Source organism: Prionailurus viverrinus, chromosome B1 (genome assembly GCF_022837055.1).
Source record: "Prionailurus viverrinus isolate Anna chromosome B1, UM_Priviv_1.0, whole genome shotgun sequence".
Taxonomy (NCBI): Eukaryota; Metazoa; Chordata; class Mammalia; order Carnivora; family Felidae; genus Prionailurus; species Prionailurus viverrinus.
The window spans coordinates 52,371,513-52,515,691 of NC_062564.1; the positions used below are offsets into that span (position 1 = coordinate 52,371,513).

General features: G+C 40.1%; 3 protein-coding genes across 7 annotated transcripts; 2 read left to right on the top strand and 1 right to left on the bottom strand.

Annotated features, from left to right (window-relative positions):
- Positions 1-324: 324 nt before the first annotated feature.
- Positions 325-26,870, bottom strand: LOC125164748 (uncharacterized). Its single transcript, XM_047857571.1, has 4 exons — positions 26,817-26,870; positions 25,976-26,615; positions 18,850-18,904; positions 325-394 (listed from the first exon to the last, which is right to left on the bottom strand). Exons 1-4 carry the CDS (start codon positions 26,868-26,870, stop codon positions 370-372), a joined length of 774 nt encoding a protein of 257 aa, XP_047713527.1. The 3' UTR covers positions 325-369.
- MTMR9 (myotubularin related protein 9) lies at positions 26,364-79,850 on the top strand. Its single transcript, XM_047856989.1, has 10 exons — positions 26,364-27,050; positions 40,346-40,454; positions 44,802-44,927; positions 53,847-54,020; positions 56,340-56,557; positions 57,521-57,682; positions 60,256-60,397; positions 62,180-62,400; positions 72,594-72,745; positions 78,900-79,850. Exons 1-10 carry the CDS (start codon positions 26,869-26,871, stop codon positions 79,061-79,063), a joined length of 1,650 nt encoding a protein of 549 aa, XP_047712945.1. The 5' UTR covers positions 26,364-26,868; the 3' UTR covers positions 79,064-79,850.
- Positions 79,851-93,405: 13,555 nt separating this feature from the next.
- Positions 93,406-112,567, top strand: LOC125164501 (L-threonine 3-dehydrogenase, mitochondrial). 5 transcript variants are annotated; one of them, XM_047857273.1, is made up of 9 exons: positions 93,406-93,530; positions 103,283-103,481; positions 105,538-105,580; positions 105,880-105,950; positions 107,720-107,869; positions 107,962-108,134; positions 108,988-109,078; positions 111,242-111,511; positions 112,057-112,567. In XM_047857273.1, the coding sequence occupies exons 2-9, from the start codon at positions 103,298-103,300 to the stop codon at positions 112,194-112,196; spliced, it is 1,122 nt and encodes a 373-aa protein (XP_047713229.1). In that variant the 5' UTR covers positions 93,406-93,530; positions 103,283-103,297; the 3' UTR covers positions 112,197-112,567. The 5 variants fall into 5 exon arrangements, with proteins under 5 accessions (XP_047713229.1, XP_047713226.1, XP_047713227.1 ...); XM_047857270.1 differs by lacking the exon at positions 93,406-93,530 and adding an exon at positions 93,577-93,715; XM_047857271.1 differs by lacking the exon at positions 93,406-93,530 and adding an exon at positions 93,722-93,852.
- The last annotated feature ends 31,612 nt before the right edge of the window (positions 112,568-144,179 follow it).

Genomic DNA, 144,179 nt, shown 5'->3' on the forward strand with positions numbered 1-144,179 from the left:
ATCCTCCATAGCTCAGGGGGACGCTGTCTGTGCTAGAGCAGGCTGTGCTGATCGTATCAGACTGTGACGGCTGAGAGTTAGGGTAGCCATATAATCTATCTTCCAAACTGGAACACTTTTGAGAGTGAAATGGGGGGAGGGGCTATGAATAATTACACTGGAATAATGCATTAGTCAAGGTTTTCCAGAGAAACACAACTAATAGGATATTTATTTGTTTATTAATAATTAATTAATTAATTATTGTAAGAACTTGGCTTCCACGGTTATGGAGGTTGAGAAATCCCAAATCTGCAGTCAGCAAGCTGGGAACCCAGGATCAGATGGTGTAGTTCTAGTTCGAATCCAAAGGCCTGAGATCCAGGAGAGCTACTGTGAAGAGGGCAGGAAAAGACTAAAAGAGAAAATTCTGCCTCAGTCGCCTTTTTGCTGGATTGAGGCCTTCAACTGATTGGATGGGGCCCACCCACAGAGGGGAGAGCAGTCTGCTATACTCAGTCTTCAGACTCAAATCTTAATCTCATCTAGACATACACCCTTACAGACACACTCAAAATAATGTTTAACCACCTATCTTGGCCTCCTGTGGCCCAGGCAAAATGGCACATAAAATTAACCATCACAGGCAACAGCATAAACGAGGACTGTGCTGGGAAAACTAGGATGTATTGTCACCCCAAGTAGTGTCCTTTCATGGGGATATAACATGAAAATGCAGAGGCCTTCCAGGAGCTACTTCATAAGGATTCAGTGGTATTTTTTGTTTGTTTGCTTTGCGCAGAGGAATGAATTCTCATGAGTAAAGAGGAAAGAGACCAAAACGTTTCAGTTTCACTCACTAGATTAGCCAATTTGGTTTTGACACTTGTATCAATGTGTTTCACATTTCTGTGTTTGGGAAATGTAGATACAGATATGAATAGTAAAGCTGGTAAATGGCCCCAGAAACCAGCCTGATAAGGCAAAAGAACAGTTCAATAGGGGTGCCTGGGTGGCTCAGTTGGTTGAGCGACTGACTTCGGCTCAGGTCATGATCTTGTGGTTCTGAGTTCGAGCCCCACATCAGGCTCTGTGCTGACAGCTCAGAGCCTGGAGCCTGCTTCAGATTCTGTGTCTCCCTCTCTCTCTGTCCCTTCCCTGCTCATGCTTTGTCTCTCTCTGTCTCTCAACAATAAATAAACGTAAAAAAATTAAAACAACAACAACAACAAAAAAAACAGTTCAATAAAGTGAGCCTCTGTCTGTGGAGTGAGCTGACATCATTCTCCAGGTTGGAAAGAATGACATACTGTCCTGATGTCTTTGACAGGATAAGGGAGTGCTTTGTGACAGGGAATGACTTCACCTACTCTGAAAATACACATGCTTATGAAGACGTAGTCAAGAAGCACTGAAAATCCAATTCATAGGGACCCAGCAATGTGTAATGTCTTTACCACACCTTTATAGATATTTGAAGGTTATGCTGGTTGCAAGTGAGGCAACTAGTTATGCAAATGAATAAAATTTCCCCACCTCTGGGCATTTTTGCACTTGGGTGTTGATTCTTGCCTTTGGAGCCTGCATATGTTCCTCGAGCTTGAGGTATGTATATTCTTCCGGATATCACCAAATGGCCATTTTGGGAAAATCAAAAATGGTAGTCAAAAAACCATTTAGGCCATTTTGGGAAAATAAAAAAACCCACCTGGTTCTCAATCTGGGGCTCGATGTCAGAAATACAACTAAAAGGGGCGCCTGGGTGGCTCAGTCAGTTAAGCGTCCGACTTCGGCTCAGGTCATGATCCCACAGTTTGTGAGTTTGAGCCCCACATCAGGCTCTGTGCCGCCAGCTCAGAGCCTGGAGCCTGCTTCAGATTCTGTCTCTCTCTCTCTGCCCTTCCCCCACTCACACTCTGTCTCCCTCTGTCTCAAAAAAAAATATATATATATATATACGTATATATATATACATATATATATGTATATATATATATATATATATATATACGTATATATATATATATATAAAGAAATACAACTAAAACTAAACTGAAAACTAGAGGAAGAGGTTTTGCAGGACAGTGAAACTATTCGACACAATACAAAAATCATGGACATGTCATTCCACATTTTTCAAAACCTATGGAAGGTACAACACAAAGAGTGAACCCTAATGGAAACCGTGGACTTCAGTTAATAATAATGTATTAGTATTGGTTAATTATAAAAGAGGTACATTATAATACAAGATGTAAATAATAGGGAAAACTGTGTTGGCTTGGTAGGGGTGGGGTAGGAGTAGATGAGAACTCTCTGTAAAGTTGTTTTTAAAGTTTATTTATTTATTTTGAGAGAGAGAGAGAGAGAGAGCGCATGAACTGGGGACAGAGAGAGAATCCCAAGCTGGCTCTGCACTAACAGTGCAGATGTGGGGCTCAAACCCACAAGCTATGAGATCATGACCTGAGCTGAAATCAAGAGTCAGATGCATAACTGACTGAGCCACCCAGGTGCCCTAAGAACTCTCTGTACACTTAAAAATGCTATAAAAAATAAAGTCTTTTAATTAAAACAGAAGAGAATAGTTAATTTATTAAGATACAAGCAAAGGTATAAGAAAACAAGAAATGTCCATTATCTTGGCTGCATGATTAACTGGTCTCATATATTTTATAACAACAATGCCCAAAGGTAATATTACAAACACTAGGAATTTGCATAAAGTCCTGAAGTATCCAAAAGGTGAATCCAACTGTGTACAAATGTTAGTAGTCTTTTCCAGAAGCCAGAGCACCCCCTAGAGTGGGGACAATCTCTAGGGGCTCTACAGCCAGCACAGAAGGCAGATCACAAGTCACCTGGGAGAGCAAAGTTCAAGCCCTCAGCCGGGAGCTCACAGTCCTCTGTAGGATCACCCAGAGGCCTATCATTTCCTCGTTGCGGCAAAGCTCACCAGTAGGTACAGGGCTTGTCCTGGGCACAGCCCTACCCTGCAAGGCCCCATGGCAATCCTGAACAGGTCCCGGGCTATCGCGGTGGGGACCCCTCTCCGCAGGCCCTGATGGCCCATCGCCTCTTATTCCCAGGGTTCCCCCATGACTTGCCTGGATTGGCTTTGTGCCCAGATAATGTTTAAATGCCGATGCTATTTAACCCTTTGAAACTCTAATTTTATACACATTATTCATCTTACCAGGCATGTTATTAGGCAATGTTTATAATAGATCGGTTTTTACTATCTTCACTGAGTGTCCTAAAGATACATGTGTTTGCTTTTTAAATTTTAAATTTAAATTTTGTAAACATTTTTTTCTTCATTTTTTCATTTTATTTAAATCCAAGTTAGTCAACATATAGTATAATATTGGTTTCAGGAGTAGAACCTAGTGATTCCTCACTTACATACAACACCCAGTGCTCATCCCAACAAGTGCCCTCCTTAATGCCCATCGCCCATTGAGCCCATCCCCCCACCCAACACCCCTCCGGCAACCCTCAATTTGTCCTCTTTATTTAAGAGTCTCTTACGGTTTGCCTCCCTCTCTGTTTTTATCTTATTTTTCCTTCCCTTCCGCCATGTTCATCTGTTTTGTTTCTTAAATTCCACATGTGAGTGAAATCATAGGATATTTGTCTTTCTCTGACTGACTTATTTCACTTAGCACAATACATTCTAGTTCCACCCATGTTGCTGCCAGTGACAAGATTTCATTCTTTTTGATCGCTGAGTAATATTCCATTGTATTTATATACACCACATCTTTATTCATTCATCCGTCGATGGACATTTGGGCTCTTTCCGTACTTTGGTTATTGTTGATAGCGCTGCTATAAGCTTCGGGGTGCGTGTGCCCCTTCGAATCAGCATTTTTGAAGCTATGTGTGTTTATATGGACAAGAAGATGTAGGCCAAAACAACATGAGCATGGGCCTTATTTTCTCTTTATTTACAAATTTGAAATTTTTCCTTTGAAAATTTTCCAGATACATAAAGATTACTCCCTAATTACCTCAGTGGATAACTTAAAGGTCTCAAGCTAATTAAGAATCTTAGGATTATACTTGAAAAACATATAATCACTGTTTTTATTAAAAATTTGTAAGAAAAATATGACACTTAAAAATTGACCCAGGCAGTAAAGGTGGAGTGATTGATTCTAGAGGCTCACATAATTTGCAGTGTTTCACATGCAGCCATTAGTTGTTGCAACTCTCATTAAATACACATGCTTACATTTACAGTCTTTTAAAAAAATTTTTTATGTATTTATTTCCTAATGTTTACTTTTTTTCTGGGAGAGAACGAGAGACAGAGTGCAAGCTGGGGAGGGGCAGAGAGAGAGAGAGACGGAGACACAGAATCTGAAGCAGGCTCCAGGCTCTGAGGTGGCAGCACAGAGCCCGACGCGGGGCTTGAACCCATGAACCTCAAGATCATGACCTGAGCCAAAGTTGGATGCTTAACTGACTGAGCCACCCAGGTGCCCCCTCACTGAAATTTCTATTGAACAGTGCTGATTTAGAGCAATTCTCTGAAACATGGCTTACTACAGGTTAAGCATGAACCCCTACATTAACTTGTATGTCTGCCCTTACAGCTTTTCCCTCTCTCTGCCCTCTCCTTGTAACAGTTTTGTTGAGATATAATTCACATTCCATACCCATGGCCTATTTAAACTATACAGTTCAATGGTTTTTAGCACATTCACAGAGCTGTGCAGCCATCACCACAAGAAATTTTAGAGCATTTTTATTACCTCAAGAAGAGATGCCATATCCTTTAGCAATCATCCCCTAGTCCTCACCATACATACCCTCCAGCTCGGAGGAATCAGCAATATATTTTCTGTCTCTCCGTGTAGATTTGCCTTTTCTGGACATTTCATATAAATGAAGTCATACGACATGAAGTCCTTTATGATTGGCTTCTCATTTAGTATGCTGTGTTCAAAGTTCATCCACACTACAGAATGTATCAGTTCCTCACTCCCTTTTGGGGCTGAATAATATCCTATTGTATGCATAGACCACATTTTGCTTATCTACTCATCAGTGGATTGACATTTGGGTTTCCACCTTTTGGCTGTTATGAATAATGCTGCTATAAGCATTCTTGTATACATTTTGATTTTAGACATCTCAAGTGGTAGCTCATTGTGGTTTTGATTTATATTTTTCTGATTTCAAGCATTTTTCTTTAAAAAAAAAGGTGTTTTTTTTTAAATGTTTATTCATCTTCTGAGAGAGAGAGATGGAGACAGAGTGTGAGTGGGGGAGGGGCAAAGAGAGAGGGAGACACAGAATGCAGAGCAGGCTCCAGGCTCTGAGCTTTCAGCACAGAGCCTGAAGTGGTGCTGGAACCCACGAACAGTGAGATCATGACCTGAGCCAAAGTCCAATGCTTAACCAACTGAGCCACCCAGGCACCCCTGATTTCAAGCATTTTTCATGTGCTTTTTGGCCATTTCTGTATGTTCTTTGGAGAAGAGTCTATTCAGACCTTATTCATCTTCGATTTGGATTATTTGTCTTTTTATTCTTTAGTTGTAAGAGTTTTTTTAAAAAATGTATTCTAGATACAAATCCCTTATCAAATATATAATTTGCACATATTTTAATCCATTCTGTGAGTTGTTTTTTAAATTTCTTGATAGTGCCCCTTGAAGTGCAAAAGTTTTTAATTTTGATGAGGCCCAATGTATCTATTTTTTGCTCATGTTTTTTGTGAAATATCTAAGAATCTATGTCAAGATCCAACATCATGAAAATTTGGCCCTATATTTCCTTCTAAGAATGTTATAGTTTAAATTCTTACATTCGGGTCTGATTCATTTTGAGTTAATTTTTTGTATATGGTGTGAGGTAGGGCTCCAACTTCTTTCTTTAGCATTTGGCAACACAGTTGTTCTGGCACCATTTGTTTAAAAGAATATTCTTCCCCACTGAATGGTCTTGGCACCCTTGTTGAAAATCAATTTACCATAGACATATGGTTTCTTTCTGGGCTCTCAATTCTATTCCATTGATCTATAACCTATTCTTATGCCATTATCACACAATCTTGATTAGCATTGCATTATAGTAAATTGAATTCAGGAGGTGTGAGTCCTCTAACTCTGTTTTTCTTTTGCAAGATTGTTTTGGTTATTCTGGGTCTCTTGCATTTCCATATGAATTTTATAATCAACTTGCTAATTTCTACAAAGAAGTTAGCTGAGATTCTAATAAAGATGATGTTGGATGTGCAGATCACTTTGGGGGGAATATTGTCTTTTAAACAGTGTTAAGGCCCTCAATATACCAACATGGGATACCTTTCCAAAATTTCATTTAACGATACTTTGTAGCTTTCTGAACATAAATTGTATACTTCTTTAGTTAAATTTATTCCTAGGTATTTTATTCTTTTCTGTAAATGGAATTGTTTACCTTATTTTCAGATTGCTCATTGCACGCATATAGAAATACAATGGGTTTTTATGTGTTGATCTTGCATCCTGCAACCTTGCTTAACTTATTATTTCTAATCGTTTCTTTTTAAGTAAATTCCCTAGATTTTCTATATACAAGAGTATGTTGAGTGTGAATAGAAATAATTTTATTTCGGGGCGCCTGGGTGGCGCAGTCGGTTAAGCGTCCGACTTCAGCCAGGTCACGATCTCACGGTCCTTGAGTTCGAGCCCCACGTCAGGCTCTGGGCTGATGGCTCAGAGCCTGGAGCCTGTTTCCCATTCTGTGTCTCCCTCTCTCTCTGCCCCTCCCCGGTTCATGCTCTGTCTCTCTCTGTCCCAAAAATAAATAAAAACGTGGAAAAAAAAAAAAGAAATAATTTTATTTCTCTATTTTTTTAAATCTTTTTTCTAATTTGGATGGATACCTTTTATTTTGCTTTATTGCCTAATTGCCTTACTAGAACCTTTAGTACAATATTGAATAGAAGTGGCAAGAACACTTGGTCTCATTCCTGATCTTAGGGAACCATTAGTATAATGTGAATTGTGGTTTCTCATAGATGTCTTTTATCAGGTTCAGGAAGTTCCTTTCTATAGTTTGTTGAATATGTTTTCTTTTTTATTATTATTATTTTTTAATGTTTTGTTTATTTTTGAGACAGAGAGAGACAGAGCATGAGCAGTGGAGGGGCAGAGAGAGGGTGAGACACAGAATCTGAAGCAGGCTTCAGGCTCTGAGCCGTCAGCCCAGAGCCTGACGTGGGGCTCGAACTCATGAACTGTGACATCATAACCTGAGCTGAAGTTGGAAGCTCAACCGACTGAGCCACCTAGGCGCCCCTAATATGTTTTCTTTTTTCATCAAAAAAGGGTGTTAGATTTTGTCAAGGGCTTTTCCTTCATCTACTGAGATAATTATGTGTATTGTTTTTTTATTCTATTGATACGGTGTATTACATTAATTGACTTTCAGGTGCTAAATTAACCTGCATTCCTGGGATAATACTCACTAGATCATGGTGTGTAACCCTTTTATATAAAAAACCCTTTTATATAAAACCTTTTATATATAAAACCCTTTTATATAAAAAACCCTTTTATATAAGCTGCTTGATTTGGTTTGCTAGCACTTTGCTGAGGATTTTTGCGCCCATATTCGTCAGATATTGGTCTGTAGTTTTCTTGTGATGTCTTTGTCTGGTTTGGGTATCAGGGTAATACTGGCTCATAGAATGAGTTGAGAAGTATCCTCTTCTCTTACTTGTAAAGAATTGGTATTAAATCTTCCTTAAATGGTAGAATTGACCGATGAATCCACCTGGGCCTGAGCTTTTTTTGTAGGTAGTTTTTTTATTACTAACTTAATGTCTTTATTTGATATAGGTCTGTTTCAATTTTCTATTTCACCTTGAGTTGTTTTCAGGTGTTTGCATCCTGCTAAGAACTTGTCCATGTCATACAAGTAATCTAAGGTCATCTAACCCTAAATGCATCTGACCTCATCATATATAAATTATATTATATAAATTATATAGATTATATATTATATATCACCAATTTTTTTTCTTTTTTTATTACCAGTTTTTCATCATATATAAATTATATTATATAAATTATATAGATTGTATATTATATATCACCAATTTTTCTTTTCTTTTTTTTTAATTACCAGTTTTTCATAGTATTCCTTATAATCATTTTTATTTACGTAAGGTTGGTGGTAAGGTCTCCTCTTTCATTCTGACTCTAGTAACTTGAGCCTTCTTTCTTTCATTCTTGGCCAATTGTTATTGATTTTCTCAATCTTTTAAAATAATCAACTTTTGGTTTCATTGCTTTTTTTCCTATTGTTTTTGTATTCTCAATTTCATTAATTTCTGTTCTAATATTTATTTAGTATTTCCTTCCTTCTGCTTGCTTTAGGTTTAGTTTCCTCTCTCCAGGATCTTAGGATGGAAGTTTAGGTTATTGATTAGAGATCCTTTCTTTTTTCATATAGACATTTTCAGCTATAAATTTCCCTTCAGGCACTCCCATAACGGCATAAGTTTTGGTATGTTGTATCTTCACTTTCATTCATTGCAAAATATTTTTTTTTAATTTCCATTATTATTTACACTTTGATCTATTGGTTATTTAGGATTGTATTGTTTTAGTTACCACCTATTTGTAAGTTTTCCAAATTACTTTCTGTTATTGACTTCTAATTTAATTCCATTGTGGTCATAGAACATACTCGCATAATTTAAATCATTAAAAACTTATTAAGGTTTGTTTTACGGTCTAACATATAATCCATCCTGGAGAATATTCCACGTGCATTTGAGGAGAATATACATTTTGCTGTTGTTGAGAGGAGTGTTCTACAGCAGATTCTATTTTTAAAGTTGTTATGTAAAATTTCAAATGCATACAAAAGTAGAGACAGCTTATGGTGAACCCTTCATGTACTCACCACTCAGCTTCAATAATCCCATGGCCAATTTCAGGAGTTTTGACAGGTAATACCTCGCTGGTTCCCGATCACTGTAACAACTTGGATTCTCTGGTCAGTGATGGCTTCCCAGGTGAGAAGGTCAAGAGAGACAAAGATCTTTTGGCATGCTGCCAAAATGTCCCCCGCTCAGGAGTTGAGGAGCAAGCTCTGAGTAGTGGGTAATCTCTGTTGGACCTCCAAAAATGTTAACACAAAGGGAAAACAGAATTAAGCTTTGTCAAAATTTTACGGTACGTATAGTAGACAATCAAATAACAGATCCCCTGAGGGTCTTGGAGGAAAGATTTTTAATGCAGAACTGTGTTGTTTACATTAGGTTGTTTGCTAAAGTAAGTGCTTGTAAAATACTATCTTGTCTAATATCAGTTAAGATTTTATGGCCATATCTTAGCATGTCTTTGCAGAGTGTCGGGCAGATACTCTGTAATTTTTGTTTGTGTACTACAAATCATGGCAGGTCTCATGGCAGGTCTCCGTTATTGCTTGTAAAGCTGGCAGAATGCTTTCTTGTTTGCTCCAAGGTCATACTTCTAACACCCCATTTCTTTCAATCAATACATTACAATATTTATTTTGCTTTATTTTGTAACGTCTTCAGTCTTTTCCGAATGTTTCTACTGTTTCTTCTTTCCCTTGACTGTCGCTCAAGTGACCGTTTCCTCGTGTGTCTTATAATTTATCATTGTGAGATCGTGTTCCATGGAGCCTATCTGTAATAGTTCTTTGACTCGGGTTTAAGGTGTAATCCTTGAGTGAATATTTACATTTGTTTTTGCAAGCACCTGATGTATTAGCAATCCAAGATGTCTTTAAAGTAAATGATCAGTTTGGTGCTTCCAGGATTCTCAAACAGTATACATTCTGGTCCTACACCTGTGTGAGGGTAAAATGCAAATTCTTAAACATATGTGTCTCCCTTTCACCTAGAGGAAAGGGCAAGAGAGACAGGTTTCCTTAATATCTCAAGAGAGAAAGGATTTTTCCCTTGGATTACCAAATGAGGTGTGGTTTTCAGGGTCCCAGCCTTATAAACAAAGGTCTCTAGGTAGGTAGACTTCTCACCTGTGTGGGTACTAGGCTTTGTCTCCCTTTCCCCTCAACAAAACTATTTATTTATTATTTTATAAAACTTTTTATTTACTTTAAGAGAGAGAGAGAGAGAGAGAGCATGCACAAGCAAGGGAGGGGCAGAGAGAGAGAATTCCAAGCAAGCTCCGCACCATCAGTGTGGAGACCAACTTGGGGCTCAAACTCAAGAACTGTGAGGTCATGACCTGAGCTGAAGTCGGACACTTAACTGACTGAGCCACCCAGGCGCTCCCCTTAACAAAACTATTTAAACGGAAACTCCAGGCCTCCAGATGTTCCTTGAGCAGTAACTCTTCCATATCCTTGCTTCTTTCTCTGAATCCATGATTTACATTAATTTTGGTCTTTGAGGATTTTCTTTTACTTTTACTAAGCTGGCTAGGCACTTAATAGTTTGTTGTTTTTTAAAATATTTGTAAATATTAGTGGTTTTAGGGGCACCTGGGTGGCTTAGTCATGAAGCATCTCACTTTGGCTCAGGTCATGATCTCAGGGTTCGTGATTTCCAGTTCCACATCGGGTGAGCCTGAGCCCACTTGAGGTAAAAACACGAGCCCCGCTTTGGGTAAACCCCACTTCTCTCTCTCTCTCTCTCCTGCTGCCCTTCCTGGGATTCTTTCTCTCTCTCTCTGCCCCTCGCTCACTTGTGCCCTCTATCTCTCTCAAAAAAAAATGTTTTAAAAATAGACAATTGTAGGTGTCTTATGCTAAAAGGATTAATAGGGTTTGCATTCTGCCATATTGCTGAGCATGGTTTCTTTAAACTTAGAGCTTTATTTCAGCTAGAACTTATTTTAAAAAAATTTTATTATTTATTTTGAGAGGGGGGAAGGGAGGGAATGAGCGGGGGAGGGGCAAGCAGACTCCAGACTTGCAGCACAGAACCTGATGCTGGGCTCGAACTCACAAACCATGAGATCATGACCTGAGCCAAAACCAAGAGCTAGACGCTTAACTGACTGAGCCACCCAGGTGCCTCTAGTTTGACATAGGGCTATATTTCACTTTTGTAGACTCAAACGGCATAAAAGGAAAGGTGCAATGGGAAACTGGCACTGAGCGAGTGTGTGTTAGCAACTTTGATGAGTTCACCTTTACGGACAAAGGATACACAAAAGCAAACGTCAAGTAATAAACAGATTGCCTTCATAACTTTGGTTACCGTCTGCTACCCACACTAGTCCTGATTCCTTTTGATACAAAAGGTTGAAATGACCTTTATTCTTTTTTGTAGTGCTTCGTTCATTGCATTTCCTCTCTTCTCATACACTAGCTTTTTCCTGAAGAGCTTTCCTGTTGAGAAAAACTTCTACTTGTTCTTCCTGACTCCTCTAGGAAGGTGGGACCTGAATAAAGATGAGTGATTAGGATCGTGGATAGATTCAAACACTTTGGACTGAGTTTGGGTTCACATAAAGGCAATCTGAGGGTGCTAAGAGAGTAAGTATTGAATTTTCAAGACCGTCTAAATACAGAAACTTAGAACCCAGCATGAATCCCATTGCAATTAACTTTGGAGAACCATCCTAATTCTTTGATATATCAAATACATATAAATAAGCTATTGACCAGAACTTAAAGGTGGTTTTGCTTCAGAGTGATTTAAATTACAATGCACAACCTTTTTAGAAATGAAAGAACACTAAGTGGAGACTATGTTCTGTTTAAAGGTTAAAATATCCAATTTGGGATTCCTTCCTACACTTTGGAATAGAAAAAGTTTAGTCTCTCTCCTTTTTGAGAACACTGTATTTTATTGCAAACTAGATATTGTAATTAAGTTATATCTATATAATAGAAGTCTAACAGTCTATTTTTACTTTGTTTTTTCCTGCAGTGAAGCCTATATATCCCTTTTCTTATTTTCTGCTTCTCTACTCAGAAGGTTCCCCTGTTTACTTATCTCTACCTCGCTGGGCTTCATGAAGCATTTGCCATTGTGTTTCCATAGTGGTAACTTACAGACATTCCAATAACTACACACTCCCGATAGTTGTTACAGTCACTGTTACAACAGTTCTTCAGGTCCTGCTTTTGCACTTGGCTGGGCACTGCAGAATCATAGCAACCTCAGAGATGTTGTCGAATAAGAAGACGGCTTCCGCCCCCCGCACCCCCGACCAGCTTTACTGAGTTATTGATGACATAGAATATATGTAAATTTAAGTTGTACAGTGTGGTGAGTTGATACAAGCATGTACTGTGAAATGATTTCCACAGTAAGGTTGGTTAACACATCCTGGATGTGCCTTTTTAAGGCTGTCTTTGAGACCTAGCCTAGCTGCTTCTCCTATATGATCTTTTAAAAAAAATTTTTTTTAACGTTTTGTATTTATTATTGAGAGACAGAGAGAGACAGAGCATGAGCATGGGAGGGGCAGAGAGAGGTTGAGACACAGAATCCGAAGCAGGCTCCAGGCTCTGAGCTGTCAGCACGGAGCCCGACGCAGGGCTCGAACTCATGAACTGTGAGATCATGACCTGGGCTGAAGTTGGACACCCAACCGACTAAGCTAGAGGCGCCCCTCCTCTATAATCTTTTTTACTTAAATTGTGCAGAACTACCATGAGGGCTCTAAATGGAAGTAGCCGCTCCCATCTCAAGAATCGACCCAGTGGGCTGTTTGGTAATCATCTATATCTTCTCGGGTGTTCCAAAAATTTGGCAAGGACCTGGCTTGTCTGTCAATACCCTGTCTTCCAATAACCCACTCGAATTCAAGAGCTGGACTTCTCACCTGTATTTGGGAAAGAGACTGAGAATAGCATCATGTTGGGACATTTTAATGGCCGTCTTAGATGTCTAAAAGACCGACAAGCTGTGACTGGTAGTATTCCTGTGTCAGGTATTATAGTTCAATCTGATGTCTAGCAGGAATCACAGGTCTTAAAACCAGTCAGTCTTGGGCACAGATCCTAACTCCTCCACCAGCTGTGTGGTTTGCACTTTAAAAATTGTTCCCTCATCTGGAAAATGGGGATAACACTAACCACCTCATAGTATTGTTCTGAGGATTAAAAAATAATGTGTGTGAATGATGCCCCCCCCCCCCCAAATATCCAGGTTCTAATCCCTGGAACCTGTGAATATTACCTTATATGGCAAAAGAGACTTGGCAGATGTGATTATTAGAGGCTCATTGAGAGGATGTGACCCACCAGCTGGACCCAGACAATTGGAGGCTCTTCACCCCCTTCCATGTGCTTGGAATGTACATTCTGCCACCATTTCCACAATGGTGTTTTCAAGAATGCAGCCTTGAGAGAGCAATGTGTTTTTGAGACCACCTAGATAGTATATGTGATCAAACCCAGTTAAGGCCTCTGTTTAAACTTTTAAGTTTCTGGTGGGTGAGCGTGGAGATCCACTGGTCTTGCAGCTGCCTGATAGGAATCCTGTGTGAATTTCCCTTGTTTATTACACCTGTCATCTACCAATCTGGAACAGTCTGCCTCTTTCTTTGGTCACTTCTTACACTCCACGTGTGGGGACCGATTTGTAAACCAACGGTAATTAAGTCGAAGATCTTAAGATGGGGAGATTATCCAAGGGGCACTTGGGTGCCTCATCAGGTTAAGCGTCCAACTCTTGGTTTCGGCTCAGGTCGTGATCTTGCAGTTTTCTGAGTTCGAGTGCCTTATCGAACTCTGCACAAGCAGCACAGAGCTGGCTTGGGATTTTCTCTCCCTCTCTCTCTGCCCCTCCCCCACTCACACTGTCTCTGTCTCTCTCAAAATAAATAAATAAACTTAAAAAAAATAAAAAGATGGGGAGATTATCCTGGATTATTTTGGTGGGCCCTAAATTCAATCATAAGTATCCTTATAAGAGGGAGGCAGAGGGAGAGTTGACTACAGAGGAAGAAGGCAAGGTGGCTACTGAAGCAAGATGCTTTGAAGATGGAGGCAGGAGCCCGAGGCCAGGGATGCAGCTGTAGAGGGTAAAAAAGGCAAGAAGCCTTTGGGAGAGTGTGGCTCTGCCCACAAGCACCTTGATTTTAGCTCAGTGAAAATGAGTCAGACTTCCAACTTCTAGAACTGTGAGAGTACAAAGGTGGGCTGTTTTAAGCCACTAAGTTTGTGGTAATATGTTACAGCATCCATAGGAAGCATACACAGTATGTAAGGGCCGGAACATAGTAAATGTTCAATAACTATTGTTGCCTCACCTCCCCATCACATACATACGCTAGCCACCATTAGTTGAATACTCACTGTATCAAGGTGACAGCACCTGCAGCTTCAGAGTCACCTGAGGAGCTAGGGGAACAAGCATAGGCCCTCAGAGGTTCTGATTCCATAGGTTTGGGGAGGAGCCTGGGAATCTGCATGTTTCCCTCTGCCCCCGCCCCCCGCCGAAATTCTGATATAAATGTTCTGCACACAGTGTAAGAAACACTGCCTACAGCTAAAAATAATCTGCAGTCACCGCCAAGGTGACCTCAAGGGGGTGAAGGCAAGCAGGAGGAGGCTCTCCTCAAAGGCAGTTCAAGAACAAGCTACAGAAATCAGTCTCCACACCTGTAGGGGCGGCCTCCAGCATTCCAGACCTGCCCTTCTAGAGGACCTGTACAGGACACCTGGGAATGAGATACACTATCAAAATGCCTTTTCCTGGAATCTATAAAAATGGTCACAGGAAAGGTCTTGGCAATCCTCCTAGGAACAGAAGGAATCTGCATTTCTCGCCATCATAAACAGTTCAAATTTACAGGAACAGTCCTAGGAGTCAAGGAGAAGGTGCCCAGAGGACCAAAAAACAACAATGCCCTGTTTCCAATTTTATCAATACTTGAGATGTAGCCAGCTGTGTGCTAAGCCTGTGCTGGCCGCTTTATGAATTTCAAATAATTACATGATTCCATTTCATCCCTTGACAGCATGTGGGGCTGGTAATTTTCATTTTATAGGTAGGAAAACTGAAGTTCAGAGAGGTTCAGTAAATTGCCTGAGGCCACACAGTTGATAAGTACTGAGGCAGGCCTCCACATTCTTTCTCTGAGTCGACTGCCTGTGGAAGAATTCTGGATTGCCACAGGGTACAATCTGACCCACACAGCAGCATCTCTCTGCCACTGGCCACTGCTGTCCCCAGGGTGTGCCCTCTGATAAAGTAGTACGGACCTAGGGGTCCAGCCTGCTTAGTCCACAGCATTCTCCAGTTTCCTCCATTGATTTTCTTCTCCCATGGTGGGCAGGCATGGAAGCTTGTGTCCAGGATAAGGGCTACTGCCAGGGTGGGGAAGCTATGAGGACAAACTGATGAGCTGTGGCTCAAACACGACCCAGAGATGAGAGTCATGTCACATGGAGAACCATGATGGAAGAGTAAGGGACACCGGAATCTCCTGGATTGTTCTTGTCAATTTTTTCTTAATCTTTTGTGTTATATAGTTTTTGTTTTTGTTTTTAAATAACAGGATGACCATCTGTTCTAGTTTGCTAGGGCCACCATACCAGCCTGGGGGCTTAAACAACAGTTTATTTTCTTATGTTCTGGAGGCTGGAAGTCCAAGATCAAGGTGTTGGCAGGGTTTCCCCTGAGGCCTCTCTCCTTGACTTGCAGGTGGCCATCCTCTTCCTGTGTCCTCACATGGTCTTCCCTCTGAGAGTGTCTGTGTCCCACTGTCCTCTTCTTATAAAGACATTAGTCATATTGGATTAGAGCCCACCCCAATGACCTCATTTAACTTTAATTACCTCTTAAAAGACCTTATTTCCAAATACACATCCTGAGGCACTAGGGGTTAGAACTTCAACATATGAATTTGGGAAGGACACAATTCAGCTCTTACCTGCCTATTCAAGCTTTCTCCCACTCCTCCTCAAAGGAGAAAATAGTGGTTAAAGCACAGATCATCAGAGCTTGGCTTCATTAAGTCCTCCCCTATCATTTTCTCCTGCATGACGATAACCTGCTAGCTTCTCTTATGTGTACCTTAATTTCCCCTTTTCCTGCATGACTAAAACAATGAGAAGATGCCACTTGGGTTGAATGTACCATCATTCCAACAACACACTCAGCTGTAATAGAAACCTAAACATCACCTTCGTCTTATATTTCCATGGCACCTTACAGTTTACAGCTTTATTTCATAAACAGTACTCGATGCTTAGCATAACTTGGTTCTGTAGGAGTTGCTAGCCTGATTTTGCAGGTAAGACAAGAGTAAAAGTAACCATCCCACCCCTATGTGACTAGTAGCGTGTGTTAATATGATCTGTTGAGGCCTCCCTCTAACCCTAAACACACATAGGGGAGAAAATGTTGTTTTACTACAGAGTCAATTTTCCTACCAATGGCCAGGATGGGTAATAACACTGTTTTTTTCTTTTTCTTTTCTTTTCTATTCTATTCTTTTCTTTTCTCTTTTTCTTTTTCTCTTTCTCTTTCTCTCTAAGAACGAATTCTCTTTGGTTCTTTAGAAAACAAGGGCAAATAACTATCTTTGGTGATGGTGGTAGAGGATGCCCCAAGGAGATTATTCCTTTGAAATCAGTAGTGTGTCAGAACTTCCCTCACCTTGCTTCCCCAACTTTATCTTCTGGCCTTTTGGAGCTGATGACCGACATGGTTACCCCTTTTTTGATTGTTCCTTTATTTCATTAACATTTGGCCAGTGTCCTCTATGCACCTGGCACTGTGAGGAGCTCTGAGAGGGGAGGAAGCACTGAGATAAATAGGATACAGACCTGTCATTCTAAAAAAGCATATGGTCTAATGAGAAACTAATATGACTGGGAATATTACAAAGGAGAGAAAGGAGGGAATGAGTAAAGAAATGTCAAGTGTGAGCCACATAGATATGTGGCCATATTCAGTTTTCAGATTTAAAATTTGATGGCACAGAGGATGAGGCCCATTTAAAAAATATGTTTCATGTTTCCTTGGTAGCGATGACAAAAAGTCTCTCCTCGGTCAGACTCCAGTCAGGTCATCTGGGCCTTCTTGATCAGGCCTCATCCTTGGTCTGTAAAAACTGCAGACTTTGCACAAATGATTTTATCCAACCCCCTTCCTCCCCTCACCCCCACTCTGAATCCTTGAATACACACTAACTTGATTTCTTTTTTTTCAAAGGATACATGTACCCCTATATTTATTGTAGTATTATTTACAATAGCCAAATTATGGAAACAGCCCCAGTGTCAATGTAATGGAATATATGGTCCATCAATGATAGTAATATTCATATATATTTTTTATATATGGATGATCTTTTTTGTGGCTCAATAATATTCCATTATTGTATATATTTTATATACACACTAACTTGATTTCTAACAGTTCAAGACCACATCCTTGGATGACCCTTACCCACCTTAAAACACAAAAGCTCAAGGTGACTGAAAGAATTTACTGTTTGGGTGCCTGGTTGGCTCAGTCTGTTGAGCCTCCAACTTCAGCTCAGGTCACGATCTCACAGTTTAGGAGTTTGAGTCCCACATCAGGCCCTGTGCTGATAGCTCAGAGCCTGGAGCCTGCTTCTGATTCTGTGCCTCCTTCTCTCTCTCTGCCCCTCCCCCGTTCATGCTCTGTCTCTCTCCCTCTCCCCAAAATAAATAAATGTTAAAAAAATTTTTTTAAAGAATTTACTGTTTGTTCTAGCCAACACCTGATGATAGGCTCCCGTCAGCCTCTATGGAGCATTTGCTAAAAGGGGCTTACAATTGTGAATCCTTCCTCTGTCCCTCTGGATGGATATGTATCTCCTACAACTCAGGAATGAATTTCTCACAGACCTGAAAGCCATTCCTTTGAAATACAATCCTCAGGAAGTATAGGGCCCCTGTCTCCCAGTCTGTGAGAGGATAGAACCTTAAATTCGATTAACTGTCCCCTAACAGACACAGCTGGCCTAATAGCATTTACACTGACCAAGCTTTTGTAATTTTTCACTTTCATGCCTCTGTGCAAGCCCCCTTCCTATTCTCCCATTCTCCCTTGGAAATGCCCAGTCACCTCTGAACAAACTGAACTTGAGTTCAGTTCACTCTGAACCCTTCCCTACTGCAATAATGTATTACTGATGACAATCTGTCCTGACCACTTTAGCTCGTGTCTGGCTTTTTTCATCTTTGACACTGATAATGACAGAATATCCTCTTAAATCTTCCGGTAAGAAATTGAAAGTTGTAGAAAATAGACTTCCATTGCTCCTTAGAAACAAAACCCTGAGGGAGGGACACACACACACACACACACACACACACACACACTGAAACCAAGGAGAAAAAGTGAAAGTAAATCAAGGTACCGGAGACTTTTCACCAGGGAGACACTGATTAAAAATGCAGCAGAAATCCGGCAGAGGATGCAACTACCACATCTTTCCTGGTGCCTAGTCACATACACCTCCATGCTCCTTGGGGACGAGCAGATGGAGGAAGTGGAGAGCAGAGGCCAGATGAAGAGACATGTCCTGGGCCATTAGCTGGTATGTGTAGACAAACTGGCTTTTCATTCTTTTCCTGTTCCCCAGCCATCCTATCTCAAAAAATAAAAACTAAACTAGACTTAAGTGATGGAGAAGGAAGCTTTGGCAGTAGAAAGAGCACTGAGAAGAAAGTTATAAGAAGGAGCACCTGGGTGACTTAGTTGATTGAGCATCTGAGTCTTGCTTTCAACTCAGGACACGAGCTCAGGTTCATTAGATTGAGTCCACGTCAGGCTCTGTGCTGACAACACGTAGCCTGCTTGGGATTCTCTCTCCCTCTCTCTCTGCCCCTTCCCCACTTGTGCTCTGTCTCTCCCTCTAAACAAACAAACAAACACCCAAAAAAAGAAAGCCCCAAGGAAATGGGTTTCCTTCCTGGTCTGCCACTCACCAGTTGTTTGGTTTTAGGCACGTTGTTTTGCATCTCTGAGCCTCGGTTTCCTCATCTGTAAAATGAGAGGGTTGGATTAGATTATTCTATTTCATTTACATGTATTTATTAAATATTTATTATGTACCCATCACTGTGCTCAACTCCGGGGCTACAAAGATCAGTGGAACCCAGTCCTTGCCTTTATACAGGTGAAGGAGTGAACACTAGAGTGTCCCGGAAGCCATGGACGAGGGCATGGGGCCTGCGCAGGGAAGGAAGTGAGTTAAAGAAGGCTGGCAGGGACTCAGAGTCTACCTGAGCAGGGCAGGTTGAGTGTAAAAGAAGGCTAGGAAAAGGAAACTGTGGTCAGAAGGTGGAATTTCAGGATTTGAAAATGTCAGATGTACAGAAATTCTGGCTGGTATAAGTTTACACTGTGTGGACTTGAAATTTTGAATGCATGATTTGGCAACTCATATTTGAACTCCTACCAGTAACCCCTTACAATAAAACAATAAAACAATAAAAAAAAAAACAATAAAACAATGAAGTTCACAGCGGAGTCACTAGTGCCCAGTCTTTCCGTAGTCTTTGATGATTTTTTGGAATCTAAACTTTCTCAGAAGGGTCTTCAATTATACTTCTCTGTCAGGGCTGTATTAAAATCAAATTGCCAATCCAAGCCACTCCAGACTAGATACAGTGCTAAGCCACAGCTCCAAGTCTGCTATGGTGTTTAGCTGCCAGAACTTGCATTAATGACCATTATATTACAGTATGTCTTTTTTTTATTTTGATTCTTTCAATCTCAATTTTGAAAAATGTCCGAATATAGAAAAGTTGGAAGATTGGTACCTGAGATATCCTTAAATCCTTCCCCCAAATTAACCAATTATCAATTAACCAATTATCAATAATTTGCCACATTTTCATCCTGTGTGTGTGTGTGTGTGTGTATTCTCTATGTATGTGTATATGTGTGTGTTCTCTCTATGTGTGCATGCATATATATGCACACATATACAATCCATATATATTTTTCTGAAACATTTGGAAGCTGCAGACATCGGGATACTTCATCTTTAAACATTTCAGCATGTATCTTGAGAAAGAAGACAATTTCCTCCTACACAATCACATTATTATTATCCCATCTATAAAAAATCAACATTAACTCAATAACGTCAACTAACATACAATCCATGTTCACACTTCGCCCCAAAGTCTTCTGTAGTTTTTTGGGGTTTTTTTTGGGGGGGGCAGGGATTTAATCAAGTTTCTTGCCTTGCACGTGGTTATTACATCCCTTTCTTTACCTCCTATGAATCTGGAATGGGCCTCTTGCCTTTTGCTTTTGTTTTGGTGTTCCACGGCACTGACTTTTTAGGGGAGCCCAAGCCAACTGCCTTGTAGAATATCCCATTCTGTGGATGTGTCTGGTGGTTTCTCAGGCTTAGATTCGAGGTAAGCACATCTGGCCAGGGCATATCCCAGGAGATGTTGTGTGTCTATTACTGTCTCACAGCAGGAGGCTCAGAATGACTGGATGTTGCATTGTTGATCACTTGGTTATCGTGACGATCACCAGATCTCTCCATTATAAAGATATGCTTTTCCTTTGGTAATTACTTTGTGATCTGTGGGGTGACACTTGTGGATCTGTCCTCTTTGGGTGGTCATCTCTGAGAAAAAACGATGGGGTAAGAAGAGCAGAATAGGATGGGAAAGGAAAGGACAGTGGAGGAAAGCCAAAGAGAGCACAGTAAGGGAAGACATGGGGAGGGAAAGTGGAACAGTTGTTATAGTCTATTGAACAAATTAAAGGACTGAAAACAAAACTACATGTCACATTTAAAATTATACGTAAAGCCTCCTGTAAATAATGTGGGGGAAAAAAATGGGAAGCGACATAGCTGGCACTGAAAGAGTCGAGGGCAGACTGAAGTTGCTTCTCTGCTTTATTGGACACTGACCCCAACTTAGGTTCAGTGACGATAAAATAAACTCCAATAGTGATCACTTAATTAGCATTGTTGACATTGCCACCTAGTAAATTCTCCCACTTCTTAATTATGCCTTTATTTTAGATGTGACTCTTTAATTATATCCAATTAGATGTAATTGCAAATTCTTAGTTCATTTCATTATGGCTATGAGCAGAGAAGCACTTTGCCAAAAAGAGTGTGTTGACTTTCTGAATATTCTCTTTATTCCTCTTTGCAGCTGCCAGAGTGTGCAGGGGTGGTTGAGTTCATACATAGGTTTCCCACTATCAACTGCATCCCTGTGGCATGCATTCATTTGACATTGCTCCTGTTGAGACATGGGGTCTACACCCTCTCCCATTGAAACTGGGTGGGGTTTTGTGCTGTTTAAAATCAAGACAGTGCTGTGGAATTGACATTATGTGACATCAGAGTCTAGGTCATAAAAGTTGATGCAGCTTCTGCTTTACCCTTGGGAATATTCACTCTGGACTCCAGAGTGCTTTGTATGCAGCCCTACTGCCCTGTGGCCAACTCACTAGGAGAAATACCAAATTGACTCCCAAGGAAACCATGGGAGAGTCCCGGAGACTACAGAGAAGGGTGCTGGGCAGTGCCCAGATGCTTCAGCCTCTCCCCCTCCTACTACCTCAGCTCTAGCTACCAACTGCTGGATGTTGTTTTAAGCAACCATGCTTGGGCTGATTTATTTTATGTGCAATAGCACCAGTCCCTCATCCGTCCAGTTTGTCACCTTCTTCTAAGATGCTGGGTTGCTGTTCTGATTGGTTCCAAAAACCAAAGTGGCTCAGTGAACAGACATAAGGAATGTGGCTATTAGAATGTATCTGAATATAGGCCCATTGATCATATCATTGTCCCCAGAGCTCTCCTTTTGTTGTGGTTGTGTCATGAAACTTTAGCCCTCCTTTGCTGACATAGCAGTGGCTATCTTCTCCTAACACCCACAGCTCAGGATCTCAACAGACAAAAGCAGTGCAAAGTAAGTCTAATTACATTAGTGTGATGGCACTGAACTTTAGACTCATAAGTGTTGTCTTTGGGTTTCTGCCTTTCTGCTTGGTTTTGCCATTTAAAGGACATCACCATCCCTTGGGCTCAGTTCTCCCTCTCTGAGCCAGGAACAATTCCACTCCAACCTACTTCACCAGGTCATTGAGAGAGGCATATGTGATAACATATTTGAAAATATAACGTGAATTGTAACATAGTGACCAAACAAACCTAAGAAATTATCATCATCACTGACAAGTTATTCATCTGCTTTTAATTTCCTCATCTGCAAGGTGGGAAAAATATAATACCACCTTCCTCCTACTCTCATCAGAACACTGCTATAAACATCTGCAATAATATCTAAGATCAGTCAGATTTGGGAGGAGAGGCCAGGGTGAAATATGTTCAGTAAAATACAGGTATCTATTCAACAAATATACATTGAATGGCTTCTATGTATAGACACTAAGCTGGTTGCTGGACATACTATAATCAAGAAATGGTCCTTGCCCTCAAGGAGCTTATTGTCTAGTGGAATGTTATGGACACCTCGGGAATCTATTTCAATACAGTTTATTTATTTATTTTTAGGCTTATTTATTTATTTGAGAGAGAGAGTAGGGGGGGAAGGGGCAGAGAGAGAGGGAGAGAGAGAATTCCAAGCACGCTCCACACTATCAGTACAGAGCCCAATACCGGGCTTGAAACCATAGCCATGAGATCATGACCTCAATCAAAACCAAGAGCTTGGACACTTAACCCACTGAACCACCCAGGTGCCCATATTTAGTTTTTTTTTTTAATGTTTATTTAGAGAGAGAGAGAGAGAGAGCGAGCAGGGGAGGGGTAGAGAGAGAGAGGGAGAGAGAGAATCCCAAGCAGGCTCCACGCTATCAGCACAGAGCCTGAGGTGGCGCTTGATCTCACAAACAATGAGATAACAACCTGAACTAAAATCAAGAGTCGACGCTCAACCCACTGAACCACCCAGGCGTCCCTCAATACAGTTTATTAAGAGGTGAAATCTGGGAAAGTAACCAAGGTGGGCTCAGGTCTCATGGGTGGCAATGGAGCATGGTGGTGAAGAGCACAGAGTCTGAACCCAACTGCCTGGGTCTGACTCCTCCTTCCACCACTTATTTCTATCTGTCCTGGGAAAACTTATTAAGATCTCTGTGGCTCAGTTTCCTCATTGGTAAAAGGAGAATACAAACTAATCTCAGAAAATTGTGCAAGGACTACATGAGCCAATACATGCAAAGCATTTAGCACAATGTCTGGAACACAGTGTGAACTATTGTTACCATTACATAATGCTGTGGAGCCTACATAAAGTGGAGCCCATAGCTTTGGGGGCTTTGGTGGGTGTGAAATCAGGAGAGGCTTCCTAGAGGCAGTGACAGCTGAGAGGAGATCTGAAGGATGACAGGAATTAGCAGGCCAAGGTACAAGGTATTGGGGGTGAGGTGAATGTATACTAGGCAGAAAGAACACCCAGATTCTTTAAATCAGTACTTTCTCAAACTTTGATGTTCATAAAAATCATCTAGGCATCTTCTTTAAGTGCAGATTCTGACTCAGTAGCTCTGGAGTGAAACATTCCTTTTTTTTTTTTCTTTCTTTTTTTTGAGAGAGAGACAGAGAGAGTGTGAGTTGGGGAGGAGCAGAGAGAGAGGGAGACAGAGAATCCCAAGTAGGCCCCGTGCTGTCAGCACAGAACCTGATGTGGGGCTCAAACTAATGAAACCATGGGATCATGACCTGAGCTGAAATCAAGAATCAGATGCCTAACTGACTGACCACCCAGGTGCCCCTGGAGTGAAATATTTCTAATAACGTTCCCAGGGAATGCTAATGATGCTGGTCCCTGTCCTACACTTCCCCACCAGAGCAAGGTTTGAACTGGGTGCAAAACCTCAAGAGGAAACTGTCAGCTATTTAAGGATAGCTGGTGTGCAAACTGCTGGGAATGGGGTTTGGGAACTGTTGTGCCAGGTAGAGAGAATAGGAACGATGAGATCTGTGATGCTGGTCACTGCCTAAGGGGCTAGATCACAAGAAAAAAGAAATTTAGAACATAAAAAGGGCTTTAGCTACCAAATGGAAAAATAGTCTTGAGGGAAACCCTGTTGGAAGAAATGAGACCAACTAAGAGGCTTTCTCCTTAAGTACTGTGAGAGATGGTGGTGGCATCAGCCTTGGCGATGGAGAGAGGTGGGGGATTTCAAGAGTTATTAGATCACAATTTGGTGATCGATTTGCTTATGGGATGAAGGGAGGGAGAACACAAGGAAGATAGGCACAAGGTGGTCAAGTTTGACTCAGCTGCCTGCTACAGTCAAGCACATGGAGAAAAACTGCTCATCAATGGCACATACAGGCAGTGTCTTCTCTATCTTAAGTGCTCCTGCTACTTTTGGCAACTGTAGATCAGCTTTCTTCAAACTACTTTCAAATGCTCCATTTCTACTAACTACTCAAGGCCTGGTAGAGAAACAGAGAGCCGGGAAAGTAAACCTGTACTTCAAAATTTCCGTACTTACTCTCTTAGTTTTTGTTTATTAGTTGTGTAGGGTGTGTTGGCCTTCCCACATTAGCTGTTACTTTTTGAGGGCAAGTGCTGATGACCCAGTAGGCACCTAATAATACATGCTAGGTGACTATTTGATAGAATACAAGATGATTACACATTAATGCCATTTATTATCTCACAAAATAATAATAAAAGTAATAACATCTGTAAGGTGTTGAGTGTTTTACATGCATTATAAATGCCATCATCTTCTTTTGTTTATCAGAATCATCTGAGACCCTTACAACCAGGCTGTTTGTTTTGACTCCAGCCTCCTCGAATTTAGTGTAATAGAATGGAAGCCTGTCCTATTACTGTTGAGCTCGACTGCCACCTACTGTTCAGGTACTTACTAAGTTCACAAATGGCGCTCCGTCTCGGCTCTATTCTTTGCTATTGAATATTTGTTTTCTGCAGATCTCAGGGGCTTTCTATGCTTTGAGTTTCAACCAAGAGTAGGTGTAATTTTTTAAGTTTCCGGTGTTCCATTATAGCAATCCAACATGATACTGACAATTTTCTCTTGTGGGCAAAGAGTTTATGCCTTTATGGAATATTAAACATTCTAAAATGTAATGACACACTGGTTTTTTTTCATAGGCTTTTTTTTTTTTTCAGTTAAACTAAAAGAAAAGGTCACAGAATTTTGGAAGAATTTTTCCCTACCTCAAGCAGACATCATTAACTTAAGACAAGACAGACATCTTGGCTACATTCCATTCAGAGTGTAAATCTTACTCATCCTTCAAGGTCATTGTTTCAAATGATATCTTCTCCATAAAACTTTCCCTGATTCCTCATTCTGGAAGTAAATTCTGAATTGTTATAATGAATCACAAAGTGGAAGGATGATAAAAATTCCAATTCAAAAAATAGCTTTATAAACCAGTTCCCTCATTTTCTCTTTTCTGTTGGTTCCTTTTTTTTTTTTTTTTTTTTTTCCATTTGGAGACAAATAAAACTGGACTCTCAGCTGTAACAATCTTATAAAGTGTTTGTTTTAATAAAGGAACATTTTAGGAAGGGCAAGGCCAGAAGCAGGGACACTGTTGGGGGGGCAAGGCCAGAAGCAGGGACACTGTTGGGTGATGGGGTGAGATTTTATTTATTTCTCTCTCTATTTATTTATTTATATATATCAGGTGAGATTTCAGACAATTCATTTTGACTTTGATTGCTGTGAGACTTTAGCCTACCCGTTGTCCTTAGGTACTAGATGGTGAGGATTTCAAAGGTTAATGAAGTTATGAAAATAGTTTAAAGAAGGGGGCACTAAGCAAGAATAATTTATTTGAGTTAATTTCTGGTATAATTTAGGTATCTGGGAGTAGTTCAGTGGCACTGTATTTAATGGGGTGGCTATGTGGTGGTGACCAATGTCCTCCCCGCCCCCCGCCCCAGGTACCTTGATTTCACAGATCTAGATGGAAGTCCAGTCTCCGCTACAGACTAAGATTTAGCAAGTCATTTGAGCTTCCTCACAGGATAGGATTAAATTTTTCCTCTTCTGCGCATTGTGTGTTATTTCTACCTAGGTCCCTCTCATAGGTATTTGCATGCTTTTTCTTACTCTCGTTCAAGGTCACAGAACCTTGGCGCGGCGCTCTCTGGGAGTCTGCGGTGCCGGCCCTGGGTTCCTCCCTTACACCTGCGGTTTCTCTACGGTCACAATCACTGATTCGATCGCACACTTGCCATCTCACGGAGAATGGAAGAAAATCCTCACACTTTACGTCAGCCCCACGTTGTGACGAGCCCTTGCAGGGACTACTAAAGTGCGGGGAGGCAGGCAAGGACCTCTTCTCGTCGTCCCTTCTTCCCTGGGCTTTTCTGATAAATATTTGGAAGGAGTGAGAGGGACGGCCGTGGGCGTGAAGGCAGAAAGGCTCTTTTTCCTGGTAGGAACACAAACCTTCGGGTCCTTGTTTCCGGAAACATTCTCTTCCGACCTGGGGAGGGGACCGACTTCCGGCTCTGACTTCCCTGCCTTTCGAGTTTCGAGCTCCACCGCTTCCGCCCAGAGTTGCCCTAGGCTCCGGCTCCGAGCAGCTACTTCCGCCAGGAGTCCCAAGCAGCTCGGTCTCGGAAACTGACCCTAAAGCGGCCTCCTCCTTCTCCCTCCAGCCTGCCCACCTGAGGCCGGGTCCCCAGGTGGCGGCAGAGGCTTGCTGGGCCTGTCGCGGAGCGTTCTCTCGGCCCGAGACCTGGACCTGGGGCACCGGGAGCACGAGAGAGACGCCCGGGCCTGGCCCAGCCCCAGCCCCTGTCTTCCCGCGGCCAGTGACGGTGGCCACAGGCCTCGCCGCGCCCACCCTAGCCTGGGGCGGGGCCCGGCCTCCCCGCCCCGTCCCCGCCCCTCCGGCCTGCCCCGAGCCGGGTCAGTCTGGTCCCCAGCCCTGCGGCGGTGTAACCGCCTCGGACCTCCGGGACTCTGCAGTCCCGTGGCTCCGGCCGCGGGGCAACATGGAGTTTGCGGAGCTGATTAAGACCCCGCGGGTGGACAATGTGGTGCTGCACCGGCCTTTTTATCCCGCCGTCGAAGGGACCTTGTGTCTGACTGGTCACCACCTGATCCTGTCTTCTCGGCAGGACAACACCGAGGAGCTGTGGCTTCTCCATTCAAACATCGACGCCATCGACAAGCGGTGAGTGCCCATCCCACCCCCTTCCCGTAGGGAGCTTGGGGGTCCTTAGGTGGACGTCTGAGGCCACGCGATTCAGTGTTTTCCTTGCGCCCCATCGCCTAACCCGCCAGCAAAATGAGCCCTCTCTGGCCTAGATTGAGGATAGGAATTTTAGAAAGCAGAAAACCATTCAAACGAGATGCCTGATTTCCGTTAAATCTGGGTGGAATTTCCAGGGTTGTCACATGGTTATCCTGATTATCATTTTTGGTACATAACATCATTTGGGTGGATTTTCAACCTTAAAAAACAATTTCTTCTTGCACCATCATATTCCTTGTATTATTGATTATTGATTGCCCGTCACAGTTCTTGAAGTGGTTGAGTGTGATTTAGGTAAAGTCTTTAGTTGCCACTTTTGAGGAAAACTCCAAGAACTTCGTGTGTAGTGTCTAAAGTTCACAAAACTTTTTTTTTCCTTTCCCTCAAACATGTTTGGTTGATCATATTTCTCCTTATTTCTTACCTTCTGGGTCATCAATTGAATACTTCCTACCATAGGAGATTTAATATCTTTTATTTATCCTTCCTAGGGTCTGCTTTTGGAAGAAACAGAATTGGCTCTTAATCAAAAATATTAATTCGTTAACCTCTTTTTTTTTTCTTTTTGCACCCCAGACTCTGTCTTTCCAAGGTGGTGTCTCAGAGTTCAAAAAGTTATACATCCATCTGCAGTCAAAATTCTTACTTCCCCAATGGCTCTGTGTACTTAACTCTAGCCAGGAGAAGGTGAATTGATCATCCAGTTTACACTAAAGTGTAAATGAATGACAACAGCCTTTTTTATTACCTCTCAGGAAAACTTGGATACTAAGAAGATTCCTAGAGAGGCTATGCCTTAATGAAAATAATTTCTAGTGGAGAATTTGAATGGTATGGATGCATTGGTGACAGATTTATTTATTTTTTTTCAAGCAGAGGATTCTTGCTAGACTCCTCAGATCAACCTTCTCCTGTGTAAAAGTTTTCGATGGTCTCTTCCTGGCCTGCATAATAAAGCATAAACCTCTTAACTCTGTCATTTGTGGTGCTCCGTGTCTGGCCCTAACTTACTTTTCCCACTTTGGTTCTTGCCATTCCCTTTCACGAACCCTTTTTATTAGCCAGTCCTCACTCTTTATTTTTGCTCGCCGTGTCCTGCATTCTCTTGTGTATATCTTATTGATGCTCTTCCTTCTGCCTGGAATGCCGTGTTCCTCCCAAGTTTGTTAAAGATTTATTGAATGTCGTTAAGGTCTAGACATTTTGGGAGGCTTTAAGAACATCGAGATGAATAAAATATAGTTCTTGTCTTTCAAGACTTCATAGGCCATCATCCAACCTCTATTCGTCTATCAATATTTAGTTTAACCCTGTTAACTGCCACCTCTTTTTGTAGGTTCTTCCTACAGAGAAGGAATTTCCACAACTAGAAGTAATTCTCACCTTGAAATCCTTTAGCTCTTTAATTATACCTCTTTAATAAGTGTATGTTACCATTTGTATTTTGATAGTTACATAGATGTTAGCTCCTTGAAGTCAGTACTTAACATTTGGTTAATTTTTATCTCTTTCAAAACTCCTAACGTGGGCAGATAGGCATATAGGAAGTATAAGATGGATTGACCCCCAAATGGTCTGTGGCGCTATAGAATACAAATTACTTATTTATTTTTTAAATTTTTTAAAAATGTTTTTTATTTATTTTTGAAAGAGAATTAGATAGAATGTGAGTAGGCGAGGGGCAGAGAGAGAGGGAGACACAATATGAAGCAGCCTCTAGGCTCGGAGCTGTCAGCACAGAGCCTGACGCGGGGCTTGAACCCACGAACCCACGATATCATGACCCAAGCCAAAGTCGGATGCTTAACTGACTGAGCCACCCAGGTGCCTCTGAAGCAGAGTTTCTCCTCACCACCAACTCCCTTTTCTTTTTTTCTTATTTCTTTTCCTATGGTTGCTTTTCACACTTTCATTTCATCATATTTACATAGCATTTACTACATGCCAGGCCTGGTAAGGCTAACAAAGTATATAAGACATGACATTTTAACCTGTTAGGGCAGAAATGACAAATTGTGTATACATTTACCTTTTTCCCCAGGAAGCAGCATGATGTGATGGAAAGAACACGAGCTAGGTGGTCAGACCAGAGTTTGTTTAATTGTTGTGGTCGAGAAATACTTCCATGTGTCTTCTATGTGCTGATCACTGTCTGGGCTCTGCAGGTACAGTGGTGACTAAGGTGGTTGAAGAATTTGTGTACCAGTGGAGGAGATTCAAATAAATCAACAAATAAGTAGATAACGATGTCAGGTAATAAGTTCCGGGAAGGAAAATAAAGAAAGATGGGAGGGTAGAGAATGCCAGTGTATTTAGAAAGAATTTGAGAGAAGACAAGTGACATTTAAATGAATGACATCTGAATGAAGAGAGGAAGCTAGCAGTGTGAATATGGGAAAAAGGACCATTCCAGCCAGAGGGATCAGGGAATGCAAAGACAGGAATATGCTGGGATTAGACAAGGAAAAACATAGAGACCAGTTGGCTGGAGAGCAGTGAGGAAGGATAGAGGCTAGAGGCGTAGCAGAAAATGGTTGGAGGGATAAACAGGGGCCAGATGGTGTAGGGCTTTATTTGCCAGTGTGATGGTTTTCACAGGAAGCCCCTGGAGAGTTGAAAGCAAGGAAGTAAGAGCAGACAGACTTTGTAGATGATTCCGGCCGCTGGCAGAAAATGCATTGCAGAGGGGGAACAGTGGAAGCAGTGGGCCCAGTTAGGAGACTGTTGAATAGTTCAGGAAAAAGGCGGTGGTGACTTTAGAGTGGAAGCAGGGGCACCTGGGTGGCTCAGCAGGTTAAGGGTCGGACTTCTGCTCAGGGCATGATCGCACGGTTCGTGAGTTCAAGCCCCGCATCGGCTTCTGCACTGGTGATGCAGAGCCTGCTGGGAATTCTTCCTCTCCCTTTCTCTCTGCTCCTCTCTCTCTCTCTCTCTCTCTCTCTCTCTCTCTCTCTCTCTCTCAATAAATAAATAAATAAATAAACTTGAAAAAAAAAGGAGTGGAAGCAGTAGTAGCATGATCAGAAGCAGGCCAGTTTGGGGTGTGTTTTGAAGGCTGAGCTGCCATGCCTCGTGAGTGAGTTGTAAATGCGATGTGAGAGGAAGAGCAGTATTAAGGATGCCTCTTTTAGTGCTGCCTCCGGTGGGGTAGGTGTCCTTGGACAAGCCACTTAACCTCTCTGAACATCACTTCTATCACACAGAGGAAGACAGCCCTTCTCGTATCTAGTAGTAACTTCTATTTGGGTAACACGTCACAGGCTCATGTAGTGCTGTCGTGCATGTTGCATACATAATTTGATGTGGTCCTTTCAGCACGCAAGGTGTTACACAGGTTTTACAATTATCCCTTTTTCTTTTCGTGGACCTCACATGTAGAGAGTTGAGTTAATCCTACTCAGTTGATGATGCGTCATTTTCAGGATGGATTCATTACAAGGTTTTCTTGTTTTTGTTTTTGTTTTTTAATTTGATTCGTCTTCAAGCCCTAATTTTCATGCCTGTTTTCTCCCTCATCCTCAGTCCGTATAGGCAAGTTATGCTGAGTGTTGCTATTTGTCCTTGGATATATGTATATTCCTATAAAATATATAGCACTATCATGTGTGAGTTTAATTTCCCTCAGTATGAGTATGTTGCAGATCTTGTTCTATTTCTCAACATTAACTCAGTACTCTTGTTCAGGATCTCTTCCTATTGCTGTGTGTACATCCATTTCACTGCTTCTGATGGCAGAATAGAATCCCAAATTATCTACCACATTCTGCTTTTCTGACCCTCCAGAGAACCTCCAACTTCCTGATGTCACGACATATTCTGCCCCTCCCCCGCTTCATGTGTAAATTCTCTCTCTCCCTCTTTTTAAAAAAATTTTTTTAAAAATATTTATTTATTATTGAAAGTCAGAGAGAGTCAGAGTGTGAGCAGGGGAGGGGCAGAGAGAGAGGGAGACACAGAATCCAAAGCAGGCTCCAGGCTCCGAGCTGGCAGCACAGAGCCCGACGTGGGGCTCGAACTCACAAACCTCGAGATCATGACCTGAGCCGAAGTCGGATGCTTAACCGACTGAGCCACCCAGGCGCCCCTCTCTCCCTCTTAAAAAAAAAAGTGCTTAAAAGTTGGGTTTGTTGTCTTTCTAGCATTGATTTGCACCGGTTCTGTGTATACTCTTGAGGTATTATTCTTTACTTGGACATGGCAGATGTCTTCTAGTCTCTCACCCATTTGTTGACTTTTCTGTGGTGTTCTTTGTTGAACAAAAGGCCTTAATTTTAATTCAGAATTCATCAATTTTTACTTTATTGTTTGTGCTTTTTAAGTCATACTGAAGAAGATCACTAGGATATTCTCTACATTTTCTTCCATATTAGCTTTATCCTTTTACCCTTCACTTGTGTACTTTAATTCATTTGGATTCTACCTTCATTTCAAGTGTTTTTCTCCATGTAGCAAGCCAGTTTTCTTACTACCATTGTCTAGCAACCCATTCTTGACTGATGCATCATAACATATATCAAGTGGTTTCATATATGTATAGCTTTCTCTGTGTCCCATAAGTTTTGTAATGTTATGTGTTTGTTTCCATTTGTTGCTATTTTTTCTAACTTACTGTGTGATTTTTTTTCTTTGATCTATTGGTTGTTTATGTGTTTAAAAAAAAGTTTTTTAATGTTTATTTTTGAGAGAGAAAGAGATAGAGTGTGAGCAGGGGAGGAACAGAGAGAGAGGGAGACACAGAATTGGAAGCAGGCTCTGGGCTCTGAGCTGTCAGCACAGAGCCCAATGTGGGGCTTGAACCCACAAACTATGAGATAATGACCTGAGCCGAAGTCAGATGCTCAACCGACTGAGCTACCCAGGTGCCCATGGCTTGGTTGTTTATAAGTGTAGTGTTTAATTTCCATAGTTTTGTGAATTTTCCAGTTTTCCTTTTGTTGTGGATTTCTGATTTCATCCCATTGTATTCAGAGAAGATACTTTGTAAGATATCTATCTTTTTAAATTTATTGAGGCTTTGATTTGTGGCCTAACATATGTCAATCCTGGAAAATGTCCCATGTGTATTCTGTTGTTGTGTAGCATGTACATGTCTGATGTATCTAGGTGGTTTATTGTGTTAAGTGTCTGTTTCCTTATTTATCTTTAGTCTGGTTGTTCTAGCCACTATCATGAATGGGGTATTAAAGTCTCCAACTATTTTTTCCTTCAATTTCTGTCAGTTTTTGCTTCATATATTTTGGTTGCCTGTAATTAAGTGTGTAATATTTATAATTTTTATATCTTCTTGCTGTGATGAATCTTTTTTCGTATATAAAGCCCTTCCTTGTCTCTTGTAACCACTTCTGATTTAAAGTCCATTTTGTCTGAGATTAGTATAACTGTACCTATTGTCTTTTGGTTACTGTTTGTGTGGAATATCTGTTTTCTGTCTTTTCACTTTTAACCCCTGTGTGTCTTTGAATCTTGAGTCTCTTGTAAGACAGCATATTGTTGGATCATACATTTTTTTAAATGTGTATTTATTTTGAGAGCAGGGAGACAGAGAGAGCAAGAGAGAGAGAGAGAATCCTAAGCAGGTTTCATGCTGTCAGTGCAAAGCCTGACACAGGGCTCCATCCCATGGCTGTGAGATCATGACCTGAGCTGAAATCAAGAGTTAGGTGCTCAACCAACTGAACCACACAGGTGTCCCTAAACACATTTTTTAAAAAAGTTTTTTATTTTATTTTGATAAGAGAGAGTGTGTGAGTCGGGGAGAGGGGCAGAGGGAGAGGATCCGAGGCAGGCTTCACACTCAGTGCGGAACCCAATGCAGGACTCGATCCCACCTGAGCCAAAATCAAAAGTAGGATGCTTAACCAACTGAGCCACCCAGGCACCCCCAGATCATGTTTTTATTCATTCTTCCAGTCTCTGTCTTTTGATTGAATGGTTTGTTTAATACATTTACATTTAAAGTAATTTTTGATAAGGAGGGATTTCTGTTACTGTGCTGTTTGTTTTCTTTCTTTTTTTTTTTTTAACGTTTATTTATTTTTGAGACAGAGAGACAGAGCATGAAAGGGGAGGGTCAGAGAGAGAGGGAGACACAGAATCTGAAACAGGCCCCAGGCTCTGAGCGGTTAGCACAGAGCCCAACGCGGGGCTCGAACGCACAGACTGCGAGATCATGACCTGAGCCGAAGTCGGACACTCAACCAATGGAGCCACCCAGGCGCCCCTGTGCTATTTGTTTTCTATATGCCTTATAGCTTTTTAGTCCCTTAATTACTGTTCTATTTTGTATGTAGTTGATTTTTTGTAGTGAAATATTTAAATTTCTTTCTTGTCTACTTTTATGTATATTCTGTAGCTATTTTCTTTGAGATGATCATAGGCATTACATTTAACATCCTGGAGTTATAACACTCTAGTTTGAATTTATACCAGCTTAACTTCAATAGCATACAAAAAATCTACTTCTTTATAGGTCTGTCCCTACTTTTTTTTTCCATTGTTAATGTCACAAAATTACATCTTTATACATTGTATGCCCCCAAACATAAACTCATAATTATTGAAAATGCATTACTCTCTTAAATTAGGTAGTAAACAAAATTTGGGGGTATAAACCAAAGTTACAGTAATACAATAATATTAACTTTTATACTAATAATTTTTTCTTTGAATGTACTAATCTGTTAAGTCATGTAGAAAACAGAAAGTGCAATTACACACCATTATTACATATTAACTTTTATAATTACCCATGTGTTTACCTTTATTGAGATCTTTATTTCTTCATATAACTTCAAATTACTGCCTACTGTCCTTTCATTTAATCTTGTAGGACTCCCTTGAGCATTTCTTTTTCTTTTTTTTTTTAAGTTTATTTTGAGAGAGAAAGCATAAAGTGGGGAGGGGCAAAGAAGGAGGGAGAGAGAGAGAATCCCAAGCAGGCCCTGCACTGTCAGCAAAAAGCCTGATACAGGGCTTACACTCAGGAACCATGAGATCATGACCTGAGCCGAAGTCAGATGCTTAACTTACTGAGCCACTGAGGTACCCACCCTTGAGCATTTCTTGTAAGGTAGCTCTAGTGGTCATAAATGCCTCAACTTTTGTTTATCTGGGATTATCTTAATTTCTCCCTCACTTTGGAAGGACACTTTTGCTGGATATAAGATTCTTAGTTGACAATTTTTTCTTTTAGCACTTTGAATATATTAGCTCATTGTCTTCTGGCTTCCAAAGTTTATGATGAGAAGTCTGTTTATTATCTTATTGTGGCTCCCTTGTATGTGACAATTTACTTCCCTCTTGCTGCTTTCAAAATTTTCTCTTTGTCTTTTGAAAGTTTGATTAAAATGTGTTTTGATGTGGTTCTCTGAGTTTATCTTATCTGGATTTTGTTGAACTTCTTGGATGTTTATACTCATGTCTTTCATCAAATTGGGGAATTTTTCAGCTATTATTTCTTCAAATATTCTCTCTCTCCCTTTCTCTTCTCTTTCTGGGACTCCCACAATGTGTATGTTGGTTCTCTTGTTGGTATCCCACAGGTCCCTTAGGCTCTGTTCTCTTTTTTTCAATCTTTTCTCTCTGTTCCTTAGACTCAATAATTTTCATTTTCTTATCTTCAGGTTCATTGATTTTTCTTCTGCCTGTTCACATCTGCATTTGAATCCCTCTCGTGAATTTTTCATTTCAGTTATCGCACTTTTCAGCCCCAGCATTTCTTCTTGGTTTCCTTTTAGGTTTTCTCTCTCTTCATTGATATTTCCATTTTGTTCACATATCACATTCTTGACTTTCTCTACATCTTCCTTTAGTTCTTTGAGCATCTTTAAGACAATTGTTTTAAAATCATTGTCTAGTGTATCCGCCGTCAAGTCTTTTTCAGGGAAAGTTTCTGTTGATGTATTTTTTTCCTTTGACTGTCCCATACTTTCCTGTTTATTTGTATGCTTTGTGATTTTTTTTTTTTTTTTGGTTGAACATTGAACATTTGACCTAATAATGTGGTGATTCTGGAAATCATGTTTTTCTCCTTCCCCAAGGTTTGCTCTTTTTTTGTTGTTGTTTTGTTGTTATTTACTTGTTGTTGATGTTGTTATTTATTGTTGTAAGCTTTCTCTATGCCAAGGATCAGACTAGAGCATAAATTTAAGGTCATCTTAGGGTTTTTTCTGAGCCTTACCCTGGGCATTTACAATCCTAATTTTCCTGATTTATGTAATTGTCTTTGAATGTCTTAGTCTTTAATGTCTGTCTCCTGAAAGGAGAAGAGTGAAAAATGAAATGCAGGCAGGGAGGGGAAAGGGTACTGTTGTTTAAAACTCTGGAAGTCACTTGTTGGGGAGAGGCTTACAACAATGGGGAAAGATGCAATAACAGATGCAATAACCAGATGTCCACTGGCCTCTGCTCTTCTGTGATCAGAAGCAGCAATCAGCTATTAGCACACAAATCCTGATATTTGTAGGATAGGATCTCTTTTCTCTGATGTTTGGAGGACAGGGTCTTTTTTGCCCAACCTAGCTTCTGCAAGCTGTTTGTAAGTTGCTCCAGGAACGTGTGCACAGTTGCCCACCTCATGGGTAGGATGCATAGCTGCTATTTTGCTAAGAGCTGAATTTATCCAAAATTTACCATCCAAGTCTCTGGAACTCTGGAAGTTGCAAGCCTTAATAGACTCCAGAGTTATAAAACAGTCACATCAAACAGATCATGCCAATGAAATTGCTGTCTAGGTTGGGAGACAGATTCCTGATGCTTTCTACTCCACCATCTTCCCAGAATCTTTCCCTTTACTGAGTTTTGAGTGTTTTTAAAAATACATAGTTTAGATACAAGTCTTTTATTATATAAGATCTGCAAATATTTTCTGTCTGTGGCTTGGCTTTTCATTCTCTTTAACAGTGTCTTTCAAAGAGAAAATGACTTAAATTTTGAAGAAGCCCAATTTACCAGTTCTTTTATAGATTGGGGTTGCAGTGTCTTATCTTAGAAATCATTGCCTAACCCAAGGTCACAAAGATTTTTTCTCTTTATCTTCTATCACTTTTATAGTTTTAGGTTTTATCTTTATGTATATGATACATTTTGAGTTTTTATATATGGTTTATCATATACATATATATGTGTGCATGTATATATATTGCATATAGATATCTGATTGTTTTGCCCTTTTTTCAATGCATTGTCTTTGCATCTTTGTCCATATATAAATAGAACTGTTTCTAGACTCTTTTTTCTGGTTCATTGATCTGTTTATCTTGATGCTGTTACCACACTACCATACTGTCTTAATTATAGTAGCTTTATATTAAGTTGAAATTATGTAGTATTACATAATTGTTCTAATTAAAAGTTCTGTCTATTTCATGTCATTTGCATTTCCATATGAATTTTAGAATCAGCTTGTCAATTTCTTTAAAAAAAGCCTCTGATTTTGATGAGAATTGTGTTCAATCTGTTCATAAATGAATTTGGTAAGAGTTAACATCTGATATCTTAATATTGAGTGTTCTGCCCCATGAACAAAGTGAATCTCTCCATTTATTTTATTTAGGTCTTCTTAAATTTCTTTCAGTGACGTGTTGTCTTAGGCATCTTTTGACAGATTTTCCTCTGTTCCACATTTTTAGATGCTCTTTCAAATGGTATTTTAAAAATTTCAATTTCTAATTGCTCATATGTATTAATTATGTTTTTTACTTTCTGTATTTTATAATACATTGATGTCTTAAGCCCCTTGCAGACCTGGAGTGGGACTGCTTCTACTCAGGGTTAGCTATTTCCTAGAGATAGCAAGAAAATTGCCTGCAAGCACACCTTTGATATGCAGACCAACCAATCTCAAGTCCATACCCGCATCTGCTTCCTCTTATCAGGCTTCTGCAGTCAGGACCACTATTCTCCTGTCCTAAATTCTTCCAGGGCCAGGTACCAGACAATCAGTGATCACTGGTATAACCCAGAGCCTGACAGAATTATTCAAACTCTAATCCTAAACTTGCTGAGCTCACCTACCCTGCCTTTCCCATTCTTTTCTGTGAAACACCACAGAAGTTCTGGCCCATCCTTTCCTCTCGCTCTGTCTGCATCCTGACTGACCCAGATGCTTCCCCATGTGGCTCTGAGTGACATAGTTTGCCTCTCCTGTTGGGAAATGTGAGTAACAAAATAACTTTTCAGTGACAGTTATCTCCTGATCTATCAGCCTCACCATTCTGAATAAAAACCAAATCTTGGGCATTTTAAACAATTGTTGCAATAGTGTATAGAAATACTATTGATTTTTGTGTATTGAATTTGTATCTGGCAGCCTTATTAAACTCATCTTTTAATTCTAATAGCTTTTATGTATTTTTCATTGGCTTTTCTAAATAGGCAATCATGTCATCTGCAACTAAAGACCATTTTATTTCTTTGTTTTCAATCTGGATGCCATTTATTCATTCTGGTTTTGTTTTTTTGTGTTTGATTTTTTTTTTTTGTTTGTTTTCTTTTGTTTTGGCCTTATTGCACTGGCTATTAACTGTCAATACAATGTTGAATAGAAGTGGTGAGAGTGAACATCTCTGTTATTTCTGATATTAGTGAAAAAGTATTTCATTTTCACTGTTAAGTCTGTAATTAGTAGTAGGGTTGTTTTGTTTTGGTTTTGTTTTGTTTTGGTAAATGCTGTTGAAGATGTTTCCTTTTGTTCCTAGTTTGCTGAGAGTTGGGGTTTTTTGTTTTTGTTTTTTAAATCAGGAATAGATGTTGACTTTTGTCAAATGCTTTTTCTGTATCTATTGAGATGATCATGTGGTGTTTTTCTTTTTTAATTTGGCAATATGATAAATTGCTTTGATTTTCAAATGATAAACCCCAATTGTTCATGATGTATTATCCTTTTCATGTATTGTTGGAGTTAATTTGCTAATATTTTGTTTAGAAATTTTGCATCTGGGTTCATGAAATATATTGGTCTGTAGTTTTCTTGTAATGTCTTTTTTTTTTTTAATATATATATTAGGGTTATGCTGGCCCCATGAAATGAATTGATAAATAATTGCCTTTTCTTCAACTTTCTGGAAGAGTTTGTCTTGAATAGTATTTTTTCCTTAAACGTTTTGTAGAACTCAACAGTGAAGCCACCTAGACCTGAAGGTTATTTTGTTTTTGTTTTTTGTTTGTTTGTTTGTTTGTTTTGGTGGTGGTGGGGAGGAGATTTTAATGAAAATTTCAGTTTATTTAATAGCTATAAAACTAATTAGGTTCTCCTTGAGTTTGTGTCTTCTAGGAATTTGTCCATGTCATTTCCCTTGTTGAATTTATTGGCATAAAGTTGTTACTAGTATTTCCTTTAATCTTTTTAATGCCTGTAGAATCTGTAGAGATTCTCGTTTCTCTCCTTACTGGTATTGGTAAATTGAGACAGATTTTCTTTTTTCCTGATCACTTTGGCAAGTGGTTTATTGCTTTTATTATTTTCAAACAATCATTTTTGCTTTTCTTGTTCCCTATAATTTTCTTTTTTCCCTTTCATTGATTTTGGCTCTGATCTTTATTATTTAATGTCTTCTGCTTTGGATTTAATTTGCCCTTCTTTTCCTAGTATCCTGGAATCTGAAGTCACTATTATGAAACTTTCTTTTTTAATATAGATGCTCTCCTCAGACTATCAGCCCCACCCAGGTTCCTTCTCCTGTGGCCTGGAAACTCAAAACAGTAAACTGGGGTATTTGTAGGACTCATCTTGTTTCCCATCTCCCAGAGATCTCTGTTCTTTGTTGCTTGATGTCCAGTGTCTTGAAAACAGTTCTTTCTTATATTTTGTCCAGTTATTTTGGTTGTTTCAGGTGGGAAGGTAAGTCTGGTCCCTGTTACTCTACCTTTGCCAGAAGTAGAAGTGCCAAGAATGTGAGTTTTCAAAATAAATTTTATAAGCGGCATTCTAGTGTGTTGATAGGTTGTGGATGTCTGGTGGAATTATCTTTACTAGGATTTGACCCGTGCTGATAACGTCTGCGTGTCCAAATTAACAACGCAGTGGTGAGAGGCATAGGGATGCTTACAATTCAGATGGCGTTCAGAAGAGTGGCTGTAGGAGATGTCTTTCTACACTGGGCAAAAAGTAGGTTAAATGAACAGCATTTGGACAATCTAAGAATTCCTAGTTAAGGAATACCCAGAACTATTAATGGAAAAGATTTAGGGCCAACCAGTGGCAAAGCAAAAGAAAAATCAGAGCTGTTAGCAAGTACTGACAAAACAAAACAACTACAATAAAAGATGAAAATTCCAATAAAGGTAAAGTTACATTTGCACAAAATTTACTGATACAAAATTTGTGATTAGATATGACATTGATTTAGAATAGATATTGCAAGCTAATAGTTTTTAAAGACTGAAAAAGAGAGATTTATATTTAAAATCAACTATTAAACTTGGAAGTAAGTAAAATCTGAAATGAAGTGTTTTCCTATGTTTCAGAAATACCTCTGTACAAACACTTACCACATTAATTATAGATCTTTTTTCTTCATTCTTTGAAGCAAGGCCCCAAATAATTTTCATTAAATGAATTGGCCTAGTATGAATTACTTTATGAATTTGAGATGTTTTTAAGTACATATATTTAAAATAATTTATGGCTCACATTTTAGTAATGCAGGCTTGCCTCTTCCCTAACTAGACTAATTGGGGAGAAGAAAGGTGAATGTAGATGGTAATTCTTTTCCCTACATTCTTTTTTCAAGGAAATAATCATATGCTTAAAGATAGAGACATATATGGGGGCGCTTGGGTGGCTCAGTTGGTTAAGCATCCAGCTCTTGATTTCAGCTCAGGTCATGATCTCCTGGTTTGTGAGTTTGAGTCCTGTATTGAGATTCACACTGACAGTGTGAAGTCTGCCTGGGATTCCCTTTACCTCTCTCTCAAAATAAATAAATATACTTTTTTTTTTTTCAACGTTTATTTATTTTTGGGACAGCAAGAGACAGAGCATGAACGGGGGAGGGGCAGAGAGAGAGGGAGACACAGAATCGGAAACAGGCTCCAGGCTCTGAGCCATCAGCCCAGAGCCCGCCATGGTGCTCGAACTCCCGGACCGCGAGATCGTGACCTGGCTGAAGTCGGACGCTTAACCGACTGCGCCACCCAGGCGCCCCTAAATATACTTTTTTTAAAAAAAGATAGAAATGTATATGTTCCTAAGCATAATTTGTAATTTTTTACAGATTTGTGGGACCACTGGGTACCATCATCATAAAATGTAAAGACTTTCGAATAATTCAGTTGGATATTCCTGGAATGGAGGAATGTTTGAATATTGCCAGTTCCATTGAGGTAAATGTTTCAGAAGCAAAATCTGGTGAAAGTAAATAGTAATAAAAAAGAACCTTATATTCTTACTCAGTATAGCTCTTATGTTTGTTTTACTAGATATTTGGTCATGTTCTATGACTCACGTATTGAAAATTGTTAGGAAAAGCCTCACCCGGATTCATTGTTATAGGAATGTATTAGGATTTTATTGACTTATAGCAGTTTTTAGTGTTCTGGGTTCCTTATTCCTCCAGGTTCACTCATTGTAGCATTTGACAGAATTTCCTTCCCTTTTAAGGCTGGGTGATAATCCATTGTATGTGTATATGGTAAGGCTTTTGTTAGAAGTTACTTCTTTTATCAAAGCAAATAATTATCACCAATGATTATAGCCCTGTGTTTGTTTTTAGCAAGTCTGAAGCAAACAGAGAATGTTTGCTCGTCTTAGGCAAATGTTTGCCTAAGACTAAAAAGTGTGTTTGTTTTATATTTGTATAAACAGTATTGACTGTCTCTTCAGATTTCAAATAATAGAAATTTTACTTGGATAATTTAATATTTAAATTGAGGAGCTCACTTCATTTTCTTCCCCATTCAAACCAACTATTTTGGTTTACACTCAAATTTTAAATTGCCTTATTTTAAATCATTGCTACTAAATTATAGTAATTAACTTTATGTTTATGGTATTTTCTAGATAATTATAGACACACTGATTTCTTTTCCCTCCGTCTATGAGTGACTAATCTGGTCTTTGTATCCAAAACAAATGCTAGTGGCTTAACTATTAAAAGGAGGCAGAAAGGTTTAAAAATCTATAACTAGGATCATGTTTGGTTTCTAAACAAGAATAGAGAAATAAAAATACAACTGTTGTGGTGCTGAGAAAATGGCATGTAACCATTTTGCCTTCTGCCTTTGCTAAATTTTCCTTAAAGGAAATGAGAAGATGAGCTGAACTGTTTGTCTTACATATCTGTCATATGGAAGTGACAGAGTAATGTTGATTTGGCCACATTCGCTAACGTGGGTAAGAAACACACTGTGGTTTCTAGGCTTTTAAGCTGAAATACTCTCCTGCTCTTTGGGCAAGGAAATGCTACTGATCCATTTCATTTCAGCCTGTTTTTTTTTTTTTTTTTTCCAGTTGTGGGTTTGGATTTTCACTGGCCAGTCTGCATTTTTCTTTTTATCTGTTTTATGGGTTACAAGATAGCTGGTTGGTGGGTGTCAGTGAAATCGCATATGGTGAAGGATAGTGGTGAAGAAAATATAGGGCAAAGCTATTAACCCACTTTCTGATTGCATTTACTTAGCTTTGTTAGCATCTGACACTAATCAGTTGTTTCATTAGCTGTATATAGTACCTAAAATCTTTTAGAAACTGATTATATAGAAACCCTTACAGCTGAAAAGAAGCTATGAATTACGAGCCATTCTCCTAATTTGACCTTAGGAAGTGAATGCTCTACTGGTTATTTTTATAATGTAGTAAATGTCCATAGTGAACGTGGCCTCTTGCCTTTTGCTGGCATCTAATTTCTTTCCCATCTCCCCTATATATCTTGATATAACTTGGAAGTAATAAGTGAATTTCTTATATAGCACAGTTGAACTGTTCTTTGCAATCAAGAATCCACCATATACCCAAATATATTCTGCTGCCATAAATAGAATCCCACTGGAGTAATAACTTGCAAGTGCTCGTTTTTCTAAATCGTAGTAGGAAGGCTGATGAAGCTTTTTTCTATGTAGTTTCTACTGTCTTTTGGAGTTGAAATGTTTTCAGTTCTTTCAGCGTTAATGAGTTTAAAGGAAAAGTCCTACCTCTAGCGATACAAATTGTGATCACAAGTCAGAACATGAGTGCTTATTATCTGCTGAAGTGACTGCTGAATTGCATTAAAAATCACGGGGCACCTGGGTGGCTCAGTTGGTTAAGCGTCTGACTTCAGCTCAGGTCATGATCTCACCCTCTGTGAGTTCGAGCCCCGCATCGGGCTCTGTGCTGACAGCTCAGAGCCTGGAGCCTGCTTCAGATTCTGTGTCCCTCTCTTGCTCTGCTCCTCCCCCGCTCATACTGTCTCTCTCTCAAGAATAAATAAAACATTTTAAAAAATTAGAAAAAAAAATCATGATTGTACCAGTATGCAAACAGTAGGAGGTTCCTTAAGAAATTAAAAATGGAACTACCATGTGACCCAGCAGTCTCACTTCTGGATATATAGCCGAAGAAAACAAGATCATTATCTCAAAGAGGTATCTGTACTCCACTGTTCATTGCAGCATTATTCATATTCGCCAAAATATGGAAACACCCTAAGTATCTGTCAACAGATGACTGGATAAAGAAAATGTGACACATATCTATATATATAATGGAATATGATTCAGCCTTAAAAAACAGATATCCTAATATTTGTGACAACATGAATGAAATTGGAGGGCTTTGTGTCAAGTGAAATCAGGCAGAGAAGTCAAATAATTGCATGTTATTACTTATATGTGGAATCCTAAAAAACAAAAACAAAACTTAATAGAAACAGAGTGGAAAAGTGGTTGTTGCAGGCTGGGGAAATAGGGACAGGTTGGTAAAAGTTACAAACTTGCAGTTATAAGCTGAATAAGGTCTTAAGATCTAATATATACCATGGTCCCTCCAGTTGATAACACTGTATTGTATAACAGACATTTTCTAAGACAGTAGAACTTAAATGTTCTTAACAACAAAAGGTAAATATGTGAGGTGATGGACATGTTAATTGACTCAATGGGGGAGTCATTTCACAGTGTATCAGATCATCACTTGAAATATCTCTTAGTTTTGGTAGTTTTACCTCAGCAAAGATGAAAAAAGATTTTTTAAATATTGCAAAAAATATCTTAAACCAATTAAAAAAGTAAACCAATTAAATAAAATAATGTTTGTCCTGAACGATGGCAGTTCTGGCCTAGGTCAGATGTGGACACTGGCCATTCTGTTTCTGTTTAGTGTGATTGGAAGCCAAAGACTCTGCAGAAGTGGATAATGGATTATCCAGCCCTGCTTCTGCATATTTTGTTTTATGAGCTCTGGGGGGAAGGTGTCATGATTTATGAACAGACAGAAGAATAGCTTTGGATGGGGATGTTTTTGTTAAGTTGTTGAACTACATGTCCAGTCTATTTTTTACTAAGGCTTGGGCCCATTCTTTTGTGAGGCTGATCCTTCTGTGACCTAGAGGGAGGTAGCTTTATTCTGAGAGTTTTGGGGAACTAGCATGATGTTGGGGCTCCGCCCTCCTCCAGAAGAGTGTCTCCATAATTCCTGGAATTTGAATTATGCTAATTGATTTTGGTGCCTTTTTTTGCGGCCATAGAAGTGCTTTTCATAACTCCCCTGTCAGAAGGTTGAAATAGCCTCCATCACCTGGAGGATATTTCATCTGTCTGTTCCTCCCATTTAGTCAGATTTTCTTGGTGGTATTACCCAGAATTCAAGAGTTCCAGATGAACACAGGCTCTTTTGGGAACCATAGAGTTAATGCCGCAGCTTGAGAATGGGTCATTGTAACATAAAGATAATATGATACATGACCAAATGGCATATCATTCTAAGAAGGTAGAACATGAACATTGATGGAGCATATGTGGTGCATAGGATATGTGAAGCATATAATTGCCAAGATCAATTTCAGGGTTTATCATGTGCCAGGCACTATTATTAACAGGGCTGTTATATACGTTATCTTTCTTAATGCTACCAATAGCCCTATGAGATAGGTACTTTAATTCCCCCCATTTTTGAGCTATGGAAATGGAGGCATTAGAGTGGTTACATTAGTTAACCATTATTGCACTGGGATCTGGAATTTGAGTCTAGCAGTTTGGCTCTAGTCTGACTCTTTGGCCACTTACCTGTGACACCCTTATTTATGGTTATTAACAGACACTGATTTTATGTAATTTACATATGTTGATACAGTTGATAGCTGGGATTTTAAGCCATGACCTTGCTTGCTGACAAAACGTGTTTATTTTCTGATTTCCAGAAATATTTGGACCTTTTTATTAGGCTTTGTTAAGTGGTATCAAAAGGAGTTATTTAGTTTTTCTCCTAGAATAGGTGTACACACTTTTCTTGTCCTTGTGTTCATTCAGCAAATGATAACTGAGTGTATGTTATGTGCCAGATACATACCTTGTTAGATGCTAAAAGCATGGAAATTAGCTTCAATAAACTATATATCTAGTGGTAAGTGCAACGTTAGAGAAATATATTGGGTGTGTATCATTATTGATCATATTGAGTACCAATTTGGCAGTTAGAAAGTGTTGAAATTGCGGTATGTTCCTTTTTCTTTCTTTAATTTCCTTTTTATGCCCTAGGCACTGTCTACCTTGGACTCTATCACTCTGATGTACCCTTTCTTTTACCGACCCATGTTTGAAGTGATAGAAGATGGCTGGCATTCTTTCCTTCCTGAACAAGAGTTTGAACTCTACTCTTCAGCTGTGAGTTAACTTTTCTGAGAGATCTATATGTAAATGAGAAATAACCCAGCACCTTACTTGTGAAAATGATCACTTCCTTTTGACAAGTAATACAGTGTTGTTGGCTTATCTATGCCTAAAAGAAATTTCTGGTAGTGATTAGTAATGCAACTTCTGCCATTCAGAGATTTGCGTAATTTATTTTCAATGCTGTAGCTCAAGTGATTTTTCCACTAGTGGATTTGCTGTATTCCAAATATTACTTCTTTAATTTTGAAAATGACATTGATAAAACATTAAGATCTTCATAAAGGTAATCCTGGCACGTTTGAATTAATTGTTGATTATTTTAAAAGTGTCTCCATAGATACAATTTTATATGTAGTAATTAGGGTCTGAGCTATCCCAAAGAAATCTGTTGAACCCACTGTGTACCTAAGACAGCATTAGAGAAACATAGATCACGTTTGTTTCTGTGGGATAATTTTTATGTTTTTAGAACTTGGGTTATTAAGACCATGTTACTAGAACCAGGTTTTCTTTCTCATTCTTCACTATTTTACTTCTTTCTTTTTCCATCACACCTATGTAAATGGACCCAGCGGGGGTGGGCGGGGCATGGGGATGAAGAAGTAGGGAGGGACCAGGGTGCTATGTGATTTAACGAATAAAGATGTTCATGGCAAGCAAAGTGTCAAAGGAACAAGAAGTTCACATTCTTATTTATGGGGCATTTTTGTGTAGTTTGTGGATAACTACCTGTATTTACACTTACATTTAGTGTTTTTATTGCATTACAAACTGCATAGTAAACATTCTTTAAAAAAAATTTTTTTTTAATGTTTTAATTTATCTTTGAGAGAAAGAGAAAGAGACAGAGAACAAGCGGGGGAGGGGCAGAGAGAGGGAGACACAGAATCCGAAGCACGCTCCAGGCTCTGAGCTGTCAGCACAGAGCCCGACGCAGTCCTTGAACTCGTGAGCTGTGAGATCATGACCTGACCGAAGTTGGACACCCAAACGACTGAGCCACCCAGGTGCCCGCATAGTAAACACTCTTAAATGCATGATGCTTTTCTGTTGTGTCAACTGCCACCTAATGGTTACCTTAGGGGAATCCTCAATTATTTCCTAGGTGGCAAATGGCTGTCACATGGTGGTCAGAAAGAGAGATGTCTGGATGATTTGCTTGGTTACCCAAAACTGTCCATACAGATGACCTGCCTGTGATTTATCTTAGAGATAGGTGCTGTGAGTGAACCAGTGTTATTCTACATTCTACAACTCAACATTCAAGTTAGTCTCCTATTCTTTGCAGAAATCTCCTGTTCGAAAAAACAACCATGATGTTGTTGTTTAGCCTCTGCTTGAACTCTTAGTGCAGGAGAATTCGCAAAAACACAATCGTGCCCCGTCTGGGGACAGCTCTTATGCTGAGCTGAGCTCTGTCTCCCTGTACACAGAGCCAATGTTTCTGATGCTACCTTGTGTTACTCAATTTATCTTATTCCTCTACCATGAACTGTTCCTCAAATTAAGAACTTTTATGTCCCCATGAAGTTTTCTTTTCTGTAGATTAAATGTCAGTATTTACCTCAACTTTTCTTCTAGTAACAGTGACCTCAGGTCCCCACACTGTCCTGGTTGCTCTTCCCAACAGGGCCTTCAGTTTGTCATTTATTCTCTTAAACATATGGTACCCATAACACTTGGTGTAGATTGGAACTATGACTGGTACTTTAAGGCAGCTTAAGTTTGAATCAGCATTTTTGAGAATTAAGTTACTAATGAAATAAGTGAAAATTCCTGCATCTCACATGTGTTACTAAGGGATCCTCCCTATGTTTCTGTTATTTTATTTACGTACTAATTTTTACTCAGATTCAATACTTCTCCTTGTAGACATTTTCTTTTTGGCTCAGCTAATTATTTAAGCACTTTGTATGTTTGAAGTTCCGGTATTTTCCTGCAAATTTTGTAATCCACAGATTTAATGAGAACATCTTCAATGCCTTGTTTGAGGTATTACTAGATTATGGAAATTTAAGATGAGCAAAGCATGGTTCCTTCCTTCCACTTGTTCAAAGTCTAGCAATTATTTAAGTAATCAAGTACAATAAAAATAAGTGCTGACAAAAGTATCCACAAGGCACAGGGAAAATGACATAATTAAATTTGTGTTACAGAAAATCAATTCTGAAGCAAAATGCCAAGAAACTGCTTAAGAGGCTACTGTAATAATATAAAGGTGGTTGGATATAGCACAGAAAGATTCAGAAAGTAGAATTAAAAGGCGTTGGTGGCCCACTTACTGGATGTGAAAAGGATGCTACCACTGAGATAGGAAAGGCAGAAAAAGAAATATGTGTAGAGGGAATGAGTTCAGTTTAGTTTGGGGCATGGCAATTTGAATGGCCTGTATGGTACATGTCATTGAATGTATACAAGAGATAGTCTAGAACTTACTTGAGGGATGTGTTAAAAATGAAAAACTGAGACTAACCAGCAAATACATTGTAGAAACCATGAGGAGAAACTGAGATTGCCTAAGGAGCATCTAAAGTAAAAAGGATGCTAAGGATTGAACCATTTAAGAGGTAAATGGAGGAAAAATCCAAGAAAAGAGCAAGTTTCACGTAGGAGGGAGTCAGCAGTGTGGACAGCTTCTTATTCATTGTTTATTTTCTCTTTCACGGCGTAGAATATAAGCTACTAGAATATTAACTTTACAAGGGCAGGAACAATGTCATTCTTGTTTTCTACTGTATTGCTAGCATATGATCAACGAAGAGTAAATATTTGTTGAGTGAATGAATGTAGGAATGTGTACTTATTCAGGATAGGGCAGAAGGACAGGAAAGCCTTCTATGTATCATTAAAAATCCTCTGCCAGGTTAGACATCTATCACTTAATATTCTTTGAGTAAGTTTTTTTTTTTTTTTTTTTTTACCATGTAAAGACTTTATAATATTAGCCAGTCCCTACTTCATTATTATGTCCAAAAGAAATGTGTGGTATTGAATTAGTAGTAAAACTAGCTATCAGGATATTGTGGGTTGCATCCCAGATATATTACTGGCTGCTTGACTTTCTGGGACTCCGATTCCATGTCTACAAAATGAAAGTATTGAACAAAGTGATCTCTAGAGTTCCTCCTATGTTAAGCATGCTTTTGATTCTAGGATATCATGAAAGATTATTTCAGGTACTTTGTTGAAGTACACATACACAGTATATGTGTACTCCCCCAATCTACCACTTTAGAAATTATATATAAAAAGGTGATGAGGTCCTCCTTTTGATTGAGTAGCTCCTATCTGACAAGACCTCCTGCAGAGATAGATGACAAACTATGAATAAAACACAAAAAACTGCCATCTGAAAGCTCTGGTAATTGAACAGAAAGCAGCATTATTTTGGAGGAATCAAAACATAGAGACAGTGAATGCCAGAGTGGGATTTCTATTTGGGTGGCTTTGTCCTCAGGTCAGCATAGTTGTGGCATTGATAATGTAGAACAGCTAACGTTCCAATAGAAACCCCACCTTCTTCTGGTGGGAGGAGCCGGGTGAATGGTTTGGGGCAACCAGAGAGCCAGAGAAGGGGAACCTTGATTTTGTGTGCAGCCTTGAACTTCGGGCTGATCTCGAACCTTGCTTGCGTGGGGTAGACTGAGATCAGTCAGAACCAAGATCTGAGCTGCCATGCACCTCAGGTGTGACAGAATTTGCAGTTTAAATCTAATGAAGTTATTTGCCTACTGAAACAAAAAACATGAACTCTCTTCAGAAGACTATAATAGAATGCAGGGTTTCCACAACATAACATTGACAATGTCCAGGATACAATCTAAAATTGAGCTAGGATATTATGACCCATTCTGAAGAAAAAAGTTGACAAGTACCAACCCCAAGATGGGTCATATGTTCAAATTATCACACAAAGACTAAAAAGCAGCTCTTAAAACTGTCCAATTTCTCAGAAAGGAAAATATGCTTAAAACCAAAGAAAAGACAGATAATATCAACAGAGAAATAGAAAATATTAATCTGAAATTAAAAATTCACTGGCTGAGCTAAAAAGTAGAGATGACAGAGGATAGAACCAATGAACTTGAAATTAGAGCAATAGAAATTATTTAGTAGAAAGAAGAGGGAGGGAAGAAGTTACACTAAAATAAGCAGAGCCTCAGAGATGTGGAACAATATCAAAATGCCTAGCATATGTGTAATTGGAGAATGAGAAGGAGAGACTAGAGAGAGTAAGGTAGAAAATATATTTAAAGAAATAATATTTAAAACTTTCCAAATTTGATGAATGAATATAAATTCAACAAGATTCAGCAAGCCCCAGACAGGATAAATTTGAAGAAAACCATGCATAGGCACATCATAGTCAAACCATCAAAAAACAATGGTGAAGAGATCTTGAAAGCTTCCAGGTAAGAACACCACATTACATACACAGAGACAACAATTTAAATGAGCATGGACTGTTGATCAGAAATCATGGCAACCAGAAGAGAAAACTATAAAGTGCTGAAAGGAACAAAACCTGCCAACCTTGAGCTGGCAACCTTGAGTTGCATGTGGTGAAAGTATCTTTCAAGAATGAAGGTGAGACATTTTCAGATTAAAAGGAAACTAAGAATTTGTTGCCAAGAAGACTTTACCATAAGAAATGTTAAGGGAACTTCTTCAGACTGAAGGGAAATAATACCAGAGGGAAACTTGAATATTTAGACTTATTGAAGAATATTGGAAATGCTAAATACCTAGGTAAATACAACAGGCTATTTTTTTTTTTCCTTTTTAATGTCTTTAACATATACGTGATTATTTGAATAAAGGTTACAGCTTGCCTCTGTGATGTTAATAGTGTGTGTAGATCTATTCTGTTTGGAAATTGTGGCTTTTACTAAAGGTGACTGCTATGGTGTGGCTGTTTGGGTAAATCTACTTGTACAATTTTAAGGTTTTTACATTTTATATAATGTGGGCAAATATTTAAGTTAAAGATATATATTGTAATACCTAGAGCAGGGTTTCTGAACTTTGGCACTATTGACATTTACACTAGATAATTCTTTGCCGTGAGAATGTGTCCTGTGCCTTGTAGGATGTTTGACAGCATCTTTGGCACCACTAGATGCCAGTGGGATTCTTTTCACCCCACCTATAGTTGTCTCCACACATTGACGAATGTTATTCCTTGGCAAAATCACCCCTGGGTGAGAACCACTGTCCTAGAACAATCCCTTTTTAAAAAATGTGAAGAGGTGTAATTTAAAAAGCTAATACGTACATCGAAATGCAATTCTAAAAAGTATTTAAATCTAACAGAAAGTGGGAAAGAAAAAATAGCAATAGAAACTGAAGGGACAAACAAATAAATGTTAGTCTAAATTCCAGCCATATCAACAACTATTTTAGTATTAATGAGCTAAACACTCTGATCGAAAGATGAAGATTGTCAAAGTGAATTAAAGAAAAAAATGAATTAAAGATCTAAACATAAGCCATGTAGAAAAGATGCATTTTGAATATGAAGACATAGGTTGAAAATAAATAAATGGGAAAACATGCCATGGATAAAAAAGCAGAAGTAGCTGCATTAACTCCAGATTAAAAAAAAAAAATACTCCAAGACACAAAATATCAAATAAAGAGGGTCATTCCATAATAATAAAATTTTGAAGATAAAACTATATATAGCAAACATTGATGGAAGTTATGAGTAGTTCTGTGATCATGGTATGAGATTATTAACACTGTCCTCTCAGCAATTAATAGAACAGCTAGACTAAAACAAAAACAACTAGACAACAACAAAACAAGACATGGAAGATCTGAACAACACTATCTGATATTTATAGAATGCCACTCCTAACTTCTGTACAATATATACAGTATTCAAGAGTACATGGTATGTTCCCCAGGAGAGACTGTATGCAAGGCAATTAAATAAATTTCAGTATTAGAAAAATTGAAACTGTACAATGTGTAATATCTGACCACAAAGGAATTAAATTAGAAATCAATAACACTAAGGTATTTAGGAATACCCAGAATATTTCTAAATTAAACAAAATACTTGTAAATAATCCATGTGTTAAAAATGAAATCATAAGGGAGATTAGAAAATATTTTGAACTGAATTATAAAAATGCAACATCATAATTTGTGGAATACGGCTAAAGTTTAAAGAGAAACTTATGGCTTTAAATGCTTAGATTAAAAAAAAGAAGAAAAGGTCTAAAATCACCAAATTAGGCTAGGGGGAAAAAAAAAAGCAAAGTAACTAGAAAGAATGAAATCATAAAAATAAGATCAGAAATCGATAAAATACTCATAAGCAAGTTTAGTAAGGGTGATCAATATAAATATACCCACAATATAAATATACCCAAACTAAATTATTGGCAACAAGCAATCTGAAAATGAATAAAACACTTGGGAATAAATTTAACAAAATAGGTACAGATTCTGTACACTGGAAAACACAAAACATTGCTGAGAAGTTAAAGGATATCTAAATAAATGGAGAGATACACCATGTTCATGGATTAGAAGACCATAGGGTTAAGATCAGTAGTGGGCTGACTTACATAGTGGACCACGAAGTAAATATTTTAGGCTCTGTCGGTCATGCAGTAAGTCGGAGAGAAAAGAGAAACTACATATATGGTGTAATAAAATTAGAATAGAAAAAAATTGGATAGAGTTAGACATCTATTCATGATAAAAGCTCTTAGCAGAATTGGATTTGAAGGGCATTTATATAATCTGATAAATGCTGTCTGATAAGTCTGATAAAGCTACCCAAAACAAAAACATACAAAAAAGCAAGTCTTTTATCATTCTCTTTAAGTTCAAGACTGAGACAAGTTTGTCCACCACCACTACTTGCTGGTTCATTAAGACAAGAAGGAAAAATAAAAGATACAAAGATTGAAATGAAAGAAGCAAGACTGTCATTGTTACTTATGTTTGTCTACACAGGAAACTGAAAGTCTTGAGATTGTGAGCATTTCTGTATACCAACCACAGTTTTGAAAAACATATAACTAAAATGCAACAAAAATATAAGGTTTCTAGGAATATATCGAAGAAAAGTTAGGCAAGGCTTTTATTGAGAGAATTGTACAACTTTGTTGAAAAAATTAAGTAAGCTTTAAAAAGGTGAGAGACACTATGCTCATGGACAGGGAGCTAGAATATTTTAAGGATGTCTTTAAATGAATCCATAAAATCAGTGCAGTCTTACTAAAACCACAATGGGTTTTTACATGAAATTAGATAAAAGTTGCACAGAGAAGCTCAGGTACTCTTGAAGAACAACAAAGAGGGAGGAGGAGACTTAGCCTACTAAATATCAAGTTTATTCTAAAAGCTATGGGACTTACTACAATAAACCAGTGGGACAGAATAGCAAACCTTCTACGTATGGGAACTTAATATATGCCAGAAGTGGCATTGCAGGTCAATGGATGATCATACCATTCTCCAGAGTAGGAAATCAGTAAGTAATGTCTAATAGTGAAATTCAAGAAGTAACAGTATAATCACATTATTTAGAAATTTGGATGTAGGGCGCTTGGGTGGCTCAGTCAGTTAAGCTTCCGACTTGGGCTCAGGTCATGACCTCAGGGTTGGTGGGTTCAAGCCCCACGTTGGGCTCTGTGCTGACAGCTCAAAACCTGGAGCCTGCTTTGGATTCTGTGTCTCCCTCTCTCTCTGCGCCTCCTCCACATGTGCTCCATCTCTGTCTCTGTCTCTCTCTCAAAAATAAAACATTAAAAAAAATTTTAAAAAAATCTTGGATGTAAACGCTAGAAATAAAAAGTTATAAGAGTTGAAAATGATTACCTCTGGGGAAAGGGAATTACGAGATGGAGGTGAACAGGAAACAGGTAAATTCCTTTTTTCTTTTTTTAAATAATGAATTTTTTAGAAACTGTCTTTAAAATTGGTAAGAGAATAACATGGAAAAGTGTAAGTGGTTTAATTAAAAAATATATTGTATCTTGTAAAAAGGTTTTTAAAAAAATTCTCTTTTCCTATAGTATGTTGAATATGCTTCAATTTTATCTTCCTGGTACTGCACCACTTGGCCAGTATGTCAAGCCAAATCTGATTTATCGGAATGTATCAAAATTTGCATACTCATAACTTTATTTTTTTAACTGTAAAAAGTTTTTTTTACTGTCTTCAAGTGGTTTTTATTTTTGATGTTTAAAATAAGTTGTCATTTGATAATCTTATATTGTGTACTCTTAGTCCTCAGTATATTGAGTTAGAAATTATTTCATTGATTCCTAAGTATAATTTTTTTTAGCATTAAGTGGTTATTGTTTTAAGAAAGATATCACCAGTCTTTCTACATTTTTAAATAACAGAAGGGAACGAGGGATTTGATGTAGGTAGTAGCTCTATTGTTATCATCTGGCTAAGCATTATCTAGGATATTACAGTCTTCCTGTTGCTGTACTTAAGAATACCAAAAATAAAGTTAAATGCTCCCCCAAAAAGGATGAATGGGATGATATTGGCCTTGATAGCATGGATATGCTTAAATATATATTACTTGGAGAAGAGGCGACTACAGGGGAAACAACTGTCTTTCACATATTTAATAGGATGCCATGTGAAATAGGAAACTGGGACTGAAGCCATGTAAAAACAATAGAGGAAGTTACAGAGCCACATTTGCCCAAAATAAGGAAGCACTTTCTAGGAATGGAGAATACCTAGCAATGTAGGAAACAGACTCTGAAGAATAGAACTCCTTTAAGTATGGGTTGGGTATCCTTATATTAAATTCCCGAGAGATGGCTTCTTCATTGTATGAAAATTGATCTCTAAGGTCCTTTAAAATTTTCAGATTGTTTTGTAACATTGAGATACTTGCTTAGCTTTGAAGTATTTTGTGTTTTCCAGACCAGTGAATGGAGGTTAAGCTATGTCAATAAGGAATTTGCTGTCTGTCCTTCTTACCCGCCAATTGTCATAGTGCCCAAATCCATCGATGATGAAGCTCTTCGGAAGGTAGCTACATTTCGGCATGGAGGACGCTTCCCAGTACTCAGCTATTATCATAAGAAAAATGGAATGGTAAGTATACAGTATTGTTGCTTGATCTGTGAATGCCTTGGTTTGCAGATCTTTCCTTAGAAATGTTCCACTTTCTGTGTACTTGTTCATTGATGCGATTAGTCTCCCTTGCCAGAACTTCCTTCTTTTAAACATTAGGGAATCAGGAGTAGGGTGTTTTCCGTGATTAGGATATGACTTTGAATTCTTCTCATGATGCTGCTCAAAATTAGAAAGGCCAGACAGGTGGGGCGCTTGGGTGGCTCAGTCGGTTAAGCGTCCGACTTCAGCTCAGGTCATGATCTCGCAGTCCGTGAGGTTGAGCTCCGCATCAGGCTCTGTGCTAACAGCTTGGATCCTGGAGCCTGCTTCGGATTCTGTGTCTCCTTCTCTGTCTGGCCCTCCTCTGCTCTCTCTCTCTCAAAAATAAATAAATATTAAAAAAAAAAAAAAAAAAAAAGACCAGGCAGGTTTATCTTAAGGACTCAGTACTAAGGGAACTAATGTTTATTTGATACTTAAAATAACACTGTTAGGTAGAAAAATAAATTTCTCTGACCAGAATAATGGTAGAATTCTTTTTTTAAATTATTCTTACCCAAATTTCCCTGTAAAAAGTAAATTGAGCAGACATTTTTATTTTCAAAAAGGAGAAGAATGACACGTTATTAGTTACAATTTAAGTAAACACAGGAGTCAGTAATTGAATAGTGCTTGCTGTATGTATGTTTCCTAAATATTTTCTAAATCTGTTTCTGTCCTCTTATTTTCTCTCAGTCAATAAACTCAGCTTCTCATTTTGAAACCAATTGTAAAATAGTGGATAAGTTATGGTCATTTTCCGTTGCCTTTTTTCCCCTGGATAATAAGTCAAGCATGGATATTTAGGGTAAAAAATTTTCCAAAAAATTTGCTACTTTGGCATCAGATCATCTATCCCATTTGCATAGTAATATTTCTGTTTGTTAGAGAGTTCATTACAAAGCATTTTAAAAAGGGATATTAAATATACTATATGTCCATTTACATGGTTAGTGCAGTCTGGGAGTTAGCCATTGTCATCCTCTGGATGACCTTTCTTGATCATATTAAATTTCAAGGTAGTTAAGATAACAGCATATATTATGGGGAGAAAGTGAAATAACTCTAAACCATTCACCAAGGAAGAGATCTGTATAATATTAATTTCTTGAGAAAATGAACGGTTTCAAAATCAAACCTTTCAAAATATATAGTTGATGGTCTTTGGAAATAAGTTTCTAAATCCTGAAATACTGAACAGGGTGAAAGAGGGTAACAGGAGAATAAATAATAGACAAGCAGCTATAAAGATATTAAAAATGATTCCCCAAACACAAATAGTACATAAACTTTATTTTACCATTGGTGGCTTTTCTCTTTATAGTTTTTCTCTCTTTATAGTTCTTTCTTTTTTTATTTTTATTTTAGAGAGAGAGAGCATGAGAGGGGAGAGGGGTTGGGGACAGGGGGGAGAGAGAGAATGAATGTGAATGAATCCCAAGCAGGCTCCACACTCAGCGCAGAGCCTGATGCAGGGCTTAATCCCATGACCCTGTATCATGACCTGAGCTAAAATCAAGAGTTGGTTGCCAAACCTACTGAGCCACACAACCGCCCCTCTTTTTCTTCTTCTTCTTCTTCTTATTTTAGAGAGAGAGAGAGAGAGTACACTTGAGCTGGGGAGAGGGGCAGAGGGGGAGAAAGAGACAGAGAGAGAGAGAGAGAGAGAGAGAGAGAGAGGGGGGGGGGGAGGGAGGGAGAGAGGGAGGGAGAGGGAGAGAGAATCCCAAGTAGAGCATGCTGAGCATGGAGCCTGATGCAGGGCTTGATCCTATGACCCTGGGACCATGACCTGAGCCAAAATCAAAAGAGTTGGACGCTCAACTGACTGAGCCACCCAGGTACCCCATCTCTTTATAATTCTTGATTAAAGCTGCCAACCCTCTTTATGTAGTTGAAGCAAAAGTTTACTGGCACATAGGCCATTATTATTATCTCTGTTACAGGGCCACCACGTCCAGTAAACAATTTACTAACTAAACAAATTGTGATAATTGATCTTTTTAGCAACTGTAATTTATTATGTGGAAGTATTTTGAGAAGTAGGAAGAAAAATTGTGTTAAAGTGCAAGGCTTATTTTTGTTTTAGTTATTAACTATTGCAAATATGTGGAAATACTTATTTGTTTTACAATCATATTCATCTTCAAAGTGCCACACAATTGTTTTTGAGATACTCTTAATCTAGCTAATTTATTTCTATTTTCAGAAACTTTCAAAGCAGCTACTCTTAAATTTTAAACTGCATCGTGCTTCTAGGTAATCATGCGAAGCGGTCAGCCACTCACTGGCACAAATGGAAAAAGGTGCAAAGAAGATGAAAAGCTGATAAATGCTACCCTCAGGGCAGGGAAGCGTGGCTACATCATTGACACACGGTCTTTAAATGTAGCTCAGCAAGCTAGAGCCAAAGGCGGCGGCTTTGAACAAGAAGCCCATTATCCCCAGTGGAGGCGGATTCATAAGTCCATTGAGAGGTAACAGACTCTGGAGACAGTAGTAGGCTCTTATTTGAAGCGAATTAGAATGGGTGAGCCCTTAGCTGCAAAAATCACAAGTTCTCAAATGAACCTATGCATTAACTTAGAGTCAGAAATCGGCTGGATCTCCTGTCGCGTTTTATAAGATAAGCAGGAAACTTATCTTGGATGCCCACAGCTGACTTTTAGTCAGGTAGCATGCTTTCTCTCTCTCTCTTTTTTTTTTAATGCTTTATTTATTTATTTATTTTTATTTTATTTATTTATTTTTTAAATTTACATCCAGCATGCTTCCTCTTAAGTTAACTCTGAAATTTCATCTCCGCAAGGTCAGAGGTCTGCTCCTCTCCTTGTAAGATCAGTGGTCATCAAACTTACTGAACAGATACGCCACGGATAAGTATATTTTTCTAAGTTAGAAGACTAGACACTTTCCCCCACATCCACCTATTCTCCCACCCTGTTTCCTCCACCTACATCTTGTTTATGCCTACAATTAGAGGTTTATAGGGACTTCTGGAAGGGTGGGTGGGAGTTGGAGCTAATAAAACAGTGGGGTCTGAGCTGGCCCTGGGCATCCTTGCTAAAGGTACTGGGTATCCAGTGTTGGATCTGTGGAAATAGGATTGCAGATGTCAGTGGTGCGGCCTCGTGACTTCTTACAAAATGCGGTGTTCTGGCCCACTCCCCAGTCAGGTAATTTAGCTATGTAAACTGGGTTTAATCTGTTCAGGTGAGGAATGGTTTACCATGACAGGCATTTTAAGTATCTTGGCTGCCATGTTTACATATTATTTTTTCAGTGTTTAATCATCAAGTTATTGTGTAGTAAGGTAAATATTTTTATACCATTTTGAGCTACTTTTCCTCTTGGATATATTGGAGGTTGAAGTTTTGGTTGGTTTCTCTCTTCATCAGTGTGTTTTCTATTTTCTTTTTACTTTTTCTTATTTTTTAAAGGTATCACATTCTTCAGGAGAGCTTAATCAAACTCGTGGAAGCTTGTAATGACCAAACACATAACATGGACAGATGGCTCAGTAAATTGGAGGCTTCTAACTGGCTGACTCACATCAAAGAGATTCTTACAACTGCCTGTCTAGCGGCTCAGTGTATCGACAGGTAGAGTGTATTTCGGTGTTCTGAAATGGGACATGCAGCGCTAACTAGACTTCGCTTTTATCCAGACATGTGTTTATCTATTGTGTTAAAAGTTTGTGTCTAGTCTCTATTCTATGTTGAGATCATTGCATAAATTACTGTATAAGGTGGTCAATGCCATTCAGTGCTATCAATGAAGTGTGTGCATAGAGTCTGGCATTTAATTGGTGATTAATGTTTGTTGAACAAATATGAACCACAGGCACACATCTTCAAGGACACAAAGTTTTTAAATACTAAAGGAACTTTTTTTTCTATAAAATACTTGAATTGTGAATCTACCTATTTTCCTTTGCTTAAACTGTGAACAAGAATGAAAAGAAGTTTTCTTATTTGTTCTCAGAGGGCCAGGCTTGCCTTCTTACTTTCGAAATATCAATGAGAGGAAACATGTAATTTTGTTACACGGTAAAATGATTCTTTCTAATCTCTCAGATATCTTATTACAAAGTACTTGATACGTGCCATTATAATAGGATCTCAAGTTGAGAAAACCCAATGGCAGTGACGTAAAGTATATGAAGTGATTTTAGTTTATTCATTCAGCTGAAGGTTGCTAATCCTTGAGACTTGAAGCAGAGGACTTGAACAGAGAACTGGTATAAGTTGTTGCAGAAGCTTAGAATGCCCCTTTTAAGAAGGGGGGATTCTTCTGAGACAATAGGTAGGTGTAAGTATTGCCACTACATAGTTGGATGACACTTTTCCTTGAAACTGTAATTTGTCTTATTGCTGCTTCCAAATTAGGGAAATAGACATATGTAATTTTTTTTTGTGGTTAGTGAGAAATTGGTAATAGAATGGGTTGCTTAAGGTCATGTGGTAAATTAGTGACAACACCAGAAATGGGTAGAGATTTTTGGTCTGGATTCTCAGGCTGTCACTAGTTTTTTGTTTTAGGCAAAGCTCAAAGCTCATTTATCTAACGAAATATGGGGGTTAAAGAAGAGGTTCTACGGCAGACAAATCAATACTACAGAATGATGAGGTGTTGATATTAAAGGTTCTGTTTCTTTTTAACCCAAGTTAAAAAGATTTCCCCTTACATGATGAGTACAGAACTTCTGTTTTCTTATGAACCATAAATTGTAATAAACATTTCTCACCGTGTTGTCCAAATTTGCAGCCATAATAATGGGATGCTGCAGATTAAGGGAACCTAGGTGCAGAACAGTATTTGCTATCTCCACCTTTGTTTAGAGTCAGCTGGCCACCTTAAACAAGGACTTCCACATTCTTAACAAGAGTTGAAGGTTTTGGTTTATTTTGCCATGATTGAGTTACCTTTTCTGATATTAGGCTTATTATTTATACCTCCATAAAAGTCTGCTCTTATAATTAACTGCTCAAAATGCAAAAATAGACCTTAAATTAATTGAATTGAATTTAAAATACGCCACAGATAACTAAGATATATAGATTCAATATATACATCAGAAGCCTTAAACTATTTACTCATACCGTTCTACCCAGTCATGAGATTTCATTCTTAGAATAAGGTTGTTAACCTAACCAGGGACCTTTATTTTCAAATTAAGAACTCTCAAATGATCCAGCAAAAGACAAAAAGCTAAGTATGTCATCTGTAGTGTAACAAAAATTGACAATGACCTAAATGTCTAATTCTCAGACATTTCAGCAAATTATAGTTGATCACCTAATAGAGTATTATATAACCATGAATACAATACTTCTAAAGGTGGTATAGAAACATGGGAAAATGTTTATAATAAAAGTGGAAATAGTAAGAAATTACCTTATGTTATAGCTATGTAAAGTATATATGTATGTGGGAAAAGAATTAATAGTAACCAAACTGGAGACTCTTCTGGGAAATTTTATTCACTGTCATTTCAAGATAAGAGGTAGAAGGGGAGAGGAAAAAATGTAGTTAGTTTAGTTTTTAGTGTTTCCTTCCACTCTCTTTAGAATATTGGGCCCCAGACTCCTCCTAAATATTGTGGTATAATAGTATCATTGCCACTGAGTTTCTAGATTGAAAGTTTTATGTTTTGTTTTATGTATCTTGTTTTCATGTTTCTAAAAATGCGGTTTAGGACTTGTTTCCTAGATTCATTATGTTACAGTTTATGAAGGCATCCTTACAGTCAGCTGAGGTGGAAAGATAGAATCAAGGTCAGAGAGATACAGAAAAATAACTTTAAGTGTGTGTTCCTAGGTGTGATGAGAAAAGGCTTTAGTTAACTTAATAGGCAGAAAAGATAAGTGCTTACTGTGCATGATAAGGACTGCTTTTGGGTTTTGTAAAGGGAGGAAAAATTCAACTAAAAACTTTTGTGAAATTTGTTGTAAGTTAAAGAGGTTCTTGCCATGTGAAATTTGGAACTTATAGTTTTATTTATTTATTTCTCCTAAGAGAAGCTCTCTTCATTTGCCTTACTTAGACTCTCAACCCTGCTGGACAGAGCAGAATGTATGAGTTTGAAATACTGTACTCAGTAAATGTTTATTATTAACAGAGTTGACTGACCATGTTGGGAGTATCCCATTTGTACTCTGGATTTTCCTATCAGGGAAGGGGCATCCATATTGATTCATGGAACAGAAGGAACTGATTCCACACTTCAGGTTACCTCCCTGGCCCAGATCATCTTGGAACCGAGAAGCAGGACTATCCGTGGTTTTGAGGCCCTGATAGAAAGAGAGTGGCTGCAGGTGAGAAACACTGTTTGATGTGCACAGGAACTGCTAATAATAATGGGTGTGATCCTAGTTGTAGGACAGACATAATGTATGAAGTTTTGATTAAAATGTTTACATTATATGTTTAGTTTTCTGGAGGCAAATAATCTGTCTTCCTCTCAGTAAATGTTTATAATCTTTACTGCCTCTCAATTTTGTACCTGTCTTTGCTTATATTGCTCATTTGGCATTTTATTCCCTTAACAAGCTCTCACTAGTTGTACTTTGTTACCTACAAGGGAAAGAACAAAGAGCGTAAAACGTAGTCTCTGTCTTGCAGAGCTTAATTTTGCTAGAGATAAAAAACATAAAGCAGGAAAGGGATTCGGGGATTTGTAATTATAAGACGTGTGCTTTAGTGCTTTCTGCCTTTTGCTTGTCTGGTTCCCCTCTATCCTCTTGCCCAACCAGGTGAAATCCTTCTCATGCTTTAAGATACAGCTAAATGTCACTGCTGTCCTGAAGTCTTGGGACCTTTAAAATTCATCCATTGTCTTCATGATTCGTTTCCTAGACCCAAATAAAGTGATTCCTTTGAGGTCAGGGAATCATGTGCAGCTGCTCTATTATCCCTAGGACACGATGCAGTCCTATCACATAATGCTGAATGACAACTGAAAGAAAGTTCTCATGAAATAGATTGAAACCTCCAAGTCAGAGATTAACTTATAAATGTATATACACTGTGTAACTTAGCAAATAATTGTGATTGAGAACAGATGTTTAGATATATCTTGAAAGTGGAAGTATCTCTGGAGAAAAATCTTTTCTGGACCTTCTAGTTAAAATTCAGGTTTGTTGCGTGTTAATGCTGTTATGGATACCTTGTCTATCTTGCCTGACAACTGATTTTTATCTCTGTTCAAACCAGACCATCCCAAATATTTGGCAAAAATCTATTCAGCCACATTCCTCATGATGCATAGCAAACAAATAAAATGAATGTGACTTACTTACTCATATATTACCATTTTAATGAGTATCGAAGTACCATTAGCCACTAGAAAATGCTGATGTCATTATCTTTGTCTGGTAAAGTAGTATAAGGATCCAAAGATAAAGCAAGTTTGTGAAATACCTAGAAGGGTGTCATTTGGGACAAGGTCAGTACTCAGGTTCTGGGTGGGCCAGAGAGCCAAATGATTCTTGAATTTCCTTTAGTCAGTACATGTCAGACTCCTCCAATTCTTTTTGAGAGAAGAGGGGAACTAGGGACAATTTTTATCTCTAATATAAAAGTATTCATAAATATCTCTTCACGACACTAACTTTTTTCCCATATGTAATTAAAAATTGAATATCAGGAGTGACTTTACAAAGTTTGTGAGAGCCCCAGATTTATTTCCATTTAGTGGTGAGGCTTACGTAGCTTACAACAATCTGCAGTGCTTTGGACAGATAAAACGTGATAGCTGTCTTTTGTTTTGTACTTGAAGACCTTACATTCTTTGACTTTGCTACAAATTACACAGACCTAGAAAATTTTATTTTATGAAGTTCACCAAGGATAATTGCAGTTCTTATGGTTATGCCGTAACTGCATGGCCTTGTTACATGTTTGGAAGTTGTGTTTCTTTCCTTAGATGCTAAAAATTGTTTTAAGCCAAGAAATCATTAATGTAAACAGCAGCCATCCAAATTACATGATGTTCCATTTAATAAGTTTTGTTGTAACTGTGTGAAATATGTTAATAGAATGTGCTGTAATGTGATCTCAGTAGGCTATGACTGTCACCTTTCCATCTTCTGTCTTAGGCTGGTCACCCATTTCAGCAGCGCTGTGCACAGTCAGCCTATTGTAATAGTAAGCAGAAGTGGGAGTCACCTGTATTTCTTCTCTTCTTGGACTGTGTGTGGCAGATACTTCGTCAATTTCCTTGTTCTTTTGAATTTAATGAGAATTTTCTCATCATGCTCTTTGAGCATGCATATGCCTCACAGTTTGGAACATTTCTCGGCAACAATGAAAGTGAAAGGTGAGTACACTGTTTACATGGGATGGGGGCCATTTTGTTTGTAATTGTTTGATCACCTCCTAAAAGAGACCAGGATTTGGTTCCATATTAATGTTATTTGTAAGATGCTAGAGGTTACAATTAGTATAGGTAGATTACATAATGTGTGTTCTTATTATGAGCCTATCACATGCTAGGTGAGAACATGTCCTAGATTTTGTTCTGTTAGATTAAAATTAGTCTACATACTGATTTAAAAGCTTTGAGTAAATTCAGCAACCATTTTAAATGTTAATTTCCTTATCTAAGATCATGGTAATCTTATATCTGGAAGAGGCCCCTCCATCCAATTTTATAGATTAGGACGGTATCCAAAAAGTTAAATGACGCAGCCAGTTGGTCACCAGTAGTAGGGCTAGGATACAGGTCTTCTACTCCTGCTCCAGACTTTCTTTATTACACCTGGAAACTGCCCTCAGGCCCAGAGTGACAGTCTCACTTCACAGCCTACACTCTGTCAAGTTCATAGGTTTATTTAGAAGATTCATATCAGAATGATCTTTAAAGGTGATCAACTGGTAATTTCAGTTGGGTACAGTCAAAAGGCTTTCTCTTTTTTCTGTTGTCATTCTAGCTAAAGAGACAGTTTTGTTGATCTTTTCAGAGAACTGACTTTTGGTTTCATTGATGCTCTCTATTATCTGTTTATTTTCTGTTTTGTCCATCTACTCTCTACTGTTCATTTTTTTCTTTCTGCTAGCACTGGTTTAGTTTCCCCTATTTTTCTAGTTCCTTAAGATATAAAGTTATCGATTTAAAAGTTTTGGCGGCGCCTGGGTGGCTCAGCTGGTTAAGCCTCCACCTTTGGCTCAGGTCATGCTCTCATGGTTCATGTGTTTGAGCCCCATGTCGGGCTCTGTACTGACAGCTCAGAGCCTGGAGCTTGCTTTGGATTCTGTGTCTCTCTCTGTCTGCCCCTCCCCGCTTGCACTCTGTCTCTTTCTCTGTCTCTCAAAAATAAAAAAAACAGACACTAAAAAAAAATTTAAGTTTTTGATTTGAGGTATTTGTTCTTTTTTAATAGAGGTTTTTACTGCTATAAATATCCATCCGAGCACTGCTTTTCACTGGGTCCCCATACGTTGTGTTAGCACGTTGTGTTTTTCTTTTCATTCATCTGTTAAGTGTTTTCTAATTTCTCTTGTGATTTCTTCTTTAACCCATTGGTTGTTTAAAATTGCTTTATATAATACCACATGTTTATGAATTTTCCATTTTTTCTTATGTTATTGATTTCTAATTTCATGCTGTTGGAGAAGATACTTAGCTGGCTTTTAAACTTTTAAAATTTATTGAGATTTATTTTGTGGACTAACGTGATATATCCTGAAGAATGTTTTATGTACACTTGAGAAAAATGTGTACTCTGATGTTGTTGAGCAGAGTATTATATATTTGTTTTACATTTTATTCAAATCCTGTTATTTCCTTATTGATCTTCTGTCTAGTTCTATACATTATCAAAAGTGGGATATTGAAGTCCTCCACTATATTGTAGAACTATCTATTTCTCTCTTCCATTACATCAGTTTTTGCTTCATATATTTTGTGGCTCTGGTGCAAAGTGCCATAAATGATATGTTTGTAATTATTTTATCTTCTTCATGGATTGACTCTCTTCCCAGTTTATAATGTCCTGCTTTGTCTCTTGTAAGAGTTTTTGTCCTTAAGTTTATTTCATCTGATGTAATTTGTCCTCCTTAGCTCTCTCTGGGTTACTATTTGTATGAAAAATCTTTTTTCTTCCTTTTACTTTCAGTCTGTTTGCGTCTTTTGTAGACAATATATAGTTGGATCATGTTTTAAAATCCATTCTGCCAATCTCTGCATCTTGATTGGAGAATTTACTTCATTTATATTTAAAGTGATTACTGAAAAGGAATGGCTATTTCTGCCAGTTTGATATTTGTGTTCTGTTTATTTTATACTCTTTTGTTCTTCATCTCCTCCATTACTTGCCTTCCTTTGTGTTTAATTGATACCTTATAGTATACTATTGTGATTCCCTTCTTGTTTCCTTTTGTGTATATTAAAACAGTTTTTTGGGTTTTTTTTTTTACTGGTTACCAGGTGGATTTCAGTTAACATCCTAAATTTATAACAATCTACTTGACTACAAACTTAGCTTCAGTAAGCATATGGCATACAAAACTTTGCTCTTCTATAGCTCCACTCCTCTATGTGTTTTTATCCCAAGTTATATTCTTATATATGCCCATTAACATGGATTTATTATTATTTTTATCCATTTGTCTTTTAAATTATGTAGGAAATAAAAAGAGGAGTTACAAATCAAAAATACAATAACTTTTATTCTTTCCTATGTAATTATCTTTGCCGAATTGTATGTTCACATGGCTTGGAGTTACTGTCTAGTGTCCTTTCATTTTAGCTTGAAGGATTCCTTTTTGCATTTTTCCTGCAAAGCAAGTCTTCTAGCAATGATCTCCCTCAGTTTTTATCTTATTGCCAGATGTGGAATTCTTCGTAGGTAGTTTGGTTTTCTTTTAGCACTTTAAAAATGTTATTGCCCTCCCTTCTGGCCTCCATGGTTTCTGATGAGAAACCTGTTCTGGAGGGATCATGTAGGATCCCTGTATTTGAGAAGTTGCTTTTCTCTTGCTGCTTTCAAGATTCTCTGTCTGGCTTTGACAATTTGATTATGGTGTGTCTCAGTATGGGCAGTGAGTTGCTTTTATCCTTCTTGGAGCCTGTTGAGCTTCTTAAATATGTAGATTTGTGTCTTTTATCAAGTTTGGGGAATTTTCAGTCCTTAATATTTGCATGTGTGTGTGTGGTTCTTTTTGTTTGTGTTTTTCCCCCGTTTGTGTTGAGGTATAAATGACAAATTGACCATGAATTCTTTATATATTCTTTTGTTCCCTTTCTCTCTTCTGTCTCTGGGACTCCCATTATGCGTATGTTGGTATATTGCTTAGGCTCTGTTCATTTTTCTTTATTCTTTTTTTGTTCTTCTCAGAGTGGGGAATTTTTGTTGACCTGTCTTCAAATTTGTTTATACCTGTGCCTGCTCAAATCTGTAATTAAAACCCATCTAGTGCGTTTTTTTTTTTTTTTAATTTCAGATATTATACTTTTCAGTTTCAGAATTTCTGTTTGGTACTATAATTTTGTCTATTGATATAGTCTAGGTTTTGAGACCTTGTTCTCCTGGTTTCCTTTAGTTCTTTGTCCTAGTTTGTTTTGTTTTGTTTTGTTTAGCTCTTTGAGCATATTTCAGACAGTTGATTTAAAATCTAGTAAAACCCAAGTCTGTGCTTTCTCAGGAACAGTTTCTGTTCATTTTTTCCTATGAATGGGCCATACTTTCTAAGGTTTCTTTTTGCATTATTTGTAATTTTAAATCTGGACATTTAAAATATTATAATGTGGCTCTCTGGAAATCAGATTCTTCCCACTCCTCAGCATTTGTATTTATTGCTTGCTGTGGGCTGTAGCTGTTTATTTGGTCATTTCTGGGTTTTTAAAAATAGAATTTGCTGTCAAGGTAGCTAACACAGTGTGCTCTTGGTTTTGGGGGTAGATTCCCATGATTCATCGCTTTATTTAGTCATTTTCTAAACTATATTGTAAAGTGTATTTTTTTTTTCATGTGTGGTTTCTGAAGTATCTGTTCTTTTAGTTTGTGTTCATCTAGTGTTTGACAGCAATTTTCTTGAGTGCCAAGAACCAAAAGAGAGAGATGAAAAGAGGGAGGGAAAAGAGAAAGGGAAAACCACTCAAGACAAAGGAAAAATCCTTTTGCAGTCTTTGCAGATGGGCTTTGTGCTGGAATATTTCTTCAGTGCTTAAGCTTCAGCCTTCACTTCCGGCTCTCACTGAGCCTTGAGATCAGCCAGAACCAAAATCTTGGGATCTTCTTCGGCCCTTTCGAGCAGGTTTCCTGCATTGGGCATGCGTGTGGCTTTCTGAATTCCTCAGTATACATGGGCACCTTTGAATACTCTGGTTTTCCAAAGAATCTTATTCCCTAGGCTTTTGGTGCTCTGATGTTTCCTTCACCCATCATCTTTTCCCCTAGAAGACTGTAGGTTGCCCGCTCATCTCATGTTTTCTAAGAATTCCATCACCTTTCCGCCCACGGTGATTTCCAAGTTAGACATGACAAAGACAAGTCCTAACCCTTGGATAAGTTAGAACAGAGAGACACAATTCTTTGTGAATAAGGACTGCTGTGTTCCCTCTGGAGCCGGGACCAGGGTCCCATACTGAGAGCATGGGCTGCCCTCTTCAAGACCTCCAGGAGCTAGGAAATGGGTGAGGCAAGAGCAAATAAAAATGCCATAAAGCTTTGTGATTGTTTTTAAGTCCCCTTTTCCTTGATTCTTCATTTGCTTGTGTGCTATAAACTTTGACTATTTCTGAGAAGTCTGACAAAGTAGGGGTTTTTTTTTTAATTTTTTTTTTTTTTAATGTTTATTTTTGAGAGAGAGGTAGACAGAGTGTGAGGCAGGGAGGGGCAGAGAGAGAGGGAAACAGAATCCAAAGCAGGCTCGAGGCTCTGAGCTGTCAGCACAGAGCCCGATGCAGGGCTTGAATCCACAAACCGTGAGATCATGACATGAGCCGAAGTTGGATGCTTAACCAACTGAGCCACCCAGGTGCTCCTGACAAAGTAGGTTTTAACAGTTTCTGCTTGCATTTTCAATGTTCCTGTGGAGGGATGGGCATTTGGAGCTGCCTACTCTGCCATTTTTTCTGGCATCACTCTTCATTTTTGAAGTAATAGTCTTTATCTTGCAGCACTTTGAACATGCCATACCTGCTTTCTGGCCTCGTGGTTTCTGATAAGTCAGCCACTATTTTCATTGAGGGTCCCTTGTACATAATGGATCATTTTTCTCTGCTTTTACAATTCTCTTTTTCTTTGGCTTTTGACAGTTTGACGTTGATGTGTCCTAGTGTGGAACACTTTGAATTTATCCCACTTGGAGTTCCTTGATCTTTTAGGGTATGTAGATAATGTTTTCATCACACTTGAGACATTTTTAATTTTTTTTTAACGTTTATTTTTGAGAGAGAGAGAGAGTGAGAGAGACAGAATACGAGCAGGGGCAAGGCAGAGAGACAAGGGAGACACAGAATCCAAAGCAGGCTTCAGGCTCCAAACTGTCAGTACAGAGCCTGATGCAGAGCTCGAACTCATGAACAGCAAGATCATGACCTGAGCCAAAGTCGGATGAGCCACTCAGGCTCCCTGAGAAGTTTTTAGACATTATTTTCCAAACGTTTGTTCTCCCTTTTTCTCTTCTCCTTCTGGAACTCCCATTATGCATATGTTGGTATATTTGGTGCTATTCCATGGGTTTGGAGATTCTTTAAAATTTTCTTCAATTTTTCTTTCTTTTCCTCAGAAATTAATAATCTCAATTGACCTATCTTCAAATTCCAGCTTACATCTACTGTTGACCTCCTATGGTCATTTCTTCATTTCAGTTATACTTTCAAATCAGGGTTTCTGTTTGGTTCTTCTTTATAATTTTTACTTCTTTACTGATATTGTCCATTTGGTATAGCATTATTATCATACTTTAACTTTTCAGGCATTTTTCTTTAGCTCTTTGAACATATTTATGATAGATGATGTAAAGTCTTTGTCTGGTAAGTTCAATATGTCCTTCCTCATCCAAGGGACAATTTCTTTTGACTGCCTTTTTTTTTTTTTACCCCTGAGTATGGGCCATGCATTCCTGTTTCTTTATGTGCGTTATAATTTGTTTTTTGGAAAACCGATGTTTTAGATAATATGGCAAATCTGGAAATTAGATCTTCCACCCTCTGAATGAATAACTCATTCACCCTTTGCTGAGGGGCCCTATGTGTGTGTTAGGCATGACTTAAACTCTCAGGTGGTTTACAACTCTGCTTTAGCCTTCAGCTTGTACAGGGCCCCAGGTTCAGCCAGAGGAGAAAGACTGGGGCTATCTCAAGCATTTTCTGGGCATGTGCACACCCGTTTAAATTCCCAGCAATATGTCAGAGCTTCACATAGCCCCCTCCCCACCTCACCCCCATCCCCTGTTGCCCATGGACATCTCATTCCCCAAATCTTACTTTTACGATTTTTCCCAGGCTCTTATTTGCCCCAGTTGTTATGGCAGCCTCAAGCAGCTGTGATGTTAGTTTCTGCTCATTATTTTTGACAAACACCCTGGGGAATAGGGTTTTTCCCTCCAAGAAAACTGTGAGTCAAGTCAGATAACAAAATACTCTGCAAAGGAGGCTTTGCCAGGGAGCTATAAGATGCATCAAATAGTGACCGTGCTCTGGGGGTGGTATTTTTTTTTTTAATTTTTTTAACGTTTTTTATTTATTTTTGAGACAGAGAGAGACAGAGCATGAATGGGGGAGGGGCAGAGAGAGAGGGAGACACAGAATCAGAAGCAGGCTCCAGGCTCTGAGCCATCAGCCCAGAGCCTGACGCAGGGCTCGAACTCACGGACCGCAAGATTGTGACCTGAGCTGAAGTCGGACGCTTAACCGACTGAGCCACCCAGGCGCCCCTGGGAGTGGTATTTTTTGAGGAGCTCCAAACTTGGCCTGCCCTTCCGATGGCTACAAGGCTACTGCAGAGCTGGGGAAAGGGTGTTGGCATTGACCAAGTTAAAATGCCACAAATCCTGCTGTTCTTTCAGAGTCTCATTAGTTTTTCTTGAATGAGTATTCCTCAGATTGTCCCAAGCCTTTTGTTAATTCCCAGAGTTTTAAAAGTAATTAATTTTGACCATTTTTGCCACTGTTTTCATGACTTTTTAGAGAAGATATACAGAGATCCTCACTACCATTCCTGAAGTCCCACACCCAAACGCAACATTTTAAAATATACTCCGAGAAACTTGAGGGACTTTTCTTTTTCACTGCCATCAGCCCCTTCCTCATTCTCTCCAACGTACTTTAAAAGGAAAAAGTTCAGGACTTGAAGTTAGGAGATTTGAGTTTGAATCTCCACCATACCACCTACTAACCATGTGACTTCTCTGAATCTATTTCTGTTAATGTTAAAGGCAAAAATTAATCTCTGCCAGACTGGGTTATAGGGAGGTTCAAATAGCACACATGTGAAAATTCCTAGCATACCTTTCACAAAATAGGCATTTAAAAAATGTCAGTTCATTCATTCATTCCTCCTTCAGTCTTCTATCACCTGCTTAGACATGAGCCCAAAGCTTACCACTGATTTACTGTGCTCTTTGTCACCTGATGCTTAAAAAAAAGGAAAGAGAATTGGTAACCTTTAGCAGTTGGGAGTCAGCATGTGAAATGAAATGTATTTACAGTTTCTTTGATAGACACTAATACCAAGCAATGTTAAAAGGTATTACACCAAAAAGGATTCGTGGTCAGGAATACTTTTTAAATGCTGAGCAAGGGGCATGTGGGTGGCTCAGGTCATGATCTCCTGGTTTGTTAAATTCAAGCCACACATTAGGCTTGCTGCTGTCAGCGCAGAGCCGGCTTCAGATCCTCTGAAGGGGCACTTGTGTGGGCATGCTTGCTGTCTGTCAAAAAGAAACAAACAAAATGCTGAACAAAACAGGGGCACCTGGGTGACTCGGTTGATCCTCCAATTCTTGATTTCAGCTCAGATCATGATCCTAGGCTCATGGGATTGAGCCCTGCATCTGGCTCCACACAGCATGGGGCCTGCTTAAGATTTTCTTGGGATGCCTAGGTGGCTCAGTTGGTTAAGCATCAACTTTGGCTCAGGTCATGATCTCACAGTTTGTGGGTTTGAGCCCCACATTGGGCTCTGTGCTGACAGCTCAGAGCCTGGAGCCTGCTTCGGATTCTGTGTCTCCCTCTCTCTCTGCCCCTCCTCCACTCGTGCTCTGTCTTCCCCTGTCTCAAAAATAAATAAACATTTTAAAAAATCTTGAAAAAAAAAAAGATTTTCTCTCCCTTTGTCTCTTTCTGCCTCCCCTCCTCTGCCCCTCTCCCCTGCTTGCACAGTCTCTCTGAAATAAAAAATAATTTTTTATAAAAATGCTGAGTTAAATAATAATTAAAATAAAATTAAAAAGAACTGAACAAACAAAGTCGTATGTCAAGGCTTTGATGTTTTATTTTGGTTTTGGCCTGTTTTTTAGGGGATTAAAAATTACATCCCAATAATCATCACAAAGGCAATTCTTTTTATGGCACTTAATGTTTTAGAAATCTAATATCTTCCACCATTTCTTTTTTTAAATTTTTTTAATTTTTGAGAGCTAGACAGAGCACGAGAGACCTGAGCTGAAGTCGGACACTTAACCGACTGAGCCACCCAGGCGCCCCTCTCCTGCCATTTCTTAAAACATGTTTGACTCAGCCCTGGACTATACTCTGATGGGGCAAGGAAGAGAATTGATGATTTACATAGATAAATTTGGGGAATGTGGCATAATGTAGTCCCCTCTCAGAGAGTCACAAAATAATTATTAAAAGCTTTAAGACACTTCAATAAAGCAATGTACGTAACTTTAATTCAGCATTTATTAGTTAGTTTTTAAAGTTTACCTATTTTAAGGGAGAGGAAAGAGAATCCCCAGCAGGCTCCACACTGCCGGTGCATAGCCCCACATGGGGCTCAGTCTACTGAACCATGAGATCATGACCTGAGTTAGCCAGATCAGTGGGATGCTTAACCACTTAAACGACTGAATCACCCCGGCGCCCCTTTAATTCAGCATTTAAATTAAGTTATACGTTTGACTATGGATTTCTTTTTGGAATTATACTTACTAACATCCTTCAGAACTAGCTTTTAATAAAGGGATCACAAATGCATTTAATCTCACATTCTGATTGCCATTTGGTAGATCCTACCAGTAGGGCTGATTGAGAAGGATTCTAAAGCTGTATGGGGTGGGCTCAGGTGGAAAAAGTTCAGTGATTGGTTAGGGCTGGGGGGCAGGGCCAAACCACTTTCTGCAGGAGCAACTGGTGCAGTGGTTTCCTATTCTCGCCATGCCTGGTTCCGGGGGACATAGTACGGGACTTGCTATCCTAGCAGTTAAGTTCCAGCACATGGGTTCTGGGATTATGTGGATTGTTTTTATTGCTGGCATAAAAAGGATGCACATAATTAACTTGTGTGAACCTTGTAAATGACCAAGTAGTTTCAGAGACAAAACCAATCTTATAGTAAAACTTCAATAGGATCCTGTGAAAATTGAATGTACTATCTTTTCGCTTAATGTAAGGTTTTGACCACAAATTATCTTCCAGTTGTTATTAAAATTTATTTTTCAAAAAATGTACCAGTTTATTTTCCATCCCTGTGAGTTTATTCTGTGATAAAAGAGTGTTACAGAACTTCAGGGTTATTATGAAGCTGTTCATTGTATATAAATGTAGATTAAATCTGTATTTGTATTTACACAAGACACATCTTTATTTTTAATCTTTGACAGTCCATGTATATTTTATGTACATGTAATTTATTTGTCCTAAAATCTCAGTGTCTAAAATTTTTAAGTTTTGAGATTTGACTCAACCTCTGTTTGTAGTATGTCTGTAATCTGTTCTTTGTATTCTAGACTTGTCAAAACCCAAAAAGGAGGGTTAGTTTTATATTTAGCTATTTTAAATTAAAACACAATGCCAGATGCAATAAAGGGCTTTTGGGTATAGTAATGTTCTGCTTAACACCATACCTGACATGACCAGATTCTGGTTTTATCCTTTTGGCTGGCTTTGAGAGCCTGTGGAATAGTTTTGTTGTTATTGAGAGTTGTAATGTTGGTTGAACTTTCTGACAAATATTTTTATTTTAAAGTTTATTTACTTATTTGAGAGAGACAGAGACAGCACGAGTGGGGGAGGGGCACAGTGAGAGAGAGAGAGAGAGAGAGAGAGGGAGAGAGAGAGAGTGTGGGAGAATCCCAAGCAGGCTCTGATGCCAACACAGAGCCCGGCACAGGACTTGAACCCACAAAACCTCGAGATCATGACTTGAGCCGAATCAGCCACTCAATGGACTGAGCCACCCAGGCATCCCACAAATATTTTTATTTTGCAACATTTTATTCCTCTGTTAAAAGTCCTGTGTTCTGCCTTCTAACACACGTAGAGAAGCACTTGTCCTATTAGGAGCATTTAATAGTGGTGGTTATAATTTAACTGCTTTAATGGCAGTTTTCTTCCTTAATCAGATGTAAGTTAAAGCTGCAGCAGAAAACGATGTCTCTGTGGTCCTGGGTCAATCGGCCCAGTGAACTGAGTAAATTCACCAATCCTCTCTTTGAAGCCAACAACCTCGTCATCTGGCCTTCAGTTGCTCCGCAGAGTCTTCAGCTATGGGAAGGTAAGCTGTGCATCCTTTGTAAATTTATCAGTAGCCAAGGATCCTCTGTGAACATGCTGTTGTTTGTATTTGAAGATGGTAGGTGGTGGACCTGACCCTCAAACCTGTGTGTTATTGCTGTTTTTTCTCAATGTGGGGAATGGTTCTCTCTTTCATATCCATGATCTGGTCACACTTTTTTTGTTCAGTCCCCATTTCAGACATTAACGGTGATAATTCAATGGGTACTGCTGTTTATGTTGGTTATTTTCCCCAGATAGAAAGATACATTTCTATTTTTTTTTTTTTTTAAATTTTTTTTCAACATTTATTTATTTTTTGGGACAGAGAGAGACAGAGCATGAACGGGGGAGGGGCAGAGAGAGAGGGAGACACAGAATCGGAAGCAGGTTCCAGGCTCTGAGCCATCAGCCCAGAGCCCGACGCGGGGCTCGAACTCACAGACCGCGAGATCGTGACCTGGCTGAAGTCGGACGCTCAACCGACTGCGCCACCCAGGCGCCCCTACATTTCTATTTTTAATTGTGATTATAAATTTACCAACTTAACCATGTTTAGGTATACAATTCAGTCTTGCCAAGTATATTTATACTGTTGTGAAACAGGTCTCCAGAACTTTTCATCTTGTAAATCTGAAACTCTCTACTCACTAAACAACTTCCCATTGTTCCACTCTGCAGCCCCTGGTTAACTACCATTCTGCTTTCTGTGTTGAGTTTGACCACTCCAGGTACCCCATATGAGTGGGATCATACAGTATTTGTTTTTTTGTGATTGACTTCTTTCCCTTCACATCATGTCCTCAGATTCATCCATGTTGTAGCATATGAGAGGACTTCCTTCTTTCTAAGGTTGAATAGTTTTCCATTGTATATGTAGACCACATTTTGCTTACCCGTTTATACTTTGATGGGCAGCTGGCTTGCTTTCATCTTTTGGCACATAGGTGCGCAAATACCTCTTCAAGATCCTGCTTTTGATTCTTTTGGGTGTGTACCCAGAAGTGGAATTGCTGGATCATATGAGAATTCTATGTTTAATTTTTTAAGGAACCTCTGTACTGTTTTCCATAACAGCTGTACCGTTTTACATTCCACCAACAGTGCACAAGCGTTCCAGTGTCTCTACATCCTTGCCACCACTTCGTGTATTTTTGGTTTTCTCCCCCCTTTGGTAGTGGCCAGTCTGATGGGTAATGAGGGAAAGTATGTTATTTTTTGTCTGAGAGAGTTGGTAGGTAGCTGGGACAGGAATAAATTATAAGCTCCAAGAAGATGGTTTCTATTTCCTTTATTAAGCAGCCATTAGGATAGGTTCTTCTGTTGAAGGGTTAATTAGCTAGTCATTCTAGTAAGGTTCTATAAAATACTAAAGCTGCTTCTTAAAAATATAACCAAAATCTATCTAGACTATATTAGCTATCCATTAAACAAAGACTATAAAATACCATTTCTTTTTAATCATCTTGAAGGTAGTAATGCATCTTTATTCATCTTTGTATTAAACAGCACAGAGCCTACACAGAGGAATGGTAGCTGTTTGGTAATTGAACTGAATTACCATACATGTCAGTTAACTATACCACGTTTTCATATGTTATGCCCACAGGGCAAATCCATGTGTGGGAAACTGCCTTTTGTGTGCAAAAAGGCCTCAGATCATTTTGCTCTCTCAGTTTGGGACTGAGTCTGTTTCTGTCACTTCTTTCAATGTCAGCCCTCAGGTCTTGTTCCTCTTGGCATATCTGTCATTAGCTGCTTCCTTCCTCCTCAATTTATGCTTCTAATCTTATCTGTTGAGGTGTCCCCAAGTTAGAATTGTGGGGAAAGTATCCTCAGATAGTCTGCAGATTCTCTGAGCCTGAGCTTTGGTGCTTTGGGAATTTTGGGCTGTTCAGAACTTCTCTTTGCTTACTTTCTTGGTTGTTGTAGATAGTCACAGGTGCAGGATAAAGTGATTTCTTTGTTAAAGATTTCTGGGACAATTTACCTAGAAGCCACTGTCATGTCTAATAACTGAAGTGAGAGACTGGCTACTTGGGAGAAAAGCCACTTTTTGGAATTGAATGGCCTGAAGGACAGTTTAACTTGTTTACTAGTTACAATGAGTAAACCTCATGGAGAGTTTAGAAATTAAGAGACTGGCGGAAATCTTTGTTGTTACATGAATAAATTCCTACTGCTCCATAAAGAACAGAGTTTCCATATGTGTTTAGTGCCTCAGCTTAGAACTGGAAGAAATTTTGTTAGGGAAAATCTTCCCACAGTAGGTATTTGGATTGTATAATGAGACTACTCTTTGACCTTAAAATGTCTCTCTCCTGTTTATATTTACATCATAGTTAACCATTAATTTAAGGTAATTCCTGGGTTGAAGAACAGGATTTTAAATACAGGTTCATATAACAGAAAAATCAACAAAGGAGATAGTTTTTAAGCTATGTTTCTATTTTCCCTTTCTGATAAAGAGTAGCATTTGGACATACAGGATTTAAGGCCCTGGCAGTTTGGTTTGTAAAAAGTGTTTTAAAGAAACATAAAACCTTTGTGAACTTACCAGCTACTGACGTGTTGCTGCCTGGAAAGTTTCTGTACCTCCTTATTTGACTATCTTTAAGCCATTATGTTGGGCTGATATAGTTAACGTAGATCTATACAGAGGAGAAAATGTCTCCTTTTAGTCTATAATAAAAGGATAATTATTAATGGGGGAAAGAAGACTTGCCTGTAGAATTGGAAGACCACCTCTTAAGAGACAGGCAGGGAGAGCATTATTTTTTCTATCCTTTTCTTTAATTGGAGTGTAGTTGACATATATTAATTTCAGGTATACAACACAGTGATTCAACATTATGTATGTTACAAAGTGATAACCACAATAAGTCTAGCTACAACCTGTCATCAAAGGCATTACACTATTATTAACTATGTTTCCTCTGCTATACGTTGCATCCCTGTCTTATTTATACCTAGAAGTTTGTGCCTTTTAATCCCCTTCCCCTGTTTTGTCCGTCGCCCCACCTCCCTCCCCTCTGGCAACCATCAGACCATTCTCTGTATCTGGGAGTCTGTTTCTGTTTTATTTTGTTTGTTTTGTTTCTGTTGTTCAGATTCCACAAATAAATGAAATTCTATGGTATTTATCATTCTCTACTTGACTTATTTCACCTGGCATAATACCCTCCAAGTCCATCTATGTTGTTTCAAATAGCAAGATGTCATTCATTTGTATGGCTGGGTAATATTCCATTGTGTATGTATACCACATCTTCTCTATTCATTCATCTATCGATGGACACTTAGGTGGCTTCCATATCTTGGCTATTGTAAATAATGCTGCAGTGAGCATAAGGGATGCATATATCTGTTCGATTTGTGTGTGCATTTTCTTTGGATAAATACCTAGAAGTGGAAATGCTAGGTCATATGGTAGTTCAATTTTTAATTTTTTGAGGAACCTCCATACTGTTTTCCATAGTGGCTATACAATTTTGCATTTTCACTTGCAGTGCATGAAGGTTCCTTTTTCTCCGCATCCTTGCCAACAGTTGTTATTGCTTGTCTTTTTGATAATAGCCATTCTGACAAGTGTGAGCTGATTTCTGATTGTGGTTTTGATTTGCATTTTACCCTGATAATTAGCGATGTTAAGCATTTTCTCGTGTGTCTCTTGGCCCATCTGTATGCCTTCTTTGGAGAAATATCTATTCAAGTTGTCTGCCAGTTTTTTAATTAGATTGTTTTTTTTTTTATTTTGAGTTACAGGATTCTGTTATTTCTTTTGGACGTTAACCCCTTATCATTTCTATCATTTGCAAATATCTTCTCCCATTCATTAGTTTGTGTTTTGTTGATGCTTCCCTTTACTGTGCAAAAGCTTTTTAGTCTGATGTAGTCCTATTGTTCATTTTTGCTTTGTTAGCCTTTGCCTGAGGAGACATATTCAAAAAGTTATTGCTAAAACTGATGTCAAATAGCATACTGCCTATGCTTTCTTTCAGGAGTTTTATGGGTTCTGTTCTTACATTTAAATCTTTAGTTCATTTTGAGTTTATTTTTGTATATGATGTAAGAAAGTGATCCAGTATCGTTTTGCATGTAGTTGTCCAGTTTTCCCAGCATTAATCATTTATTGAAGAGACTGTCTTTTCCCCATTGTATATTCTTACCTCCTTTGTTCAAGATTAATTGACCATCTAAGTGTGGGTTTATATCTAGAATTCTTTTTTTTTTAAATTTTTTTAATGTTTATTTATTTTTGAGAGAGTGAGAGAGAGACAGAGCACGAGTTGGGGGGAGGGGCAGAGAGACACAGAATCTGAAGCATGCTCCGAGCAGTCAGCACAGAGCCCGATGCGGGGCTCAAACTCACAGTGAGATCATGACCTGAGCCGAAGTCAGATGCCCAACCAACTGAGCCACCCAGGCACCCCTCTGGACTCTATTCTGATCTATATAGATCTGTGTATCTGTTTTTGTGTTGTTAGCCTACTGTTCTGATTACCGTAGCTTTGTGTAGTATAGGTTGGAATCAGGGAGGATGATACCTCCAGCTTTGTTCTTTTCTCAAGATTTCTTTGGCTATTTGGAGTCTTTTGTGGTTCCATATAATTTTAGGATTGTTTCATGTCTGTGAAGAATGCCTTTTGGTAGGGATTATATTGAATTTGTAAATTGCTTTGGGTAGTATGGACATTTTGACAATATTCTTCAATCCATGAACATGGTATGTGCTTCTATTTATTTGCGTTTTCTTCATTTTATTTCATTAATGTCTTACAGTTTTCAGAGTACAGGTCTTTTACCTCCTCAGTGCAAGATCTTCCTCCTATCCCTAGGTACTTTTTTTAATGCAACTATAAATGGAATTGTTTTCTTAATTTCTGATAGTTCATTCTTAGTATACAAAAATGCAGATTTATGTGTTAATTTTATATCCTTTAACTTTACTGAATTTATTAGTTTTAATAGTTTTTTTGGTGGAGTCTTTAGGGTTTTTTATATATAGTATCAGGCCATCTGCAAATAGTGGCAGTTTTATTACTTCTTTTCCTGTTTGGAAGCCTTTTCTTTTACTTGTCCGATTTCTCTGGCTAGGATCTCCAATATTGTGTTGAAGTGGTAAGCCTCCTTGTCTGTGAGCTAGAGGAAAAGCTTTCAACGTTTCCTTGTTGTATATAGTGTTAGCTGTTGGTTTGTCATTTATGGCCTCTATATCCATTTTGTTGTGAGTTATCATAAATGGATGTCGAATTTAATAAAATGCTTTGTCTGCATCTGTTGGGATGATCATTATTTTTATCCTATTTGTTAATGTGCCGTAATGTGTTGATTGATTTCTGGATATTGAACCATCCTGGCATCGCTGGAATAAATCCCACTTGATTGTGGCATAAGATGCTTTTAATGTATTTTGAATTCAGTTTGCTAAAATTTCATTCAGGATTTTTGCATCTATGTTCATCAGGGTTATTGACCTATAATTTTCTTTTTTTGTGTTGTGTTTGGTTTTGGTATCAAGGGTAATGCTGGCCTCATAGAATGAGTTTGGAAGCATCCCTTTCTTTCAAGTTTTTGGAATGGTTTGAGAAAAATAAGTATTAACACTTCTTTAAATGTTTGGTAGAATTTACCTCTGAAGCCATCTGATCCTGAACTTTTGTTTGTTGGGAAGTTTAGGTTTTTAAATAACAGTGTGTGTAGTTTTGCTGTTACCGTAACCGTCATTTTCCCAGTGAAAGCGATTTTATACATGTATGAGGTCCTACAGGTCTGAGTAAAGTTCTATAATTGAATAAAAAATTTATATTGTGAAACTGTAAAGTTTATGGCATTGTAAATTATCAGCTTATTTTCCTGAATATATCAGAAAATGGTATTGTAAAATCATAATTTTATGGGGGGGTTGAAGAATGAATGATTATGTACATAGAAATAGTGATGTTTTAAATAGTGTATTTAGTTATACTCTTTCAGTACGCCAATATTTCTGCTTATTTCAGAGTATAGTAAAATAGATGTGAACTGTAAAAAAAAAAAAAAAAAAGAAGAAGAAAAGTAAAGAGAAAAGAATGTATAATGCATGGAATAATGTCAATGTTAATTCACCATGTGTATCTTTTTCCCTTCTGTCTTCCTTTCCTGGAATTCAATAGGTATTTTCCTACGTTGGAACAGATCCTCCAAGTATCTGGATGAAGCATATGAAGAAATGGTTAACATCATTGAATATAACAAGGAATTACAAGCAAAAGTAAATATCCTTAGGAGGCAGTTGGCAGAACTGGAAACTGAGGACAAGATGCAGGAGAGTCCGTGAAAGATCTCCCTACGACCTACGTAAGGACCTTCCTGGACCTGTATCCACCTCTCTTTCCTTTGGCCCTTCAGTTCACTTTTACACAGTAGCCTTGAACTTAAGGCTTTAGATGTGAGAACCCTCTAAATGTAGTGGATTTCTCAATACTTTATGAGTGAAATATACTGTAATTACTCATGTTTCATGTGGCCTGTTAGGCCTCTTTACTTTGGGAGCAGAAAGGAGGTGCTAGTCATTTTATTTTATGTGAAACAGGTGACCTATTTAATGCCATTTGCGTTATATGCCATTTATTCTTCTGTGTCTACTTTCCAAACACTGCTCTAGACTGGTCAAGAATATGATTAATCTCTTTAGGAAATATTTGGTAGTTTTAAAAAAGATTAGACTTTTAAACACTCCAAATATAGAAATATTTTTCAAAACTGAAATGGTTGAAAAACCAAGAATTTTGTGATTAACATGCCATTTCCAATACCTTTGCCCTTCTCTTTAAAATAGCTTTGGATTAACAAAGCTGAATTCATTCTCATTCTGGTTTGTCAAGAAAGGAAAATCTGAATATTTATTCAAGGTAAATTATTTTTGCAAGGGTTATAGGTTTAATCCTCTGATATTTACGTTAAGAAGTAAATTTTAACAGTAGACCGTAAAAGTATGTGCAATATAGAAACAAAGTAGGAATTTGTTACTGATATGGTATTGTTACTGTTGAATTGATTTTTCAGGTTTTTGAGAATACATAATAAAGTGCATATCAAATGCTGGATATCGTATTAAACCATCATTTAGGGTAGATGTTAATTTGTTATAATTAAGCTACAAATACAGTTTCCTTAAACCAGAGATGCACTGCCCTTGTCTGAAATTCTTATTGCACTGGTTTATGTATCTGTGTTTGTTAAGTTTTATTGTGTCTTATTTTTAAGTATTCTGAGAGTTTACTAAGTTTAAAACTTTCATGTTGGCTTGAGCCTTTTGAACATTTATCTGGATTCTGCTGATTTGTCCATTATATGTTAGGCAAATCTACTTGAAGTGGAGGTGAAAGTTTATGAACATGACAAAGCTATGTTTTAAACTTCAGAAACAGATTGAAATGTTTCAATGTTATGACCGTATGCTATGCTAGTTCATGCCTGCTACTCTTAAAGTCTGTGGTTCAGTTCTTTCTATATACATTTGTTTTGTGACACTGTTCATTTTAACAAATACTATGAATTCTAGTTTTCCATTAAAAGGATAGTTGAAGAATAATGTTTAATACTATTTCCACCCCATCTGTATATAACCATTTCAGTGTAAAGCACACCAAAACTGAACCCTGCTTTAGAGCTGTGTATTAAGCTAAAAATATAATTTTAAAAAATCACCTCTAGCATCATCTATGGCCACATTCAGAAGCCTTAGAAAGTAGCAAAATACTTTCTATCTCCAGTTGCCCAAGCTTCATCTTTTTTTTCTGTTTTCTCAGACTTGTAGCAAAAGGCTTGGAAAACCATGCGTATCAGAACTCTCTTTTGGTATATTTGCCTGCCTTCTCCTCCAATCCCATATTTATTCTCTTATTTTCTTGGCTATAGTTATGAGTCTCCAGGCATGAAAGCGCTCGCAAAAAGGCTAAGGCAAGGAGGAAAGGAAATCATGCTCTCAGTATCTCTGTATTGTACAAAATGTTTATATTAATACTTTAAAAGAGGAAATATCCTGGCTTTTTTATCACCCCTCAAAATTGCTCTCTGCATTTGTTCATGCAGCTGACCTTTTTGTTTTCTCCTATTTTTGTCTCAAGAGTAGATATGAAGGAGCCTTTTTCTTCTCAGCTAACAAATCCATAAGGGAAAACATTTAGAGAGTTTTCTTTTTTAAGTGATTCTTTAGAAGTGACTGCCACTGATGATATTGATTGGCCATAGGGCTTCTGTGGGTGGAAGTTTTTATTAGGCTTGATCATGGAGAAATTGTATGCCATCGATTTATACCTGTCTTCCTGATGAACGTTTTATTTGTGAGCCAGAGTCCAATAATAGAATAGTGTTTCAATTTCTTTTTTTTTTTTTCTTATTGAGACAACAAGCTGTTTGGACAAGTTTGCATTTTAGTACTAATTTATAATTAAGGGTTGTAACCTTCAGTTCCATTTATAGGTCATAAAAACAAACTTTGGTATCCATTTTCAAAGGGGACATCTAATGCAAATATTAGGATTTTCCCAAACTCAAGAACCATGTCAAAAGTACATTATCAATATAATTTAAAGAGGGGTTTTAGTAATACTATGAAGTTACTCATCCCTTGCATGAGAAGAATATATACAGTGGATATACTCATGAGAAAATACTTACTAAACATTAAGTTTGGAGAATCATCTTTGATAAACGTGGCTTTAAAAACTTTAATGAAGGGGCTCCTGGGTGGCTCACTAGGTAAGTGTCCTACTTTGGCTCAGGTCATGATCTTGTGGTTCATGAGTTCAAGCCCTGCATCAGGCTTTGTGGTGACAGCTCAGAGCCTGGAGCCTGCTGCAGATTCTGTCTCCCTCTCTCTCTGCCACTCCCCTGCTCGCGCGTGCGCTCTCTCTCTCTCTCTCTCAAAAATAACATAAAAAAAAAAAAAAAAAAACCTTTAATAAAGAGAGTGGTGGCAGAATTAGCAAACAAATTGCCCCACAGGAGCCAGTAATAATCAAGTGAGATATAATCAAGTTTATGTATATTAAGCATACTATAAATGAATGCATAGTAAAGCCTGGCTTACATTTTTGGGATGCAAATGAAGGTCCTACAAAGAATATTCTAAAAATACAAAAGATTACTAAAGTCCTCTGTCAGCAATACAAGGATCTTTAGATTTTAAATTAACAATTTTTGTAGAAATCAGAAGAACATAGTGGGTTGTTAAGACTTTGAAACTTTTTGGGTGGTAAGACTTTTCAGTAATTAATTGATCAGAATTTTTCATTCTGTTTTTATTAAATGGGAACAAAAGCAGAAATTATAAAATTTAGCAGGATTAAAACACTTATAAATGGATGTTACTTCTAAGAAAAATTAGGCTTTGAAGCAAGAGTTCAGAGTGATTTTGGGGAAAACTTTGGAAGACAACAGATTAGGATCATTTCAGATCTCATATGGGTAATTTAAAAGCTTTTCTTTGAACTCTGAATCCTGATTTAAAGAGGTGATATGTCATTGCTTTTCATTTTAAAGGATGAAATTTAGCGATATTTTAGTCTTTGATTCACTCATTATTTATGTTACATTAAAAAATCAGTGTCATGGAAAAGATCTGACCAGTAGTTATCTCTTAAAGTGAAAAATAGAAGGAACATTTTGCTGCATTTAAAAAAATCTGCTTAAAGATGTAACTCTTGGGACGCCTGGGTGGCTCAGTCCATTAAGTGTCCGACTTTGGCTCAGGTCATGATCTCACGGTTCATGAGTTCATGAGTTTGAGCCCTGCGTCGGGCTCTGTGCTGACAGCTCGGAGCCTGGAACCTGCTTCAGATTCTGTGTCTCCCTCTCTCTCCACCCCTCCCCTGCTCATGCTTTCTTTCTCGAAAGAAAGAAAGAAAGAAAGAAAGAGAAAGAAAGAAAAAGAAAGAAAGAAAGAAAAAAAGAACAAAAGAAAGATGTAACTCTTGTAGTTAATCTGGTTTGGGGATTAGCTATTTTATTATTATTATTATTTGTTTAATGTTTATTTAGTTTTGAGAGAGAGTGAGAGAGAGAGACTGAGTGCGAGCAGGGGAGGGGCAGAGAGAGAGAGGGAGACACAGAACCTGAAACAGTCTCCAGGCTCTGAGCTGTCAGCACAGAGCCTGACCCGGGGCTCTAATTCGAGATTGGCAAGATCATGACCTGAGCTGAAGTTGGATGCTTAACCAACTGAGCCACCCAGGTGCCCCCAGGATTAGCTATTTTAATTGTCAGGTTTTTTAAAAAAATTTTTAATGTTTATTTAGTTTTGAGAGAGAGAGAGAGAGAGACAGAGCATGAGTGGAGAGGGGTAGAGAGAGAGGGGTACATAGAATCAGAAGCAGGCTCCAGGCTCTGAGCTGTCAGCACAGAGCCTGATGCAGGTTTTGAACTCATGAGCATTGAGATCATGACCTGAGCTGAAGTTGGATGCTCAGGTGACTGAGCCACCCAGGCGCCCCTTATTGTCAGTCTTAACCAGGTCATCCATCAGGTTACTTATTACCAGACCCCAACCTGAGGCAAAATTTTGGTATTTAGCCATATCCAGATTTAATGAGTGAAAACTAAGAGGGTGTTATGAGCACCCTTATCAGAAGTTATTTCCTGGACAAAAAAAAAATCGGCAAATTTTAGAATAGTAGATCCCCTGTTCTGGCAGCACTGAAATTTACCAGAGGATGAAGTCATTCAGTACATCTGGTACAGGTTTATGCTATACCTCAAGATAACATAGATAAATTATTTATTCTTTGACATGGGTTAGATCTTTTCCCCTCTCTGGAGCTGATATGCTAACTTATTACCAGATAGTATTTTTATGTAATTCACCATCTTAAAAAACATTTAAAGACTGATTTCTCCATTAATATTTATTCTCAGATGACACGAAATGCTAATTTTCTTACAGTATCAGTTTTCTGATTTTTTTTTTCCTTGAATAAAACTACTGTTACTCAGTCTTTATGATCTAGTGTCCACCACATCTTCTTCTTTGAAATCAATGGCTGGGAAGAGACCCTATGAAACTGTAGGATGAGGTTTTAGAAAGTTTGAACTTAACTAAATTCCCCTTTAAGAAAGTACCATTTTTGAACTACATTGTAGAACTATAGTTTGTGTAGTGAAAGATAGTGGGGCTCACTGTAGACACTACATTGTCGTGAAAAATAATTCCTGGAGCTTACGGACTTCTAGAACCATTTTGTCTAGCCATCTATGAGTATACAGATGAACTGTGTTGGTAATTTGTAATAAAAGCAAGTTGTGCCACACTGCCTGTGTCTTTCTGCCCAAGACATTTGTCATTTGTTTCACTTTTAAAGTGCACATATCTTTGGAGACGTGGATTATTCTACACGAATACACCCTGAGTTCTGTTGCTTCAAATCCTTATAGATCTATCACCATCTACACTAAAAATGTTGTACTTGCACAATTTAATTACATAAAAAAAGAATATGTATTTCTTCAATAGCCAGGTATTTGGATTGTATTCTTGATATATTTGAATGTGACTCTTGGATTTAAGTGCACTATGATTCATGTCTTACACAATAAAATTGCACTGTATGGCAAATATGTCTATAATGTATGCTTTGCTAAAACCTCTGAGTGCTGTAATGTACAGGTTTCTATTATGTGAACCATGTCTACATATAGTCTTAGGGAAAAAATATAAACTTTTTAAAGTCTCTGTAACATTTTAATATTGTTTGTAATGTTCCCTATGTAGTAAGTTCACTTATGTCCTAAAACTGGAATCATCCATCGTGAGTTGGCCGCTTTGTCAAGCTTGGTTTACTTAATCATGAAACAGTCTTGTTGAACATGGTACCGTTATCTTAGTATGTAAGATTTGTGCGGTGTGCTCTCTGCCTCAGAGGACTGTTGCACAGATGCTAGTTTAAATGTCTATAGACAATGGTAATAAAATTTGAATATATTCAAATGCTGGTAAATTAAACCTATAGGCTGACTTTAATTTTTTTCCAAATATTCGTGAAGGTTTTGGCAGTGTCTCAGTTAAAAGTGCTATGTCTAGACCTTATATTTTGAAAAAATTCAGATCCACAAAAACAGTTGCAAAACAGTACAATGATCTCCCATATATGGTTCACCTAAATTGAATAATTAACAATTTTCACATTTAACTTGGCACTCCTAATTATGTGAGTGTGTATGTTATTACTGTTATTTTGCTGAAATATTTGAGGGTAAGCTGTAGACATCATGACCTTTCTACATAAATGTTTCAGAGGTGTCTCTCAAGATTTAGGTGTATGTCTTATTCTGTTTACCTAGTTTGTATTGATATGAATAAATCAGTAAAGAAAAAGAGAAATCTCTCTGTTAGAATAGATTGCCAGCTAGGAGATATAGGAAGAATGACAAAATTAGAAAGTCACTATCTTGCAGGCATCGCAGTAATAATTGATCTAGGTGGTCATCATCTGTGGGTGCTAAAATTGGCAGGTGAGTTTGTGAGGAAAAGCATATAGTCCCAAAGTGTCTTTCCATAAAACACTTACTAGTTAGAAAGGGGGAAAATAATATGTGGAGAACCTGAAATCCTTGTGGACTCTTTGCTGGGAATGTCAAATGGTAGAGCCACTATGGAAAACAGTATTAGCAATTCCTCAAAAAACTAAAAACAGAATTACCATATACAGCTACCCCACTTCTGGGTATATATCCAAAAGAATCTAAAATAAGAGATATGTGGACACCTATATTCATCGTAGTGATATTCACAATAGCCAAGTAACCCAAATACCTATATCTATCAGTGGATAAACAGATAAAGAAAATATGATATATACATATAATGTAATATTCAGTGTTTAAAAAGGAGTTTCTGTTACATGCTACATCATGGCTGGAACTTGTTTTTATTACATTTTTATTATATTTCATTTAGAAATAAGCCAGTCGTAAAAAGACAAATGTAAGATTTCAATTATGTAAGGTATCTACAGCAGTCAAATTTGTAGAAACAGAAAGGAGAATGGTGGTTGCCATAGGCTGGATGGAAGGGGAAATAAGGAGTTACTGTTCAATGGTATAGAGTTTCAGTTTTGCGAAATAAAAAAATTCAGTATTGTTAAGTATATTCACGTTGTAGAAATTCACAATTTGGATATACTTAATACTGAACTGTACACTTAAAAATGGTTAATATGGTAAATTTTATGTTATTTTAAAAATGTATAATGAAATAACATGACTTTAATATACCTACTTTCCAGTTTACAAATATTTTTAAACTATTGCAATGTTCGGAATAAAATCACTGAAAATGCATATACAGTGATATTAACAAATTGATGGAATAGGCAGATCTAACCTTGTATCCTCACACAGAAACGTCCAAAAACAAGTTCAGATCCAAGCTTGTCAGAACTCTGGAAAAGAGTCAAAGGTTTGTAGCAACAAAGCAAATGCTGAATAAATTAAAAGATGACATGAAAACTCGGGAAAATTTGTAGCATTTTACATGCCACTGTCCCACCCCATCTCCAGCACAGTGGCAGTCTTGAAATAGGGCCAGCCTATGTTAACCATCGTGGACCCTGGTATCCGGTTCTGAAGAGAGCAGAGTACACTTGAGTCAAAAATACACTTAAGTCTGCTGTAACCTGTCTAGAGGATACCTGAAGGGCTAACAACGTATTCATCTCTCTTTTACCTAACTCAGAACTCAGGCTGAAAGGCAGTGGGGCTTTGATCCAAAATACTGTAAGGAGAACTAACAACCAGCAAACACCTGGGGCAAAATATAGTCAAGATATGTAACAGTCAAGATACTTAAGGCCTGATAGGAAAAGCTGGGGAAGATTCTTTGGGAAATCAAGACATTCAAAAGAACTTGTATACATACCTAAACGAAGATGCATGTTGAGAAAAGTATTAAGATGCTAAGTTTTCACTTACAAGTGATCCCTAGGGTCAGTGCAAGACTAGTGTTGGAGGAGGGCCACAACACAGAACAGATATGCAAAGACTGGAAGAGGGATTTTTTTTTGGTTTGTTTTCAGTTGTTTTTTTAAGCTCTTAGCATTCCAAGAAATCTCTGCCAAAACATTAAGCTAACAGGAGCTGAAGGAACAGAGACCTCAGTGGCCACACATGACAAGGAATACAGTTCTTGCAAAAATAGTTTGGGAAAGTAACAAAACAAATAGACTATTACAACCTTAAATAATAATAAAACAAAAAGCCCCTAGCAAACTCTGGGGAAGGGTAAGAATCTAATTTCCAGTGACCACATTATAACATTTAATTTTTAACAATAACAGTAAAAAAAAATCTCAAGGCATGCAAAAAAATAAAACCTAAAAAAAAAAAAAATGGAAAGTATGACCCATTCAAAGTAACAAGTTTTACAAAATTTAACAAAATAGTCTCCCTGAAAAATTCCAGACATTGGAGTAACTAGAAAAAGATATTAAAATCACTGTCCTAAATAGGCTTAAAGAGCTAAAGGAAAAAATGACAAAGAACTGAAGGAAATCCAGAAAATGTATGAACATAATGCAAATACCAATAAAAAGATAGAAATTATAAAAAGGAACCAAACAAATTCTTGAGCTGAAAAGTACAAGTGAAATGAAAAATTCACTAGCAGGAGTCAACAAATTATTTGCTCAGGCAGAAGAAAGAATCAGCTAACTTAAAGATTGGTGAATTGAAATGATTAAGGAGCAGGAAGACAAAGAATGAAGAAAGTGGACAGGCCTATGACACCGATGGGACACCATCAAATGGACCAACATGGGAATCAAACAAAGAAAAGTTAAAGGAGTAGAAAGATTATTTGAAGAATTAAGGGATAAAAACTTTCAAATTTGAAAAAGAGACATGAATTTAAAAATCCAAGAACCTCAATGACTTCCAAGTAGCATAAACTCAGAGACCCACAGTGAAACACATTATAATCGAACTACTAAAAGTCACAGAAAAAATTTTAAAAGCAGTAAGAGAATCAACACATACAAGGGATCTTCAATAATATTATCAATTTGATCTTTCATTAGAATCCATGGAGGCCAGAAGACAGGTAGATGATACACTTAAAATATTAAAAGAAAAAATCTCATCAACTAGGAATTCTATATACAGAAAAATGTCCTCAGAAATCATGGAGAAATTAAGATATTCCCAGATTAACAAAAGCTCAGGGAGCTTGTTACCACTAGACCTAGTCTACAAAAACTACTAATGGAAGTCATTCAAGGTGAGGTGAAACAACACTAGTTGATAACGAAACCCATAAGAAGAAATAAATATCTCCAGCACATGTAAAATAATGGACAGATATAAAAACCAATCTTACTGTAATTTTGGTTTGTATCTCCACTTTAATTTTCTACAGAATTTGAAAAACAAAGACATAAAAAAATAATTATAAATCTATGTTATTCAGCACACAATAATTATAATGATGTAATTTGTGATAACAACAAAGAGTGAGAGACAGAACTACATAAGAGCAGAGTTTTTGTAAGCTCTTACAGTTAAGTTGATGTCAATTCAAATTAGAGTGTTATAACTTTAGGTTGCTATATATGAGGCTCATAGTAACCACAAAAACAATATCTACAGAGGAGGAAATGAGAAGAAAATCTAAAGTCACTACAAACAATAAACACAAAAGAGCAATGATGGAGGAAATGAGGTACAAAAAAGCTATAAAACATACAGAAAACAAATAGCAAAATGCAGAAGTAAATTTCTTTTTTATCATTAATTATTTTAAATGTAAATAGATTAAAAATTACAATAAAAGGAAGGTAATAGAAGGATAAATTTGAAAAACACCATGATCCCCTGGGTATGCAAGTTTGGTTCAGCATTCAAAAATTAACTAATTCATCACATCACAGAAAAACAATAAAAATCACATGATCCTATTAATGGATTCAGAAAAAGTATTTGACCAAAAGCAATTCCAATTCATTATAAAAACTGAAAGCAAACTAAAAATAGAGGAAGTTCTTCCTCAGCTTTATAAAGAACATCTACAAAAAGCCTACAGCAAATGTCATACTTATTGGTAAAAAACAGACAAAAAAACCCAGAAACTTTCCCACTAACATCAGGAACAAAGCAAAAGTGTCCCCTCTCACCACTGCTTTTCAACATTATATTGGAAGTCCTAGCTAACTCAATAAGACAGGAAATGAAATTAAAGGTATACATATAAAAAAGGAAAAAATAAAACTGTTTTTGCAGCTGACATAATAATGTAGAAAATCAGGAAGCATTGACAAAAAAATGGAGCTTATTAAGTGATTATAGCAAGGTTGCAGGATACAAAGTTAATATACAAAAGTCAATAATTTTCCTATATACCAGCAATGAACAAGTGGAATATGAAATTTAAAACAATACCATTTACATTCACACCTCCCCCAAAATGAAATATTTACAAAATCTGTACAAGATCTCAATGAGGAAAACTATAAGATCTGATGAAAGAAATCACAGAACTAGATAGTTTCCATGTTAATGATAGGAAAATTCAATACTGTCAGTATGTCAGTTCTTCACAAAAGGGTCTATAGATTCAATGCAATCCCAAGGAAAAAAATGTGGTTATTGACAAAATGATTCTAAAGTTTATATGAAGAAGCAAAAGAAGCAGAATAGTCAACGTAATAGTAAAGGAGAAGGCCAGAATCAGGGGACTGATGCTACCCAACTTCAAGATTTACTATAAAGCTACAGTAACCAAGACAGTATAGAATGAATAGACAAATCAATGGAACAGAATAGAGACCCCAGAAAGTTATACAAATATAGGCAATAGATCTTTCATAGAAGTACAAAGGTAACACAATAGAGAAGAGTCTTCAATAAATTGTGTTGAAACAGCTGGACATCCATATGCCATATATACACACACACACAAATATATATAATATATAATATAGACACAGACCTTACACCTTTCATAAAAATTAACTCAAAATGGTTTATAGACCTAAATGTAAACAACAAAACTATAAAAATCCTACATAGGAGGAAACTTAGATGACCTTAAATATGGTGATTACTTTTTAGTTACAACACCAATGGCATAATTCATGAAAGAAACAATTGGTAAACTGGACTTATTAAAACAAAAACTTCTATTCTGCAAAAGACATTGTTAAGAGAATGAGAAGACAAACCACAGAGGAGTTATTTGCAAAAGACCTATCTGATAATGGACAGTTATTCAAAAAGTATTTTTTAAAACTTTTAAAACTCAAAAATAAGAAAATGTACAACCAGTTAAAAGCGAACAAGAGATCTGTACATATATCACATCAAAGAAGATTGATGCCAAGCAAATATATGGAAAGATGCTTAAAATCATGTCAATAGGGATTTGCAAATTAAAACAAGATACCACCACACATGTGCAGTGAATATCTAAAACAACACCAGAGGGGCGCCTGGGTAGCTCAGTCGGTTAAGCGTCCAACTTGAGCTCAGGTCATGATCTCGCGGTCCGTGGGTTCGAGCCCCGCGTCTGGCTCTGTGCTGACAGCTCAGAGCCTGGAGCCTGTTTCAGATTCTGTGTCTCCCTCTTTCTCTGACCCTCCCCTGTTCATGCTCTCTGTCTCAAAAATAAGTACATGTTAAAAAAAAAATAATAAAAAATAAAACAACACCAGGGGCACCTGGGTGGCTCAGGCAGTTAAGCATCCAACTTCGGCTCAGGTCATGATCTCGCGGTTTGTGGGTTCGAGCCCCGAGTTGGGCTCTGTGCTGACAGCTCGGAGCTGGGAGCCTGGAGCCTGCTTCGGATTCTGTGTCTCCCTCTCTCTCTGCCCCTCCCCCACTCACACTCTGTCTCTCAAAAATAAATAAGTGTAAAAAAAATTAACTAAAAAAAATAAAAGCAACACCAAATGCTGGTGAAGATGTATCAAGCACTTTTATTGTTAGCTGGTAGCAATGCAAAAATGGTACAGCCACTTTGGAAGACAGTTTGGGAGTTTTCTCACAAAACTAAACATACTCTTACCAAACAATCCTGCAGTTGTTCTCCTGGGTATTTACCCAAAGGAGTTGAAAACTTACATCCACACAAAAACCTGCACATGGATATTTACTGCTGTTTTCTTCACAATTGAGAAAGCTTGGAAGCAACCAAGATTCCTTGGAAGCAACCAAGATTACAAGGGAGTGGTGAATGGTTAAACTGTAGGATGTCCAGATATTGGAGTCTTTTTCAGTGCTAAAAAAGCAATGAATATTATTCAGAATTATGACAAGACATGGAGGAAACTTTAAATGCATATTACTATGTAAAAGAAGCCAATGTGAAAAGGCTACATAGTGTATGATTCAGCTAACGACATTCTGGAACAGGCAAAACTATGGAGACTATATGATGGTTAGTGTTATATGTTAACTTGATGGGGCCATATGGTGCCATGATTTTTTTATTTGTTTGTTTTTTAATTTCTTAAATTAAAAAAAAATTTTTTTCTAATCTTTACTTTTGACAGAGAGAGCATGAGCAGGGGAGGGACAGAGAGAGGGAGACACATAATCTGAAGCAGACTCCAGGCTCTGAGCTGTCAACACAGAGACCGACGTGGGGCTTGAACTCACTGACCGTGAGATCATGACCTGAGCCAAAGTCAAACGCTTAACCGACTGAGCCACCCAGGTGCCCCTGGTGTCATGATTAAATATTATTTCTGGGTGTCTGTGAGGATGTTTCCGGATGAGATCAGCATTTGAATAAGTGGGTTTAGTAGACTGCCCTACTCAGTGTGAATTGGTATCATCCAATCCATTGAGAGCCTGAATAGAACAAAATGCAGAGGAAGGAAGAATTTGCTCCCTGCAGCAACTATTGCCGTGGTGTTCTTACAGGGAATGTCTATATCCCTCATTTCTTCTACATTTATTAGTTGGAATTCTTCTGTAAGAAAGAGTTGTCTCTTCTACTTCATTTATTTACTCATTGTTTATATCAATATAGACTAGAGAATATTTATATTACTTTTTTTTTATTTGGGTTTGTGATCTGAGAATGAAAACCTCAACCCTGAAAATGGAGGGAAAGTCTGAATATTATCAGAATCTAAATTAGAGTAACAGAAACCTGCTCTGATGACTTAATCCAAAGGATATGAGGAAGACAGACTTGGCAAAGCTGGAGAATTAGCCTGGAAAGGAGTCTGGGAGTCTGGAAGCCCCCAGGCAGTGGCCCCCAGGCAGGACTGACCTTCTTGGAGGGGACCTCGGTTGCTGGGGACCGGTTCTGCTGTTTTCAGCCTCTCTAACCACTCCAACCAGGATTCAAATCCACTGGAAGTGCCTCTCTCTTGGCTGGAAGAGGAAGAGGGCTGATGATGTTACTACCAGACTGTTTCCGTGAGAAAGAGAGGTAATTGATGGTAGGTAGCCAGAAACCACGCAGCTTTCAGTCCCTTGTAAATCCACCCTCTTCCTCGGAAACAAAGGCTTAAGCCACGCCTCTCTCTCCCCTTACCCCATCCCGGATCCCGATCAGCAGCAAAGTCAGTGGGTTGCTCCACTCACAACTTCCCCACCTCCAACCCCACTCAAAGCAAGCTCCGGCTCTCTGATGCCATCACAAGGTTTGAGGAAAACAAACAAAACCAAACAACAAAAACAAAAAACAAAACCTCGTGATATGATACGATGTATTAGAAAGGACCCAGTGCCTGGGGCAGCATTCTAGTCCCTTGGCCTTGAGCAAACGTCTTTACCTTCTGGAAGGGTCTTTGCCTTTTCCACTGTGAAGGGGGTATGGTGCCCTTCATAATCTCTGAAGTCTCCTGAGAGGTTAAAAAGCCTGTAATTAAGAGTTTAGAGTTCAAGTGCAGCAGAGAAAACACATAATGAGGATTATGTCGTATGAAAAAATGTTGAAGAAATGGAGCATTCTAAGTGTCTGTAAAACAAAATTAGACCTATTTAATGAGGTCATAGATTCTTAATGTTGGAGGAGACCTTCCTTAGAGCTGTTTTCCAAAATCCTGATGTGCGTGAGAATCGCTTGGGGATCTTTTAAAACGCAGACAGTGATTCAGTAGATCCGGGTGGGGGGATGGGCACTGCTTTGTCTCAGCTTTGACTGCACATTGGAATCTCTTGAGGAGCTTTTAAAAAATACTTAAGACTGGGCTCCTCCTCCCCCAACCCCACAAACGAGATTCTTATTCATTTGATTCAGAGTACCGTCTGGTTATTGGGAGAGTCAAAAACTCCCAGGTGATTCTAACAGGCAGCGAAGTCTGAGAACTGGGGCCTGAGACCAGAGCTTCTCCAACTTTAGCGCGCATGAGCATCACCTGGAGGACTTGTTAAAACACAGCTGGCGGGACCCCGCCCCCAGAGATCAGGACTCTGCAGGTCTGGGATGGGGCCCCGGATTTTCGTGTCTAACAAGTTCCCAGGTGATGCTGACTCTGCTGGTCCGTCGCCTTGGGGGCCATCTACTTTGACATTGATGTTTCCCATGTGGGAAACCAAGATGAAATGACTCGCTCAGGGTCTTCCCATACCAGGTTTCCTGTCTCCGGGTCCCGGGGTATTTCTTGAGCCAATCCTTCCAGCTTCCTCTTCGGCGTCCCGCCTTCATCCCCAGGTTCCCTGCGGAGCCGCTCAACAGCAGCCCGAGCCGGTTCTCAGGCGTACGGCGGGGCCGATTTCCGTGTAGTGGGACGCCCTCGCAGAGCTGCCGGCACCCTGAAGGTGCCCCGTGAAGGCTGGCAGGCTGGCACCGCCGAAGCCCGGTACACCGCGCGCGTCCCTCGCAGTGGCTTAATTCTCCACCGGGTCTGTCGGAGGCGGAGGCCTATACTGGCGGGGGAAGGTTGCCAAGGCAGCGGGAGCCCTCCCTCCGCACACACCCCTCCCGCACCCCGGCCCCTTGCTGACCTGGAGCCGCCGCCCCGGCGCGGGCTGAAGAAAGGGATTGGTGAGCGGAGGGGCGGGTTCGGGCGCAGAGAGGATAAAGGCGCTCGGGTTTCCGTTCGCGGCGCTAGGATCTTGGGCCACGTGCTGCTGCAGCGTGGGATCTCGCAGCTCAGCATCTCTGGGAGGCTCCTTCGGAAGGTCAGTGCGGAGGTGGCCGGACGCTACCCCGGCGGCTGTACCCAGGAGCAGATCCACCACCGCCCCCCGCCTTCCCCGGCTCCCGTTGGGATTCCGATCGATGTGACCCGGCCGTGAGCGCGGGTCTCCAGCCGTCGCCACGGAGCTGGGAGCCGGGAGCCCGGGCCCGGGGGCCCGGGGGCCCGGGGGCCCGGGGGCGGGGGTGGACTGGGAGCCGCTCGGTCGACCGGACGCGACCCCCGACCCCTTCCACTTTGCAAGGACAACGTCCACCAAGGAACAGAGATAGGCGCGGCTGTTCTCGTAAAACCGGTTTACCCGGTCAACTCCCAGGGAGGATGGGACCCCACACCCTTTTCCCCAGGAGCCAGGCTGAGGTCGGGAGACCCGTGTGCGGCTCACCCCCCGCGTCTTCCTGGGTCCCCTCTCCCCGGCAAGTGTGCATGGGAGGAGGACACCCGCTCTTCAGAGCCGGACTGCCCTCTGAGACCCTCTGTATCTCATGCTTTTTAAAACTCTGGCATTTTTTTCTAGACCATTTCTGGCTTTCGGCTCATCCCCACAGTAAATCCAGATTTTACCAGCTCGTTGATGGAGTCTTTGCGTTTAGCAGTGTGGCTAAGTGCTCTAACTAGATTGCTCCATTAAATCCTCTCAGTAATCTAGTGTGGTGGTCCCATCATTTTTCCCTTTCTAAAACTGAGGAAACTTGAAGTTTGGCAAAGGCGTGTAGGCAGGCTCTCACAGCAAGAGAGTTGGCGGTGTCCTGAACCCCTTAGGCTGCTCGGGAGTCCTCCTAGGGAGGGGCGCAGAGGAACCGCATTGGAGGGGGCTTGGGGGGGCATGTGGAGGGTACCTTCTGCGCGACCACGGGGATGTTCCTCTTTGTCCTCTTCTTGGGTACCTGATCGCATCTCTTTTCTTGTAGGAGAAGAGTAGGGATGGTGGGAAGGAGCGTTTGAGACCCAACGAATCTGGTTTCCTACCCCTTCTTGGTGATTAGTATTTGCCTGACCTTGGACAGGTCAATTCATCCTGCCAAACGGAGAAAAGATGTCAGCTTCAGGGTTACCGTGAGGGTTCAGTAAGAGTTCAGGAAAGCAGGTATTTGATCAATGGTCAGTAGTTATGAGGTGCCTGGTTTTTCTTTGGGTCGGTACTGTTAAGAGTACACATTTAGTATTATTTAGTCAACCGGAAGATTGAAAGGAGAGATTGCCTTGCATGTGTTTTATAAGTGTTATTGGTCCTTAAAACAGGCTAAGAGGGAGAAGTGAAGGTGGGCGTGGTCAGCAGTTTACTGGAGCAAAGAAAGTAATCGTCCACTAGGCTAGGGCACATCTTCCTTGAAAGCAGTTTCACCGATTGGAGGGTTAGGAAGCCCCGCTTTGTTTGAGGAGTATGGAATGAAGGTTGGGAGTAACCGGTGGGTCCTGGAGACACCTGAGACTGGGAGAAAAGATGAACACAAGAGGTTTCAGCAGAGGGAGGAGAACAAATTGGGGAGTTAAGTGGGAAAAGGGCTTGGGAGTTTGGGTGAGACTGGAGTTTGGTAGGCACCAACTGAACTGTTAGGTCTCTGGAGACAGCATTGATCTCTACTGGGCAAATTTTCTAGCTCCTCAGCAACATATGTCTGTGCAGACCATTTGTTGGTGCTGGAAACTTTTTCTAAAAGTGCATTTAGGGGTGCCTGGGTGGCTCAGTTGGTTAAGCGCTGGACTCTTACTTTCGGCTCAGGTCATGATCTCAGGGTTGGTGAGATCCAGCCCGCTGTCAGGCTCCCAGACCCTGTTTGGGATTCTCTCTACCCCTCCCCCGCTTGCACACAGTGCTCCCTCTCAACTTGTTTATAAACATTTTTTAAAAAAATGAATTTAAATTTTATTTTAAATTGTGGTTGCAATCGCATAATGTAAAATTTACCACATTAACCATTTTTAAATGTACAATTCAGTGGTATTAAGTATGTCCATGTTACTGTGCAACAGATCTGTAGAACTTTTTTCATCTCAGAAAACTGAAAGCATATGTCAATTAATTAAACACTGATATTCCTTCCCCGTTATCCCCCACTCCTTGGCAACTACCTTTCTACTTCCTTTTTCTGTGATCTTCATTACTTTCGATACCTTGTAGAACTCGTAAGAGTGGAGTCATACTGTATTTGGCCTTTTGTGACTGACTCATCCATTTGGCATGTTCTGGGGGTTTATCCATGTTGTGGCATGTGGCACGATCTCCTTTTTCAAGGCTGAATAATATACTGTTGTGTGTATATACCACATTTTGTCTATCCATTCATCTGTCAGTGGCTGGATACTTTTACCTTCATGCATTAGTGCTGGAGATATGACTTAATAGTTCTTAGTTACTATCTCCATGGCTAAGAATGATTAGGGCTAGAATCGAAGGAGATCACAAGGCAACAAGCACATGAAGGGAAATTGATGGTGTACCCTCAAGGAAAAGGCCTATTTTGTTGGACTGAAGTGTTTCAATTTAGAGTTTCTTTTAATATTCCTGAAACAGAATTATCTATCTTCAGAGCAATCACAAGTGAAGTAAGTTTTTTCCCCTGAGAAACTGAAGTAATTTTTTTCAGAGAACAGGGGCATTCTGTATTTTTTGTGTGGTGTAGACAAACCCTTGATATTTCCTGTTTTCTCCTTCCGGTCTATCTGTTCCACACAGTGTTTGGTGAGTACTGACATACATCAGGTACTCCTAGGAACTGCTCATAAGCACTCACAACTTTATGAGAGAGACAGCCATATTGTCTCCTGGCACCGAAAACCAACATGTCCAAATCCAAACTCCTTGTCTTCTCACCTGATCTGCTTCTCCAGGGAGCCCATTCTTACTGTAGCACAAATTAGAGACCTCAGTATTATTCCCCTTAATTCCTTAACTAGCCCTGCCATATCTGTACAATGACCAAAGCCACTTGAGCTCTGAGTCTTTATCTGTATCACCCCCACTCTCTTCCTGATGTCACTGCTGTCTTAGAGTTCTGTGGTTCATGCAGATAGGGTACATGCCAGGAGATGGGAAAAGTGGTATAGTAACCACCCTGGAGAGGCCTGGGTTCGGGAGGCACTTCATTATTTCTGGGGAGGAGTCTGTTGTTGACCTTTTTCTTTTTCATCCCTTTGCAGTTAAAGTAAACAAGGTGCTTGGGAGAGAGTCTACGGACTATAATCTGATCTTTAAAGAGGGACAGAGAATCTTTGATGGTTTCCCTTTATACATTTAATAACTAGGTTGGCAAGGCAAATTTTACTTTAGAGCAGCTCTCCTCAAAGTATGAGACAGATTTTAGGGTCTATGAGGTCAAACTGTTTTAAAAATAAGACTGAGATGTTATTCGCCATTTTCATTCTTTCTCTGACAAGCATACGGTGGGAGTCTCCATGACTTGTGATGAGCCTTTCCTCTGATGGCTAATGAAATGTGTGCTTGTGTCTTCTAGAATCTCATGTTTCTAGAACTTTCTAAGGGTAAGTAGGCTTGGAGTATAAATATGTGTTTTCAGAGATAAACTCAGTTTATTTTTAGTACTTCTACTACATGCTTACTAGCTATCCAGTTATACCTACAATCACCTCTGTGACCTCGTTTTCTTTTATTAAGTCATTACTTTGAAATCTCTAAGTTTTGCATATATGGAAAAAAAAAACCCCACAAAAAGTAAGTATGCTTTATAGTCTTGATTTGAAAACTTTTCTAAATTTTTAAATGATATAAAATTATTCTAAAATAAAGGATATTTGTATATTTTTTATACATAAGGATAGATTGTTGGCTAAACAGGAAGATATTAGAAAACTTGATTTTTTTCTACTCAAAAATGTACCATTCATGTCTATAAAAGCTGGGGGGGAAAAAGTGAAATGATCTATCAAAATTGTCTGAATAATGGAAGGGAGGAATCTACTCCAGAGAAGTAGACAGAACTAAAAAAGACGTAAAAATGTGACAGATTGTGTCAGTTTTACATATGTTAGAAATTTACATTATATGTCTTATGCAGCAGAACCTTTTTTGAATAATATTATGGTACCAGTAGCATTATTCTGAGATCAACCATGCAGAGTCCTCTAAAGAAAAAAATGAATTGAATGGCTTAAATGTAGCTATGATGAGCTCTTTAAAAGCCAGAAATGATTTGTCACAGCTTTCCAAACTAGCAACGAAAAAGCTATTGAAGCTTCGGGCAGGCTAGGTTATCCAATTGCGGTGGCTGGAGAAACACAATAAAGCCTTGTTGGGATGAAAAAGCATTGAAAGGAATCATTAGCACTGTCACTTTCTAATAATACAGAAGCTTGTCAAATTAAAACTTTCGCTGCACACATGAAGACCGCGTTAGTATCTTAACAGAAGTGAATTTTACCTTACAAATCAATGGAAGAACTAGCAGCCTTGGCTAGATTTGTCATTTTGTTTGTATTCCTTTGGTATCAGCACCAAACCGCTCACCAGAGAGCATCTTTTCAGGAGGTGCTTGGCAGCAAATACAAGTGGTGCCAAAGTATTCAGCGTAGAAGAACACTTTTAAATTTCGGGCTTTATCTGGGGACGACTGCATTGAATTTGCACTGCTGGGGCAAAAACAGTGTTGACTAAAACTACTGGTGCCTTTACAGGAATCGAGGCCGTGGCATCAAACGGCCAGTAGATGGTCTTCTTCGTGGGCTTTCAACAAAAAAATAGAAAAGAAAAGAAAAATTTGCCAGGTTTACTTAAGAATGCCCTTTATATAATAGTAAAAATGTGAAACTTTATTAAATCTTGACCCCGGAGGACCTATCTTTTTAGGATGCCATGTGGTAAGTGGATGCACCTGTTCTATGTCGAAGTGGGACGGCTTACTTGAGGTAAAGCACCTGAATGATTGAATTGTGAGGTGAACCACCCTCCTTCCCCACCCCCCCACTTTGTTTTTAATGGAAAATTATTTTTGTTTCAATGAATAACTGAAAATCTAGGGTTATTTATACTTGGATGGTTGGAATACATTTTCTTTCTCTCTCCCAAAAATAAACATTAAAAAAAAAAAAAGAGTGTGTGAGTGCAAGCGGGGGAGGAGGGCAGAGAGAGGGGGACAGAGGATCTGAAGTGGGCTCCCCAATGACAGCGAGCCCAATGCGAGGCTTGAACTCACAAACTGTGAGATCATGACCTGAGCCGAAGATGGGCCCTTAATCAACTTAATCAACTTAATCACCCAGGTGCCCCTGGAATACATTTTCTAAAAAATGAACCAAGTGAGCTTGTCAATTCAAGAAAACAGCTAATGGTGTTTATTGCCAAGTAACTTGTATCCACCACTGCGAGCTTGATAGCTTCCCAGTATTTAGAAGTTTTCTGATGAGATCAGTGTGACTTGTTGATATTGTATGGTGAAGTGTGTTAACATTTGGAAGCCCTGCTTAACTTGCTGATCCAGTATATGAGATTACAAAATCATTCAGGGGTAAAGGATCCATTCAAAGCACTAGATAGACCAGTGGGTTTTAATGTAATGGGGTGCATTGATAATGGCTTCAGATTCTACTTTGCAGGTAACCTTTAAGAAACTACCATGTGTTGAGTTTGGGATAGCAAAGATGAGTATCCAGAATTCTCTGAAAAGGCTTTTATTTATTTTATTTTTTGAAGTTTTATTTATTTATTTGAGAGAGAGAGACAGCACCGAGTCGGGAGAGGCAGAGAATCCCAGGCAGGCCCTGCACTGCCAGCTTAGAGCCCAACGTGGGGCTTGAACTCACTATACTCTCGTGACCTGAGCCAAAATCAAGAGTCTGATGCTTCACTGACTGAGCCACCCAGGCACCCCTGAAAAGGCTTTTAAAACACTGCTCCCTTTCCCCATTCTATTGCCGTGTGCTGGAGTTTTTTATGCATACTTCAATTTAAGTCAGAGATGGGGTGCAGAAGCATGTGTGAGAATCCAGCTGTTTTCCATTAAGGCAAGCAACAAAGATGTACAAAATGTAAACAGTGGCACTCTTCTCACTAGGTTTTTTAAAAAATGTGGTTATTTTCATAAAAATATGTTTATCTGTTTATTGGTTTTAAGTGAATTTTATGGTAAACGTTTCTCGATTTTGCTTTCTAACACAACAAACGTTGTCCGATGTAACCCACATAAACAAAAGCTCTTTTTCGTCTTCAATTTTTAAGAATGTAAAGGGGTCCTGAGAACAGAAAACCTGAGAATTGCTGCCTTAAGATTATGAAATTGAACTTGGCCGTAAGTAGCGAGGTGATAATCTTGACTTGGAAAAGCGACATGCTATAGTTGGTTGGCAGTTTTGTTTTCAGTGCCCATGCATGGTTAATCAGAGCGGTCCCATGATGGCGACAGTACTGTGGCTTGGTGTTTAAGAACTAACTGGGTCCGAGTGGGGCATGCTGGGTGGTGGCATCTCAGAGACCAGCATGCAGCACCAAGGAGCAGACGGCAGAATCCCAAGAAGCTTTTCCACCATTTGGCAAGGATGGTGATGGAACCATAACAACAGAAGCATTGGGAACTGTAACCGGGTCTCTCGAGCAGAATCTCCCAGAAGCAGAGTTACAGAACACGATCAGTGAAGTGGATGTTGATGATAAGGACACACTTGACCTCCTGGAATTTCTGACAATGATGGCAAAAAAAAAAAAAAAAAAATGAAAGGCACAGTGAAGAAGAAATTGGAGAAGCAGTCCACGTGTTTGTTAAGGATGGCAATGGCTGCGTGAGTGCGGGGCTTGGCCATGTGATGACAAATTTGGTGGAAAAGTGAGCAGATGGTAGGCTGATAAAACAATCAGGGAAGCAGATATTCAGTCCAACTATGAGGAGTTCGTACACGCAGTGACAGCAACGTGCAGATACTGCACAATGTGTTCCAAGTTATTTGCCTTTTTTTGGTAACTTGTCTGTAAAAGGTTTCCCCCTGCTGTCCAACAACATGCATGTATACCAATTAGGACTTCATTCCACCGTGTTTCCTTCCCTTATCTTACTGTCATGGTCCTGAAACCTTGAGAAAGCTGATCTAGTCACATCTGGCATGCGGCTGCCTCTGGATTAATCTAGGCCCTTCTGAACACCTAAACTGAGATGGAGTGGGTCAAAGGAGGAAAGATCTGGATTATGCCTTTTTTTTTAAGTAGTTTTCTTTAGGAAATGTCAGCATGTTGTAGAAGTGAGGAGCCAAGACTCAGTGTGGAGTATGGACAGTCAGCAATATGTACTTGAGCGTTGCACTATTGCAAAATGGGTGTATTATCCAGGTATTCACATGCTGTTTCTTGCACTACTGGTCCCATACTAGAAACATTTTTTTGATAGCTCCTTACTTTTTGAACAGTGTTTTTTTGTTTTTGTTTTTGTTTTTTTAATTTTTTTTTAACGTTTTTTATTTATTTTTGAGACAGAGAGAGACAGAGCATGAATGGGGAAGGGGCAGAGAGAGAGGGAGACACAGAATCGGAAGCAGGCTCCAGGCTCTGAGCCATCAGCCCAGAGCCTGACGCGGGGCTCGAACTCACGGACCGCGAGATCATGACCTGAGCTGAAGTCGGACGCTTAACCGACTGAGCCACCCAGGCGCCCCTGTTTTTGTTTTTTTTTAATGAGCTAGAGGAGGCGGGGGAGAATCTTAAGCAGGCTCCACGCTCAGCCTGGAGTCAAACGCGAGGCTCCATCCTGTGACACTGGGATCGTGACCTGAGCAGAAATCAAGAGATGTTTAACCCACTCAGCCACACAGGCGCCCCACTTGCTTTTTAAATTTTGTGTAGCCACTTAAAGTGCTATGGCATAGTTTGCCTCGAATCCATTCCAAGTTGTGTGTTTGGTTTCCAATTAAAAAAAAATTACAATTTACTCCACCCTGCCTCCCAACCCGGCCCCGCAAAAAAAAAAAAAAAAAAAAAAAAGAAGAGGAAGAAGAAAAAGAATCCTGTTCTTACCTGGTGTCGGGTGACAACCATGATTAAAAGGATGATTTCTCCAAAGGTCTTTCTGAGATGCTTGGGCCTTTCCTGTAATGCAGTCCAGAGGAGGGGGGGCCTTTTGTCCAGTCCTGACCACCCCCACAGCAAGCTAGAGAGGCTCCAGCAGAAGGCTCTCCTCTGCTTGTTTGGCAAAGTTGGCTGGGACTAAGGGCCCCTGTGCTTTGAAGGGCTGTGTTACTGTTCCTGCCTCAAGGCGCTGAGCGGAGCGTGGTAGCTGGCCAAGGTCAGATCTAAAACTGGCACCTACCTTTTCTCCTTGTATGATGCAAAACAGAAGGTGGTGGAGATCTTGTCAGCTCTTTGTAACGGGGCAGGCCAGCAGGATTGGCTCTGAAGCTTTATCTCCCAGCTCTGTTGGAAAGCTTACTGCGGAAGCCACAGGGCTGTGTGCAGAGTGCCTGACTTTAGAGGGTCAGAACGAGCAGAGCAAGCGGGGTAGCTCTGATTTACTCTTGTGACATGCTTGTCTGGGTGCAGGGCATGGAATCAGGAAAATGGAAGCCCTGCATGCGGATCTGGTCTCAAGCCATGTATGATTGGACCATCTTGGCCTCCTAAGGCCAGAACTGATTTCATGGTCAGTAAGCAATAAAACTGGTGAGGAAGAGGAGGGAGACTAAAATGTACGTGATCTGGAAGGAAGGGAGAAGATGGCTTTTCTGTTGTTGTTGTTTATTCATCTGTTTTTGAGAGAGAGACTGAGAATCCCAAGCAGGCTCAGCACTGTCCGTGTAGAGCCCGACGCAGGGCGGGAACTCACAAACCATGAGATCATGACCTGAGCTGAGAGAAGAGTCAGATGCTTAACCGACTGAACCACCCACGTGCCCCAAAAATGACTTTTCTAAATGATCCTTTCTAAGGAGATGGCAGTAAACAAAGTAGTTACAGCTTATTAAATATTGCCAAGGGCCTTTTTATCTTAACCATCTGATTTTCTAGTCTGGTTCATTCTAAAGGTAACATCTGAGTGTTAGCACAAGATCTACAGGGCACTGGCTTATGAAACCTGGGACCTGTTTGTGCCTTGTGATGGTGCGTGGGCAGACTGGTAACAGTTGTAAAGATTTGAAGGCTTCACTGGAATCCACTGACTTGGTGTTTCTGGCTGTATATACGGTCACCTCCACTGTGACCGTTAGATGCCATTGATGTCCATTGTGCGATGACAGTTCTAAATCTCTGCCTGGCTTTTGTTTGCCTACAGTGTTTGATGCCCTTTTCACAGAGCACGGCTCATGGCAGGCTCTTGACCGGCTTCCCACTCGGTAGCCTCTTTAGTTCAGTTCACGACTCCAAACGGTTTTTGGGTCATGAGCTGACAATCTTAGTGTTCATTTCAGTTAAAGAGCTTGAGTCTGGACGCGTTGGGAGAATAGAAGATTGTGTAGTGAGCTCTGCTCCTTTATTACTGCAGGGTATTTGAAGAACGATGCCGGTCGCCAGGATGCTGCGGCAGGTTGTGGGCCAGATGCCGGGGAGACCAGCCTGTGGCTGCTGGACCTCTGCCCCGCTGGCCCGGTTTCTGGGCACCTCCCCTCGGCAAATTCCAGCAGATGCCAACTTCTATTCTTCCTCTTTCTCTGGAACAGACCAGCCACGTGTCTTAATTACAGGTTGGGGTGTTTTTTGTTCTTGTTTTTTGTTTCTTTTTTCCACATTTGAAACTTGATTCTTATTTTCTTTTCTGTGCTGTCTCTGTGTGACTTTGTGTTTGGAAGGTCTGCCATGTCACCAGCTAACATATTCATCAGAAACTACCTGTTCTGCTATTGGCTTCCTCCAGAATCTTGCAAGCCCCAAATCCTTATTTTGTCACGGTTGCCGGTGCTTCATTTTCTTGTCACAATCTTTTTTTTTTTTTTAATGTTTGTTTATTTATTTTGAGAGAAAGGGGGGTGGGGAGAGCACGAGCAGGGGAGGGGCAGAGAAAGAGGGAGAGAGAATCTCAAGCAGGCTATGTACTTACTATCAGCAAAGTGCGCAATGGGGGAAATCCTACGAACCGTGAGATCATGACCTGAGCCGAAATCAAGAGTCCGATGCTTAACCAACTGAGCCACCCAGGTGCCCTTCCTTGTTGTAATTTTGTATGGTCTGAAGGGAGGATAGAGGGACCTGGGGGCCAAGAAGCTGCTGTGGAGCTCCGGTGTCCTTGGCTGCTGGGATGGCCTGGGGGGCGAGGGCTCACAGATAGGTCATATGCAGGGACTGGGGCATGGACTGTGCATCAGGCACAGCTTTTGTTGGCCAAACCCCTCAACCTGAACCTGGCGTCACCTGTCCCAAGCAGCTGCTGCGTGTTTGTGTGTGGGCAACAGAGAAGGCAGGTCAGGGCCTGAGGAACCCGTTGCCAACATCGCACAATGTTGTTGATCTCACCACCGGACTCACACCCTGGGCTCCTGGCCTCGTGTACACCCAGCCCCTGATGTACACTCCTCGCTCTGGGCTTCACAGGGCACTCCGCGTCCTTCCAGCTCCCCCCAAGCCCACCTCTGATTTGACAGGCACGCTTTATTTCCTTCTTCCTGCCAGATTGTCTTCCCTTGGCTTCCTACCTTCTTCACACTGTGTGTGTGTGTTTCTGTCACTGCCGCTGCCTCTTCTCCTGCTGGAGACTGACTTCAGGTGTAGTCAGTTCCCCTCTGCACTGTCCTCCCTGGTTTACCTGCTTCTCTGGTTTACTCCTTCCTGCCTCCACCAACAGAGCATCTTCTAGAACCCAGTGGTGATATTAGTGGGCTTGGTTCTAGTCCCATGGTAACAAGTGCTTACAGGAAACCCCACTTTCTGTATCTCCCCACCTCATTTATTTCTCTCAGATGGAATTTGCAGTTACATTCCCCCAAATGTACCCATAGCCCCAACCTCTCCCACTTCTGTCAATGGCATATTTTGTTTTCAATGTTTATTTACTTTTGAGAGTGAGCGAGCATGTGCACAAGCAGAGGAGGGGCAGAGAGAGAGGGAGAGAGAGAATCCCAAGCAGGCTTTGTGCTGTCAGCACAGAACCCAACACAGGGCTTGAAGTCACAAACCGTGAGATCATGACCTGAGCCAAGATCAAGAGTCTGACGCTCAACAGACTAAGCCACCCAGGCGCCCCCGTAAGTGGCATTTTTAAGCCTCTAATCAGGAAGCTCTAAGATGCATTTTTAATTTTCTTCACAGCTCCTTGTCGATTCAGATGTTTGCCCCTTTTTCAGATGACTTCCTGGTTTGTCCCCTTTTTCCCCTCTCCTGTCAGCCCAGTTCTGCTGGAGGATGGGCTTCTGGATAATCCCACTGGAGGCTGACCTCAAACCCTTATATTTGGATGTCTTGGCACCTGTCGCACACAAGCATCAGAGCCCATCAAATAATGAGAGGCAATTCCTGGTCCAGGGAGCTAGGAGGTTGTCCGGCTTTCTTGTGATTTTTCTCTTCCTTCACCCTTGCTTTCTTTCCCACAACTACTCCATGCTGGGAAGAGTTTTGTCTCTGAAACTAATGTTACCTGCATTGATCTCTGTCTTAGCTTGGAGGAGGTAATTTAGTTTTGTCAGGTCAGACTAGCACTTTCCCTAATTAGCTGAGATTGTCATATAGTCGTCGTGTGTCATTGTGTTCTGGGAATAATTTAATCGGTTAGATTTGGATTAAAGGTCCACTTTTTTCTTCTTCATCTAGGGGGTCTTGGCCAGCTTGGAGTGGGGCTTGCTAACTTTTTGAGGTAAGAGCCCAAAACGCTAAGATTGAAAATCTGAATTCTTCAGTATGTACAGCTTGCCTTTGGTGCCATTTTATTATTTAATTTTTCTCTTCCTTCTTGCCCCTTACCATTTTAAAGGTTTCCCAGCTAACTGGCTGTTTAGAATATGTTTTATTTTGCCTCTTAACATCATACACTTGTAACAGGTCCATGGCTCATCCTCTCCCACGCTGGTCCTTTTCCCTATTTGAAAGAGTGTTTTCATCGGACCAGTTATATCCTAGATGTACCTACTCATGTGTTTTGATTTTGTCCTTCAGGAAACGCTTTGGGAAGGACAATGTGATTTTGTCCGACATAAGGAAACCACCTGATCACATCTTCCACGGTGGTAAGAGATCAATATGTCTTGCTTTTGTTTTAGCTCTTGATTTTCAGATTCCAGTTAGAGAGGCAGTTCATGGAATCACTGTGTACAACAGCTCATAACAAGGCTTGTGATGAAAAGAAAGGCATTATTGGGGTGCCTGAGTGGCTCAGTTGGTTAAGTGTCCAACTCTCAAGCTCAGCTCAGGTCTTGATCTCAGGGTTGTGAGTTCAAGCACCGTGTTGGGCTCCATGCTGGGAGTAAAGCCTACTTAAAAAAAAAAAAAAAAAAGAAAAGAAAATAAAAGAAAGGAAGAAAGCACTTTTGAGGCAGAGTTGTGTCACTATTAAAAATCTCCTATGTTGTGGATGCCTGGGTGGCTCAGTCAGTTAAGCATCCAACTTTGGCTCTGGTCATGATCTCACCTGAGACCATCTATGAGGTGTCCAAGGTCCACATGGGACTGTGCTGACAGCTCAGAGCCTGGAGCCTGCTTCAGATTCTGTGTCTCCCTCTTTCTCTGTCCCTCCCCTACTCATGCTCTATGTCTCTCTCTGTCTCTCTGTCTCTCTCTCTCAAAAATAAACATTAAAATAATAAATGAATAAATAAATAAAATAGAATAAAAATCTCATACATTTGTCCCTAGTAGTTCTGGGAAATGTCTGCAGTGATGCTGTTGTTTGCTCAAGTGTTACAAGAACAGGAGAGTTCTGAACATGAAGTAAAGTTTTGGAATATTTTGGGTGTTATCTGGGATAGTATGTTTGGAATAAAAACTTTGATTCCTGCCTTTTTGAGTGCTTAGTTAACTTCTTGGCTCAGAGGGAAAATAAACAAAAATCAAGTGCTCTAATGAGGAAAGGGAGCTTTAAAAATTTATAGAAATTAATAGAAATTAATCTATTTCTGCATAGGCTTGCTCTTAAATTAATGTGCATACACACAAGGCCTCCAGACTCCTCTACTCAAGTTTTCTCCTACCTTGGAAACCTTTTTATAACGTCTGCGAGTCCTTTGTGGCTCCACGTCAGCATTTGGCTTACCGGTACTTACCATAACACCAAGTTTGAAAATTATTTCCACCAACTGCCAGTACTGGGAGCCTGAAAGACTAGACCAGTACACAGAAGAGAGGCAGCAGTGGAGGAGAGGGTGCCATTTGAGGGGCCTCTAGGAAGGGTTGAGTGTTATCATGTGGCCCCGGGGGGCAGTGGGGGAAGTTGCCACTGAACGAAACTGGCTCTTCCTCCAGCCTGACCGGGTATGATGAACTCCTACTTATGGTTCTTCTCTACCAAGCTGTGTATTCTTTCAAAACTCCACTTTTATATTCCTTTTAAAATAGGTAACTTTTCAACAGAGTGAAATCACTGTGTGCATGTCGGGTAGTATTAACGGCACCAACTCTGGAACCGGCTGCCTGGTTGTGACCCCAGTTCTTCCACTTGCTCTCTGTTTCATCCTGACTAGTTCTTACTTCTCTGTGCCTCAGTTTCCTCCTCGATAAAATGTATCTCCCTGAAAAACTGTAGGAGAGCTAGAGAGAGAGAAAGCCCGTAGGACAGTGCCTGGCAAGCGTAGGTCTTGTGTAAGCATTAGCTATTAGTACCTGTGGGGTGGTAGGGGTTTGTTACTCTTTTCATAAGAAAAATGTTGCATATTGTCCAAGTGGTTTAGTTACCAAGTTGACCCTACTGGAATTCACAAGCCAACAGGAGAGGAAGAGAAAGTTCACTTAGCTTTTTAAACCCCAAACTTGTGCATCTGTGGTCTTGCTGTGTTCCTCGTAGGCCCATTTATTTATTCTGACATTCTGGATTACAAGAATCTTCGGGAGATCGTGGTAAACAACCGCATTACCTGGTTGTTTCATTATAGCGCTTTGCTCAGTGCCATTGGAGAAGCAAACGTGTCCTTGGCCAGAGCCGTAAATATCACTGGTAAGTTTCTTGCCCCAAATGATCTGTTTGCCAGTGTTTTCAGTTCACTGGGAAGAGACTTTTCAGACTGTGATCATGTCTGTTCGCTTCAGGATTGCATAACGTCCTGGATGTTGCAGCAGAGCACAATTTGCGATTGTTTGTGCCTAGCACAATCGGAGCTTTTGGACCTACTTCTCCCCGGAATCCAACTCCCGATATCTGTATTCAGAGGCCCAGGACTATCTACGGGGTGTCCAAGGTCCATGCGGAGCTCATGGGAGAAGTAAGCATTGCTTGGCAAGATAACTCTGTGTTGCCTTTTCTGTTCGTTTTTGCCTCGAACACTTGCTGATTCATCCTTGGGGTGACTTTTCCCTGCCCCCGCCCCTTCCCAGCCCCCAGAAGTGCTCCTAAACTGATTGTGTTTGCCAAGTGGCGAGTCCTGATAGCTCCAGAAGAACTCCTCAGCCCTTGGCCACATGATAACACTCAGCCCTCCCTAGAGGCCTCTCAAATGGCACTCTCTCCTCCACTGCTGCCTCTCTTCTGTGTGCTGGTCCAGTCTTTCAAAAAGCTCCCGGTACTGGCAGTTACTGGAGGTGATTTTAAAACTTTGTGTTCTAGAGAACGTCAAATGACTTTGGGTTTTAGTTTTTTAAATAATCGTTGTCTTTATAACTCTACAGCAAATGTCAATTGGTGTTTGCTCCTTTAGCTGATATATCAGTTATTGCTCTCCTCTCCCCCTGCCCCCCTACCCCCTGCACTTTCCAGTGCTGCATTGCAGGAACATGCCTGTGGAGAATTGTTCAGGACAATGAGCAGTGACTTGCTTGCAAACAAAGTCAGAAGTCCCTAGTGCGGGCTGATTTATTATTTACCGTGTTAACATGTCACCAGAGTGATGATTTTTTTGAAGAGAAAAACCTCAGGATTATTTATTAAAGAAAAACGAGTGACTCTTAGAAATCCTACAGTCTCCTTTCCTTAAGGAATATTTTAATAGAACTGCATGGAAAGATCTTTCACCAAAAAAAAGCGGGTTTTTTTGTTTGTTTGTTTGTTTGTTTGTTTGTTTTCTTTGCTCTATCTGATTGAAAAGACTGGTTTTAAAGTAGTTTTTCTCTTTTCTCTAGTATTATCATTACCGGTATGGGTTAGATTTCCGATGCCTGAGATACCCTGGAATCATCTCCGCGGACTCCCAGCCTGGTGGAGGAACAACTGGTAAGTGTTGTTTTCTGTTTCTGTCCCATGTGAGAAGGGCTTTCTTAGTGCTGTGAAGAGGTGAGGGACTGGCCGTCTTTTAGCTGTGTGCTCACAGATGTCCCACATCCCCTCTGGGAGGTGCATCTGAGAAACTCACGGAATCCTCTTGACTTGAACTTGTTAAGGGCAGCTCATGCTGGTGCTTCAAATCCAGCTCAGGATTGGCCACCCACAGTGCTGGAATCAGATTGTGTGTGAGGACATATTTGTCACCTGCAATGTAGGAAGACACCAAATAGGAAATAGCCTCTTTTTTTTTTTTTTTTAACGCAGCCTTTGTTTCTTCATGCAGAGAGTGTTGGGGTGGTTTTTTTTTCCATTTAAAAATTTTTTTTAATGTTTATTTATTTTTGATAGAGAGACAGAGTGTGAGCAGGAGAGGGGCAGAGAGAGAGGGAGACACAGAATCTGAAATAGTACTGACAGCTCAGAGCTTGATGTGGGGTCGAACTCACAGACCTTGAGATCATGACCTGAGCCGAAGTTGGATGCTTAACTGACTGAGCCACCCAGTCGCCCCAAGAGCTTTGTTTCTTAATGCAGAAAATGGACTGTATGCATTGCATATTTTATTTTATTTTTTATGATTTTTAAAAAATTTTTGCATACAGCGCAATATTGGTTTCAGGAGTAGATGCATTTTATTTATTTTTAATTTATTATTATTTTTTTAACATTTATATTTATTTTTGGGACAGAGAGAGACAGAGCATGAACAGGGGAGGGTCAGAGAGAGGGAGACACAGAATCCGAAACAGGCTCCAGGCTCTAAGCTGTCAGCACAGAGCCCGACACGGGGCTCGAACTCACAGACCGCAAGATCATGACCCGAGCCGAAGTCGGCCGCTTCACCGACTCAGCCACCCAGGCGCCCCAGTAGATGCATTTTAAAAGGAGCTTAAGTATTATTATAATTACTTTGGACTTAAGCATGCATTATATTCAGTAACCCCTATATGAGGGGTCCTGAGATACAATATAAAAGATAAATCTTGACAAAATCTGAGGGATTTTAAAGGAGATTTTGGTTTGGGTTACTTTTGAAAAAGCTTTTGCCTTAATACAGTGCCTCTCCTAGGAATCCCTCAGGATCTTTGGTGTTTTTCAAGGGGTCTCAGAGGTCAAAACTGTTTTCATCTCAGTACTAAGATGTTGTTTGCCCTTTTTTCACTCCCTTCTATGAGGGCACGGAGGACTTTTTTAAAAAGCTGGGTGATGTGTGGTGGCCCAGTGGCCTTGGACGCACAAGCAGGCCGCAGACCCCAGCTGTCTCCTTCTAAACCAAGCAGTGGAGAGATTGTCAAATGAGTAAAACATGCCATTTTTTTCACTAAATTTTCTTTTGTTTGGAAAATATGTTCTTCATATAAAATAGCATATATATATATATGAACATGTGATGGGTTTATTGTCATTTTAAAATGTAATATTTTTTTTAATTCTCAGTTAATTTCTGGTGCTGTAGGTACTGATGTAACTCCCACTAATAAGACCTCCTGGAGGGGGGTCCTCAGTGTTGTTTAAGAGCATAAAGAAGTTCTGGGGCACCTGGGTGGCTCAGTCGGTTAAGCGTCCAACTTTGGTTCAGGCCATGATCTCGTGGTCTGTGGGTTCAAGCCCTGCATCAGGGTCTGTGCTGACCGCTCAGAGCCTGGAGCCTGCTTTGGATTCTGTCTCTCTCTCTCTCTCTCTCTCTCTCTCTCTCTCTCTGCCCCTCCCCTGCTCATGCTCTGTCTCTCTCTGTCTCAAAAATAAATACAAACATTAAAAAAACATTTTTAAGAGTTGGATGCTCAGGGGCACCTGGGTGGCTCAGTTGGTTGAGCCTCCGACTTCAGCTCAGGTCATGATCTCGCAGTCCAGGGGTTTGAGCCCTGTGTCAGGCTCTGTGCTGACAGCTTGGAGCCTGGAGCCTGCTTCGGATTCTGTGTCTCCCTGTCTCTCTGCCCCTCCCCTGCTTGCACTCTCTCTCTCTCAAAAATAAATAAACGTTAAAAAAAATTTTTTTTTTTAAAAAGAGCATAAAGAAGTTCTGAGACTAAGGCTTCTGAGAACCACTGCCCTAATGCAAGAGGTTCATTCACTGTTTTAAGAAGACCCACAGACAGTATTCTCTTTCAGACTATGCAGTCCAGATCTTCCACGATGCTGTAAAGAATGGCAAATTTGAGTGCAACCTGAAATCCAGCACGCGGCTCCCAATGATGTATATTGATGACTGCCTCAGGGCCACCCTGGAAGTCATGGAGGCCCCGGCAGAGTCCCTGTCCATGAGGACCTACAATGTCAATGCCATGAGTTTCACCCCTGAGGACCTGGCCCAGGAGCTTCTCAAGCACATACCAGAATTCCAGATCACGTACAATGTGGATTCTGTTCGACAGGCCATAGGTCGGTACATTGTTGCAAACCCCATGACAGCCAAAGTTAAGCTTCAGTCTGAGGACACAAAGCGTGGGGGATAAGGAGGGCCTGAGGAGCTGCTGTTGAGCCAACAGTTGCTACAGTTTGGGGAAATCCTATCTAAAGGGGGTGGAATAGTTCTGTTCCAAATAAACAGCTTATCAGCATTTTGCCATTTTATAGTTTAGACGTAAAACAAGCAGACAGCATAAGAAAATATCCCTGGGGTTTCCAATGCTGGGACTCTGCCACTGTGGCCCTTGAGCACTGTTTGAGTATAAGATTCCTACCTTACAACTTCATGTCACATTTTCATAGTGTGTCACAATTCACAGTGTCTGACAGGAGGCATGTTAAGCGAAGGTGGCTGTGAATGCACATGATGGCCACTCTGGTCTGCTCAAAGGAAGAATTTCAAAGAGTGAATTTCCTTGGTGTACCTTGTACAGGAGACCTTCATATAAAATGTTCTAGACCTTTTTGCAAATCTAGAGCCTGAGTAACTTAAGTTTCTGTTCCATGTCTTTTCCTAGCGGATAGTTGGCCGATGAATTTTGATGACAGCAATGCTCGGAAAGACTGGGGGTGGAAACATGACTTTGATCTTCCAGAGCTGGTGACGACGATGTTGAACTTCCATGGCTCTGATACCAGAGTTGCCCAAGCTAACTGAGAGAATCATAAGGGAGGACTCCTGTATCCTAGACAGCTGTCAAGGGAAAACCATAATGACCCCAAGGTTATATACCCCAAGGAACCTCGATTATCAGGAGTGCAAGGACTAATTGGAGGAAATTTTGGCAGCTCATATTGAATTGCCAGATTGGAGAATCAAGTTGGCTTTTGCATTTTCAAAGTGCTATAGGTTTGGTGGTAGGAGTTCTCAATCTTTGCTGTTTGCCTAAACTTGCCCAAACACGCATATTACAGAATGAAGGCTTAATCATAATAGTTTCCATTTAGGTTAATTAAGATGAAGTGACCATTTTGGGGAAGGTGGAAGTATGTGATGTTTGTCTTTAATTAAATTTAATTTTCGTATCACTCCTAAGACTCCATTATTCTCTTGACTAGAGACCAAAGATTACATTTTAAAGACTATCCAAGATGATCTCCTAATTTGTAAGTATACTTTACTATCCCATCAGGACTTTAAAAATGTTTGACATATAATCCCATGTTCATAATATATGTGAGATTTTAATACTTCTTCAACAATTATCACTTCTCATTTATTTTTCTGTAAAAAGACATATCTGTAGGAAATTAGGAGTATCAAAGATGATCTAACTAACAATGGGTAGCACCTCCTACTTTCATTACCTTCCCGGTCATGAGCTAAGTGTTGATTACCAGGACTGTAGTTCTCTCACCTGGCCTTGTCAATCTCCCCGAGGAGCTTCTCTCAATGTTCAGGTTTCTGGGCCCCATCCCTTCAGATGACTCAACAAATGGGGGTGGGAATTTCGAAAGGCCACTGGTTATTCTATTCCAGCTATGGCCTGCTGGACCAGGTCCAAACACTATTTTCTAAAGAGAACTTTTCTTGTGATAGGCTTTTTGTTACACACTTAGGCTGAGCTTTCAGAAGACCTGCTCTATACCCTCTGAAGCAATTCCTATGTAAATATATACAGGTTGACTTTTTTCCAGCTACCTCTGGATACCTGTGGAATTACTGGAGAGTGAAATTCCAAGATCAATCATGAGCATGTTGGACAATAGCTGTCATGGACTAAAAGACATTTCTATTATGTGCTTACTGTCAATGTTTTGTATTTGTATTTTTTTTTTTTTAATGTCCATCTTTGAGAAAGAGAGAGAGAGTGTGAGTGGGAAAGGGGCAGAGAGAGAGAGAGGGAGACGCAGAATCCGAAGCAGGCTCCAGGCTCTGAGCTGTCAGTACAGAGCCCAACGTGGGGCTTGAACTCATGAGCCGTGAGATTGTGACCTGAGCCAAAGTCAGATGCTTAATCAACTGAGCCCCCCAGGTGCCCCTGTATTTGGTATTTTTAACTGCAGGGTAGAAATGTGAACTTTTTTGGAGGTATAACTGGATTTAAAATCTATTTAACTTTTAACTGGAGAAATTCTAAATAATTGAATTATTGGGGCGCCTGGGTGGCTGAGTCGGTGAAGCGGCCGACTTCGGCTCGGGTCATGATCTCGCGGTCTGTGAGTTCGAGCCCCATGTCGGGCTCTGTGCTGACAGCTCAGAGCCTGGAGCCTGTTTCAGATTCTGTGTCTCCCTCTCTCTGACCCTCCCCTGTTCGTGCTCTGTCTCTCTCTGTCTCAAAAATAAATAAATGTTAAAAAAAATTTTTTAAATAAATAATAGTTATTTTGATAAAGTTTTTTTTCCCTACTTAATATAATGTAGCTTATATTGATGTGTATTATTTTCTAAAGCCAAACAGTAATGAGTTCTTTTTTAATGTTTATTTATTTTTGAGAGAGAGAAAGTAGAGGAGGGGCAGAGAGTGAGGGAAAGAGAGAATCTCAAGTAGGCTCTGCACTATCAGATCAGAGCCCCATGTGGGACTCGAACCCACGAACTGTGAGATCATGTCCTGAGCCAAAGTCGGATGCTTAACTGACTGAGCCACCCAGGTGTCCCGTTTTTTTGTTTTTGTTTTTTTTTACAACTTTATTGAGATATATTTCATGTGCTGTTGAATTTACTCCTGTATAGTTTTATTTGGGTTTTTTTCCAGTTTTATCGAGAAATAGTTGATGTACATCACTGTATAAGTTTAAGATGTACTGCGTGGTGGTTTGATTGGGAAGCGATTATGACAATAGGTTTAGCTAATAGCCATCATCTCATAGAAATACAATAAAATGAAAGAAAGATAAAAACGAATAAAGAAAAAAAAGTTCTCCTTGTGATGAGCACTCTTAGGATTGACTGTTAACACCTGTCCTATAGCTCATACAGCAGTGGTAGCTACAGTCATCACATTACACATTATATCCCGAGTGCTTATTTCTCTTATCATTGGAAGTTTGTACCTTTTGACCACTTGCCTCCAATTTCCCCTTCTACCATCTTCTACCTCTGGTAACCACAATTCTGACTGATTTCTTTTTCTATGAGACTGGATGGGTTTTTTCCCCCACTGTCCTCGGCTCTAAGTCTAAAGTTCTCTTTTGGCCAGCAAAAGAGCAGACACAGGATTAAAGCGAGAGATGGCTAATGTCTGGGAAAAGACAAGAGCCCCAAATAAGGGTCCTTGCCCCGTATTTATTCAGATCAGAAGGCTTACAAATGTGATGGACGTGTACAAAGAGACAAACTGGGAATATTAACTTGGGGATGTGAGGGGAAAGGGGGTTTTTGAAGATAGAGTGTTTGGGGTTTGGGTCAATATAAAACAAAATCTGGGCGCCGGGCAAGTCGGGAGGAAGGTTGTTAATGGCAGACAGGAGGCGCCTTGCCTGTTATCTTAGCTAGCCTAGAGGATAAGACCGTGGGAATAACCTCAGGGTTAATAAGGCATCTGTTCTTTTGTTAACCATCTCCTCTCTGGGCTGATTTGCCTGCAGCGCAGTGGTCCATAATCCAATTCACCAATTTACCTAACCTGGTCCTATTCTGTGAAAGCAGCTTTTCTGCCATAGTACTAAATTGGGGGTGCTTCTGCCCTGAAAATCTAATCTTGTTCATTTCATATACCTGAATATTGGGCACCTTTGTGCCATTTCTATTTTAGGGCTTTGCCTCTCCCTCTATTTTGGGGGCTCTGCACCCCCTCTCTATTTTGGGGTGCCTTTGCACCTCCCTAATCCTGGCACCTTTGCTCCTCCCTACTCTTGGGGTGTCTTTGTACCCCCCCATTCTTGTGGTGCCAATCTGATTTACCCAAACTCAGGAGTGAGCATTTTATGACTTTGTATTTCTTTATGCCTTGTTAACCCATTGGTGTAAACCTGGGGGATTCCTAAACTTTATCCCCCACACCCCACATGTTAACTGAGGTCATACAGTATTTGTCTCTGTCTGACTTATTTCACTTAGCATAATGCCATCGAGGTCCATCCATGCTGTTGTAAATGGTAGGATTTCCTCATTTTTCATGGCTTAGTAATATTCTGTTGTGTATATATACCATAACTTCTTTATTCCTGTAGCCATTGATGGACACTTAGATTGTTTCCATGTCTTGACTCTTGTAAATGATGCTGCTGTGGACATGGGAGTACAAGTGTGTTTTCAAGTTAGTGTTGGCTTTTTTGGATCTATTCTCAGAAATGGAATTGGTTGATCATATGGGAGTTGTACTTTTAATTTTTGGAAGGATCCTCCATACTGTTTTCCATAGTGGCTGCACCAGTTTACAATCCCACCAACAGTGCAACATAAGGGATCCGTTTTCTCCACACCCTCGCTGGCATTTGTTATCTCTTGTCTTTTTGATGATGACCATGCTAAGAGATGTGAGCTGATACCTCAGTGTTGAGTTTAATTTGCACTCCCCTAATGACTAGTGATTGAGCACCTTTTCATGTACTTGTTGGCCATCTGTATGTCTTTAAAGAGATGCCTATGTAAGTACTGTGCCCAGTTTTGAATTGAGTTATTTGGTTTTTTGCTATTGAGTTGTATGAGTTCCTTATACATGTTGGACATTAACCCCTCATCAGATGTGTGCTCTGCAGATACTTTTCCCATTCTGGAGGTTGTCTTTTCACTTTGTTGATGGCTTCTGTTGCTGTGCAGAGCTTTTTAGTTTGATGTTTTTTATCTTGCTGCATGAGCTTTAGGTGTCCCTGTCACATCCAAAAAAAAGGAAATCATTATCAAGATGCAAGTCAAGGCTTTTCAGGTGGGAGGGGCCAGGAGCTATCCTCAGCCTTGGCTATGGATTAATCCCCCTGCCTGTATGTGTAAGCACAGGACTGTCCCATGTATGGTACTGGCTTTGCTCTGGTAGCAATTGGCTCTGCCCACCTGCTTGTCACTTCAATCACCGCTGGACCACATAGCTTCCAGCTTCTGGTCTGATGGGACTGCAAGACACTCTCTCCAGTGGGTGGGACTGTGATTCAACGCCTTGCCTGGGTGTGGGGAAACCAGGCTCTAACGCTGGCAAATTTTCCCGTTTCAGGATCTATATCAGGCAGATGTATCTACACCCCGCCAAGGCCCTTAGAGTGCATCCCCAACTTGGTTCTGGAGGTGAGCAGTGCTGCTGGCTGGGATTACTACTTGGGGACTACAGATATGAACTTGGTCTGCCAAAATCTGTGTGCTGCTGTGTTGCAAGCCCCTCTGCCCTCTGTCACAATCAAATTCCCAGTGGCTGAGCCCTGTAGATTCCCCAGCAATCCCTGTGGTGCAACATTAGAGTAGAGGCTCCTGCAAAGTGACCCACAATGCTGGCGGTAGCTGGTTGTTACCTTTGGGTTCTCTTCCTCCTGGAAGAACCGAGAGGCTCAGGGGAGGCCTCCCTCCATGTGGCGCTGCACTGGCCTGGGGAAGGGGTGGTGAGTTCAACGTGTAGCTGCCCCCCTTACCCTTCTAATGCAGCATGTCTTGGTCTGTGTGATGAGAGGTAGAGGAGAGGTGTGCTACTGCCTCAGCCCTCTGTTCTAGGATTCTCTCAGTGGCGTCTTGTTCTCGAAGACTCGTTAGTTCTTATGAGAGAGGGTGAGCAAAGTCAGGAACAACCTGTGTTGGCATCCACTGGAGTTTATAGTTCATTGATTTTTCAGTATCCTCACAGAGTTGTTCAACCATCACTGTAATGTTAGGCCATATCAACATCCCACAAAGAAGTTGGCCATTAGCCCTCTCTACTTTAGGCAAGCATGTCTTTACTTTCCATGTCTGTGGATTTGCCTGTCCTGGACACTTCACATAAGTGGAATCATAAAATATGTGGTCTTTTTTGGAGTGGCTTCCTTAATTTAGCATAAAGTTTTAGCATCCAAGTTCCTCCATGATGTAGCATGTGTCAATACTCCATCCATTTCATTGCTCATAGTACTACGTTGTATGGGCCTACTCCATGTTGTCCTTCAGTTGGGAGACGTTTAGCTGTTTTGCATGCTTCAGTTATGGATTAATGCTGTTACAAATATCTGTGTAGCTAAGTGTGTTTTGAAGCTCACTTATTATTGTTCACAGTTTGAAAAATAGTTCTTAAGCTCCCCTGATTTACTGTCTATTATCATAAAGGAACAGAAGTGAATTCTTCCCATGAGAAGTGAAGAAGCAACTGACTTGAGGCTGACCTTTGACTGAGACCTTAGTCTCCAGTGTTTCCACCAGCTTCCTTGAATGACCTCACAATTGGGGCCCTTTGGAGGGATTTGTTCTAGAATGGCTTCCTTCAGTGTTTCTAAATCTATATGTGCACCTTGAGGAAAACCTGAGAGGAGTGTAAAAGAATAATGAATACTTAAAAATATAGGAGTTCTTCTGCACTGGCATTTTGCACTCTAAGACTAAAATTAGACGCCTGGGTGGCTCAGTCAGCTGAGCATCCAACTTTGACTCAGGTCATGATCTCATGGTCTGTGAGTTTGAGCCCCACGTCCAGCTCACTGCTGTCAGCGCAGAGCCCACTTCAGATCCTTTGTCCCCTCTCTGCCCCTCCCCACTTTCTCTATCTCATAAATAATAATTTTGGGGCGCATGGGTGGCTCAGTCGGTTGAGCGTCTGACTTTAGATTTCAGCTCAGGTCATGATCTCACGGTTTGTGAGTTCGAGCCCCACATCAGGCTCTGCACTGACAGCACAGAGCCTGCTTGGGATTCTCTCTCTGCCCCTCCCCCACTCATTCTCTCCTTCTCTCTCTGTCTCTCAAAATAAACATTTAAAAAAATTGGGGCGCCTGGGTGGCGCAGTCGGTTAAGCGTCCGACTTCAGCCAGGTCACGATCTCGCGGTCCGAGTTCGAGCCCCGCGTCAGGCTCTGGGTCGATGGCTCAGAGCCTGGAGCCTATTTCCGATTCTGTGTCTCCCTCTCTCTCTGCCCCTCCCCTGTTCATGCTCTGTCTCTCTCTCTCCCAAAAAAAAATAAATAAATGTTGAAAAAAAAAAATAAAAAAATAAAAAATAAAAAAATAAAAAAATAAATAATTTAAAATGACTAAAATTAGAGTTGCCCTTTCTGTTTAAACATGCAATATCTGGGGCACACCTTGGGATCCCAGGAGATGACTCAATGTTGTGCTATAAAAGACTCCTTTCTGTTGGGAGAAAAGGTTTTTTACGGTTCATTTGGAAATGATCTGGGGAAGGAAGCCTGGGTGGCTCAGTTGGTTAAGTGTCCTACCCTTGATTTAGGCTCAGGTCACTATTTGTGGGATCGAGCCCCATTTGGGGATTCTCTCTCCCCCTCTCTTTGCTCCTCCCCTGCTTGCATTTGCTCAGGCTCTCTGTCTCTGTCTCTCTCGAAATAAATAAATAAAAACATTAAACTTTAAAAAAAAAAAAAAGAAGGAAATGATCTGAAGAGCTTCTTAGAAGGGGAAAGTGGGGATTTAACTACAAAAATAGTGTTTTGATTTTAAATGAAAAAAGGAAGACTATAAAGGTTGACTTTGCTTGGCTGTCTTAGATCTTGAAGGTTTCCCCAGACTACCAACGTGGTCGTTAGTCGTGCTGCCATGTTTTCCGTGTGGCATGGCCGCAATGTGCCTTTGTGTCGCTCCACAGACGGCACGGCTCACAGCTGCCATCAGGAAAGTTCAAAATTGAGAAGCAGGCTCTGGGCAGAGAGTATTACTGCTGTTTTGGACATTTCCTGTAGAAGGGGGTGGACGCTAATAGTTTTTTAACTTGCATAGGCCAAGTTGCCGATTTGTTACTGTAGTTTATGGTAAGGGCATGAGTCTTCAAAAACAAACAAAACCCTTTTAGATCTTTTAAAAATATTAAGAATTCAAACAATTAAAGATATATAATGAAAAAAAAAGTTGTCTTCTCTAAACCCAATCAATAAGTGATGTTAACAGCATAATGTGTATCTATATTTCCCCCCTGTGCCTCTACAGTATAGTATCAGACAATCAAAATTTTTTTTCTTTTTTAAACTGTAAAAGGGCTAAGACAACATTGCCAAACTTCTTGGGAAAGAATCACTTGCAACCTTTGCCATCTAACATACTAGTTTTTTTTTTTTTAATATTTCCATCCAGTCTTCTCATATGTGTTCCAAGTAACTTAAATGTAGTAACTTAAATGTAACTTAAAAAATTGCTGCTTAATAATCCATTGAATAAAATACCATAATTATGTAACAATTTTACATTTTAATTGCTTTTCTTTGGAAACTAGAAATACAATCGTTTCTCGGCCTTTTGGCTAAGTGTGGAAACTAGAAATACAATTACTTGGCCAAAGTATGTGAACACTATTTGCCTCAATTTTATGTAGTCAAATGCTATTGAGGGACACTTCGGTGGCTCAGTAGTCTAATAGTCCAACTCTTTTTTTTTTTTTTTTTAACATTTATTCATTTTTGAGAAACAGAGAGAGACAGAGTGTGAGTGTGGGAGGGGCAGAGAGAGAGGAAGACACAGAATCCAAAGCAGGCTCCAGGCTCTGAGCTGTCAGCACAGAGCCTGATGTGGGGCTCGAACCCACGGAGTGGGAGATCATGACCTGAGCCAAAGTCAGAAGCTCAACCGACTGAGCCACCCAGGCACCCCTGCGTCCAACTCTTAATTTTGGCTCAGGTCATGATCTCCCAGTTCGTGAGATGGAGCCCTGCGTCAGGATTTTCTCTCTCCCTCTGTCTATGCCCCTCTCCCACTTGTACTCACTCTCTCTCTCTCAAAATAAACATTTTTTAAAAATGAAAGAAACTGCTATTGAGAAAAAATTGAATTAATGTATGAAATTAGAAATTCTGCTCTACCATCAACGCTCCTTCTTGTGGTACATATTTATTTACCATGATATGGTCTACATTTCTTTAAACGTTTTGCTTTAAAAAAAAAAGTTTTATTTTGTAAAAATTTGGGGGAATATAAACTTAGTGTTTTTCCGGAGAATCTTAAGAGTCTAATTGAAAGAGATTTGAACTAATGTGATAAAGATACCAGATCTTGGCTAACTACCTCTAGCTCAGGGTATTGGTTCCATAAGCCACCCATGAGATAGTAATCCTGTTTTTAAATCACATTTTATTAAAATAATTTTGGGTACTCACTTTTTTGAAAATAGACATATGTCAGTTTTTGTGGTTCTAATATGTGTGCTTGACCATGAGGGGACTAAATTAAACAGGCAATGCCTCATCTTTCCACTGTGAAGATCCCCCAAAGCCTTTCTGCCCAACTTAAATATATAGCTTTTAGGGTTGCAGATGAGATGATAAAATATATACCTTTAATATTAGTTGTGTGTTTCAAATTTGTTCATCTGTTAAGCAAGAAACGAGATTTTTCCTCGATATATTCACCTTTCATGAATGTTATTCAAATATCAAATTCACTTTTGACATTAACTTTTGTGTTTTCACAAGTCAAGAGCAAATAATCTTTTGTTCCAATTTGTTTGACATGCAGCGTTGTTTCTGTTTTATTAAAGTAAACTCTACCCCCATGGGGCTTGAACTCATGACCCTGAGATCAAGAGTCACATGTTCTGCTGACTGAGCCAGTGGGGCGTCCGTACATGCAGCCTTGTTTAATCCATGTGTGATGCTGTGGATGGAAATTTAATCCCAAACCACAAGTGCTCCTCTGCATAATACCATTCAAAATCCATCCTGTGATTGCCACACAGTCACTTACAGTATTGCTTTCAGGGATTTTTAAACACCTAACACTTGAAATTGTAGCTTCATGATCCCAGGGAGCATTCACAAATACGTTAATTTACTGCCTTCTTTAAAGTCTGTTCCACCAGCACCAGGTAATTAGCATCGCTGAAGGTCGTCTGAGGCTAAAAATAGATTTCCCCAGACAGCATTCTGTTCAGGTTATTGAGGTGCTTAGGGTATTAGACTTTGTGATGTCTCATTTATAAAGCGACCCTCTCTAAGGGATACTTTTGGAAGAAAAATTTGCCTTATATTGGGGCACGTGTAATATATTCTCTATTGATATATTTAAGTCCTTGAGAAAAAAGGATTTAGGAAATGTATTAACAAGAAACAAACATTTTTATTTTTTCCCAGTTCTTTATTTAAATTTAAGTGTAGGGCTGCCTGGGTAGGGCTCAGTCGGTTGGGCGTCTGACTTCAGCTCAGGTCATGATCTCACGGTTTGTGAGTTCGAGCCCCGCGAAGGGCTCTGTGCTGACAGTCCAGAGCCTGGAGCCTGCTTCAAAAATTCTGTGTCTTCCTTTCTCTCTGCCCCTCCCCCACTCATGCTCTGTCTCTCTCTGTCTCTGTCTCTCTCTCTCTCTCAAAAATAAACATTAAAAAAAATAAATTTAAGTGTACTTCTCATGTAACTTCAGGAATCTATATAGATTATTGAGAAAAGTTTAAGGATAATTCACAGTGTGCAAGAATTCACCAGGGCAAGCTCCCCTCCCCCAAGGATTGTGCTTTCCCAATTTTTTCACACTCAAGGCACTGAGAAAATATATCATTAAAAGCATAATTTTAAAAAGTCATTAGAATATGCTATTTTTTGTAACACACCATTTTTCCACTAAGAAACAAAAAACTTTTCCAACTGAACAGACAATGCTTTTACATTGCTTGGAGTTTTTATTTTATATCTTACTGGAGCACTCTTTTTGTACTAGATACAGATTTTTATCACTTGTGCATACATAAAAAGAGAAATAGTCAAATGCATCTTTGGTATACTTAAGACTTGGGGTCTGACTTTTCTGAATCTCTTTTGACTCAGTGTCTCTTTTTCTACCCAGCATTATTCTCTTTGCCAACAGGAGTATTGATGATAGGGCATTTCTTAAAAGAATTCATAAAAACTAAAAATCATTGGTGCTGTAAATCAGCTTTACAATTACACCAAGTTAGTGTACTTTTGAACCTACTTCAGGAATGTGGCTAAATAGATCTGATTCACCCCAACCTACACCCCTCTGGCTCCCAAGGGTTTGAAAGCTGACACCCACCCTGCAGATTTCTAGACTGTGCTTTTGAAGGTGCCTTGTAGGCGATGCCAACACTATGAACACTGGTCAACAGCAGTTATAAGGTGCAGCCTGATTTCAAAGACATTAAAGTGTGGAAGACAATGTGAGTCTTAGCACAGGTAGCTATGATGGATAGATATGGTTGCATTTGTACCCAGTGTAGTCCAAGGGCAGCCCCCACCCTGCCCTGGGTGTCATTTTGAGGGCTGAAATGAAGAAGGAAGCTCAGCCATTGTTGGCCACTGTTGGCCACTGTTGGGCCAACTACCTGCCTTTGACATTGCTGGTGGGTGGACAGGTAAGGCGGGCACCAGACTTGCTAAGGATGCTACTTCTCTTGAGAGACATTAGAGTTATAATAAAGATGAGCCAATATTTCCATTTCTTTTTTTCCGTTAGTGTCAAAATACTTTTCTTAAAGTTATTTAGCACGTTCCTATGAAAGCGAAATTATTTGGTGTCTTGCTGGGGAATACATAATTGTTAAATAATGGATTCCATTCAGTGAAATAGGTAGAACCTATTGCAACAGTTTGAAAATTCCTAGTTTCCTCCTTAAGCCCTAGAGTTGTTGGGGAAAAGGAAATTTGCTAAATATCTGCCATATGCTTTGAAACTAATTTTGCAATGTTTACTAAATTCTGGAAATGAAGTACTATGCTGACATATGTAGTCAGTCTTGAAACAGATGGGATTCTGTTTGAAGGGCAGAAATGAATAATTTTTGAGAATCTGTTTTAATAAAAGACTTAAAAACTGTCCCTGTTAGTGTTGAATTCCTGTCGTGTGGTAATAGTTTATATAATTGTACAGAAACTGTTTCCAACACTTCCCTTCAATAAAGCCAATTTACAATTCCCTGGAAAGACTCCTTCGCACAGATAAACAGTGTTTTTTATTTTGTGTGTGTGTTTTTTTAAACGTTTATTTATTTTTGAGACAGAGAGAGAGACAGAGCATGAATGGGGGAGGGTCAGAGAGAGGGAGACAGAATCTGAAGCAGGCTCCAGGCTCCGAGCTGTCAGCACAGAGCCTGATGCAGGGCTCGAACTCTCGGACTGTGAGATCATGACCTGAGCTGAAGTCACTGAGCCACCCAGGCACCCCTTTATTTTGTGTTTTAATAGTCTCTTTAGTAAGTGCTTCTGTTTTGCTAGCATTTTTCACAACAAATATCAGGGAACCCAGAATGACTTCATAATTTAAGAAATATATCACTTACACCTATCCTATTTCCATAGACATTTTAAAATTTTGTTTGGTATTTCTCCCTTTTCACCTAAAAGATGCGCGCATATTTACAATCTTGTTTCCCCTTATTTTATTCACCTGTGTGCCATGTGTTGCTATCGACTCTAGTGAAGGTAAATGCATGTGTAATTTTACTAGATCCCAATATTCTTAAACACTTTTTATCAAAGTATAACATAACATAGTATACGAAGCTTATGTGTCCAGATGGATGCATTTTTATTTTTTTAAATGTTTATTTATTTTTGAGAGAGAGCATGCGAGCATGAGTGGGGGAGGGGCAAAGAAAGGGAGAGGGAGACAGAGAATCCCAAGCAGGCTCCATGCTGTCAGCACAGAACCCAATGTGGGGGCTCGAACTCACGAACCATGAGATCATGATCTGAGCCAAAATCAAGAGGCGGACGCATAACTGAGCCACCTTAGCGCCCCCAGACGGATGCATTTTTAAAGATGTGTAAATCGGGGCACCTGGGTGGCGCAGTCGGTTAAGCGTCCGACTTCAGCCAGGTCACGATCTCGCGGTCCGTGAGTCTGAGCCCCGCGTCAGGCTCTGGGCTGATGGCTCAGAGCCTGGAGCCTGTTTCCCATTCTGTGTCTCCCTCTCTCTCTGCCCCTCCCCCGTTCATGCTCTGTCTCTCTCTGTCCCAAAAATAAATAAATGTTGAAAAAAAAAAAATTTAAAGATGTGTAAATCTATGCAACCACTACCTAGAATCAAGACATAAAATATATGAGTTCCCAGAACCCCTCCCATACCCCCTCTTTGTCACTACCAATCTTGCCCCAGAGGTAACAACACCCTTACTTCTAACACTACAGATAAGTTTCGTTGTTTTGGACTTACATATAAATAAAAGTGTAGAGTCCTTTTTCTGGTGCCTGGTTTCTTTTGCTCAACACTGTGTTCATGAGATTCATCCATGTCACTATGTATAGACATAATAGTTCATTTCACTGCTGTATAGTATTGCAGAATATGACAAAATCAACATAAAAAAATCAATTTTCCCAAAGACAATAGGCTTTTGAGGATTATAGTGATTTGCAATATGCCCCTCTGGGTTTGGGCAGAGTGTGCCCTCCATTCCTCCTTTCTGAGCCCAACACTGATTATCCTCCTTTTGCAGACCCCGGAGTCGGTCTGGGAGTAGGAGGAGGGACTTTCCTAGGCCTGCTAGACCTGGATACTCCCCCTTGATCCCCGTGGGCTTGGCCCAGCCTCTGCACCACTTCTCAGATTCCCTGACACTTGAGCCTCACCCTCTGCAGTGCCTTTCACTTGTTTTTCTTCCCTAAAAATCCAAGGGTGGGGGTTGGTGGGGATGAGTCCTGTCAAGGGAGGGCCCAAGATAAGGGAGGGCGGAAGGCTCTCAGGAATCCTTTATTCCTGTAGTAATAATAATACTAACACTGGGGAATTGGGTGGGAGAAAACCAGGTCATTAAATCCTCCCCACCCCCAGAAAAGTCAATTTTAATTCTAATGGACATTTGGGTTATTTCCGGTTGGGGGCTATTATGAATAAGGGTGCCATGAGCTTTCTTGTATGTATCTCTTGGTGAATGTAAGTTTTCAATTCTGTTGAGTGTAGACCTAGGCTCTATATAGCATATGCTGGGTCTAGTGTAAGCTCACTGTTGGTGTATCCTACCTAACAGTGCCAACGAACAGGACGTGAGCTCTGCACATCCTTGCTAACATTTAGCATTGGCAGGGTCATTAATTTCAGTTATTCTGGTGAATGACTAATAAGATCTCATTGTGGTTTTTATTTCTTTCTCTAATTTCTATTGAGATATATATGCACAAGAATGTACAAATTCTATGGGCAGAGGAGCTTGGTTAAATTTTTTTTTAGAGCTTAATAAAAATGTTTTAATCACTTCAATAGTATTTATTATTTAGAGCAATTTCAGATTCACAACAAAGTGGAGTGGAAAGTAGAGAGTGCCCATATATCCTCTGGTCCCCAACATGTACAACCTCCCCACTATCAACATCCCCCACCAGAGTGGTACATTTGGCACAATCAGTGAACCTACCATATTGACACATCATAATGACCCAAAGTCTATAGTTTACATTAGGGCTCACTCTTGGCGTTGCAGGTACTATGGGTTTGTAAAAGTGTATAATGACAAGCATATAGCATTATGGTCTCATACAGAACAGTTTCACTGCCCTAAGAACCCTCTGTGTTCCACCTACTCATCCCTCCCTCCTGGTAACCACTGATGTGTGTGTGTGTGTGTGTGTGTGTGTGTGTGTGTGTGTGTGAGAGTCCCTGGGTGGCCCCAAATATGACTGATTTTTTTTAAGGTCTCCATAGTTTGGTCTTTCCTAGAATGTCATATAGTTAGACTCATAGGTATGTAGCCTCTGCATATTGGCTTCTTTCATTTAATAACACGCACTTAAGTTTCTTTCGTGTCTTTTCACAGCTTGATAGCTCATTTGTTTTTAGTGGTAAATAATGTTCCATTGTGTAGATGTACCACAGTTTATCCATTCTCCTATTGAAGGACATCTTGGTTGCTTCCAAGCTTTGGCAATTATGAATAGGGATGTTATAAACATCCTTGTGGAGGTTGTTGTGTGGATGTTAAGTTTTCAACTCCTTTGGGTAAATACCAACCAATGAGATTGCTGGGTTGTACAGTAAGAATATGTTTAGTATTATAAGACACTGCCAAACTGCTTTCCAAAATGGCTGCACAATTCTGAGTTCCCACCAGCAATGAATGTCACATCTTTGGCCGCATTTGGTGTTGCTAATGTTTAGAAATGTGGCCATATTGGGGTTCCCAGTGGCTCAGTTGGTTAAGCGTCCACCTCTTGGTTTCAGCTCAGGTCATGACCTCACAGTTTGTGAGTTCAAGCCCCACATTCAACTCCATGCTGACAGTGTGGAGCCCACTTGGGATTCTCTCTCTCCCTCTCTCTCTCTCTGTCTCTCCCCATTGTCTCTCTCTCTCTGTCTCTCTCTCAAAACAGATAAATAAACTTAAAAAAGATTAAAAAAAAAAAACTTGGCCATTCTAATAGGTGGTTAGTGGTATTGTCATTTTGCTTTTTCAATTTCCTAATGACATGTGATGTGAATATCTTTTGTATACACTTATTTGCCATCCATAGGTCTTCTTTAGTAAGGTGCCTGTTCAGGTCTTTGCCCATTTTTTAGTTAGATTTTTCATTTTCTTATCACTGAGTTTTAAGTGTCCTTTGTGTATTTGGGATAACAATCTTCTATCAGATGTGTCTTTTGCAAATATTTTCTCCCAGTCTGTGACTTGTTATCTCATTCTCTTGACATCGTCTTTTGCAGAGCAGAAGCCTTTAATTTCAAAGAACTCTTGCCTATCAATTATTTCCTAGAGTTTAAGAAATTTTTACATACACATATCCTATGGAGCCACCACCCAAATCAAGATATACAATATTTCCAGCACCCCAGAGGCTCCCTTCTGCCCCCACTCTCAAAAGTAAACCACTGTTCTAGGATTTCTCATGGTTAGTTTCCTAGATACTCCATTTTTTTTCAATGCAATTTAAATAGTATCTCTAGGGGCATGTGGGTGGCTCAGTCAGTTAAGCATCAGACTTTGGCTCAGATCATGATCTCACAGTTTGTGAGTTAGAGCCCCGTATCGGGCTCTGTGCTGACAGCTCAGAGCCTGGAGCCTGCTTCGGATTCTATGTCTCCCTCTCTCTCTGCCCCTCCCCTGCTTGTGCTCTCTCTCTCTCTCTCTCAAAGATAAATAAACATTAGGGGTGCCAGGGTGGCTCAGTCGGTTAAGCTTTGGACTTCAGCTCAGGTTCATGAGTTCATGAGTTCAGGTTCATGAGTTTGAGCCTCAGGCTCTGTGCTGACAGCTCAGAGCCTGGAGCCTGCTTCAGATTCTGTGTCTCCCTCTCTCTCTGCTCGTGTTCTGTCTCTCTCTCATTCTTTCAAAAATAAATAAAATATTTAAAAAAAATTTTTTATTAAAAATGTTTTTTTAACGTTTATTTATTTTTGAGACAGGGAGAGACAGCATGAACGGAGGAGGGTCAGAGAGAGAGGGAAACACAGAATTTGAAACAGGCTCCAGGCTCTGAGCTGTCAGCACAGAGCCTGATGCGGGGCTTGAACTCACGGACCGCGAGATCGTGACCTGAGCCGAAGTCGGATGCTTAACCGACTGAGCCACCCAGGCGCCCCTAAAAAATTTTTTAAATAAAAATAAATAAACATTAAAAAATTAAATAGTATTTCTAAAATTTTTTATTTTGTTTCGTTTTTCTTCTGGAAATACAGTTGACTTTTGTGTATTGGCCTGTTGACATTCCTTATTAATTTTTATAGTTTACTTATAGATTCTTCTGGATTTTCTATTTTTAAAAAATCATGTCAGTTGTGAATCTTGACAACTTTCTTTCTTCCTGTCCAATCTTTATGCATTTCTTTATCTTGCATTTTAACACTGGGTACGACTTTGAGCATGAGGTGGAATGAAAGTGATACCTGTAGGTACATTTGTGTGTTCCCGTCTCAGCGGAAGGCTTTCAAGATATCACCATTCAGTATAATATTTGCTGTAGGCTTTTTATAGATATCCTTTATTAGGTTAAAGAAAATCCCGTTCTGATTTGCTGTAAGTGTTCTTACTGTGGATTTTATTAAATGCTTTTTCTGCATCTATTAAAACAATTACATGAGTTTTCTCCTTTATTCTGTTGATGTGGCCGATTACATAGATTAATTTTTGAAGGTTAAATCAAATTGCATTCCTAGAGATACTAGTTTTCTCTACATTTTTGGATTTGATTTGCTAATATTTGGTTTAGGATATTTGCACCTATGTTTATGAGGGACATTAGTCTATAATTTTCCGTCTTTGTATGCCCGCATAAGATTTTTGCTACCGAAATCATGCTGGCCTCACAAACATAAGATTACTCTGAAAGGTGTAGAGAAGAGGGCAGACTGACTTGGGAACCTGAGACATGGTGCTTAGTTCCCTGGATTTTCTTTTTGCCTTGTATAAGTGTTCCTAAAAAAAGTTAAAAAATACATTTGGATACAATTTAACGAATTTAAATACAACATATCAGAATTTGCTAGAGAAGCTGGCAACCTGGAAATGCCAATGGGTACAGACAAAAGAGGCCCAAGAAAAGCTTGCTCTCTCTAGCCAAAGAATCAGGAAAGAGGCAACCTAACAAGACAGAAAAAATTTAGAAAATAATCACTCTGTTGAATGGAAAAGACCGCAGAAAAAAATGTGGCCCAGCTCCCACCCACACGAACAAATATCAAGTGGAAAGCCTAGACTTCCGCCCTTGTCAGACTATAAGAGAAACACAAAAACAGTGTCAACCAACAGAACATAATTGATATTTATTGAACACTCCACCCAACAACAGCAGAATACACATTCTTTTCAAGTGCCCATGGAGCCTCTAGCAAGATAGACCATATCCTGGTCCATAAAACAAACCTCAATGTATTCAAAAGGACTGAAATCATATAGAAAGTGATCTCTAACCACGATGGAGTCAAAGTAGAAATACATAACAGAAAGATAACAGGAAACTATCTGAACACTTTGAAATGAAACAACACACTCCTAAAAAAATCCATGGGTCCACAAGGAAGTTTTAAAGAAATAAGTGATAGGGATCAAGGAGAGCACTTGTCATGATGAGCACTGGGTGTTGTATGGAAATGCTGAATCGCTATACTGCACACCTGAAACTAACATTATTGTATGTTAACTAACTGGAATTTAAATAAAAACTTAAGAAAATTTTAAGAAAAAAAAGATATGTGCTCCTAAAAAAATTTTAAAAATACATTTAGATACAATTTAATGAATTTAAATACAACATATCAGAATTTGTGGGAAGCAGGTGAGGCAGTGCTGAGCAGATTTATAGCACTAAATGCATATATTAGAAAAAAAGAGAAGCCTCAAATCTGTCATCTAAGGAACCACCTCAAGAACTTAGAAGAAGAAAAGCAAAATAAACCCCAAGCCAGCAGGGGGAAGAAAATAAAAATAAGAGCAGAAATCAATGGAATTGAAAACAGAAAAAAAAAAAAAAAAGAAAAAGAAAAGAAAAGAAACAAAAAGGTGGTTATTTGAAAAGATTAATAAGGTTGGCAATCCTCCAAAAAGGTAACAAATTAAGAGAGAGAGCAAAGACCCAATCAAGCAGCATCAGGAATGAAACATGCAAGGGGTGCCTGGGTGGCTTAGTCAGTTAAGCCTTGGACTTTGTAATTTTTTTTTTTTCAACGTTTATTTATTTTTGGGACAGAGAGAGACAGAGCATGAACAGGCGAGGGGCAGAGAGAGAGGGAGACACAGAATCGGAAACAGGCTCCAGGCTCTGAGCCATCAGCCCAGAGCCCGACGCGGGGCTCGAACTCCCGGACCGCGAGATCGTGACCTGGCTGAAGTCGGACGCTTAACCGACTGCGCCACCCAGGCACCCCAAGCCTTGGACTTTGACTCAGGTCATGATCTCCCAGTTTCTGGATCAGAGCCCCTTGCTGGGCTCTGTGCTGATGGTTCAGAGCCTAGAGCCTGCTTCAGATTCTGTGTCTCCCTCTCTCTGCCCTTCCCTTGCTCGCACTCTGTCTCTCTCGCTCTCTCTTTCAAAAATAAATAAGCATTAAAAAAAAAAAAAAGGAATGAAACAGAGGATATCACTACAGATCTTGCAGATGTCAAAAGGATACCAAGGAAATACTCCAAATAGCTCTACGAACATAAATTTGGCAAATCAGATGAAATGGACCGATTTCTTGAAAAACACAAACCACCATATCTCATGCAGCATGTAATAGGTAATGTGGATAACCCTATAATTGTTAAGGAAGTTGAATTCAAAGTTGTAAAAATCCCATAAGGACTTCCGGTTTCCGGTTTTGCATGTAAGATGCTGGAAGTCATGACTCTGTCCTCACAACAGAAAAAATCAGCAACTCTTACATCTGTCAGAGAAGTGAGGTCACAGGGCAAACTGCTGTCTCCAAAATCGGAGAAACTGACAGGTGAATACAGAGAATTACAACTCCCCAGAGCAGAAACCAGGAACACAAACCTTTATGACATTTGCACAGGTAGGAAGCTTGCACTGGAATTGAGCTCCTGGAGGCTAGCATGGGTGAGATTGGAAACTCCAGGTAGACTTAGTCATCAAGGGCCCCCTACTCTTGTGAATTTTACTCAGGAGCTTGATTGGGTTCTCACAAGAACATTAGAAAAAATTCCCCTTGTGAGTCTGGCAGGAAGAGAGGGAAATGGAACAAATTTGAAATATGCTAGAGCATTCTGTTCTTCCTAACAAGGAGAAACTGGTTAGCCAGAGCCTGTTTCTATCAGTTAACTACCCTGGTTCTAGCCTTCCATACAGTTGAAGGGAAACACCCAGCTCCAGCCCACTCTAGCCAGCGGGTTCCACCTAAGGGGGGTAGGCTGTGGGACTAAGAAGCTTTTGTGAAATTCACAGTCCAGAGGTAGGGTTTAGATAAGACTGAGACCTACTCACAGGACTATAGAAAGCTCTTTCCTCCCCCACACCTTACCAGCACTTTCCTGCAGGCCTATTTACAGCATTTCCTTTTACCTAATACTTAATGCTCAGTTACCAAAAAATTACAAGACGTACTAAAAGGTATAAAACAGAGTTTAAAGAGCTGGAGTGAGCATGAGAACCAGATTCAGTTATGACGAGGATGTTGGAATTATCAGATTGGGAATTTAAAATAGCTATGATTCCTATGTTAAGGGTTCTAATGGGTAAAAGAGACAACACACAAGAACAGATGGGTAATGTAAGCACAGAGAGAGAAATTCTAAGAAAGAATAAAAGGGAAATGCTAGAGATCAAAAACATTGTAACAGAAATGAAGAGTGCCTTTAAAGGGCTTATTAGTAGACTGGACATGGTTGAGGGAAAGACAATCTAATTTTGGGAATATCTCAATAAAAACCTCCAAAACTGAAAATCAAAGAGAAAAAAAGACTGAAAACAACAACAACAACAACAACAACAACAACCTCAGAATAGAATATCTAACAATCGTGGAACTACTGTGAAAAGTATAGCACACACATAATGGGTATGCCAGAAGAAGAGAAAAAGGAACAAAAGAAATATTTTACTTTAATTTGTTTTATTTATTTGTAATAGAATTTATTGTCAAATTGGCTTACATACAACACCCAGTGCTCATCCCAACAAGTACCCTCCTCAGTGCCCATCACCCACTTTCCCCTCCCTCCCATCCCCCATCAACCCTCAGTTTATTCTCAGTTTTTAAGTGTCTCTTATGGCTTGCCTCCCTCCCTCTCTGTTTGTAACTATTTTTTCCCCTTCCCTTCCCCCATGGCCTTCTGTTAAGTTTCTCAAGATCCACGTATGAGTGAAAACCTATGATATCTGTCCTTCTGTGATCGACTTATTTCAGGCAGCATAATACCTTCCAGTTCCATCCACGTTGCTGCAAATGGCAGGGTTTCATTCTTTCTCATTGCTAAGTAGTATTCCATTGTATATATAAACCACATCTTCTTTATCCATTCATCAGTTGATGGACATTTAGGCTCTTTCCATAATTTGGCTATTGTTGAAAGCACTGCTATAAACATTGGGGTACAAGTGCCCCTATGCATCAGCACTCCTGTGTCCCTTGGGTAAATTCCTAGTAGTGCTATTGCTGGGTCGTAGGGTAGTTCTATTTTTAATTTTTTGAGGAACCTCCACACTTTTCCAGAGCAGCTGCACCAGTTTGCATTCCCACCAACGGTGCAAGAAGGTTCCCATTCAAAAGAAATGTTTTAAACAATCATGATTGAGGATTTTCCCCAAATTAATGTCAGAAACCAAACCACAGGGACTCAGAGACTAAGCGGAGTAAAAACTCCCATAAAGGAAACCTTCTGGTACAATCACTGGGGAATTGTGCCGAATGTTAAAGAAGAATTAACACGAATTCTCTTCTGGAGAATAGAAAAGGAGGGAATACTTTCCAGTTAATTTGATGAAGTTGGTATTATACTGATACCAAAACCAGACAAAGATGGCACAGAGAAAGAAAACTACAGACCAATACTTATAATGAATATAGATGCAAAGATCCCTAACAAAATATTAGCAAATAGAATTAAGCAGTATATCGAAAGAATTATACACCATTGCAAGTGTTTATCCCAAGGATACAAGGTTATTTCGATATTCAGAAATCAATGTAATCCATCCTATTAACAAACTAAAAAATTAAAATTACATGATCATATCAATCTATGCAAAAAAAAATAACCCAACTTTAACAAAATTCAACACCCATTTATGATAAAATCTCTCCAAAAAAACCAAAAAGGAGGAATAGAGAGGAATTTCTTCAATGTTACGAAGAATACTTATAAAAATTCTAATACTATGATATTATTAATATAATATTATTATCTGATATTATACTTAATGGTGAAAAATTGAATGTTTTTCCCCTAAAATCAGGAATAAGACGGGACACCTGGGTGTCTGACTCTTGATTTAGGCTCAGGTCATGATCTCACAGTTCATGAGTTCGAGCCCCGCATCAGACTCTGCACTGATGGTGTGGAGCCTGCTTGGGATTCTTTCTCTCCCTTTCTCTCTCTCTCTCTCTCTCTCTCTCTCTCTCTCTGCCCCTCTCCTGCTCATATGCTCTCTCTTTCTCTCTCTCTCTCAAAATAAAAAAATCAATAAATAAATAGGAATAAGACAAGGAGGACTGCTCTCACCACTACTATTCCATACTCTACTGGAGGTTCTAGCCAGTATGACATAAGTCAGAAAGAAAGAAGCATTTAAAAAAAATGTATAGAATGCACAAGATCCTACTGGAACTAATAAGTGATTTTAGCAAGATTGTGGTGTGTGAGACTCACGAGCTGCCTTCATCACTCTGCTCCTAGTTTCATCTTCTTCGGACATGGGGCTCGAACCCACGAATCACGAGATCATGACCTGAGTGGAGGCCGGACACTTAACCAACTGACCCACTCAGGCGCCCCTCACCTCTTCTAATCAAAGCTTTGCACTGATAAGCATAATAAATCTGAGCCATACCCCTGAACAGAATTCTTCAGTTAACTTCTTACTGCCCACAGCATAACGTCTCATGCGTGGCTTATGGGACCCTCCAGGTTTCTGCTCCTATCTGCTATCCAGCCTTGTTTATTCCCACTAGCTCCCTTGCATTCAGCTCAAGCAATGCTGACCAATCTGTGGCTTCCCAAACATTTCCTGTTCCTTTGCTTCGGAACCTCTATATCCATTCTGTCTTTTTCCTGAAGCGTCTTTTCCTGCGTGGCCATTCCTACTTCTGCGAGCTCAGTCGCTCTAGGTCAATGCTTCCCTGATTTTCCAAGTCACTAGTTCATTAATTAATTTGTTAACTAATTTATTCATGACTGGAGTGGATACAGTTCATTACATTCTTACCATTCCAACCTCTTCTCTGACTTCCACCGTAGGACACAGAGGACCGTGACATCAGCACGGGATTATCAAGTTCCTTATCAAACACTTAGGTAAATCTCAGAATGGTAGAACAGTGTGGCTGCAACCCTATCTCTCTTAATTGTTTTCTTGGCAAGGGTTTCTGCGGGGTGCTGGGGATCCTACACTAAAAAAAGAAATGGGCCCTCTTCTGAGTGCCTGAGAGTCTAGTGGAGAGAAACAGGAACAAGTCAAAAGGCGGTTACAAAAAACTGTAATAGATACTAAATAATAGTTTTTTTTTAAGTTCACATATGGGGCTCCTGGATGGGTTGAGCGTCCGACTCATGATCCCAGGGTGTTGGGATCGAGCCCACATCGGGCTTCATGCTAGACTTGGAGTCTGCTTAAAATTCTCTCTCTCTGTCTCTGTCTCTGTCTCTCTCTCTCTCTCTCCCTCTGCCCCTCTCCCCCCTCCCCTGCTTGTTTGCTCTCTCTTGCAAAAAAAAAAAAAAAGTTCACATATGATTTATAGGAAGGAGTATATAGTCTTGTGGTTCCAGGGGGATGTTGGTCAGAAGCATTTTCCTCAAGAGGTGAAATGTAACACCCACCCGTGTGGCTCAGTCTGTTGAGTGTCCAACTTTGGCTCAAGTAATGATCTCACAGTTTGTGAGTTAGAGCCCCGAGTTGGGCTCACTGCTGTCAGTGCAGAGCCCACTTCAGAGGCTCTGTCTCCCTCTCTCTGTCCCTCCCTGATCATGCTCTCTTTCCCAAAAATATATAAAAACATTTTTATTTTTATTTTTTTTTAACGTTTATTTATTTTTGAGACAGAGAGAGAGACAGAGCACGAACGGGGGAGGGTTAGACAGAGGGAGACACAGAATCTGAAACAGGCTCCAGGCTCTGAGCTGCCAGCACAGAGCCAGACGCAGGGCTCGAACCCACGGACCGCGAGATCATGACCTGAGCTCAAGTCGGACGCTTAACCAACTGAGCCACCCAGGCGCCCCTATAAAAACATTTTTAAAAAGAGGTGAAACATAATACTTAGCCTCGGTACTGCGAACTTGTACATCTAACTGAATTTTTAACATCTCCAGTTGGACATACAAATGGCATCTCAAACTTGGATTGTCCACAATAGATCTCTTGTTGCTGTCAGGAAAATTTGTGAAAGGACTGGAAATGGGCAAGAAGATTATTAGCACACTCTTCTGGGTTATCTGTGCCTTTCATTACTTTTTAGTTATTTCACAGCTCTGTAAATTAACTGCAAGGAATGCAGATTATTCTTGTCCATAGAAATGCAAGTGGATTTTACTTGGAGTTACAATTGGTTTCCTTCATCCAGAAGCCAGTTAAAAAAAAAAAGGAAGGAAGCCAGTTTTGCATCTATTAAATTCATTTTGGCATTCTTTATTGCGCATGCACATGTGTGTGTGTGTGTGTGTGTGTCCTCTTTTGAGTCACCTGTAACACCTTACTGGTTCCCTCATTCATGAATGAGTTAAACACAATCTTTGTGTGTTTTATGTTTGTATGAGAGTCATAATTTAATCTTTTTCAAAAAAAAATCTTTCAATCGTATCAGAGGCCATCCACCTAGAGGTACAACGTATCCACGTGACAGAGCAAGGTAAACTGTGTAGCCAGAGAAGGGTACCTCTCTGCTGACATAAGCCTGGGCATGTCTTTTCCAGATTTCTACAGGAAATCCAAACAGCAACAGAACTGTAACTGTGGTGATTCTTTGTTTCTTTAGTTTTATTTTTTCCCCTCTCTATTGATCTTGTGTTTTCTTTTTATTTCTGGTTTCCATGTGGCCTGTAAACAATTCCCCCAGGTAGCAGCAATGAGGGAATTTGATTTTGTGAGTTTTTTGAATCTGTTCTCTAGTGAGTAAAAGACAACAGAGAATCTGGTTTGTTCGTCTTTTTCTAGTTTTTCTGTTTGTCTCTTTTTCGCTCAAGTCGGTCAAGAATTCTGTGATCATTGGGAAGAACAGCTCTTTAATATTTTGTACAAGGTTAACTGATACTCTTGTGTTTGTGCAATTTGATCTTGACCTGTAACTGAAATTGTGGAAACAAACAAAAAAACCCTATCAGCTCTCTATATGTTTGTTGTTGTTGTAAATAAGGAAATTGAGTATCTAATACCAATTCAGAAGCATTTTAGAATCCACATTTGTGTAATTAAAATTAACCTTTGGCAAATGAGACTAGTTTAATCATCTTTGTTGAAAGTTTATTTTTTTATTTAAAAATTTTTTTTGTAATGTTTATTTATTTTTGAGACAGAGAGAGACAGAGCATGAACAGGGTAGGGGCAGAGAGAGAGGGAGACACAGAATATGAAGCAGGCTCCAGGCTCTGAGCTGTCAGCACCCAGCCTGACGCGGGGCTCGAACTCACAAACCGTGAGATCATGACCTGAGCCGAAGTCGGACACTTAACCCACTGAGCCACCCAGGCGTCCCAAAAGTTTATTTTTGAGAGAGAGAGAGTAGAGAGAGAGGGGGACAGAGGATCTGAAGCTGACTCTGCACTGACAGCACAGCGCCCGATGCGAGGCTCGAACCCACGAATTGTGAGATCGTGACCTGAGCTGAAGTCAGATGCTTAACCGACTGAGCCACCCATGTACCCTTAATCATTTTTATTTAAAAAATAGCATGTCACTTCACTTATTTATCAGGGTGTAGTGCAAGCATACATTTTATTTTACTTTATCTTTCCCAAATGTAGATAAGCTTACTTATTAAATAATCTAATACTTAATGTTACTTAACAGGATTATTAAATATGTAGATTTGTGTTCAACTACATTCAATCATTATTCTGAAAAACTGTTTCTTCCAACTGCAATTAAGTTTTTTTTTTTTTTTTTTTAACGTTTATTTATTTTTGAGACAGAGAGTGACAGAGCATGAACAGGGGAGGGGCAGAGAGAGAGGGAGACACAGAACCGGAAGCAGGCTCCAGGCTCTGAGCCATCAGCCCAGAGCCCGACGCGGGGCTCGAACTCACGGACTGTGAGATTGTGACCTGAGCTGAAGTCGGACGCTTAACCGACTAAGCCACCCAGGCGCCCCTGCAATTAAGTTTTTATAAGGGAAAGATAACTTTCCAAGATTTTAAGGCAATCTACAACCTTGGACTGATATTGTTGAATTAGTTTGGTGATAATCATCGGATATCTAGATAATGTCTAAACACAATAAAATACCCAAACATTGATCACTGACATAATTTTAGTTTTATATGCTGTTGCTTCTTTTAAATTTTTTTTTTTTAACGTTTATTTTTTTTGGGACAGAGAGAGACAGAGCATGAACGGGGGAGGGGCAGAGAGAGAGAGGGAGACACAGAATCGGAAACAGGCTCCAGGCTCTGAGCCATCCGCCCAGAGCCTGACGTGGGGCTCGAACTCACAGACCGCAAGATCGCGACCTGGCTGAAGTCGGCCGCTTAACCGACTGCGCCACCCAGGCACCCTATGCTGTTGCTTCTTATTTTTATGCTATAGAGAGGCTGTATCTTGGGGTCATATTAATGGCTGAGTTCATTTTTGCTGTTTGAAGACGTAAAAGGGACACGTGTGGCTGCAGAACATTGCATTATGTGTGGTTGTGGGCTTTGCCATTCTGCTCACATGCTTGTGTCAGACAAACAGGTCTCTCTTACCCTCCTTTCTCCCCATCCTTCCCCCACCCCACCCAGTTTCCTCAGTGAAATAGAAGTTTCCTCTGTGCCTTCTATTTCAGTTAAAGTTATAAAAGTAACCTGATGGTTGGGGCCCTACATGGAGAAATAGGGCCAGAGAAATACAACTATGCTTGGCTTTTGTTTTTTCAAGGAAAGAGCATTTTCCTCCCTAAAGCAGTGATTCTCAAACTTCTTGGGAGCCCCCGTTTTCCTCACAGGCATCGCCTCCCCCGCACAATACATCTCTTACACATCTAATCCCATCTTGATATCAGATGCTCAGAGGACCCAGACTACCATGGGCCCTTCTTCCCAAGAAAAGCATTGTTATTATTCACAAGTGTGCCTCCTGTTGAGCTGTGAGCTAGCTCTCTGATAGCCGAGTGTTCTCAGGCCCCCCAAAACACATTTACACATTATTGAACTAGATGCCAGGAAACAGGCATGCTACATGAACATTGTGTAAAATAGTATTTGTTTGAGAGGATTGCTGTGGGAAAGGAATGCAAAAGTGTCTCGAGAGCACAGTGCCTGCCACGGAGCAGATGCATGTAAGTTAAGTGTTAGTTCTTTGGAAGCCTGGGCACTCACCAGCCTCCAAGTGGAGCCAGTGAAACTCTGAGGGCAGGATCCAAAAGGGGCATTTCAAGACTTTTGCCTCTCAAGGAACCTGATTCAGCCAGGATGGAAAGGATGCATTCAGAGGCGAGGAGGGCCAGTCTTGTCCAGTCTGATGTGGCAGAGTCTGGGTATATTTCTTCCTGCCCACCCTTGGCGACAGGTTGCCAGGCTCTATCTGTACAGCCCTCCGCCCCTGGGAACAAGTCCATCCAGTTACTGCCTCACCAAGGGCTCTCATCCTTGGCCATGTGCTGATACTCTCTCTCCGCTACTCGGGAACAGCTGGCTTGTACTTAACGCCACAGGAGTCAAGACACCAGGATCCCTTAAGAAAGCTGGAGAGGATCACCTGGGTGGCTCAGTCGGTTAAGCGTCCGACTTCGGCTCGGGTCATGATCTCGCAGTTTGTGATTTCGAACCCCGCGTCGGGCTCTGTGCTGACAGCTCAGAGCCTGGAGCCTGCTTCGGATTCTGTGTCTCCCTCTTTCTCTGCCCCACCCCTGCTCAAGCTTTGTCTCCCTCTGTCTCTCAGAAAATGAATAAACATTAAAAAGAAAAGAAAGGTGGAGAAACCTGCTCCCAGCCTCCCATAGCGGCCAGCACCACACAGAGCCTGGGCTGCAGGTGCTGCTGAGGAGGTCTGTATAAAGGAGAATGTGGGTCTTAGGAGTACCCATCCCTTGGTCTAGGGTGTCAGCACAGGAGGCAGCCCTGGAGCATGCAGTGGGGCAGGTGATGAAGGGCCAGGATCGGGTTGCACAGGCAGGGGGACATTCAGGAAAAGGAGAGAGTCCTTGGTGAAGTCCTCCAGGTCTGTCCCCAGAACCAAGGACCTGTGCAAAGGTGTTCTAGGAGCCATCCAGGAGGGGGCAAGGCTCAGGAAACACCCTGATGAACGGCTTAAGGAGAGCAACTCCAAAAAGGATGTTGTCCTTGCTGGCACTGTGCTCAGGGAGGAAAGAGAAGAGAGGGTGCTCCAAAGTGGGGATCGGTATCAGGAGGTAGGAGGCATAAGGGATGGACCCGGAGGAGGTGGGGACCAGGCAGTAGATGGAGGAAAGGAGACTCAGGAGGATTTATGGGAGCTCAGGAAGCAGGAAAGGGAGAAGTAGCCCTGGGTGCTCAACCCCAAACAACCTTCCAAGGTCCCCGCCACTCTTGTGGACAAAGTTCCTGATAGAATGAACTCTAGGAGAGCAAGCTGAGCCTGGCGGGAGTGGTGATGGTGGAGGAATGTCTTCATAAAAGTAAAAACCTCCAACAAGGGAAAACATTGTCTCCTCTACTCTTAACACTTCTGACACCAGATAGATGGGTTTTCCACACCAAGTACCTCTGCAGTTCTCTGTGGACCAACCAGGTGTCCTATGATTTAGTTCAATTCTGACACTACCCAGAGTTGGTGTGGACCCCAGAGGTTAAGCGCCCACTCCCACAATCCTGCCCTCACTTCAGATGTCAAGTGTAAGTCCACACCTCAAGGGTCTCTCCCAACCCCATCCTTGGGTTTGATAATTGCTAGCATAGCGCGCAAAACTCAGGAATGCACTTTACTTACTCTTAGTGGTTTATTACAAAGGATACAACTCAGAGGCAGCCACATGGAAGGGATGCAGCGGACAAGGTATGGGGAAGGGGTGCACGGCTTCCATGCCCTCTCCAGCCATGCCGCCCTCCCAGGACCTCCATATGCTCACCAACCACGAAGCTCTCCAGACTCCTTTAGGTAGGGTGTTTATCAAGGCTTCATTTTGCAGGTATGACTGATTCAATCATTGACTGTTGGTGATCAATTCCAGCTGCAGCCCCTGTCCCCTCCTTGGAAGTTGGGTGGGGCCGAAGGTTCCAACCCTCTGGACACAGGTTGGTTTCCCTGGCCAGCAACCCCATCTTGAGGGGTTTCCCAAAAGCCACGTCATTCACATAAACTCAGGTGGCATTGACAGGGGCATGTTGCAAATAACAAAAGTTGTGTCTTTCATCTTTATCAGTCTAGAGCTGTCTCGGGAGCTAAGGACAAAAATAAAATATTATAACCAATAAGATGCTCCCGTCACTCTTGTCACCTAGGAAATTATGAGGGTTTTAGGAACTCTGGCCAAGGTCTGGGGATGAAGGTCTATATATATATATATATATTTGTCATATCACAGTATCATACTGCCCTACCCTGACGCCCAGCACAGAGTCCTAGTTCTCCTTGGCTGGCTCTTGTATAAACCCAGTGAGTCACAAGATCTTTGCTCTCAGGAACTTGTCATGGAAGGCCTGATCTTGATCAACAGAGCCTGAGGGCATCCAAGGGTGGAGTCTTCCACCCACACATGGAGCCCTGAAAACCAGACAGGGTATGTGTAGGGACACAAGCCCCCATTTGCCATCTTCAGAGCCTCTCAAAAGCCTTGATATTCAGACTTAAGAGGTTCCTTAGGTGGTCCATTCAGCCCAGTATTTGTCTCTGAGACTGTAATGGTAGGTGTTCAATGATTGTCTACTGGATTGAATTGAATAGGAGCAAGAAGGAATGTTCTTGGAAAGATTAAGGACAGCCTTGAAGGAAAGGGGTTAGGGATCTTCCTGCAATATCACATTATGACCAGAAGCATTCTGCAGCCAGAAGACCAGAGTCAAGCCTCAGCCCTGTCACTTGTGACCTATGTGAGCAAGCAAGTCATGTAAGCAACCTGGGTTACTTTCCATCATCTGTCAACTCCCCTGGTCGTCGGCATCACAGTTGATGCCTAATAAACGCTAGCTGAATAGAAGAGAAGAAATACATCACTGAGTATTACACAGATGTTAGCTTTATGTAATAATTAATGCCATGAATCGAAAGTTAAGGGGAAAACTGCCAGATCAGAGAAGGATTTGGTAGCCAGAATTCAGGTTGACACAAGTAATCCAAAGTTACATAAAAGCTCTCCAGATGGGTAGGGTTACTCAATCTGGACAACTCAGACTCTACTGAAGTACCTGAACAGGTTTTGCGGGCTGTGCTTCTGCAACCATCAGTAATTCCTGCACATCTCATCTCTATCTTGGGTTCTTCTGAGGATGAAACAAATCCAGGTCCCCTGAAGTCTAGATAGTGGCTTGTAATAACAGGTTTCAGGGAGAAGGTTTAGATATAGAATGAATGCATAGGATAAAAGGAATTCTCTTCCAGTATAACGTCCAGGACTTTATAAATGCTAAGCTCAAAGCCAACATAGTGACTCCTGAGACACAACGAGAGACCATTTATCCATGTCCTGGAATCTCTCTGCTTTTGTCAACTGATATGGACACTTCCAATCACTACAACCCAGGTACAAAAAGCCATTTATCTATTTTCTCAGGCCATGGCCATATTGGTTATCTATTGTTGTGTAACAAACTTAGTGGCTAAAACAAGGCATCGTTATTATCTTGTAGTTTCCATGGGTCAGGAGTCCAGGTAAAGATCTCTGCTTAGGGTCACACAAAGCTGCAAACAAGGTGTTGTCCAGGGCTGGGTTCTCGTTGGGAAGCCTGACTGGGAAGGAATTTGCTTCTGAGCTCAGATGGCTGGCAGAATTCATTTCCTTGAGATTATATCTCCAAGGGACCTGGCTTTTTGTGAGCTGTTGCTAACGGTCACCCTTAGCTCCCAGAAGGCACTCCCAGCTCCTAGAGACTTCAGGAAGTTTCTTGCCACATAGGCTTCCCCAACACAGCCACTTATTTCATCCAGCCAGTAAGGAAGAGTCTCTAGAATAAGTCTGCTAGCAAGCTGGAGTCTTACATAATGTAACCTAATTAAGGAAGTGACATTCCTTCATCTTTGCTTGCTTTCTATTGGCTAGAAGCAAGATCTTGCTTACATTTAAAGGGAGAGGTTTTCTCCCAGGAGGCATGGATTGTGGGTACCACCTTATAGTCTGTCCATTACAATGGCCAAGTTTGAAAGCCACAACACGGAGTTCAACATGACGTGTTAAATTATTTACTAAGACCCAAAGAGAAAAGGAAGTAGAGATACTTCACGTTACTCCCAAAGCCTTTCTTGAATTATGTTCTTCTTGGTCTTCTGCTGGAGTCTTCCCTGGCCAGGTGGTCAGGTGAGGACCATCCAAAAATGCTTTGCTAACACCTAACCCCACCATTTTAGGATATGGTATCCTTTCTATATTATTATTTTTTATTATTTCTCAGCCATGTCAGAGAGATAGTCCTTCCCATTGTTAAAAAGAAAGACTTCCTATCTTACCTAACTGCAGTTTTAGCCTCTCCCAAGAGAGAGGAATTTTAAACCCAACACTCCAGAATTTCCTGATCAGCGTGAGTGAGGAGTGAGATCATCTGCTTGATAAGACCCCTGCCCTTCCCCCTAAGGGAAGGTGAGCTCACCTGAAATAATCTTTTCTTCATTTGGCTCTTTACTTTCTTGTCCTCGTTTCTGCCTATAAAAGCCTTCCAGTTTGAACTCCTCAGAGCAGCCTTCTGTTTGTTAGGTGGGAGGCTGCTGGGTTCAGGAATGGTTGAATTAAGCCAACTAGACCTTTAAATTTACTCACATCTTTAATGCCCTCTTTCCTGTCACCTCAGGGTTTAACCTTAGCTAAGGCTTCTCCCAGTTTCACTCCCCCTTCTCCAGGCTGTCGGAGACCTTTGCCAGCTTCTTGCCCCACCCTCCAAGTAGCCTTCCCACCCCTTGACCCTGTCTGTGTATCAACCAGGTCTTAAACGAGTTGAAAACCAAACTCAGCTGCACATTAGATGCAACACTTTTCAGGCAGAAGATGTTGGCTTTCCTCAGGTTCTCAAAGGTCCCCCTCTACCCCGGAAGGTAGAGAACGTGGTGTTCGGGGATCCTCACCTGTACATTTGGAAGAAAATTCAGACAGCTCATGTTTAGGGGCATGTACGGCTGTCTTCTCCCACCCTCTGGTCGGGGCCTCAGGCCTAGGCTGGACGATCCTCCACAGCCCCAGCTGTTGGCCAGAGAAAAGCAAGGTGGTGGGTCGTGTGCCTGTGCCTGGAGTGGTTCCCAAGCCCCACTTAGCTTATCAGCAACTCTGCCCTTGCCTTGAGGCTCAGACCTTGAGAGCTGATAGCATCCTCCCCTACTGCCAGAGTCAACACGGCTGGGGGCCTGTGAAGCTGGTGGCAGCTCCTGGAGAGGGGGGTTGAAGGCCGCGATGTTGCTAAGGCAGCAGGTGTGTTTGGCCTTCATCTCGGCAGGGCCGTTGGCTTCTCTCCTCATTTTTGATCCTCCAGACCCTACAGCAGATCCAAGGGCAGCATCTCTTTCCTGCCTCGGGCTCTCTTGGGTCTGTTGTCAAGGAAGATCACCGTTCTTCTAATCTTGGCCCCATGGACATTTCTCCTCCCTGGCAGGAACCCTGGCAGGGCCCTGTGCTTCCAGACACCTGAGCCACATGCTTCCAGAATGCGACCTCGGCACCCGGGCAGGAAGCTTTGAACCCATGGTCAGCAAATGTCCCTGGACTGTGACAGTGGCAGGCTGCAGATGGAGAAGAGACGGACATCAGCTGAGCAT

What these genes read in the sequence shown, in the direction of transcription:
- MTMR9 (XM_047856989.1), top strand. Translation starts at nt 26,869, where the DNA reads ATGGAGTTTGCGGAGCTGATTAAGACCCCGCGGGTGGACAATGTGGTG. An exon ending in TAGAAAGAGAGTGGCTGCAG is followed by an intron (nt 60,398 to 62,179) that starts GTGAGAAACACT and finishes CTTCTGTCTTAG; the next exon opens with GCTGGTCACCCATTTCAGCA. An exon ending in GAGTCTTCAGCTATGGGAAG is followed by an intron (nt 72,746 to 78,899) that starts GTAAGCTGTGCA and finishes GGAATTCAATAG; the next exon opens with GTATTTTCCTACGTTGGAAC.
- LOC125164748 (XM_047857571.1), bottom strand. Translation starts at nt 26,870, where the DNA reads ATGTTGCCCCGCGGCCGGAGCCACGGGACTGCAGAGTCCCGGAGGTCC. An exon ending in TTCTGTGACCTTGAACGAGA is followed by an intron (nt 18,905 to 25,975) that starts GTAAGAAAAAGC and finishes CTCATTTTACAG; the next exon opens with ATGAGGAAACCGAGGCTCAG. An exon ending in TGCCTAAAACCAAACAACTG is followed by an intron (nt 395 to 18,849) that starts GTGAGTGGCAGA and finishes TTTCTCTTTTAG; the next exon opens with TCTTTTCCTGCCCTCTTCAC.
- LOC125164501 (XM_047857273.1), top strand. Translation starts at nt 103,298, where the DNA reads ATGCCGGTCGCCAGGATGCTGCGGCAGGTTGTGGGCCAGATGCCGGGG. An exon ending in GGGCTTGCTAACTTTTTGAG is followed by an intron (nt 105,581 to 105,879) that starts GTAAGAGCCCAA and finishes TTTGTCCTTCAG; the next exon opens with GAAACGCTTTGGGAAGGACA. An exon ending in ATGCGGAGCTCATGGGAGAA is followed by an intron (nt 108,135 to 108,987) that starts GTAAGCATTGCT and finishes TCTTTTCTCTAG; the next exon opens with TATTATCATTACCGGTATGG.